The sequence below is a fragment of the Ictidomys tridecemlineatus genome, chromosome 1, assembly GCF_052094955.1.
Source record: "Ictidomys tridecemlineatus isolate mIctTri1 chromosome 1, mIctTri1.hap1, whole genome shotgun sequence".
NCBI classification, from domain to species: Eukaryota; Metazoa; Chordata; class Mammalia; order Rodentia; family Sciuridae; genus Ictidomys; species Ictidomys tridecemlineatus.
In genome coordinates this window covers 144,795,751-144,939,929 of record NC_135477.1, presented here as the reverse complement: position 1 = coordinate 144,939,929, position 144,179 = coordinate 144,795,751, and the positions used below count along the sequence as shown (strand labels likewise).

Sequence of the window (144,179 nt, the reverse complement as noted above, 5' to 3'; positions counted from 1 at the left end):
TATTTCTGTCTTTGTTTTTGAACAGAGATATAGATTAGAATAGATTAGTCTGTTCATGCTGATTTAGTTTATGTCATAGATTTTTCTGAAATAGAATAAAGCATGCCTTATATTTAAATAGTGAGAAACAAAAGGAAAATAAATAAAATTGCTTATAGCATGCCACCATCATCCTCTTGAGAGCAGGTTTACTGTCCTATGACTGTCAGCCAATTTAGTATCACCTTTAATTTTCTCTTTAATAGTTTCCTATCCTAATTGGAATATATCCCCATCTTTAGCACAGTGACTTTATAAAAAGATAAGAAGCAAATAAAAAACACACCAAAGTATGTGTTTCTGCCAACTTTTAAAACTTCATCTCCATGTTCCATGTGGATGGCTTATGTTTTTCTTGAACTTATTTTTATGCTCTGATGTAGGAAAAAGTCTAAAACCCTACAGCTTGGATTTAGTCTTATAGCTCTCTGTTATTTATTCTATTGGTCCAGAATGAGTGATTTAAACTTGGGGTAACCTATTTCTGCTGCCTCTTTTCCCACCCTATACACTATTGCAGATTGGCCATGGCATTCGTATTTATATATGATTTCTAGCTGGTAACTCTAGGGTTAAACGTATTCAGGGTGAAGTAAAAGGGAGAGCTGACAACCTTTAAGCCACCATCATAAATGCATACAGTCGGCTTCAACTCAGTTTGATCTTCATTACAGCAACTGTGTAGTTTCATGAATATATTTATTACTTTATAAGATAATTTTGCATATTTATCGGATAAGTTTCCCCTTACCCGATTAGGAAACTTGTCATTCTAATTCATTCCTATATCCCAGCAACTACAAGAGAGTCTGATACACATAACAGAAATTCAGTAAATGTGTGCTATAAGAGTGAGTTTTCGGAATGCAAACAGTGGTTCTATAAGTGAATCCCTAAAGGTATTACTCAAGGATCTTAGAATCTTCTAGATGAAAAGAATCCCAAAGATCATTCAGAGTTGGCAAACTTTCTTTGGTAAAAAAATTCAGATAGTAAATAGCTTGGGCTTGTGGGCCACATAGTAACTGCTGTGACTACTCCAGTTGGCAGCTGTAGCATGAAAACAAGCTTAGAGATAGGTATGTGAGTGTGGCTGTGTTCCAACAAAACTTTATTCACAGACATAGCCAGTGGTGGGCTGCAGTTTGCTGACCACTTCTAGTTCTTCAATGTCAGTTTAACAAGGGCAATAAAAGAAAAATGAAAAGACTTACTGTAGAATTCTTCTTAAAGCTAATTTTTTTTCACTTTAATTACTAGCTTGTTCTCTGAGTGTATGTTCTTCATACTTTTTTGGTCTGCAAAATATTTCTTTAGATAAATTATGGTGATAACAAACTGATTTTACATGGTTAAAATTCTTTTTGGAAAATCAAAAGGTTGGCATCTCTAAAAAAAGATTACCAAAAAAAATTTTTTTTTTTTTTGAAATTTTACTTATCCAAGAATTCTAACAGCTGAGAATGACTACATGGCTCTAGCTCATACATCTCATTCTACAGTCAGGCGCTTATTTGTAGTCAAGCCCTTTCTATCTAGGGTAAGCAAAAGGGATTAATGAAAAGATCTGAGAAGTTTATGGAATCTGGGAGGACCAGAGAACTGAGCTGAAGGAGAAAGCCAAACCACACCACGTGACTCTTTGGCAGAACAGGACACTGCTGTCTGTGGCACTGAACCTACACTGATGGGGTAAATGCCAGACACTCTGCCTCAGCTGCCCCCAAAAACAGATGCCTCTAGCACCATGCCCAACAAAAGAACTGCTTTCCCTCCCACTCCCATGCCCAGCCACTGTCTCACTGCACTCATGTCCACCCCCAGGTCTCACACAAACCCACCAGCTTAGCTGAAGTGAGGTCGCATGTGGAACTGAGCCTGCAAGGGGGATGGAGAAATGCATACTTAGCTCTCCTGCCCCTCAACAAGAAGTCCAGCTAGAGGCATCGAAATGGAGGCTCAGCAAACCAGTGTGCAGCATCTTCCAGGAGGATCCTGGGGCCAGGAGCACCTCTCCTTCAGGGCAAGGGAGTTTCAGCTTAGGGATCCGTGGACTAACTACCTTTTTTGGACAAAAAGTATCCTCGAAAAGGTTGCCTAGTAGCTTGACACCTCAGGGACATTCTTAGCCTGTTAGTGAAAGCCACAATAGTAGAAAAGTGAAGAAGTGGGATAGTTACCCAGACAACTCAGATCTCAAAACAACTTTGCCTGATCATTAGACAAAAGGTAAGAAACAAATTAACAACAGCAAAAAGTCCTCAATCATTCAAATAATTGCTTTAGTCTTTTTTTTTTTCACACTTGCAGAATATCCTTAAATCCTCAAGTTTAATAGGGTGGGTTTGGAAGATCTTCTAAGAGATAAACCTGAGCTTCTGCATGTACTTTTCAAATCTGAATAGTAAAGTCAATGAAATCACTTGCTGCTGAATCCAGAAAGGATTTGTAAAATAAATACCATTAGCTTCTTCTTATCTACTCAGAGGTCATTGCTGTGAGACAAGAGCAGGAAACAATTATACCAGGACTGTTTGACTTACAATGAAAGTGGCTTAGGGTGATAGTATTACAATCAGAGCCTGAAGTAAACGCTAAAATTTCAGTAGTGATTATGCCTGGACAGTGAGGTTGTCATGATATTTATTCTTTTCAAATTTTCAAAAATATGTATAAACCACATACATTGTCTTTTTTAAAAGAGAGCAGTTTACTTCTAAATAATGTCAAGATGCAGTTGTAATGATTTTATTATTTTTGCTGTTTCATTAAATATTTATAGTTTATTAAGTGCAGCATGGTATTTAAGACAGGGTTATCATTTGACTCCAAAGGAGGATCCTGAGGCCAGGAGCACCTCACCTTCAGGGCAAGGGAGTTTCAATTTAGGGGTTCATGGACTAACTACTTTTTTTGGAGAAAAAGTATCTCTCATGGGGAAAACACCAATTAAGCAATGAAAGGGACTTTTATTTTTAGCCAAGAATAGAAGTGAGAGTAAATTCTCAAATCAACTTCCTGCTCCTTTGAGGGGTGAAAGGTTATAGATACAAGGCAAAAGAAATGAGGAGGAGGGGAAGGTAAAATAGGGAAGGGATATTTATATCTTTTATTATAATGAAGTTAAAGGTAGACTAAGGGTCACTCGGCAGCCATATTGGATCCAACCAGTTTCAGCCATCCGGCCTGGGGAGGAACCAAGGCCTTCAGGATTCTTGTCTCCAAAGACAAGAAAGATTAGGGTAGGGTAAAAATTCAAGTAGGCCACCCAGGAAGTAGAAGAGCAGGGCAGAGTAACAAGATGAGCCTGAAAGATGCTTGGTGTATTATCCATTTCTCCAAAAACTGACAATGGAATGAACAAAACTTAGTAACAAATGATGTCATTACAAATACTATAGAAAGCATAATTATTATTCAAAATATCTATGTTAAGAGAAACTGTTTATTTCTCAAGGAAAGAAATATGAATGGTGATGTAACCATGTATTTCCAATGTATATGAACTCTTGTTCTGTGAGGATGAGGGTATTGGAGAAGTGTTCAAAGAAGATCATTGCATTATAGAGGAGAAAGATGAAGAGTAGTTAAGATTTGCTGAGAATCTTAGTTCAGTGGTGTCCTCAGTTTCTTATTAAAACCCAATGACTGATAATATCATTTATGCATGTTTGTGTAACCAGTCCTCTTCTGGCGAAAAATAAATTTAAAGAGTCATGGCACTGAGTTTTTCTAGTGAAACAAATCAGTGCAAAACTAGTCCTAGTATTTGCAAGCAGCAGGTGCCTCTATCCATTTGTTGCAGAGCAAGGGCCCCCTGCAGAACAGAGGCAACCACAGGGGTCCTTGGTTATAGGTTGGGTAGCAGACATGAGTTTATTAGAAGGAATAGGAAAGGGGAAAAGGGGGAAATGGTAAAGGGAGAGAGTGGATCTTCTCAGAGGGGAGAGGGATAGTGCACTCCTCCTGCCCTCCTATATTATTATGGGGTCCCAGGGAAGTTTCCAGAGAGTCCTGCCCAGGTCTATCTTTTGACTTCTGAGAGCAGGATTGCATCAGACTTCAAAGTCCTTAATGCACATGGTCTCACCTGACAAAGAGGAGATTTTACTGTTATAATGATACTCTAAAGATCCAAAGGCAACTCTGGTTCACTTTGGCCCACACTGACCAGTTCTCATCGGAACTTATTCTTACAGATTTTATGGTTAAGGGGAATTATCTCCCTGAGTTCTGGAATCTAGTCTGGGTAAAGGTCACAAAAGTCCCCCCACTTCAGGGTAACTTGTATTCTTATCTGCAGGGAGGATCCTTTGGATCTACATTTCTCCTGCAAATAACAGTTAGTTTGCTGAGTAATATACCTTATCCTACTGATGTAAGCCAGGCAGGGCTGCAAGTAAATTGCTCTTTTAAGAGAGCCTGTGGGGTCAGCACAGTGGTCCCAATTTATAGAGCTATCCTCTTAACCTCATGTTCCCACTGCTCATATCTGTGTGTTACCTATCACATTGTTTTTAAAAAAAAAATGTCAAAGACTGGGTGACTTAAAATATAAATGTCTATTTCTCATAGTTTCAGAAATTGGAAATCTAAGATCAAGATGCCAACAGATTCAGTCGCTGTTGAAGGCCCACTGCTCATTCCCTAAACTACTGTCTTCTTCTTGTGTCCTCAATACAATGAAAGGGATGGGGGAACTCTCTGGGATCTAATTTCAAAGAGGGCACTACACTCCTTCATGAGAACTGAACCCTTAAAGAAGTTGAATCAACCCCTACATATAAATGAGTTAACATTGAAATTCTTTCCTAGGGCTTGTGGTTAATTTCCAATCAAGGATTCTTGGAGAGTGATATCTACACAGTATTCTGACACTTGCTTTTCTACCAACATTGGAAACACAAGTCTGTGGCCGCTCCATGCTGTGGTTTTTATTCAAGATGTTCACTTTCAAGGAAATGGTCTCATTCATCAATGTCTAGATTGCTACTTGATCACATTTTCATAAGAATGAGGTTAGGAGCTGGAGTTGTGGCTCAGTGGTAGAGCACTTGCCTAGCACATGTGAAGTACTGGGTTCAATCCTGAGCACCACATATAAATAAATGAGCAAAGTAAAGGTCCATTAATGTCTAAAAGTTTTTTTAAAAAAAGAATGAGGTATTAGGACAAAGCTGAATTTATTGACTGTAGCATGAAAAGGTGTGTGCCACCAGGTGACAAAACTGGAACCAATGTGTGGTCATTCCAAATTAATCTCTAGGCAGAATGGAGCTAATATTTGCACAAGTGTTTGAAGTTGGGCCACATCTCTCCTTCCTCATATCTATTTATGCCTAGTGACCTAATTGGAAGCTGGAGGAAAAGAAAAATAAAAAGTTTCCATAATTGGGTTTAGACATGTACAGGCAGGACTGGCAGTGTTTGGGGCTCTGACAGAAGCCAAGTTATGTGCTCAGAGGACCTCTTAGCCTAAGTCCACCATTTTGAAGCAGACTGGCAGTCTTAGAAGTAAGGCTGCCTCCTGAGAGATATGTAATTTCAGAGACTACTTGAATCCATAATGACTCAACAACCTGCGGCATGTCTTACTCTGGGGAGAAAAAGCCTTGTGTTCCAGGACAGATAAAACTGTCCCTCAATTCTGCAATGGTCCAGAATCAGTTCCACTATCTTCATGGGTAGTGCAGGGGAGTGAACACACCAGGGGCTAATGTTAATGGAACTCACTCTCATCTCATGCCAAGGAAACAGAGAGATACTCAAGCTTTATGAATCTCTCTGCTCAATATATAAGAATGACTTTTTAAATAGAGTCATACTCACATAACATTTTTAAAATTAGTGAGCTCCCTAGTACTGGAAGTATCTAAACAGAGATTGAAAAATCTACATAACATAGAAATTTGGATGACCCAAACTTTCAAGTTTCCTTCTACAGTCCTAGGCTGCCTAGTTATGCAGTGGACTTAAATGTGCCACTTTTCTTTGCCATCTTGGTTCAGTTCACATGCATATGTGTTAACAGCATGCCCAAAAGCTAACACTCCTACTTATGGTAGTCCTGATTCTATATGTTGACTTGACAACATTGAACATCATCCTGGGTATTTCTTCAAGGATGTTTTTGTTTGAGATTAATATTTTAAAATGGTAGATTTTAGCATTAGGTTAGATTAACATTTCAGTTGGTAAAGTAAAGCAGATTGCCCTCCATAGTGTGGTAGGCCTTAGTGTGGTAGGCCTTCCTCCATCAGTTGCAAGTCTGAATGGAAAGACCAACACTCTTGAGGAGGAGAGAAATCTCCAGGAAATTGCCTTCAGAATTCTTCTGTTGTGCTGGCTCTCCTAGGCCTTAAGTCTGCTGAACCACACTGCAGCTTTAGACTTTCTAGCCTTTACTTGCTGTACCCGCCCTGAAACACTGTGCTCTCAAATTCCTGATAATAAATCATCATATGCATTCCATAATCTGTTTCTCTGGAGAACTTTGACCACACAAATGCTTTCTCAGAACCCTTTGCTGACTCTGTCTCCTCTCCCCCATTTCTAAATGTTGGAAACTTTCCAAAGTTCAGTCTTTGATTCTCTTCTCTATGCCTTCATTAGGCAAAAGTTAACAAATAAACAACAACACGTCTAACCATGGCTGAGATCAGCCCAGTCCGTTGTCTTTCAATATGTTCATCTATATATTTGCAGCCTCCAATTTTACATCTGGCCCAGCCTCTCATTGGAATTGTGGATTGGACGACACTTGACATCTCTTGGACATTTGATAAGATCTCAGACTTAAATACCCAAAGCCACACTCTACTTCACTCCCACTCCTCCTCCTTCTACTCACTCATTGCTTAGGTCAGCTTTTTCACTGCTGTGACTTAAAGACCTGACAAAATGAATAAGAGGAGGAAAAGTTTATTTGGGGGTTCACAGTTTCAGAGGTTTCAATCCATAGACAGCTGGCTTCATTCCTTGAGGCCTGAAGTGAAGAAGAACATTATGGCAGAAGTGTGTGGCAGAGGAAAGCAGCAGGGGACATGGCACTGGGAAGCAGAGAGGGTGAGTCTCCACTGACCAGGTACAAAATACGTACCCCAAAGTTATGCTCTCTGTGTCCCACCTCCTCCAGACATGTCCTACCTGCCTATAGTTACCACCCAGTTAATCTTTATCAGGAAATTGATGCCCTAATTAGGATAACTCTTTTAATCCAATCCTTTCACCTCTTAACTTTGATGTATTGTCTCACATGTGAGCTTTTGGGAGATACCTAATATCTAAACTCATCTTAATTAATGAAAACATCCTCCACTCAGTTGCTCGGGCTCAATACCTGGAAGACAGCCTTAATTCTTTTTTTTCTTTCATACCTAACATCCAATCTTTTAGCAATATCATCCATTTTATCTTTAAAACAGATCCCAAATGTCTTCACCCCTTACCATCTTCACTATCACCTACAGCTTCTACTCTGGTTTCTCTCCCTCTCTTCTCCACAGAACTGTGAGTGAGCTCTTAAAAATACAAAATCATATTAATTCTGTACTCAATACCTTTCACACCTTCCCAACTTGCTTGGAATAAAATCCAAATTCCTTCCAGGGCCTCAAAGATACCACCCTTCCCCACTATCCACTGCATCCTCTGACTCCATGTCCTACTATTCTCCCACCCTGGTCTCTCTGCTGTTTCTAGAAAATCCAAGAAAGTCCCACCTCAGGACCTTTACATTTTCTGTACCCTCTGCCTGAAACACTTGACCCTCAAATCTCCACAATAGCTTTCTCCTGAACATCATTCCTGTCTCAGCTTAAATGTCACCTCCTCAGAGGGAACTTCCCTAGCTGTCCTATTTTTATCCTCCCCTATCTTTCATTCTCTAACACTGCTTTAATTTCTTCATAGCCCTTACTATTGGCATGAATTAAATTGGCCTCTAGATGAAATTTATACCACTTACTTCCTGAGTCTAAGTCTTAAAACCCACCTGCAGAAGAGCCTGGGCCCCCAGACCATGGAAAACTTACCCAGTTAGTACCAAAGGACACTTCTACCTCACACTTACTTAACCCTGACAGCAAGGAAGGAAAGACACAGGTCTCCAGAAGCACATGTAGAAGGTGGGTTCTGGAACTATCCCAGGTGTACTCACTACATGAGGGGCAGGATGGATGGAGAATGTACCTGTGCTGAGGGCAGCATTATGGTTTGGATATGCGGTGTCCCCCCCAAGTTCATGTGTTAGACAAGGTGAAACGATTAGATTATGAAAGTAGAAACCTAATCAGTGGATTAATCCACTGATAGGAATTAATTGGGGGATAACTGAAAGCAGATAGGGTGTGGCTGGAGGAGGTAGGTCTCTGGAAATGTCCCTTTGGGGGTTCATATTTGTCTCCAGTGCACAGAGCTCTCTTTCTCTACTTGCTCTGCCATGCCCTTGTACTGAGACACTCGGCCTCACCTTGGGCCCAGAGCAATGGAGCTGGCTGTCTATGGACTGAGACCTCTGAAACTGTGAGCCAAAATAAACTTTCCTTCTCCAATTTTTCCTGAACACTTTTTTGGTCACAGCAACAGAAAAGCCGACTAAAACAGGCAAGCTACCCAAGGAGGAAACTGGTCAGTCCCAGAACTCACCTCCTACAGTACATCTGGAGTCCTATGTCTAGGCTGAGTCACCAAGCTCTACAATCAGATCATGACTTCTCCTTCCGTGTAAGAGACGGAGAGAAATGTTGGTGGTTAGAAGATCCTCAATGCAACACAAGGCCTGAGTAGGGACCCTTCTAAAAATTTAGGGTAATAAAAAATACTATTTGGGGTGATTAGCTGAAAAGCAAGTAAAACAGTTTTTCTCTCAAAGCCCCTCATCCACCCTTGTCTCAATGCTGGAAGAATGCAGTCCCAGTGATGGCATCCAATGCCTTGCTGGTTTATATAGAGCATTGCTCACGTTACTGGTACCTTGCTCATAGCAAATCAAAGTACACACTGCCCCACCCCCACTCCACACACCTTCTGCATGAACTTGGTTGCATAAGTTAATTATCTTCCTACTCCTTCTGTCTTTCATGTCATTTACAATTTAAGTTGCCTTTCTCTTCAATGGCTTTATTTCCCTTCTGCATGTCTATATCTTACTTAAATTGTAAGTTCTTCATTTCAACCAAGAAAGCCTCACAGAAGCAATAGGCTTATTGTGCAAAACCACACATGTTGATGGTGTTAAAAAATAGTAGAGAAAAGAAGAGCTAAACACCCTTTCCTTCCCCCATCTCCAATAATGGACCTTGATCTTTCCCCTGTGTTGAATTCCAGGCCTTGTAAGCTTGATCTGGGCTCTTACCATTTCTCTTGAGAGAAAATTTCAGGTGAAAGAGGGGCATTTTGATAAATTGTGAACACTTTCATAGACAGATAAAGCAACATAAACTAAATTGAGATCTTCAAAAATTGTATGGAACACAGAGTTGCTGTTCAAAACCAGATGTAAAGAAAACACATAGGAATGAGAACCACATAACTGTGAATGAACAGCTGTATCACACCAGTCAGTGCCTTTCTGAGAAAGTCTTGGGAACTGATGTGGCATTCAAAACCATTTCTAAATATATGTATACTTAACCCAATTACCTCTGAAGTTGTAGCTATAACTGGAAACTTAAAAAAGTACAGTCTTTTCTGATATTCTTTTACTTAGTTTTTTATTAAAACTAGGATTTAATATTAAAAAGACATAAATTGTTCAGTTAGGATTCGCTCAAAAGCAATAGAAACACCAGCTAATTTAGAGGGGAAAAAAAGGATTTATTAGAAGAATAGCTGTAAAACCAGGTCTCAGTGAGCATAGGAACCAGGCTGCCCTGGTAATCAGTGTAGTTGAAATCAACAGGGATCTCTTAAAGATGCCATTGTTTCATTTGACTGAGTGCCAGCCATGTTTTAGTGTGTGTATTGAATCCAGATTCTAATTCTGATTGTGCATCTGATGAACCTTCCTTAGTCAGCACTGGCAGGAAAATCCCACTAAGACTGAAACCACTGGGGGACAGTTAGTCTCCCAAACAAAATCGTGAATCTGGGCCCAGAAGTCACAAACAGGTGATGGCAGGGTGAGGGGTGGGGATGGGGGTGGGGCAGACAAATATCTACTCTAGACTACCAGGTGACTCACTGGTAAACATGTTTTTTGTCTTTGTCAGGTACTTTTAAGTATTGATTTCATGACTGTGACTAATTAATACATTACTTTAGTGTACCATGCATTGGCTTAGCAATCAGGACTGACACTTGGCATAGTGATTGTCACAAATTTGCACCAGAGAGCATGTCATGAGTTCTACTGAAGAAACTGTCTCCCTTTCCCTCCTGAGCACAGCAAATTCTTCTCATTGACTTTTCATACTGTGCAAGCCATATAGTTATTCTGTGCTCCCCGCTCCCTACCTTTTATTTATTATTTTAGTTGTTCATTTGCAGTGCTGGGAATCAAACCCAGGGCCTCATGCATGCGAGGCCCTACTAGTTAGCAATACACTCAGCCCTGTTTTGTGTTCTATTTTAACACCTGAGTACACCTAAGATTCTGTACTCTTTATATACCTGTAAGTGAAATATCATTACTTTCTTTTTTTTTTTTCTATTTTAGCACTTATTATTTCAGAGAAAGGTGTATTCACCCATGTGTGCCCTACTGTTTCCTCCTAGGAGTCTCTAAATAGGTCAATATTTTTTTTAAATTTTTAATATTTTTAATATTTTTTTAAATTTGCTTTTTTAAAAAAATATATTTTTTAGTTGTTGATGGATCTTTATTTTATTGATTTATTTATATGTAGTGATGAGAATTAAACTCAATGCTTCACACATGTGAGGCAAGTGCTCTACTACTGAGCCACAATTCCAGCCCCTAAATTGCTTTTTCATTGTAAATTTTATTTTTATGCTCCAGGTGAATAAAAAATCATACAGAGTTCTTTGTATCTTTCCTTTAAGATTCTGACAACTAAGTGAATATTTGTTCTTTCCTTTTTGTAAAAAAAAAATTAAAATAATAAAACATTTTTTAAGCTTCAACTTAAAATTCCATTAGCATTCACACATGCTAATTTCTCTTGTCAGTCACTGCTGCTGTGCTTCGGACAGAAATGACCAGTGCTCATCAGCAGGGCAGGTTTTGTTCTGTAACTACTAAGAACATGATTAACATGTGTCTAGAGTCCCTGATTCCTCCTCTTTTCTGCACACTACTCATTCAGCCCCTCAGCCCTTCTTTAGGAGCTGCTGCTAGGTATCAGCCTATGTCGGACTGCCTCTTCCCATTTCCCTTGCCAGCGCCCTAGTCCCGACCTTCTTCATCTTTCTTCTAGACCACAGAGAAAGCCTCCTAAAGGTTTCCCAACTTCAACTCACAGCAACGGATACTCCAGGCAGCAGCCGGATATAATTCAATAACACAGAGCATGTCAATTTCAGGTCAGAACCTTGCATGACTTCCCATCACACCCAGAATAAAATCCACACTCCTCCACAGGGCCGACTCGGCCTGGTATAATGCCCCGATCAGCTGCTTCCACTTGACTTGTGCTCCGTGTCCTTGCCTGGCCATTCTTTGAATCACAGGCTACAGCCCATGTCAGCAGCTTGTGCATGCTGTTCCCTCTGTCTCCCACACTCTGCATCCAGAAGCCTGCACCCCTTGCTCCTTCCTGCCTCTCAGGTCTCAGTTCCGAAGGCAGGTCCTGGAGATCCGTTGTCTTGTACTGACCCCTTCCCACTCTCACTCACTCTCCATCCCTCTGCATTGGGATTTTCTGTAAAGCACCTAATCTAAAATTATTTTTCACATGTCTCCCTTCCACAGGAAGATAAGCTCCAGGAGAATAAGAACTTGGTCTTAATCGCTGTTGATTCTCCAGTGCTTGAAATGCTGCCTGTCAGGTACTATGCTTTCGTAATTCTTGTTGAAGGAATGCATTTTCCTATTTCTGAATACATCATTTGTCTCCATGAGCTACTTATGAACCCAGTTATAATAAGGGAGAAACTAATGTGAATGTTGAAAAGTTGAGGGTAAGAGTCTAGAAATGAGGTGAGATAACAGAAACAAAACTGGAAAAGACTCCAGTCACTTCAGGTAGCCTCCTCTGTGTACCAGCTTATATGGTCACCCAAAAACTGTAACTTCATACTCTTGGTCCCTTCCAGATCTGTGGCAAGAGGCAGTCACGTAAGGGTGTATTGCCTTAACAGATTGAAAAATGACTAGAAAGAGTCAATTTGTAAGCAGACAAAAAATTCCCCAGAAATTTAGGCCTTCCTAAAACTCTAGTACCATGTCTGGACATTATGGAATTTGCCCTATCTCCTTTACAGTGGCAGCCTAACTCGGACCCTGCTTTAGACTCTGATATGGGAAGTGGACACAGAGCAAGTGTAGTAGCAAGCTCCTCGTCCTTTCACCTGAACCTCGTAACTTAAAGTTACGAGCCCTGCTGCTAGCTTTCATGACTTACTTCGGTCACACTTCAGATGAACTCATTTTTTCATCTGTAAAGTGGAAATAATAATAGAGAGTCTGTAAGATGTGGCTGAGACAACCTGGCCCCATGCTTGTGTGGAAGTGCTGGGTGCATGCTAGTTTTCTTCTATTCAGACTCTGTAGCTCTTTTCCTTTCATTCATCAAACACAAAAGAATGATCTAGCATGCCATCTATGCTTTTAGAGCATCAATATATAAGCTTTTAAGGTTTGTTTTCTGAGCCTCACAATAATCAAATGAGTTATGTCTAATCAACCACAGATGTGGTTTTCTGTGGCTACTTGTAGCCTTCAAATTTGAAAATACATTGCTGCATTTTATTCTCAGTGCATCACTAAAATGACAAGCTGCTTTCCTCAGAGTGTATCAGAAATTCTGTTTCTTAGCAACACCCCTCCCACAGGCAATAAAAGACAGAACATAATTCCCTTTGGGCATTTAGGAGTCTGCTCGTAATACTGAAAATGTGACCAATTTCCCCTTAGATGCAGAACTAGTAATCAATTTTCCACTTTTGAAAGACAACACAATAAGACCCTTCAAAGTGAAGCTTTTGAAAAGTCTAACACATTTCTCATCCAGGGCCTGCTATTTCAGGGCTTAGTTTAAAAGATATTACAAAATCTTAATTTATTAAGTCTCATGGCTTTGCTTGTCATGATTCAAAATTAAGAATGAAGCTTTTCTAATTCTAAGTCCTCTTCTCCTTTTATCTCCTAAATTCATCTTTCAAAAAAAAAATATTTCAATTTGCTTGTTTTGAATACCAGCTGCACTCTTCAGTTTTATATTCTAGATTTTAGAAAATATATGTTTTTACATTTTTGATCAAGTATAAAATAAGCTAGTTGCAGATGTAAAGTTCATTTAAAGGTCAAAATACAAACAAATCTAGTATTTAAAATATTTTAATGATCTACTTTTCCACCAAATAATAATAGTTACTCATTTATTAAGACAGTATTATGTGCCAGGTGCTCTACTTAGCTTACAATGCCTATTTACTCCTCATAAAACCTTGCAAGATAAGTATTAAATTCTCATCAACCATGAAATTGAAGCTTAGAAAAGTTAATTAATTAGCTCAATGTCACTCAACTAATAAATAGGGACCCATGTGCTAAGCTACATTAATCTTTACTTTCTGATATTTTATTAATTCCTTTAAAAATTTTTTTAGTTGTTGATAGACCTTTATTTTATTTATTTATTAATTTGCGGGGCTGAGAATCAAACCCAGGGCTTTACACATGCCAGGCAAGTGCGCTACCTCTGAGCTCCAGCCCCAGCCTCTTAATTCCTTTTTTAAAAATTGTGTTCTGCACATCACTGCCTTTGACCCAGTTTCTTGAATATAATTGGGTGAATAAACAAAATCATGAATAACTTTACATTTTAAAAAAGGTGGTGTTCAGCAGTTGCCCAAGGAAACTTGAACATATCCAAAATTAATAGTTAGTCCTTTAACAATCTAGTTGTGTGTTATAAAAAGGGTATGCTAAATGAATTCAGTATAGTATAAAGGAGCCAATGAGCTGTGAGTTATTTTCTGAACAGATAAGTTTCTTACCACCAGAGCGTAGCTATTTCTCTGCCCTTAACCTTCTCTATGTCTGCAATTCTGTCATGCCCTGTGGTTACTAGGCAACAAGCAAGCAAAACAAATGTGGTCACCATTATTTAAAGTGTGTTCCTATCTGATGGATCTAATTTTTTCTTCGACACCTGACACTTGAATGGCTTGCATTTTCTAAAGACTAAAAACAGTCTTGCCATAATAAGAAGGCACTCTTTAACATTAACAAGAGCACTCCAGCAGATACACTGTTATTGCTATTGTCTCAATCTAACAACATGCATTATCACTTGGCTAGACACTAAATAGTGCCTTAGGAGGGATCTTTCTCTCTCTGTTTCTATATATAGAACTGTATGTGTGTAGATAAATATATGTATACATATATATTAAACAGACTGTCTTAGTAGTCAGTATATATGTACATTTAATTAAGTATGATGAAAGAATATATTATAAACATGCTTTTTTCAACTAGCTTGGGATATGAGTCCATTGGTAGAGGTATGCAATGTTATCTTAAAAGACTGTTAAACATAAACTGCTTCACATATAAGTGAATAATAAAAAAATAAAAGTTGTACTTTGTACACAAAACTAACCCAGGAGTGAATTTTCCTAGTAAATTAGAGGAAATGCATTATGCAAATGCTCCTCGTCCTTTCACCTGAACCTCTCAGAAGCATCTGCTTGAGCTGGCCCTGTGGTCTGTGACAACAAAATAAAGACAGGCTCAGTGACTCAAAAGGTTCTCAGCTCCAAATCTTGGCCTCATTACAGATTGCTTCAAGCAACTTGGTTTTCTACTGTGGCAGAGGAAAGACAATGTTCACTTTCAGAACTGAATTCCATGTGTATATTCATGGCCATATATGATTCTCAGCACAATTATAGTTCTATACTTTCCTTGTCTGTTAACAAAGGGTAACTGAATTCTAGGGAGAATATCAATATAAGAATGACCTTGAATCAGCTCTGATTTATAAAACAGCCAATTTGTACTAGTAATCCAGTGCAGTTTAAAATGAAAATGGTGGACTGACTTACTACAAGCTACTCTCCCATCTCAAACATAGAAATGCCAGATAAATATTTCTTTAAAATGTTTTTGTGGTATTTGGGAATTAAACTTGGGGTGCTTTACCACTGAATTACATCCCCAACCCATTATAATTTTCATTTTGAGACAGGGTCTCACCAATAGCTGAGACTGACCTTGAGCTTGCCAAGACTGGCCTTGACCTTGTGATCCTCCTACCTCAGCTTCCTGAGTAGCTTGGAGTATAGGCATGTACCACCAAGCCAGGCCAAAAGACAATAATTTTTTTTTTTTTTTTTTAGTTATACTGCTTATCTTGAAAGAAAAATCCGTAAGTTTCAAAAATGAAAAGGGGTGTTCAAAACTAGAACTTTAAGTGCATGAGTTAACCAGCATGAGTTGGGGCAGGCAGGTCTGATGGCTAAGAACTGAGGGCTTAGTACCTTACTGGAGGCATCTCCATGAGTCTCAGACAAGGAGCTGGAACTGAAATTCACGCATAATATCAGGAACCTTGGAAAGACTTCATTAAGTAAAGCGGGCCAAAACACTTTAGCCTTCTAGTCCAGGGGAGCAGCAGGGAACTTACATTGTCTGCCCATTACTCTGTGTTGGGTTAAAAAAACAAAGTGATTCTATGAGAAACCAGAACTTTAAGCCTACATGGAATCTAAATTAACTCCATCCTCTTCTTATAGGGTACCCAAACTGGAAATTTAATATAAAAAAAAAAAACTGATTCTGGAACTCCTAGGGCCCTGGTTCCTCTTTAGGGATACTCCCTAAACCCTAGACTTCAGGTTTCACACCCGAGAAATGTCAGCTGCTAACACAGCTTCAAAAGCAAAGTTATAATTGACATTGGTACAGTATCCATCATGAAATGGGTAATATAGCTAACAGGAAGATCAGTACCCTAAGAACTTAAGATAGGACAACTAAAGGAAATGGTGAAGTAGGGATGTTTAAATGATAAGATGTGTAGAAACTGAAAAAAATAACTGGCAACTTAAAAAAGTAAAACTTCTAGAAATAAAAATATAAGCACTAAAATTTAGAAACTTAATACATGTGTTAGACAGTAGACTAGATAGGAGAAAACAATTTGTGAATTGAAGAAAGATTTGAGAAAATCACCACATCTCGTACAGAGTGGTAAGAGATATGAGAAAAGTTAAGAGACGGAGAATAGATTGGGAAACCTAGCTATAATGTATGATGATAATATAATGGGATTTTGGAAGAAAAGAGTTTATAAGCAGGATAAATAAATCCAAACCTAGTCACACCATAATGCAACTGCAAAATATCCAAAACCAAAACAGGTTGGGTACATGGCTCAGTGGTTAAGTTCCCCTGGGTTCAAAACAGCACTCCTTGGTACCAAGAAAAGAATGCTGAGGAGAAACCGTTAGGGTGAAACACAGTTTAACACACAGTACCCTCTTTCCCTGTTCCCAAAAGAATATTAAAGGTAGTAGTATAGAGACAACACTTCCTAAAAGGAAGGAAGGAGATGCAAGCAATGAATGGCGCCACCAACAAAGCTGGTTTAAGTGCATTTGAGCACAAACTACAACAGTAACAAAATGATCCATTTGGATAAAAGGAGGGTTAAAATCAAGGTGAAACAAACAGACTTATGATATTTAAAAAATGAGGGCAATGTGGTAAGAGTTAGAACATTGTAAGTTGTACTATGTATAGTTCTATTAAGCCAGCATGCATGTTGTATCAGTTTCCTAGGACTGTTATAAAACTTTCTCTCAAACTCAATGTCTTAAAACAACAGAAATGCATTCTTTCATCATTTTTGGAACCAGAAGTTCAAAATCAAGATGTTTCTGGGGTTACTCCTTTTTTGTATACTTTCACCACCTATTAGGTCAAACAGGAAGCTCCAAATGAGAAGCTCCTATTCCTTTCTCCCAGTTTCTGGTGACTGCCAGAGACCCTTGATCTTCCTTAACTTACAGCTAGATCACTGTGTGTTCACGTAGCTTTGCCCTTTTCTGTGCCTTCTTTTGTTCTTATAAGGACACTCATCATTGCATTTAGGGCTCACCTCAACCAAAGATGACCTCATCTCAAGATTTTTGCTTTAACTACAGCTGCAAAGATCCTTACTCCAGATAAAGTTGGGTTCTGAAGTTTTGGATGCACATATCCTTTGGGGATCACAGTGCAACCCAGTACTTGTGTTAAAAAATGTAAAGAGGCTGGGTGCAACCCAGTACTTGTGTTAAAAAATGTAAAGAGGCTGGGCACGGTGGAGCATGCCTATAATCCCAGTGGCTCAAGAGGCTGAGGCAGGAGGATTGAGAGTTTTTCAAAGCCAGCCTCAGCAAAAACAAGGCGCTAAGCAACTCAATGAGACCCTGTCTCTAAATAAAATACAGAAAAAGGGCTGGGAATATGGCTCAGTGGTCAAGTGCCCCTGAGTTCAATCCTCAGTACAAAAAAAAAAAAAAAAATGTAAAGGGGGTTGGGGTGTAGTTCAGTGGTAGAGCACTTGCCAAGCATGTGTGAGGTACTGGGTTTGATTCTCAGCACCATATAAAGGAAAAAATGTAAAGGTATTGTGGAAAGAGAGAATAATAGAAATCAATTGGATTAGACAAAGGGAAATGAAGGAAGGGAGGGGTGAGAGAATAGGAAAGACAGAATTAATTACTTATAACTTGTATACATGACTGAGGTAATTCCACATCATGTATGACCACAAAAGTGGGAATAAGTTATACATATTAACTTATTAAATAGAATAAGTTATACTCTACGTATGTATATTCTGCCAAAATACGTTCTACTGTGGGCTGGGGATATAGCTCAGTTGGTAGGGTGCTTGCCTCGAATACACATAAAAAGCCCTGGTTCAATTCCCCAGTACCATAAAAAAAAAAAAAATACATTCTACTGTCATGTAATAAGGTAGCTATTAAAAAAGTCTTTCTAGAAAGGTAGAATGTTTAAATTCTAAACAAATGGTGGTATAAAGGAGAAAATAATCTCCTTGTCCTAAAATAGGAAAGAAGGAATAAAAGCACAGTAAGGTCAGATGGTAGAAGGTCAAATAAATAAGAACTTACTTTACATGTAAACAAGTTAGGATACAATTATTTTAAAAGTCAGCATAGATTAAAAGCAAAACAAAATAAAACACCCATACTATAAATGGTTACATGATTACAGGCTTGGGCTCATTCAATACCTTCCTCAGTGCCTTAGCAAGACTGAAATGCAATTTCATCTAATGTGCTCAAATCATTTTCACCTGTGACAACGGGAAGACTAGACTACAAAGGCTAGAGAATAAAAAGAAAAAAATCCCTTTCAAGCCAAATTTCTCCTTTCTGGGTAGTAAGTAGGTAGGGAGTTAATTTTTATGTATCAGTTTGAAGATTTTTTTAAAAAGGTAAAAAATATTTTGGTGTTGTAGATGGACACAACACCTTTATTTTATTTATTTATTTTTATGTGATGCTGAAGATTGAACCCAGTGCCTCACATGTGCTAGGCAAGTACTCTTCCACTGAGCTACAACCCCTGCCCACAAGATTTTTTTTTAAAAAAATAGTACTTATAGTGGCTTAAAAGAATTAGTAAAAGATTAAAACTGTTAAGATTTATTTTTCATCCCCCACTCATCTTTATTCTTCAGCCAAGTTCATGTCTTAATAATAATGATAATACATTCTTTGAAATTTCTGACTACAAAGAATAGATCTTGTTACCAAACTTGGTAGACTGTGACTGATTTTCAATCATGGTGAGCACAATTTCTGAATGCACAGCATGGGCCAATTTTAATGAGTTCAGAATAGAAAAAAAAAGTCAATTACAAACACATAAAGGATATCTGATGATTTTATTCAAGGAAAAAAATACACATTGCCAAATAAAAATTTTGGGCACAATAGTGATGTCAAAAAATGAAGAAAACTCAGTCAATAGACTGCCTTTTTCCCATTTTGATAAAAAGATGAGAAAGTCAGCCCTAATGATGTGAAATATGGTGGTGGTTGATTTTTAAAGTGGACAGTGAAAGGAATTTTAATTCAAGACCTATCTCAATTCTTATTAAACCAAACAATCAGAAAATCTTCTGTCTTTCGTAATATAGTTTAAAATCAACTTGGTTTGCCTCCCCCAAAATACTATTCTCTTGAATGACAGGATTGTATTACTCATGGTTACATCCTTAACTCACTGGATAGTGCTTAGTGGTAAATAAATTGTTGAATGTGCAACTGACAGGATAAATTCCCCAAAACATTTCTCTTATTTTAATTTTTTTCTTTGTAGTTGTAGATAGACAGCATGTTTGTTTTATTTGTTTATTTTTATGTGGTGCTAAGGATCAAACACAGTGCCTCACAAGAGCCAGATAAGCACTTTGCCACGGAGCTACAGCCCCAGCCCAGGTTGTAGACTCTTTCCCCTATACCTTTACAACATTTGTAAACCAGAGGAGGTTAAGTTCCGACAGTTTGATCCCAAAATATTCTTTCCTGTCACGTCATATGTAAACATGTAGTTAGGACCTAATATAAAGCCAATGCCTTCAATACAGAGCACTATGAGATGTTAGAAAAGTATCTTATTTTGACTTTCAGCATAAAGTAAGATGCTTCATTATTTAAACATAGGAGTAATTTCTTTTTAATAAACACACTTAAAAGATAATTAAAAGACTCTTAACTAATCTCACTTCCTCCTATTCCTGATGATGCTTAAATGTATTATTTTTAAAGCCTTATTCAAAATGCGAAAAAGACAAATATCATCAATTGATATAATTTATCAGTGATCTCTTTGAAATTTAAAAAAAAACTAGAAAATCAACAAAAGCAATGAAAAGATACTAGTTAGATTTTTTGAACAATCAGCCAAAATTGATTGATTTTTAAAGACAGGACAAAGAATACGGTTCGAAGGGGCAACGGGTTTCTACCTGAACTGTCTTTAAGATTTCTACCTGAACTGTCTTTAATACGTTTCATTCTTTTGATAAAGGTAATAGCTGGTAATCAGAATTTTATATCACCTGGGGGCACTTGATTTGATGTCAATTTAAAATTGTCATTAAAAAAGGTTTGTTGGGAGCTGGGGATGTGGCTCAAGCGATAGTGCGCTCGCCTGGCATGCGTGCAGCCCGGGTTCGATCCTCAGCACCATATACAAAGATGTTGTCCACCAAAAACTAAAAAAAAAATATATATATATATATATATATATTAAAATTCTTTCTCTCTCTCTCAAAAAAAAAAGGTTTGTTGGGGGAAGTTTTTATTGATGCTGCTTTAACTTTGTAATGTGTTTTGACTGGGTAATGTAAGATTGAAGACATAAACAATATACACTGTACTTTAATAAGCACATGTGATACAGGTATGGTAGGTTAGCAATTTTCAAGTTACTTTATATTTGTACCAGGGCTAGAAAAAAAAATAAGTAAGCAAATTATAGATAATAGGAAGAAAAATAAGTTACAAAGGGGAAAAGCTAGAATGAATCCTATGGTACTGGATTAGGAGTTGGAGATATCAGTATGAGCTCACATTTCAAATACATATAGAATATACCAAAGTCATTATAGATGTGTATATACATGTTAATACACATTAATATATTTCCCAGCTCTGTTCATTGAGATCTAGAAGCAACCTAACAGCACAAGTACATCTAATGCCCAAATCTTAAGTTCTGAATACTGTTCTCCAATGAAAGAAACAGAGAAATTACTGTTTCTGGAGTTGGGAAGGAGAAAATACAAGATAAATCTGGAGAACTTTTTTATGTGGGGGGTGGAGGGAGTGGTGCTGGATTTGAAACCAAGGCCTCACTCATGCAATCTGCCACTGAGCTCCCACCTTGGAACATCTTATGGTTCCAGCAAGTAAGCAAGGATGAGGAGGAGGAAAAAAAAGAGGAGGGAGGCAACCCTGATGGTTAAGCCTGGGACAATTTGAGCAACAAAACAAATAATTATAGTATTGGGTTTTAAAATAAAACTCCATGGGTTTATATTTAAAAAATGATTGAATAAATAAGGGAGAAGGGACAACCCTCCTTTACATTAGAATTCCAAATATGTGTAGATAGCCCTCTCTCCAGTGGAGCTTAAGTCTTCTCTTGTCATGTATCGTTTGGACTTGTTTCCACAGAACAAAATATGGAAAGGGAAAATAGTTTTACAATAGAAAAATCTGACAGATACCATTTTAACCAAGTGATAGAGGTTAACATCACCAATGATAAGTCACATTGGTCTTATGTACACACTGATATATTCAGAAGGGCACCACCCCTCTGTGACATTCTTCCCCAGTATAATCACGGGAAAAATATCCATTAATCTAAACTGAGAGATGTTCTACAAAATATTTATAGGTTATAATTTAAAATGTCAAGATCTAGAAAAACAAGGAAAGAATGAGAAACTGTTAGATTAAGAAGACATGACTAAATGAAGTGCAGTGTGTTAGAGTGGGTCTAGGAACAGAAACAAGATGTTTATGGAAAAACTGGCAAAATCTTTTTTTATTTTTTTAAAGACAGAGAAAGAAAGAGAGAGAGAGAGAGAGAGAGAGAGAAATAGAGAGAATTAATTTTTAATATTTATTTTTAGTTTTTCGGCGGACACAACATCTTTCTTTGTATGTGGTGCTGAGGATCGAACCCTTGCCATGCCAGGCAAGCGCGCTACCGCTTGAGCCACATCCCCAGCCCAAAACTGGCAAAATCTAAATAAAGAATCCTAGTTAGTGTCATCCTGATGCAAACAAGTTAGTTTTGACAAACCTGTAATGTTTATAGAAGGTGTTAGCATTAGTGGAAGCTGAAAGCAGGGCATAGTAACTCTGTACTAATTTTGAAGCTTTTCTATAAAATCTATAGTTAACCCAACTTTTTAAAAAGCTTCTGCAATCCTTGCTAATTTGTATATTTTATCTGTAAGATAAAACATTTCTTAATCCATATACTAAAACTTGTCAATGATGCAGAAAGAGAACTAAATATTATAAAATATCAGCTTATTAAAGATTACAAATCAGAAAAGCTTAAATGTATAAGCTCTATAACTAAAAACTTTCACAATTTCTTTAAAAATTGCATTTAGATGAATAGAGGATATCCTAATATCAGCTAATGAGAAGATGAACAGCAAGAAATTGTTGCCTATAGGCAAAAAATGTGAGCTTATTGATCGTTTGTGTGTATAAGAAAGATTTCCTTGAAACGGCATGGCAAATACCTTTAATTTTCCCACAACATAAATTGGTTCTTTCTTAACTCTTTTCAGAATTTACCAAATTTTAGCTACCAAGTGCTACTTTAAGATTTTCTATGTCTTTAAAGAACTGAAGCTATAAAATGATATAGGGCTGGGGGAGGCAACACATACCTGAACATTAACTGTGTGTAACTGAGAACTGATAGGTGGTTTTCAGTTTTTCTTCTTTTCCAGTTTTCTGTAATGGAGGATTCTATAACCATCCTGTGGCACAGTGCAGATATTCAGGGTTCCTGGTTGAATATATACTCAACTGGTATTACTTTTGTTGAAGAAGCAAGGTAAGGATGGCTTCCAGAGGCCTCCACCCAACATCTTCACTGCTGCCATTCAGGAACTAGCCCTGTGGAATGCTACCCAGGACTCTGGGCACAAGAGGTGACAAATGGAGCTGATGATGTTTAGATGTCTGGTGACAAAGGAACTTCTGCCTTCCCTGTGTCAAACAGTTCAAATGGGTAGGAACCATCTGTGAAACAATGGTGAGAATACTAGAAGACTAGAGGTCAAAGTTCTCCCTGCAGTGCCCTAGTGACTACAACTACAAACACACCCACTGCCAAGTTCTCCATACCCTGCTACCATCCCAATATGTCCACTGGTAACATCTACTTGGACATACTAAAGGACAAGTGGTCTGCCCCATATGACATTAGGACCATCCCACTAACCAAAACGGACAGCACTTTGCATACACATGCTGCTACACTCTGGATACACACAGGGCCTTTAAATACTGTAAGAAAACTAAAATGTTTCCTGACCCACCTTGTCCAGCTTTTCTTCCGGTGTTTTCATTTTTTTTCTTAGGTGGTTCTTTCTCTGGTTTCTGTGCCTTAGGCTAGGATGTCTTATTTTCTTTTTAAAATTTTACTTTGAGACAGGGTCTGGTTGAGTTGTTCAGGCTGGCCCTTAATTTGTAATCCTCCTGCCTTAAATCTTCTGAGTAGCTGGGATTGCAGACCTGAGCCCACTATGACAAACTTGTTACTTTTATTTTGCTTCTGTTTGTCTCGAATGCTGAGCCCTTGTGAAAAATAAATTGACTACATTTGGCTTAAAAAAAAAAAATCAATCAGGATGTCAAGTTTTAGGACAGACATGTATAATCACCAGTATTCGTCTGTAAGACAATTATGAAGATGAAAGGATTTAAAAATAAATGCCAATTCTAGAAACAATTGTTTCTAGAATTGAAACAAGAAGAAGCCTGCATTAAGAAATTCATTTGGTCTTTAGAGGGAAAAAAAGTAAATAATAAATTAGCTCTAATATGTCTAAAATAAGTCAAGAACTTCACCAAAAATGATCACAGGGATGTTTTATAATTTTTCTATAATAGTCTGAATCATCTTTCCATTTTTAATTTTGGCAGTGATAATGCCAAATACTTTAAACCACTCTACTCCTGAACTTACACTGAAGAATATACTGATTAACACTCTAACTGCACTAATGAAACTACCACTCATTCTTCTTTAATGGAATGTATATCTTAATTATGCTTCTTTTTGCTTCCCCCATGCCTCCCAGTACTAGGGACTGAACCTAGGGCCTTGAGCATGCTAGGCAAGCCTTCTATCACTGAGCTGCAGCCCCAGCAATTACAGTTCTTTTACAAGCTTAAGTTTTCAATTTTTTAAAGACAGGGACATTTACTTTTTAACTTTTGGAATCAAACATAAATGAAGCATATTAGGAAAATCAGCTAGGCTGGCAAAATTATATAAAGCTGTAATTTCATGAGAAAATCCTATTTAAGAGTCTTTGCAATAAACATATAAGGTAACATGGTACCCAGGAACCAACTATTTCACTTAACTCTCAAAACTACAAAGTTCTTGACAAAGACCATTGTATCTAATAGTATAGACCTGAAAATATGAAGTACAATATCTCAGAGAAATTAAAAAGTATCTAGAGAGCACAGTAAGACTTTTTCTTATTCAGATCCTTAAAAAAATATAACATTTGTATTTGCCTTAAATATTTAAATATTTGTACTGCTGGTAGAGACAACCATAGACTAATGTTTAAAAAGGCCCTGTCAAAAGGATCCATGAATGAGATACATTAATTATTCAAAAGAGAAAAACCTGTTACACTGGATTTCAATTCATGATTAAAATTTAGAAATAATGGCCAACACATGTTCTGGATCAATTAAAACTTTTTATATCAGGTAACTTAAGACATAAGGAAAAGACAAAGACTACTTGGAATTTATGATTTAAGTGATAGATATAAACATATAATATTTACCTTATAGTATCTATATTACTATATATACTTCTGATACTTTGTACCAAAACTATTTTTTAAAAAAGAAGAGGTAAAAGCAATTTTCCTCCTACACATTTCACAACAAAAGACTTCCTGTTATCTTTATGGTCTTTCCTGGAAAACATTAGAACAAACTGAAGAAAAGCCATCTTTTTTACATAGAAGTATTAATAATACATGCTTTTTCTTAAATTCTAACTGGTCATAAATTACTAATTAAGTATTTTTTTTAAAGGAGTCCAGGATTAAAAAAAAAAAAAAAAAAAGAGTCCATGAGCCCATAACCATATGTTTTAAAATAACAACCATTAAGTATTAAAAGTTAATAAGAATACACTTAAATTTGGTGCAAATTTAATTTTATTAGACCTTACAATGAATGTTGTGGCATATTGTTTTCCATTGTGTGACAATTTATTGGCTGGCACCTGAATACAGTACTTCTTCTGAAAAATACACAATGGGAACTGACAAAAGAGAGAGAAACTAGTTGTTTAGTAATACAATGAGGGTGGGGAAAAAAGAAAAAAAAAGAAAAATAGAAAAAGATGACCAATTTAGTTTCCTTAGTATCTAATTTTATAGTTCCAAGCAATAGTGCTGCTGTTACAATGTACAGAATATGGTATTATCTCATACAGCTCCCACAATTCTGAGAAAATTAATTACAAGCATTACTATACCTGTAAATTCAGTCTAGGGTTTTTCTGGGCAATATGACATTAAAGAGCTACTTTTCCAAATATCACATAAGTAATTTCCCCAAGTCACAGTAAATGGAGGTTTCTAAAATATTACAAATTAAGGTAGCCACTTTATAAGTGAGCAATCACCTAACTTCAAAATCGTAAGGGCACCAAATTATCTTTGTTGATTTAGACTTAAACTTGTCAGATTTAGGGACAAGAAAAATGACTATTTAAAAATCTATAATCTATTTGTCTTCAGAAAGTAGACTGGTATCTGAGTAAAATGACCTTTTATAGAAATTATCAAAACAGTGGAACATCCAAAATTCAAAAGCCCCAACAGGGTATCTTTTTGTAGAAATTTAATCAAATTCAAACATTAACTCAAGCCAACACCACCATACTACAGTTTTATTTTGGCTCAAATGAGTACAATTAGTTCACTAAACATTTATTCATCTGCTCTTAAAATTTAAGAATTTTATTTTATTCAGTCTTACAATTTTAAGAATACTTTCTGATGAAGGCCTTAACAATATCTGAGGTCACACTTATGAACCAACTTCCTCTAAAATAAAATCATGGACAATTGTGATCTATTAAACTGATTTTTCAAGAGCTCCCAATGGCATTTGTAGAGAGGGAGAATTGTACCCTAATTGAAATAAGACATTACAGTTATCAAGACTGAAGACTAGTTCTAAGTTACCTATTTTTAGTGGTGGAAAAAATGATATTTTAAGAAATCCTTATTTTATACTGGAGTTGCACGATTCAATTTCACCTGTAAAACAACATTAGATGTGCCTAGCTCAAAGAATGTGTAAAACCCACTCCCTCACCCCTGCCAAAAAAGGAGGGGAAAATATTAAATCACTTTAAAAAATCCAATTGTCATCTTTTACCTCCAAACTGAGATCAATTAATATAGAGTCACTATACTGGTGAAGTTTTCCTTTTTAAAAAAAAAGTAGCTCATGAATATATCATATTACAAAGTTAGAGGCAGATGATTTAAAAATATTAATGTCTGATATTTCTAGAACATTTAAATCATAAATTATTCTTAATATATGTGGCAGTTGAAATATTTCATCAAATTTGCCCAGAGTAGTAAGAGATAGTAAAACCTCTTCATCAAAAAGTTGGAGAGTGGCCATTGATCAAATTGAGCTAATGATCAAATGAGCTAATCATTTTCCAATGGTGAAATTAAATTTACAACCTAGTAAAAGAGGAAGGATATCTTTTTAAAAATCAAACCTCAATTATTTAGCCAAAAAGTCTAATGTTCTTTTATTTATTAACTACTCTTCATTACAAGTTTCTACTGACTTAAGATGAAGATTAATCTAATGTAACTGTGTGCATGATGACTCTTTAAAATAGCATTGCATCAACCTTCAGAATAAAATGTCAACCCCAAAATCCAAGTGGGTGATCCAGCTCATTTAAACTCACAGGTAAACTGAATTTTTCTCAAATCAATAAGGAGCTTTTTATTCAGAAAAATTTCATTAAGACATTTTCAGGGCAAATATGCCACCATAAATTTTATTCTGAATAACAATAAAGTGCTGAATGAAAATTACCTGAATCTTTTTTAGTAGTTTTCACTTATCTTTTCTTAAAAGAGCCCTTTCTGTGGCATTAGCAAATCTGTGAAAGAAAAGAGGGAAGGAGGAAGAGAGGAAGAGAGGGAGAGAGGGAGAGAAGGAGAGAGGGAGAGAAGGAGGGAAGAGGGGAGGGCTAACTTTAAGTAAGGGAACAGGAAGCACTGCAACCTTTTGTGTTTAACTGGGGTGACAAATAACTGAGACCAAAGTAATTCATGCAAGTTATCTTGAAAGGTATACATAAGCTTAAAGAAAGAAAGAACACTGTTACTGACCTTTGATACTACGGCAGTAAATTGCATAAAATACCTTAATTATCCTAGATGCCTAGATCTGGCTTGGCAAGCATCATGCCACCGACATGCTTTAGCTCTTTTTTTGTAACAAAACGTGATTTGCAGTTCGATGACTGAATATCTCAATGTGACTTATTAAGCTGTGTGATAAACTTTGAGGTTAAATTTAAGCAAATTTTCTACACCTAATCACACCATCAGCACAAGCAGGACAACGCTGGAGCAGCATGAAAGGTGGGTCACTTTGGAGTCTTCCTTTTACTGCATGATATATTAAGATGACAGACCTAAATTTCAACTGGGTTAATGAGTTAGAATAGATTTGTTTCCCAAATTTAGCACACAAAAATTTCTGTGGATTAGAGAAAGAAACCTCAGATGTGAAGAAAAAAAAAAACAAAAACGCTTGAGCTCAGATAGCAAACCTGCAGCTCTAAAAACTGTCATGCTACAAGAGTACTTTCATAAAATGAACTTTGTAACAAACTTAAGAAAACTGTGTTTTGAGTTGAAGTTGACCAACTGCTGCATAGAAAATACACTAACATACAACAGTCAAGTTTAAGCCGGTGCATAGAGAAGATAAAGCACTTATGGTAACTGCAAATGGTAACAAGTCCATAAGGTTTGTACTTTGTACTACCTAGCATGGGTCCAGAAGGGGGAAAAAATTTGTATTAGAAATGGTTAAGAAAAAATAAAATAAATAAAGTGGAAACAGGAGAGAAGAAAGAAGCAGGAAAGAGACCTTCAATTGTATAAAATTCACAAACCAGTAAAGTATAAAGACACCACTGAAAAACAGTTAACTCTGTCCCAAACAAGCAACAGCAAACAAAACCAGAATGGATAAGCCTTTGGTGGACAACTTTAGAAATTTGAATATGACATTACAATTTCTCAGTAATTCACAAATAATATATGGTATACTTATATTAAATACTGGGAAACCAATCCTGTAAATTTGATGCTTACAATGCGTTAGCCGATGAGAGCACAATGATATTAAGCTAAATGAATGCTGGTGTTATCACAACAGTGCTCATTTATGAAACAACTGTTAACCAATTCGTGCTTTAACAGTGCTTAAATACAGTCAAATTATCATCTATGAAGAGAAACAAAGGTCTCTAGCTTTTCTGGAATATGCCCTTTATAATATATTCTATGATTCACGATGACACGAGCAGCTAGACATTGCAATGTGGTATGATTTATGGGCTGGATCAAATTTTTAGCTATTTCCTTCTCATCCAGCAAGTCACTGGCAGTTTGTTTGTGCAAGTTTGTGGCATCAAAATGTGCACCTGATTTAATAAGGAGATTCATGATGTCTGGATGGTTGTTCAAAGCAGCGATATGTAGGGGGCTGTTGTCATCGGAGTCTCTGACATTCACATCAGCACCACATTCTATCAGTATCGCAGTAACTTGCAGAGATGGAAATTTACAAACAGGGTATCGCCCTACACATGTAGTATTCTTGTCCACAGCCAGATGAAGAGGGCTGAAGTTATTCTTTCCTCTTGGATGCAGCTTAAGAAACCTGTAGATAGTCTGTTTTTTGAAATGGTCCTGTTCTAGAGTACAAGGAACTTTCTCTAACAAGCAAATTAAGTGCAAAATGATGGAAAGAGCCTTATTTAATTGTAATGGGTCAGCTGGACATTGAGTTTGTTTGATAGCTCGCTCTATTTCAAGGACACTTTTGCACAGTATGCCCATAAGATCATCAAATGTGACAGTAGTACCCAGCAGGCCTTTAGCCCTATCCTGTAGCATAAAGGAGAATAGTTCTGCAAAAGATAATAAGCTGCTAGCAGTCATGGGGCTTAAGGGGTCCAAATTGTTCTGTTGCATATCCAAAGCGTACTTCCATAGGTTGATGCATCGTTTGAAATTTCCAGAGTCTGCATAGACAGCACCTCTATATCTAATATAGTAAGAGGTATCAGGATGAGAAGGACCAAGAATACGTTCTCTAATTAATAGTGCCTGCATTCTCATCTCATCAGGATCAGCAATAAGACCTTCTAGCTCCTCTGCACTATTTACCTCCTTGGCATAATCATAAGCCATTATTAGTGTCTGCGGTACTGGTTTACTAATTATATTAGTCCTATCACTGTACCTCATGTTCATTGCCTTTTTCCAGTATTTCAAAGCCCCCAGGAGATCTCTTTTTTTGTCTACAAATGTAGCTCCGAGAAGCTCTAGTGCATTGATACGTTCTGTCTTGCTGGTCTGTGCATGGTGTGTCAGAAAATCCACGATATTTGTGTGACCAGTCACACTTGCTGAGAGAAGGGGAGTCATTCCATAACCATCTTTTTCCATCTTTGCACAATACATAAGAAGCATCTTCATGATGTCCAAACTTCCAGATTCTGCACAATCATGCAATGCAGTATTACCTTAAAGAGAAGAAAATAAAAAGTAATATAATTTGAGAGAAAAGAATATAAAGTAATACAAATATGTACTTTAGAATCTAAAGAAAAGCAGACAACTCCAAGCCACCCTTAACTAGGTGATAATTTAATTACAAAGAAAAAAACAATTTTGCTCAGTACCTAAAATTAATATGATACACAGCAGGAGCTGAATAAAATATTTGTTAAACTTCCTGAATAAATAACATGACCAAATTAGGTAAAGAAAGATATTTAAAGTCACCAAATAAAAGAATTAATATAACGCCTCTTGGTATTTTTCATTAATGTTTTAAGTGAATATTCTATGACTAAAAACAGATGAAATAAAATTAACTAGCTATTCAGTTTTGCTGACAGTCACTTAACTTTCTGGATCAGCTTCCCCATTTCTTAAAGAGAAACCTAGTATTTTAATATCTAAGATTTTTGTGTTTGATTCTAATGGACGTCAGAAATTGTCAAGTAAGCTTCAGCTATTTTAGCCAAAACTTATGGTTACAAAGTACTTTCCCTAAAAACCTCCCATAAGAAAAACAAATCCACTGAAATCTGAAAAATACGTGGGTAGTTCAATATGAACTTTAAAAGGAGACATCTGAAGTGTCCTTTCGTAATGAAATATTTCCCATTGTAATTTAATTTTTTAAACATTCTTTTAAGCTGTACTAAATGTTCTAACACTGTCCTGTTCTTCCCACACATGAATTAAAACTGACAACAGGCACTGGAACATTAGAAAAAGCCTGTATGAAGTATATTAGGACATAAATATCAGGTATTTTAGCTATGTAATTTTTTTTTAGTTGTAGATGGACACAATATCTTTATTTTATTCATTTTTATGTGGTTCTGAGGATCAAACCCAGTGCCTCACACATCTAGGCAAGTTCTCTACCACTGAACTACAACCACAGGCCCCTAGCTATATAAGTTTAAAGATAAGTATTTTACTAATTATCAAGAGAAATTATCATGCAGATCTTTGATATTTACATACAATGTTTACAGAACATTTCAACAGTGAGTCATCTGGGGCATGTCTACAGAAAAAGAGTTAATTACAGCATGCTGAGACTGCCATCCTCAGAAAGACCTACTTGCAAGGTTGACCCTTGGCTGGCATTTGGGAATTTTTAACAGTTCTCTGCATTGATATAATCCCCACCCCCAAAGGATAAGGTAGCTCGCTGTGCCCCCTGCACCCACAATGCATGTCAAACACCCGGGTTCTTTCTATAGTCTAAAATTTTAGGTGTTAGGCAAAGGGTACCTACCTACATAAGCAGTCTCCCAGTAAAAGCCATAGAACTAAATGTCATGAAATTTCCCTGGGCAGTCTATTTTCACTGCTAGGGAGGAATGTGCTCTGTGTGCCTCTTCATAGAAGGGAGAAAGCATAAAAAAAAGCTGCACACATATTTTTCTAGACCTCAGTTGCATCTTTTCCCCTGATGATCAAGTTCTGTATCCTTATTACATCATTGTAATAAATCTTAGCCATGAGTACAACTGTATGGTAAATCAACCTAAACATAGGGGTGGCTTTTGGGACCAGCTGAAAAAATGTTTTAATAATGTGTAAGGTGACCAAGCACTGAGAGTGCCTAGAACTTCTGACTACTGATGTTCATTTGTTTAAAATAATTTCTATTAAACACATTTATTAGACCAAATATATTTTAAAAACTGTTTTGTTTTATGTAAACTATTTTGAATTGAGAATTACAACTATTCCCATTTCCCCCCTAAGACATAGGCAATAAGAAATAAAAAGAAATCTCTAGACTGCATTCTTCTCTATTCAGAATAATATAATATCAAAATAATAATGCAGCAAAAGGCAGTTTTTAAATTAACTAAATTTCTACATTTCTTGAAATAATACAGCCTATATTTTTGGAATAATAATACAGTCTAATATTTTGAAAACTATTTCATATAGAAGGCAGGGGTGAGGAGGTACTTTGGCACCTAGTAATGTCAGGGATAACATAACCATACACCCATTAAGAACTAGGAAAGATGAAGGAGCTTTTGCAGTGCAACTGGTTAACAAGTGTTATTTATAAGAACTAGGAAGGATGAAAATGTATTTTTAAAAATTTGCTTGAGCTGAGTATGGTGGCACATGCCAGTAATCCACCAGTTTGGGAGGCTGAGGCAGGAGGATGTCAAATTCAAGGCCAGCCTCAACTGTCTCAAAATAAAAAATTAAAGGGGATGGTATTGTGGCTCAGTGGTTAAGCATCCCTGGGTTCAATCTCTAGTACAATTTTTTTTTTCATAGCATTTATGAGACAACAAGGGGGCAAAATCCAGAAGTGAGAAAACTAGAGGGACTTAGGATAGCTTTCCACAATGGCCTCTACCAATTCTGGCAGAGACATCTGAAAACTGAGCAGAACTTTCAATAGCCTTGCAAGGTCTAGAGGCAAAAACTCCAGCCTATAGTCTACCAAAAAAGGAAGTCTAAAAATTCCTCATACTTTGGGTTACCTCAAAAGTATCAAAGTACCAAAGGCTGGTACCTTAGGTAGTTAAGGTAAATTACAAATAGGCAAGCCATCATAGGAACTCAACAGAATTTAATAACAATCCAGGAAGAGTAGTATATGTAATCAAAAGCTATAAGCAAATGTAAATACTATTTAAAGGAAGATATTATAGTGCTAGGACTCAATTGTTTTCTTTTCTTTTCTTTTCTTTTTTTTTTTTTTTTTGGTGGTGCTCAGGATTGAAGCCAGGGCCTTGTGCATGCAAGGCAAGCACTCTACCAACTGAGCTATATCCCCAGCCCCCTAGAGCTCAATTTTTTATGTTGATGATATGTAACCGATGGTATACCCAATCAAAAAATAATGGACATAAAAAAACAACCAGAACACAAAAACTAAAGAGAAATAAAGACCTGAGAGCTAAGTCTATCATAACATTCAATTAATGTAGTTATAAACACAAATTTAAAAGCAATTATGCTTATCATATTAAGAGATTTTTTTAAAAAATTGAGAATTCAACAGAAAACTGGAAATTACAGAAAATAACCAAATGAACATTCTAAAAGTGAAAAACTCAGTGGGTGGCTTTTAAAGTAGGTAACACACAGCTGAATAGAGAATTAGTACACTAAAATATAGGCCCAGTGAAATATACAGAAATAAAGCAAGGATGGAAAAGCAGGAGACTCTAAGAGACAGGGAACAATGCCAGAAGAATTAACATACATAAAACTAGAATTTGAGAGAAAGGAAATGAGCCAAAAACAATGTTTAAGGAGATAAAGTTAAGAGACATTTCTGAAGCTGATGAAAGGTTATACTATAAATTTAATAAGTTTTACAAACACCAAAAAGGATAAATAAAAAGAAAACTACATTGAAGCAAAGCACAGCAGAAGTGCTGAAAACTAAGACGAAAGAAAATCCTAAAACTAGACAAAGGGTGGAAATTGCCTGCAAAAGAACAATTTGACAGCAAAGTTCTCACCAGGTACAACAGAAGCCAGGAGACATGGAACCCGTACTTAAAGCCACTAAAGAAAAGTAAACTGCTAACTTAGAATTCTATACCCACATCATGAATAAATGTGAAATAAAACACTATTTTAGATTAGAAAGAAAAACCCGAAACTAAAATATTTATTACTAGCAGACCTAAATATCATGGGAGTACTCTTTAGACAGAAGGAAGATGAGCCACTTGGAAGCTAGAGATGTGGAAATAAGTATCCACAAAATGAGTAAATTTGTGGATAAATCTTAAAATACTGACTTTAAAAGTATCAGTATCTTGTAGAGCTTGCAATACATATAAGTAAATTCTTTGACAGCAATAACATAAAAGTAAGCAAGATAACTGCAGTTAAAATGTTGTAAGATCTCTGCACTGTTGAAAAGGAGTAAAATTTGAAATCTCTGTTGGTCTTCAATAAGTCAAAGTAGTAATCACTAAGCAATCACTAATAGTTCTAGAGTATGGATATAACTACTACATTGTCTTTAATACAGAAGAAAAAAATGAAATACAAATAATCTGAAAGACAGAGAAGGTGATGATGACAATGATGACAAAGAATGCAAAACAGGTTGGCACAAATGAAAATAAAAAAGGTAGCCAGATTTAAATTCAGCTATATTAGTAATTATATTAAATGCAAGTTAACTAAATGGTTCCATTAAGACAAATGTCCAAAAACACAAACTCCAAAAACTCAAGACATGTAAGATGCATCTTAAATAAAGGGATAAAGAAATGCTACAAGTGAAAAGGTGGCAAAAATATATCCTATATATAAACTAACCACAAAAATATAACTTATATTTAAAAATACTCTATGTAAAAACTAACCATAGAAAGCTCTTTAGTACTAAATTATCAAAGTAGACATTAAAGCAAAATACATGATTAGACATACAGGAAATATTTTATAATGATAAAATTCAAAATACAAAGATTCAATAACCCTAAATTTGTTTTCACCTAATAACATGGGTTTGAAATCCATAGAGCAAGAGTCAACAAAACTATAAGGAAAATCAGACAAATCCACAAACAGTATAACTGAATATACCTTTCACTACAGAAGACCAAAATCAGTAAAGATAAAGAAATTTAATGATAATTAACATACTTGATTTAAGGACTGAACAGCTATAGAATCCCATTGTTTTTCAAGACTATTTGAAGTATGCACAAACACTGACCATATTTTAGGCCATAAGAGGAGTTTCAACAAATGTAAGACTGCAATAAAGTTAGATATCAAAAACAAAAAGATAACCAGAATAATCTCTGTATATTTGAAATTTAAAAGTTCACGAAATAACCTGAGTCAAAGAAGAGCTAATAGAAATTAGAAAATATTTTGATGGGATGACATGAAAACACTGAAGAACTAATCTTGTGGACATAAAACCTGTACTTAGAGGATAATGTAAATACTCTTAAGTGCCTATATTAGAAAAGAAGAAAGGCTTACAATACCTAAGTATCCATTCCAAGAAGTTATTTGAGGGGTGGGGAGAACAAACCCAGAAAAGCAGCAAATAATAAAAATCAGAAATTAATGAAAAAGTGTAAGTACGCTAGTACAGTATTTTTTATTTTCTTAACATTGTATTAGCTGTTGTACCTTTTTAATCTTATAAGTATGCAAGGTAGAAAAAAAAAAACATATTCTACCTACAAATAAAATACAGATTAGTGGTAAAACATAAACACACAAATGACACAAATGCCACTTTGGTATAATGATCATTTTTAAGATCATGTTAAATGCCAATCACACTAAACTCCAGTAAATAATACACAGACTATAAGCCAAACCTCACAATAAAACTTGAACCAATCACATTACTTTACAACTCAAAAACTTTCATGCTTCTTCTAAGGAAACACAAGAAAATCTTTAAGACAGCTTTCAAAATTCTATAGCATTGATTCTCAAGCACTATTTATGTGGAGAAGAGAGTAATAAAATTTATGGTTTAGAAACCATGTTAGGTGAATAAAGATTATATCTTGGTTAGCATAGACACACTTAAGATACACATCGGGATGTGGATTTTAAATGACAGAAATATTTCAAGATCCCAAATCCTCCAGCCTCATTTCTCATTACCACTGGTGTGAATGATTCATCATGCATCTAGCCAAGGGGATGGCAAAGGCTAGTGTACACTTTAGGCTCTGCAGGCCACAAGATTTCAGTAGAAATTTGCCAAGTAGAATGAAAGTATCCATAGGCAATATGTTAAACTAGTAGACACAACTGATTTTTTTTTTTTTAGAGAGAGAGAGAGAGAGAGAGAGAGAGAGAATTTTAATATTTATTTTTTAGTTTCCAGCGGACACAATATCTTTGTTTGTATATGGTGCTGAGGGTGGAACCCGGGCTGCACGCATGCCAGGTGAGTGCGCTATCGCTTGAGCCACATCCGCAGCCCCACAACTGATTTTCAATAAAACTTTACTTATGAACTCTGAAATTGTTAAATATCACGAAATATTTCTCATTTGACTTTTTTCCCAACCACTAAAAACTTCAAAGCTAAAAAATGTAAAACATGAGAGCTATTTCTTAACTCTCTCAGGTAATACTAAGTGGAGCTGACCCGTTTACCAAGACATTATTAATACCCCCACACTTACAGATTCTACATATGCTTTTAACATTACTCCAACTTATTTCTTCCAGCACCAGTTTATTTCCACCTCCATGTCTTGATTTTCTAAAATGCACTTTTTTCTTTACCTTTTTAACTTCTTATTCTTCAAGTTTCTCAAGAATTTCAGAACTCAAAGAGGCCTTCTTGGTTACACCATATCAATTTGTCATTCTGGACATGTCTGGTGACTATGTCTCATCTTGGTAGATACTCAATATTAAAATTGTATATATTTATATATACCTTATACTAGTATAATGCTGCTGTCTTGCAAATAGATTTTCTTACCTAAATTGTCTATTACTCAAGTATAAAATCCTATATTGTTTCTGTCCCACAAAAAGCTAAGGTAGATTCTAAATTTTTAATACTTGATATCACCAAAAGTGATCCAAACATAGCTTTTGAGGACAAAATAAGCTCAAAAAATAAAATTAAAAGAGGAGATCTCAATTACCCAACAGATCAAGCATGTAACCACCATACTTTCATGCCTTGGAAGACCCTAAAGCTCCCCCACAATGGGGGACTGAGCCAAGGGGCACTTAACCGCTGAGCCACATCCCCAGCCTTTTTTATTGCAAGATAAGATCTCAATTGTTTAGGACTTCACTGGTCTCAAAGTATCAATCCTCTTGTCTCAGCCTCTCTAGTTGCTAAGACACCAAATGAGACTAGGCATGAGACACCACATCTGGCAAGATGAGTTTTTAAATTATAGCCTGGACTACTACTTAAAGTTTGTAAGAGAGAGACTTAAAAACATTTTTTTGTTTAAAAAAAAAAAAGTATAATTTTAAAGCCAATGTAACTTTTGTATCATCTCTCCAAGTCATACTTTTTAATTACATTATTATTATTGTTATTGTTATTATTATACCGGGAATTGAACCCAGGCGCACTCTACCACTGAGCTACATCCCCAGCCCTTACTTTTCAAGACAGGGTCTCGCTGTTACCTAAGCTGGCCTCAAACTTTTGATCTTCTTACCTCAGCTTTCCAGGCAGCTAGGATTACAAGGTATGAGCCACTGTATCCAGTAAATTAATTTAAATTAATTTAATGAATTAATTTTATTTATTTAATTTACTTATTTTTCAGTGCCAAGGATTGAACCCAGGGCTTTGTCTATGTTGGACAAGTGTTCTACCTCTGAGTTATACTCTCCAGCCAAAGTGATTTTCAATACATGAAAACATTAAAATTGTATATACTGCCAGATGTGATGGCATACACCTGTAATCCCAGCAACTTGGGAGGCTAAGGCAGGAGGATAGATGGTTTGAGGCCAACCTCAGCAACTCAGCAATACCCTAAAGAACTTAGCAAGACCCTGTCTCAAAATTTAAAAACATAAACAGGGCTGGGGATGTGGCTCAGTAGTTAAGCACCCCAGGTTTAAAAAAAAAATACATCTTAATGGGGCAACAAGATGTTTCCATACATTTATACTTTGTGTAATGTTTAAATTGGACTAAAACCTATCTTTTCAAATATTTATCATTTCTTTATGGTAAAAATTTTAAAATCCTTTCTTCCAATTTTTTGAAACATACTTTATCTACAGTATATTGTTTGTTGACAAAGTTATAATCAGTACATACAAAATTGCTTCCTGCTTCTCACCAACATCTTAGGCATTTTGTTATATTAATGTTACTACACGATCTGGATAGGTTCTATAAACTACAAAGATACTACATAATTTTTCTTAAAGGTTAATAGTGAAAAACTAAGGGAATGTGCCAAACTTATAGTTCCTTGTCAATGGACACTTGCATTGCTTAAAATTTTCACTACTAAAATTAGTGCCTAATCATTATTTGATTTTAGTAGGGAACATTTGAATTTAGTTTACAGAACACAGATGTTCTGTGGGAACATGGCTTAAAGTCACTTTATAATTTAATCTTTTTCTATTAAATAAACATCTGAACACCAATTTAACTATCAAGTGAGATCAAGTGCCTGAAAAGTGCTGTATTCATCTAATAAACATTTTTTCTTTATGGGAAAGATGCATCTTAAAGCAATGCATATCAAGCTTTCACCTGCGAGAAAATACTTTTGCCAAACCTTGTCATTCAACACTAGAACTTTCTCTTTTCAACAGATGGAAACCTATTTTACCAATTAAAAAAAAAAAAAAAAGAGAGAGATTATCTGATTTATTTGAAGTCCCCAAAACTATTTCCTGCTATTGGTAGAATTAGTTTTATCTTAGTTTAAGAATGCACTTTTTAAAAACCCTGGACACTAAACTCTATTCAGCAATATCTGAGTAGCTTGTCAAGTTAGTTGTGATCTTTCTTGAGAAAAATTATTTATTGTGATTAATATCTACTATAAGCACTCTTTTGCTTATTATGAAACATAATGAAAATTGCTAGTTCTATACTAACATAATGAAAATGACTAGTTCTGTAATCAATTTATGTACTTTTGTCCTCCTACCCCTAAACAAAATAGTTGCAACTGCATTATCTAATCTGTTGGCACTTTATTAGTAATACATTTTATTTGTTTCAGGTATAGAAGAACTCTTGCTTTTACTTGCAGAGACTCAAATGTTTTCGCTAAAACTTTAAAATTGTAAAATATGTAGTATGAATATTATAATTGTGCATTTTACATTTCAAAAATGGTAAAATCTACTTGTAAAGTCTTTGGCTATACTAAAATATCCTTTAAAATGTAGATGGTAAACATCAGTTATAACATTTTGTTACCTTAAGATATATTTGTCTATTAACTTTATCAGTTACATTAAATAAATTAGTTAATTTAACAGCTTGCAAAAAATAATAAAAAATAAAATTAGTGCCTAAGGATTGGGGTTGTGGCTCAGTGGTAGAGTGCGCGCCTTGTGTGAGGCACTGGGTTCGATCCTCAGCACCACATAAATATAAAGATATTGTGTCAACCTAAAACTAAAAAATCAATATAAAAAAATAGAATTTGATAGTAGAAAGCCTACTATAAAAAAGAAAAAATTAGTGCCTAGGGGGCTGGGTTGTGGCTCAGTGGCAGATCACTTGCCTAGCATGTGTGAGGCAATGGGTGCCGCAGTCTGGCTGGGCACAATTCAGGAGCCACTTGTCAAAAGAAACTAACTTTATTTTTAGAACTGCACAGGCCAAACAAAACAGCTCCTCAGGAAAAACCCTCAGAGCCCAACTGCCACCACCGGCTTCCTACCAGCCTCTCACACAAACACAAGCCTCACCACCTCCCACAATCCTCCTGCTCTTGAGGCCGATTGGCTGGGTCGTGTGGGCGGAGCCAAAGAAGTCCCCCAATGAGCATCACTGCAGAGGAGTCAATCAGCTAGATGTTGCTGGGGCTGCTGTGAGCCAATCATCAGCTGGCAGTCTGAAAGTTTGCTGGCAGCTGGAAGTTTGCTGGGGCCCCTTCAGCTGTGGCTCTCAACAAATGGGTTCAATTCTCAACACAACATATAAATAAATGAATAAAATAAATGTTCATTCAACAGCTAAAAAAAATTAGTGCCTAAAAAAAATAAGGACAGATAACAGGCCAATGATAGCCAGAGACTAGTGAAGGAGTTAAACGCAAAAGAGGTGAGAATAAAATTTTTGTTATCTTTATTATAGCAGTTATGTTTGCTGAAACTTACAGAACAATATACTAAAAAGGGTGAATTTTACTATATGTAAGTAATACTTCAATAAACAAATGCCAAACAACATATGCTGAAGTATAGGCTACTTAGGAGGCTGAGACAGGAAGATCACTTGAGATGTCAAGTTTGAGACCAGCTTCAGCAACACAGTAAGATCACAATACAAAAATCAATCAATCAATCAATCAATTAAATAAATAAATGCCTAGTTTAAAGTAGGAACTCAAATGTGTAATGGATAAATATACATCTTCAATTCACTGTCAAAGGATTAAACTTTATTTAAATACTTATTTTGTGGGGTTGGGGATTGAACCTAAGGTCTTGCACTTTAAATGTTCTGCTACCAAGTTATACCCCAAGATTTGGGAATAAGCTTTTTTAAAGTACCATTTTTATAGCATTCATTCTAGCACTGAAATTAATGTTTAAATTTATATTACTTCTACTGCTAGGTAAAGAAAATGTCTCATGTCTATTAACAAACTTTATTTTCTTTAATGACATGTTTTCAGTTTCTGGAATTAGTCTTCCTATGTGTTAATACTTTATGATAGCCAGTTGTCTGTTTTGCTCTATCAGTTGTTTCACTCAAGAATATTAGATATACTCTAAGTACTGATTACAATTTCTTGTGAAAAATTATTGTGGTAACATACAAATTTAAAACTTGAGTTACTATGTTCTTATGACTGATTTGAGTTGTTACACATCAAAGATTGTTGAAGTCATGTTTAATTTTTGCTAGGTAACATCATTGACTTGAACTTTAGGTTCACAGCAACATATGCCAATTACTAGAGATTCAACTTGGACATTTCCCAAGTTTTCAAGCCCCTATAAAAACATTCACATTATACGATGATCCAAAAGAGTTGCATTAGTACCTTATTATGTCTTCCTTTTGTGTTCTCAAAGGCAATAAATAATTGAATAGAGTTCAAATACAAATATTACTAGGCATCCCAGATGAAATCAAGGATATTAGTATTTAATAAATTTACCTTCAACTAAGACAAAAAAGAGAGTGAAAAAAAAAAAACACAATATTATACTATTCTCAACACCTGTTCAAGAAAAGGTTCATTTGAGGGAAAAAAAAAATTAAGGCACTGATTTTATAGTGGAAGTTTTAATGATTTCTCAAAGGACATGTTTGTTAAATGGGCATTCCTTTAAAATCAAGCTAATGTCACAACAGGAAGTATCAATTCAATTAAAGCATTTCTGTGGAAAGCTAAAATAATATGATGTAAATACATTAATTTTCAACTACAAAAGAACATAGAAACAGTACTAATAAAATCTGGAAAAATAGCCACATTTGTTGGAATGTTTGGGGGTGGATATCAAGCACAGAAAACTATCAGAAATGCTCATGCATGAAGCATTTAATATTACTCAAAAAGTATCTGAAATATGAATCTTCATTGATGTTAATGTTAAAGACAGCTGTCATGATAGCAGGCACGTAAGAGAGAATTCATGCTTAACTGTGAGAAGTTTCCTAAAATGGGGTCAATGTTTTTCTCAAAGTAGATAATCCAAAAACGAACCAGTAGTTTGGATAAGAAACAGAATGAAGTTTAAGAGTCTCATTTAAGAGTCTCATTAGTCATCATTAAATGTTTTGGTTTGACTTAACGATAAAGGCACGCAATTGTTATACCACCTAAATTGTACAAGACCTTCAATTTAGCATATATAAATATCTTAATTTGAGTAAAATTACTACAACTCACCAGGATCAAGTTTCTAAGTTACCTCCCAAATTAATAGACAGAATTAAGCAGTTTTTCAATAAAACAGAAATGTTCTCATAAGAACTGCAAAATATTTAATGAATGCAAAATGCCTATTATAATTTAAATTGCTTTTATATCAATAACAATCCAATAAATTTTTCTCTTTGTAGAATCCTTAAAAGTTAACAATTTTATGTATGTGTGTTGTTTTTAGGACAAGTCAAGCTTAAAGCTGTACTTTTCAAACTTGAATATACAAAATCACCAGAAACTCATAGTAAAATGTAGATTGTAACTAGTTGATCTGAAGTGGTTCCAAGTGATATCTATGGTGCTCATCCTTGAGATGCAAAGAATTAGAGAAGGAATCTTATTTTCTTATTTGCTACAGATATATTTGTCATATGGTTTACATATCCAAAAGCTACATCAAGTGTATAAGTTTAAATGGAAGGCTAGGTTGCAGCCCTATTTTATACCATACAGAAATGAAATCCCATTATTCTGCTTACTCGAAATTTAAATAGATGCCAAAGCAAGAACAGAATATATTTTACAACTAACTTACACAGTTTCATTCATGGAAAGTTCATATGTAGTAAATGGTACGGGTAAACTCTACAGTCCATTTTTAACAATTTTCTTGTATAAGTTAAATAAGTGGCCCACAGTGAAATTTTTTTAAAAAATCAGTCCGTAAAATAAAAATCCAAATTGCTATAAGAAATACCATCAAACGTGAAAAAACAATCCAAAGAATTGGAGAAAAATATTTGCAAATCATATATCTGATAAAGAATTTGTATTCCAAATATACAAACAACTCTTGAAACTAGATAATAAAAAATTTTTAAAGCATACAAAAAATACAAAGATACTTCTCTAAAGAAGATACACAAATGCCAAATATGCATATGAATTAAGTACATGAAAAGATGCTAAACACCATTATCCATGGGAAAAATAGGAACCAAAATCACAGTGAAATACCACTTCGTATTTCCTAGGATGGCTATATTTAATAAAAGGGAAATAACAAGTGCTGGAGAAGGTATAGAAAACTTGAAACCCTCCTACATTGCCTACAGGAATCCAATTCATTCATTCAACAAGCTGCTTTGAAAATGGTTTAAACACACTTCTCTTTTTTTTTTTTTTCCTCACAACATCATACATGTATTCTGTATAATGATGAGGGTCTCCTTCCATCTTCCGTGCAAATCCACTTCTCCCTCCTTTTCCCTCACACCTCTCTTCCCTATTTAGTGGTAATCTTCTTCTCATGCTCTTCCTCCCTATCCTATTTTGAGTCACCCGCCTTATATCAGAGAAGACATTCAGCATTTGTTTTTTAGGGATTGGCTAACTTCACTTAGCATAATCTGCTTTAATGCCATCCATTTCCCTGCAAATGCCATGATCTTGTTATTTTTTTAGTGCTGAGTAATATTCCATTGTGTATAAATGCCACATTTTTTTTATCCATTCATCTATTGAAGGGGCATCTAGTTTGGTTCCACAGTCTAGCTATTGTGAATTGTGCTACGATAAACATTGATGTGGCTATGTCCTTGTAGTATGCTCTTTTTAGGTCTTTTGGGTATAGTCCGAGAAGGGGAATAGCTGAGTCAAATGGTGGTTCCATTCCCAGCTTTCCAAGGAATCAATAGACATTATTATTGTTGTATGTATATAGGTGACTGTATGACCAATGTGATTCTGCAACCTGTACAATCAGAAAAATGAGAAATTATACCCCATTTATTCAAATGTATGAATAGTCAAGATCATTGTACTGTCATGTGTAACTAATAAAAAAAATATCTTTTTGTAATTAGGTTTATATTTTGTTGTATATTCTTATAGCATTATTAATGTGTTATATTTTGTATCCTAATTTTGTTTGTTTTCACAAGAATCTTAATTGTGGAGTCACTCTCAACAATACCATAATAAATCATTTAAATTATCTTTGGCATATAATAAAATGTAACATTTGAACAAAAAAAAAAAAAAAGAAAGAAAATGGTTTGGAGTTCAGTTCCTCAACAGGTTAGGGTTAACACATGACACAACAGTCCAACTCCTATATATGTGCCCAAAAGAAATGAAAATATTCATCTATAGAATTTATTCATAAATGTCCATAATAGCATTACTCATAAAAGCTAAAAAGTAGAAACAATCAAATGTCCTTCAACTGCTGAATGGATAAAAATGATTTAAACTGGGCACAATGCCTCATGCCAGTAACCCCAGGGGTTCCAGGAGGCTGAGGTAGTAGGATCACAAGTTCAATCAAAGCCAGCCTCTGTAACTTAGTGAAGTTCTAAGCAACTCAGTGAGACCCTGTCTCTAAAAAAATATATATAAAATAGGGCTAAGAGGATGTGGCTCAATGGATAAGTGCCCCTGGGTTCAATCCCTGGTGCAAAAAAAAAAAAAAAAATCACAAAAGACTACATATTTTGAATCCACATATACAATATAGGCAAAATTACACAGAATGATTACTGGTCACTTAAGACTAGTATGGTTCGGGGATGGGGGGGCAGGTTGAGAGTGGTTAATGAGCATGGATATTTTAGGGAAGATGAAAGTTGACTTAAGGTGATAGAGGCACAACTCTTTCCAATATACTAAAAAGCCACTGAATTGTTTAAATGGGTGAATGCCATGTAAACTATACCTTAATAAAGTTATTTATTATTTTTAGTTTTTAGTTTTACAGTGTTGAGGATCAAACACAGTCCGGCACATGCTAGGCAAGCACTCTAACACTGAGGTACATCTCCAGCACATTCAGTAAAGTTTTTTAAAAATTCAATTAAAATTAAAAATACTTGCAGTTTTGATAAAAGTCTAGGTTTTAATTAATAAACAACAATTGAAGGAATTTATAGTGTAATAGATTTGTTTGGAAACATTATTATCTCTCCTCTTCAACCTGCTTCACACCAACCCACTTTTCCTCATCTTTGAAGCTAGACTGGGCTGAGCTGGGTCTAAAAGAGACCCACTAATCAAGATTGAAGTTGGGATACAGTTCAAAATACAGGATAATACTGATCCAAGTATTACATACCTGCATAACTATAATTTGTGTGCACTGAGAGAAGTGAGAAGAATATAAAGAAACAAACAATTTAGGATATCAAAGCAGTACTAGAACGTTTCTCTATTATTTCCCTTTCACATCTATATTCTATCATGGGAGATACTCAAGGACAAAGTGTATAAAAAAGAAAAAAAAGAGAGAGCGAGCAAGACAGGTTCAGCAATTTAGGAAGACCCTGACCCTATCTCACAATTTTTTTAAAAAGTTTTTTTTTTTTTAAAGGATGGGGATGTAGCTCACTGCTAGAGTAACCCTGGGTTCAATCCCCAGTACAGCAAAAAGAGAAACAAACTGCCAAGAGTCCTATGCGCTCTCTTCATTAATTCTTTTTTTGTTTTTTTTTTTTGGTGCTGGGGACTGAACCCAGGGCCTTGTGCATGGGAGGTAAGCACTCTACCAACTGAGCTATATCTCCAGTCCTTCATTAGTTCTTTGTATAACGCACTAAACTAGAAATGTACATAAATTTTATAACACAGGTTCTTGAACTCACAGCAAAGTTAAATGCTAAAAAATATTTGCATCCACAAAGGTAAGATGCAGGACAAGGATGAAAAGTTGATTTAAGGTGATGGAGTTACAATTCTTTCAACATACTAAAAAGCCACTGAATTGTTTAAATGGGTAAATGGCATGAGGACTATACCTTAATAAAGCTATTTATTACTTTTATTTTTTAGTTTTACAGTGTTGAGGGTCAAACACAGCCCATCCATTTTGAAATAGATCTTGATGTAAAGTAGAATTTTCAAGGTTAGGTAGAGATAAGGGATGAGGGCTCAATAATTAATATCTGTAAAAATCTCATCTAAAGACTGAAAACATTACAATTCAGACTTCCCCTTTCCTAGCCAGTGTAGTTCACAAACTCCCTATTCAATCACAATTCTTCCCAAAAGGAGGGGAAAAAGAGAGAAAAACAAATGTTTTGGTGAGATTACCATTCATGGTGAACTTCTTTATCTGGACCCCTCCCTACCTTTCCACATGGATCTTCCAACACATATATTATTTCTGTTACCTCAAGATCATAAATCACTAGAACACCAGACTTCCTTGAATTTTATTTTAAGCAAACAAATTTAATTAACCAACATAAATCTGATAAACATGAACCCAGTGAGGGGGCGATATACACCTGAACCTTAATAAGCAAAACTCTCTTAAATTAACATTGTTGCTCATTCTCACCAACCTCAGTTCAATTCTGTGAGGATTCACATTAAAAATCCAATTTCCGTGGACAGAGGTTTCATGAATATTTCCCCAGTGAACTCAATTTAGCCTACCCAACTAAGATGTTAAGTCTCCTGAAGGATACAGACAAATGTGCCAGGAGATCCAAGAGAGAAAAGAAATAACATGGAACTTTAATGAATTCAATTGTAAAATTATATAAACATTATTAAATCAAAATAAAACCAAAGATGTCACAGAGTATAGAGAAATTTTAAATCCCTGCCTACTCCCTTTTACTTTCCTCTCAAGAAGGTGTTCTGAGATAAACAAAAGTTGAGAAGAGTTAAGAAACAGAAAACCTCAGCTTTCAACACTCAGATAGTATTAAACTACACTAAAATAAGTCTACAACAATCATTATCTTAGTCTATATCTTTAAACCAACAGTTTTTAATTTACAGGGGAAATTCCCTTAAAATTTATTTGCATTTACAGTGAGGGAAAAACAGAATTTTAAAAAATATTTCCTTGAATAAAATGCATCCATACCCTAAAATGACTATACTATGGGAGAGAAGTAATACAATGTTTCTAGATTTGCTTTGAACTACTTCAGAAAACAAAAGGGGTGAAACACTTTTTTAAATTATGGCAGATGTAGATAATTGTTGAAGTAAGGTAGTAGATACAAACATGGTTCAACATTATACATGTGGTTCTCTCCAATTATTTATGTTATCAAATTCCATAACGAAAAAAAATGCCCAAATTAGCTCTTTCTCAAATCTTTCTTAATGCTAACTACACCTATCCCATACCTACACAGATTTTTCTTATCCCTTCAAAGTTCTACCTATATCACTCATTTTTTTAAATATGTAGTTGGACACAATACCTTTATTTTATTTATTTTTATGTGGTGCTAAGGATCGAACCCAGTGCTCCCAAGTGCTAGGCAAGTGCTTTACCGCTGAGCCACAACCTCAGCCCATGCTACTCATTTTTGACAATTACTACCTTACTTTGTTATTTCAAGTCTTCATCAACTCTATTTATCTATATACAGAAATGACCACAAAATACACTGCTATCAAAGAGCTAACAATCTTTCCTCAATGAAACCCAACTCATTCAACAATTCCACTTACCAAATATCAATTATGGACCAGATACTCTTCCTAATGCATGTGACAGAAATACCAGGTCTCTGGCCTCAAAAACATTACAATTTAGTAGAATTGCAGTTAGATGATTTATAGTGTAGTAGAATGCAGTTAAATCTGTTATTTTTCTGCTGAAAACTTGCTGGTTTACCATGCATGACAAATAAAATTAACTCCTTTACCTAGAATTCATTCATCCAAACGTGCCACCTTTCCAATTCCTGGTCCCTCCAAGTGTATTTCTCAATGTGCCTTTCCTTTTGCCATTTCCTAAGCTTAGAAAAGTACCACAACCTCTCTGCAGATTGACCCCCACAATCCTTTTAAAGCTCATTTTCTACTTTGATGATGCACTCCCAGTCAGTACACTCTTCCTCCAAAATCCTACAACATAGCTTGTTTTTACCATTCCTTAACAGTTAACAAGTATGATACTTTGGACATCCTCCAAAATATTCAACATAATGCCTTGCCATATTTATTTTCAATTTACTTAATTACCTTCAGTATCTAGTATGATTAACCCATGAATAAGCACAGTGTCTTCTAGGCTTAATCTCCTAATTCCAACCTAGACAGTGATGTTACTAGCACTTTCAACTGTTCAACTGGAGGGTTTTAAGTAATTTCACTTCAGATCGGCAAAGTCCTATTGAATCCAAACAAAAACAAAAACAGAAAAACCCAAAACAAACAATGAAAGAACCAAAGAAAACAAATCAACTATAACCCTGAAGTGCTGGAAAAAACTCTGTGAAAGCTCTGACAAGTGCTTATATAATTACTTCTGATTTGGAGTCTTTAGTTTTGAGTAGTAATCAACTCTTGCCTCAAAAAAATCAATTGTTATAAATGTTAAATTACAGAGTTATTCCTGAATATCTCAAAGATTTTCTCCCATAGTGCTTTTGGGGAAAAAGGAACCCATTATTCCCTTAGATAATAATTTGTTGAGGATAAAATATTTCCAAATATCTAACAGAAGACAGCACTACTCAGGCTGGGGTTGTGGCTCAGCGGTAGAGCACCCACCTTGAACATGCGAGACCCTGCGTTCAGCACCACATAAAAATAAATAAGTGACAAAATTTCAAAGAATCAAATCTTCAGGATCTGCCAACTACAACTAAAAAAAAAAAAAAAAGCACTACAGAGGGCTGGGGCTGTAGCTCAGTGGCAGAGCACTTGCTTCGTATGTTCAAGGCACTGGGTTCAATCCTTAGCACCACATAAAAATAAACAAATAAAATAAAGGCATTCTGTCCATCTACAGCTAAAAAAATTAAAAAAGAAAGAAAGCACTACTACTGCACTTAACATATTGTCATTTAAGTAAGCATAAGCAGTTATGACCTGTCTGTCCAATCAAACTTCAAGAGCAGAAAATCAAGGACTGGACGGACATCTTGTTTTACTCATCTTTGTATATCCTACATTTAAAAACCTGGCACATTGAGGGACTCAAGAAATTCTCACAATTAATGAATGAATTCCACCTTAAGTTAGAACAAGTTCAAAATGCTAATAGCCTGTTAAAAAGTAATAGAGGTTAAATAGTATATTCAAATGTCAACTACCTGTTAAAAAGTAATGGAATGCAGAAGTCACATGCATTTTGTATTGGCATTTTCTTTTTTCAGAATATTTCTATGGATGACATGTAAAGTGTCCTAAGAAATTGGGCTGGGGATGGAGCCCAGTGGAAGAACCTTTGCTTAGCAGGCAGAAGGCCCTAGGTTGGATCTACAGTACCATACACACACCACAAAAAAAGAGAGCCCATTTTATCCCTAGTTATATCAGTATTTTCCACTTTTTGGGTGGAACTATTTTGCTTCTATCTCAGATCCTTTTCCTGTGTTCCTGCCTCAGTTTCAAGTGGGTCCTGCTTTTTTGATTACCATTCACCAACTAAAACAAACAAAAAACCCCAAAGAGTCAATGAGAGAATAATTATCAAAGAATCAAAGCTTCAGGATCTGAGTAAAGGAGGGTACATATTCCTTGAATCTGCCCCCAATATTCATAAATAATCATTCTTGAAATTAAATGGCACCATGAAAAAAAGTTAAAGGTGATGCACAAAAGTGATAAAAATCTCTATAATATGTATATACATAAAACTAAGGCTATCTGAAACAACTTCTGGTATGCAATTATCTTCTCATGTGTACTTTTTTTAAAGGAGTACATATTAAGATATTGATTCTGGGGGAAAAAATGACAGAATTAGCAGATTAACAAAAAATGGAGCATTCACAACCTCACATACAAAGCTATAAGATTAGGATGGTGATAAAAGGGAACATTCTTCTGAAATAGCTTAGAGGTAATAAAATATTGTTCAGTTTATTAGAAGGAAATGCTGACAAAAATATGAGTTATTTATATTCTAGTTCTCTCATACATTATGGCTCCAGAAATATATAAAGCAGCTTGGAAAATGAGGGAAATAATACCAGTCTCACCTCTCCAATGACATTAAGAGTTTAAAACACCCCTGATTTGACTTAAATATGAGTTTACCAATAATCTGAACATCATCAAGCTGATGTAAAAATAGCCAAAAGAAAAAAAAAAATCTAACAAGCAGGTATACCTTTTAACCCTTTCACTTCTCCAAATTTCAAAGCATTCCAAATATTAACATGGTTAAAGAATACTTTGTTCCTGAAACAAGCATGATGTTCTTTAAAAGGATGACATGTTTTTAAAAAGTCATTGTCTTTTGACCCAACAACCTACCTCTAAAGATAATCAGAAATAAAAACACTTATAAGAATGTTTACAGAAACTTTGTCATACTGAAAAACCAGAAGCAACATAAAACTCCATTTAAATTAGAGCTATAATTAATGACATTAAAGATAACACTTATTAAGCTAAAAAAACAGTTTATAGGACAGCATATAAAACTGTACACATATATATGCACACAAAATTCAAAAACATCTTTGGATTAACTGAGTGCTGGGAGTTTGCCAGATTTTCACACTTGATCTGAAAAAGAATTTCTGAAAATCATGATTTTGTATATTTTTACAATTAACCTTTAAAAGAAACCAAAAAAAAGATCATATTATCTTCAATAAATATGCTTATTTACTAATGTAGTGCCCCAAAATTAACCTCTCTGAAAGGCAACCCAACACTGTCACAATTATAAATACATCACTTTGATTGAGCAATTCCAAATACAGGTATTTATACTACAGCTATTCTCACACAAGTGTGTGAAGACACATTTTTGTTCAAGAATGTTCACAGCAGCATTGTTTATATTAGCCCAGTATGGGATGTGACCTAAATGTCTATTAATAGAGACTAGATAAATTATGTACATTCATACAATTAAATACTGTATACCTGTGAAAGAAGATTAAGGTAGCTATGTGTGTTGGAGATGAATAACAGCCAAGAAAAATTGTGGTTTTAGAAAATAAAGACAGAATCGTATGCATCAACAGTGAGTAGAAAAGAGAGGAAAGGGATGTACAGACCAGTATACTTGTAGATGCATAGACTATCTAGAAGGACAAAGCAAATAGTGGTTTCCTGTGTGTTGGAGATCTAGAAATCAGGAGTAATAACACTTATTTTTTCACTGTAAACACTGTAATCTACTTTGTATTATTTGAAATATTTAACATGTATTTATGCTACTTTTAAATTCTAAGAGCTTTTCAAAATTAGGTAGTGAATTACTCTGTTGTTGAATAGAATTATTTAAGGAAAATACAGTTTTCAAGAATCAAAATTATTGAAAAATAGTTGCTTTTAAGGGTTTAAAGAATTCTAAATTATCACTTACTCCTTGTGGCTTATTAAAATAGATGAAAATTAAACACAATTGTTTAATGTTCAGCTCTTCTCTGAACAAAGGTCTTTACATTGTTGCTAGTCAACAAATTCACATTTAACAGTCTTGTTTTGCTCCCTCAGTACTGAAGCAGTTTTTAAAAATCTGTTTTCTTTTGCTATATTTAACATATGTTCTATATAAAAAGATTTCCTATTGACCACAAATAAATGTGGAATCTGGGAATAGATATTAGCCTTTTCCACTGATATTAATCCTTTCAGGTCAGTGTGGCCTAGCCTTCCCTGACAAGAGTAACAAATGAAATGCCTACCTAGAACAAACAAAATGATGACTCACCAACTATAGTAATTTCTACACCAAGGTTGTTCTTAAAAATAAAAAATAAAAAGCTTGAGAAAATGCTATTACCTTTAACTACAGTTCCAAACAGATTAAATTATACACCTAAAGGCTTAGATCAATTACCATTAACATGCTCTGTAACTGTGGGGAAAAAATTCTTTGGAATTGGAATTTATTCCAAATCAAAGAATATACTGCTTAACATAGTGACAGGTCTTTTTTCACACTTGTTCAATATATTATCTAATATTAGAGAAACACTGAACAAGGTAATACTAGAAGAGTTACCTAATAGAAAAAGGTCTGTGTTGGCTAACTCAACACCAATGCTTATAATTTTATATCAAACTTCCTTAAAATAAGTGTTAGACACATTAAAAAATTAAAAATAAAGTTAAACTCACCTTTAACACTTTTTCTATTAACATCTGCCCCCTTCTCAAGTAAATACTGAGCAATCTCTTTATGTCCTTTGTAACATGAAATCATCAAGCAGGTATGCCCATGCCGGTTTGACACTTCCAAATCAGCTTTGTGTTCTACAAGGTACTTCACTATTTCCAAGTGGCCATCAAAACATGCAGCTCGAAGAGGAGTTGAATTGGTTAGAGTCGTGTTGTTGACAGATGCTCCATGATTTAACAAAGATTGGACCACCTTCAGATGCCCTGCTGCAGAAGCCGCCCATAAAGGGGGAGCCCCCTCAATGGTTTCGCCATCAAAGTTGACAGAACCCCCGACTTCTATGGAGGCACTGCACTGCTCTAGGAGAAATTCCACCATGTCGAGATGCCCATACCTGGCAGCCATCAAGAGTGGCGTGGCCCCATTTGTTTTTTCAGAGATCAAGGAGGAAACCTCCTCTTTAGATTTGCTTGCCAACAACTTGGTGAGAAGCCGGAGTTTGCCATCCCGCGCTGCGTTAAACACCGCTGTCTTTAGATCCATTTATGTCCAGTTGAGAGGCTGTGCTTTATCCTTCAAAGCAAAGCTCCGGCTTAGCTCTCTTGCAGGCAAGAGTTACAGGAACCAAAGTTCAATGTTAGTCACTGCACCCCAGAACGGATATAAACCCACGGAGAGTATGTTTTGTCCTATTGCCTTCCAACATCTGATAACCAGAGCACCAAACTAGAGAAAGAAAAAAAAAAAAAAGTAGCAGTTTTGAATTTTCCATAGGTAAAGGGAAAAACACTAGATTTTCTTAATTTCTAACTAGTGTGGGAAGAAACGGAGGGTGGGGGTGTGAGCCGTACGTTAGAGGCTAGTCCGCCCCCCTCCCCATACATACATATACACACACACACACGTGGGAAAGGAAAATACAAAAGGGTTCACAGGAGACCCAAATGTTTTGGTGGGAGGCCCTCTCTCTTCTGTGTGCGGAAAATTTAAATACTACAGGCAACTGGTTTTCGTCTCTAGTTCTCACCAGCCAAGCTTTGTTCTAGTTTTGCTTTGCACACACCCAAGGAAAGTACAACCGAGACAAGGAGACAGACAGGTTCAGAAATGTTTCTTCTGCTTGCATCTGCAGAGAGGGGGCCAAGGGCGCCAGGCTGGAAGGCCTCATTGTGGTTGAGATGGGTTTCGAAAAGGAACAAAAAGGTCGGGCACACCAGTCGTTGGGCAGCTAACACCAAAGCCCTCACTCCAAGGTTTTCTTTCCTTTAAAACTCGACCGTCTCAGGAAATCCGGCTGCGTTTTAGCCATTAAGTTCGCCCGCCTCATTTTGCGTACCCCCCCCCTTTCAAAGATCTGCGAGTTCCCCAAACCACAATCGCCCCTAGATAACCCGCGCAGTACCTTTTCCAGACACCGAGAACTCTTCCCTAAACTACGCGATCGATCACGACCCCCTCCCGGGGTCTGACCACCCCGTGGCCTCCAGCCTGCCGCCCGCCTGCCGCTCCCGGGGGCGCCCTCCTTCCCGCCCAGGCCTCCCAGCGGGCGCTCAGGCCGCGGCCCGGGCCCTGGCAGGCCGCCGCCGCCGCCGCCGCCACTACCTGCCCGGGGGCTAGTCCTTCCAGCTGCCTCTGGCCGCTCGGGCTCGGGCCGCCCCCTTCAAATGGAAACCGTTGTCCCCGCCGCCGCCCGGGCCGCCCAGCTCCGCCTGCGGCCGCACAGTTCCTCCATGCCCCGCGCCCCAGAGGAATGAATCCGGCCGCGCTGCTCGCCCCGCCCCGCCGAGCTGCCTCCCGCCCTCCCAGCCTGCTCGGGCTGTAGCGGCTGCAGCGGCTGCCGCGGCGGATGGTGTAATGGGCTGCGGGCCGGGGGCCGGACAAGCCAGAGCAAAGCTTCACATCACTGACGCGGCAGCCGCGCCATTGGGCCGGGGGAGGGCGGCGGCCGCCGCGAGCAACCGCCTAGGGGCGGGGCGGGGCGCCGTGGCTGGGGCGGGGCGCCGTGGGAGGGGGAGGGACCTTGAGCTCTGCGAAGGACGTGTCTGCGTGCCGGGGGCGGGACGCCGTGAGGGGGCGGGGCCGCGCCGCAGCGGCCCGAGGTAGACGGAGAAACAGTGGAAATATCGCGTGCTCCCCACTTCTTACTCCACCTCTCTGCTTTTCCCTACGCTGGCTTTGGGGATGCTGGGCGTGGTCTCAGAGCGCTGGGAGAAGTAGCATCCAGTTATACTTTCCTACTCATCTGAGCACTCTTCAGGGTAGTCTCTTCTCTGCTTTCTTTTGGTGGTCCCTGAATAAACGCAGCTCATAATTACACGTCAAAACACTCAAGACAAATTTCAGAAAATGAGATTAGCTTTGAAAGCTACCAAACATGACTGATTTTTTTAAAAAATATGGTCTCTGAAAAATATAAAGACTATAAGGAATCGTAAAACCTAAGAGCAGTATAAATTCAACAAGGTCTAGTCCTTAAATTGTAAATAATAAAACTATGAAATGAAAGGTAAAAAGTGTACACTGATGAAAGAAATTACTACTTAATACAACAGGAAATAAACTGGAATTCGTGACGTTAAGACCTGGAATGTACGGTATTAAACAAGGATGAAGAAGAATTGAAATGTGTTAGGGGAATAACAACCCACAATGTATCATGAGAAAACCATTTTTGAAAATGGACCTTCAATTTCTTGTACACTATTTGGTGGGATTTAAATTCACAACGTTCCGTAGTACCACTGGGAAAAAGAATATTAGAGTAGACAGACCTTCAGCATCAGCAATATGATCATCTTTATGTTAGAAGCCATGCAACACATTACTTTAAAAATGTGTTTTTAAAGTAAACACATTTTACTTTAAAAATCACAACTCCATTTTTTATATTATAGTATTATCTAGGAATTTATGTAGTTTTACATAGTTGAATCATGATTTTCATATAGATATGTATTTTGCTTTTTAACCTTGGCACACTAAATATTTCTCATTTTTTAATGGTCTTACCACAGGAGTGAGTTTTTAGTGAAGCATAATATTTCCCTTACGAAATATTAGCCATTATATACACTCAGCATCAAATTGTCCAAATTGAAGTTGAGGTTACTACCACTAAGAAGAAAACATGAAAGAATATAGTATAAAGGATGAGATCAACCACCTAATGAAATTAAACCACCAAGAGGACTAGCTGTTTTATCCCCATCATACAGGTGACAGTTCTATATTCCTAGGGTATAGCTGTAGGGTATTGATTTAACATTGGAGCAGCCCTCTTAAATGTTAACCACCACTTTATGAGGTAAGTTTCACTTTCCTGTACTTCCTCTTTCCTGAACTCCCCTCATCCCCATTAGTGACCTACCCCATGGTATCATAACCCTAAGCCAATCCTGGAAGGTCAGGACTCTTTGGCTCCAAAAGCCGCATGGTGCCATCAACCTAAGCTAATCCCATGCTATTCCCCACCTGCCTAGCTCTGAGGCAAGCACACCTGAGCCTTTCCCATAATACCACAACCACAACTGCAAACCCCTACCCTGCAAAAGCTGAACACCTGAACATCTCAGGGCCCTCTCTCCTCTCTATAGAGAGATGGCCTTTATTTGTCAGCTTTGACAAACTTCTGTGGATCTCTGCCTGTTCTTCTTCCTTCATTCATTTCTTCATTCTTCCATCTCTTGCTTTCTCACTTTTCTTTCAATAGCTACCAGGTGTGGTGTCCCAATGGAAGCCTAACCTTAGTTGACCTCTCTTTCATCTAATTCTGTAAGATGATGTAAAAATTTATATTGTTGGTCTTCAATATAAATTGTATCCTCCATTGGTGGTCTTCAATATAAATTGTATCCTCCATTGGATTTTCAAGGGATAGATGAACATATTTTCTAATCTCCAACTTAAACACCTAATATTCTTTTCTAAAATCCATTGCTGGTAAGGTGAAGGTAATTTGTTGATTCATTTCCCAACTCTTTCACAACAGCTGTGTCTTTCTTGATTTACAAAAAGAAAAGCTTTCACTCATAAAGAGTCTCAAAATGATGTGTCACTCTGTGATGTAAAGACTTCAGGGAATCTTTGCCAGTTCTTTATGGATTTAAAATACTGAGCTGTATTGAGAAATTATATACTTCGAATAGCTGGGTTACAAATTCTCTTGCAAGTCAGATGCTTTCCAAATAACTGCTTTCAACAGAGTATGACCTAATGATCACTAAGTGTAAAGTGAAAGAGTTCAAAGAATTGAGTGACATTGATATACAAACAGAAATCCTTATAGACTTTTTTCTTTTTTTTCTTTTAAGTTATAGATGAACAAATACTTTTATTTTATTAGTTTTATGTGGTGCTGAGGATCGAATCCATTGCCTCACACATGCTAGGCAAGCGCTCAGCCACTGAGCTACAACCCCAGTCCTAGACTTATTTATTAATGTGAAAACACTTTCTCAGAATTTATAAACATGAAAAATTAAGAGAGTATTGATGCTGAACTGTTTCATTCTAGTAAGAAGTAGTATTTAACCGTAAATGCCTGCACTAATTGTAAAAAAATCATATTTAATAATTATAAAATTTTTGGAGCCAGGGTCAGAGGCTCAGTGGTAGAGCGCTTGCCTAGCATGTGTGTGAAGCACTGGGTTTGATCTCTGGCACCACATAAAAATAAAAAAAATAAAAATAAAAGTATTGTGTCCATCTACAGCTAAAATTTTTTTTAATTATAAAAATTTGTAATATATTTTGTATTATTCTGGATACTTGATTATTATAATAAGTGTAACGATGCCTCAGTCTAGAAGAAAATATTTAAGTACTTACATTCTTATATCATAGAAAATTTAAAAATTTTAAACATGTTTTCACTGCAGAGATATAATACTGTGAGTGATAAAAAAAAATTAAAAATAAAGATACATTAATTAGGATTTACTCCTAAGGGATGGAGAGATGAAAAAGAATTATGGGCATAAAGAGAAAAATAAATTCTGTAAACTATCCTATAAGTTTGCTCATATATTTTTAAATGGGTGATGAAAAGCATAATTACTATGATTTAGACTCATTTATAAGTACAACTGTTTTGCTTTTAAATTTTTAATTTTTACAACATGTGGGAAATAGCACCATTTGCAACTACTTAAACTTAGAATTAAATTTATTTAGATGTCAGTAGAGAATATGCAAGAAAGTAGCTGTTGTATGTGTGGACAGAAATATTTGAAGACCTCTTATTTATTTATCAACCATCTTTGGAAGTTGTTTCCTTTTCCAAAGATTGTGGCAATGTTTGTTCTTCACATTTTTTTTAATTTTATTATTTTTTTTTTTACTTACAGAGAAACTTAACTAAATTTTCTTTTACTTTTATTCTGAAAGTCCTTTCACTGGGTTTCTAAATATCCACCTCTTCCCTATACCATGACTCTAAGTCCAGAGGAGACACTACCCCATCCCTGAGAAGGTAGTTGGGAGGAGGAATTGGATCAGCAAAGAGTGGACAATCTTATTACTAAAATAAACATATTCAGGTATCTAAGTGTTTTTCTTCTTCTCACACTTAGCCTTGGGATAAGTTTCCAAGAACTGAATTACACATGTACTTTTTGATCATGAACAAAATGTACATGTATATTACATATATATAAAAATCTATATTTGTACGTATGTACGTGTGTGTGTGTGTGTGTGTGTGTGTGTAATATTTTTTTTTCATACTGCTTCCTGGAGAGTTAGACCAGTCTGGCGTATCACAAACAAGAGTGTCAGCTTTACCAAAACCTTACTCAGTTTAATGTGTGTTTTAAAATTCTGGCTAGTTTCACATGTATAAAATGGTATGACAAAGTTTCCAAAATTTGCCTGTTCACCCTTTGATTTTTTTAATGTAATTTCCTGTAATTAGTAGAATATTTCATCTACATTATTCCTTCTGAGAATTTTCAGTTGTTTAGTTCCTTCCAGTCTATGTTTAACCCAGAATCATCAGTGAAATAGTCTGTTCGCATGGTTTTGGTAAACTTTGTTAACTTGGTCTAGTTTGAAGAAAAGCCAGAATTAATTTTTTAAGAAATACTTCTAGGTTTGAGTAACTAACTGAACAACAGTTCAAGTTAGAAGAGCATGAACTACTTTCCTCCTTTTGAGAAACTGATAATCTGTGGGAGATTTGCAGCTATAAACAGAATAAAGCAAACTATGTATCCAAACAACAGTGAGAGCCCAAAGTACAGAGCTGCTAACTCTGGCTAAGTCTGAGAAGGAGGTGATGGTTAAAATGAATCTTAAAGGATTTGTGAGAGTAGCCCAGCCAAGAGGCAATAGGAAAAGAAGAAGCACTATTGAGAAAGCAGGGTGTTGAAAGAAGCCATGGGGTGGCCCCTTCATTCTTTTCCTTCTTTGTGAGCTACAGAGTGGTACCCTAAGCTACCTTTTGAATGTACAGAAATTCCCACTCCTTTGCATCAAGTGCATCCTAATACACCACTTCTTATCTCTGCAGCATAAGCATCCTTCACATTATCTCATTGCCACTGCTCTCACAGAGGTTTAAGGAGTGCTGTCTGATTAAGGTTATCTTCATAAAGCCAGAATAGTTTTCTGGGGTACAAGCATTTTTAGTAGGAAACTTGTGAACCCAAATGAATCTTAAAATTTAGAAATATTCAGAGCAGTGTTTGTTTAGCAGGGACACATCTAGGTAGGGTCCCCTTGGGTATTTTGGTCTACTCTCTACTTCCCTGAATGATATAAGATAAAAGGGCAGTAAATTGGTTAGCAAATTCTAATTATTTTCTCTCGGCACAGTCTCCCTTTTTGGTATGTGCTATTATTTTATTCATCATATCATTACAAGCTATAAATCTTTTTTTTTTCCTTTTTGTTGGTAGAGGGGATTGGACCCAGGGATGTTTAATCATTGAGCCACATCCCTAGCCCTTTTTATCTTTTGAGACAAGGTCTCATTAAATTGTTTAGAGCCTCACTAAATTGCTGAGATTTGCCTCAAATTTGTAATCCTCCTGCCTCAGCCTTGGCAATTGCTGGGAATATAGGATTTCTCCATAATACCCAGCACAAGCTAGAAATCATGTATCATTGTAAAAGTGTCTGTTTCTTTTCCTTGTTATCTCATTTCCTGAAGTTGTCAGGGCCCTGACTCTAGGAGTAATAGATAAAAAAGAATGGAAAGAGTCTTAAGAATTGGCTTCTACCCATTAGAAGCTTCCCCCTCCCCATTCCAACCCAGCCCACCCAAAGATTTTCTAAGCTTTCTCTTATAGACACCCAAGTTTCTTGGAAAGATGAGGATATAGTTGATAACATGGGAACAGAAGATCTGTTCTGAGAAATTCTAAGAGAAAGACATATGAAGAAGGCCAGAGTCACCCCAGATATGAGGCCACTGTCAGCAGCAGGCTCTGTTCAGTGCACCAAGAGCAGCTGGAATTGATCCCTGGGTGTTGATGACGTTGGCTGCAACTTCAGTCTCAGTACTTCCTCCTGCCCTAACCTCTGCTGTGACCCCAATTGGCTGCTCATGCCCGCATGAGTGTCCATCCAGTCAAGCAGGAATAGCTCCAATCTCACCAGTAATTCTTTGGCTTCATTCCCAGGTTGCCTTAGGAATTCAGAAATCATTCACCTGTAACATTTATCTATCTTATTTCATTTTAATCAATTATTGTATAGTCTGAATGACCACCTCTCTCCCAAATTCCTTATGATCACATCTAGGCCACCGTGCATGCACCTAACCAAGGTATATTTTACCCAGTCCTTATAAAATGAAAAATCCATCTCCACTTGCTGCAGCAGAATGCGCCTCTACGTTATTGTTTCTTAGAATATGGTCCACAGAGCTCAAGAAATTGTTTAAAAGGAACATTCCTAGGACCAACCTGTAGAATTTCATATTCACTAGTTCTGATGGGAAGTACAAGATTCTACATTTTTAAGAAATCCCAGAGATGAGTCTTATGCCTACCAAGTTTGAGACCCATAGCCTTATTGGTCCCTGTACTCCACTTTCTAAAGAGAAGTTACTGTCATAGGTGTAAATCCCTATCACTTGTCTTGTTGCTGTGGGTCCCAGCCATCCTTCCTGGTCATTAAGTTAGGACCTGCTCGCTAGTATATGTTGGGCATAAAATCCAGGACTACTACAGAGCTCATCAGCCCAGGCTATCAATATATGACTTTATGGCTGATGGACTTCCCTACCAATATGGTAAGACTCTGTTATTAGTGAGTTTATCAGCCTGGCTCACAGCCTGATGAGCCACACCCTCAATGAGGAACTCTGGTCTTGAGTTCTCTCTCACAACCCAAACTGATGGCAGATGGAGTCAGACTGTTATCACTTGAAGACATGAAACCAAGCCGACATCATTGGAGCCACACTGTATTGGAGGAGAATTAATCAGATGGCTTCTAACCCAGTTGCCTTATCTAGTCTCTGCACAGAATGGAGGGAATCCCTATTGCCTTCCCTGCCTGGGTCTAGGGCACTCCCAGGACCACTCTCTGTCCTGAGGAGAAAGCCTCAGATGCAATCGCAAAGCCCCTGTTGGCCAGACTCTAAACACCTTCTAATGCTTCTTTCTTTCAGAGCCTGCAAAATGAATTTTGCTTCCACAGTCTCACTTCTTTGGTGTCCTCATATCCTACCCTAGTTCCAGACTCTCATTCAAATCTGGCTCCCTACCACATTCACCAAATACCATCCCTCCCTACACAGGAGCTCCCAGGCACCTCCTTGGACACTCAATTTGAGTCATTATTGATGATTCATTTTCTGCTAAGGAGAGCTTCTTCAGCACCCCCAAGGAGCTCACAAATCTAGAATTCTTATCCATACCACTAGTGGAATCCATTGTTATAGTGTAGAATTTAGTAAGATGATTTTACACCAGGACTGGCTCCACTTCACGTCCAAACCCTCTGATTTTCTGAGCACCTGGTTACTCCCAGCTGACTCTGTGCCTCTCACTCATCTTTAGGTCTTTCCTACACAGGCCCAGTGTTTCATGCTGACCCTGTGAAAAATTCCCAGTGCCTCAGCAGGGTCACTTTCCCTGACCCCAATCCTTCCTGCTTCTGATTTCTTTATCCTACCACCAATTGGCAGTCCAACATGTCTCATCCTTACTTCAGTGCTGAACTCAACCCTGATTCCTCTTGATTCTTGTTGGAGCTAGCCATGAACATAACTTCAACTCCAGTACTTCTGATTGGAAACCCCCTGGCTAGTTGTTTCCTGACTGTGACTGAGGCTATGCCTCTTGTTTATTTTCTATTTTTTGTGTTACTTATTTATCTTTGAGGCAAGGTCTCACTAAGTTGCCCATGCTGGCTTCAAACTCATGATCCTCCTGGCTTTGGCTCCCAAGTAGGTGGGATTGCAGGTGTTTTCCACCCACCTAGATTCTGCTGTGCCTTTTGATGAGAGTGACTCCTTTCTGGCTCTTCCAGTGGCACTATTCTTTGCCACTAGGTTAGAAAGTACGCCTTACACCAAGTCTTTGCCTCTCTTCCTGCCACATAGGTCCAGAGTAGCCCACCATATGTATAACCAAAAATCTTAGGTTATGCTTTCTAACCAGAAGGGGAAGAGCCCCTTAGAGCCAGTTCTGTGAGTTCAGTACTCTAGGGGAGCACCCTAGGGAACATCTGAAGACTTACATTAGTGGTAGATCAAAATTCTCCCCTTAAGAAGTATAGATCAAATCCACAGGAACAGGCTGGCAGATGTGTCCTTGAAACTGTGTTCTGCTATGCATCCATCCCATTTGGGCTCAGGGAAGCTAATGAGTTAGTCATTATTTATTTCATTTTAACTAAATTAATATTTTATTATGTTGATTTCTTTTATCTTATTTTTACAATACTGAGAATTGAACCCAGGTTGCTATACCACTGAGCTGCATCCCCAACCCTTTTTATTTTTTATTTTGAGACAGGGTGTTCCTCAGTCTCCTCAAGTAGCTGGGATTAAAGATGTGTGCTATTCACCAGCTTATTTATTTTAAATAATAATTATTTTCCTAAATCCTTTTTTTTTTAAGAGAGAGTGAGAGAGAAGAGAGAGAGAGAGAGAGAATTTTTAATATTTATTTTTTAGTTCTCGGCGGACACAACATCTTTGTTGGTATGTCGTGCTGAGGATCGAACCCGGGCCGCACGCATGCCAGGCGAGCGCGCTACCGCTTGAGCCACTTCCCCAGCCCTTCCTAAATCCTTTAGACAATCAATTCCTCAGTCTGAAGTCCAAGGACACCAGAAACACCCTTCACCTTGCAAGTCCCTCTTGAAAGTAACCTTCTGATTGGTCATTGGTGGAGGACAGTCATCTTTCATCCATCCATGCATCCATCCATTCTTCGATTCATTCAGCCTATCACTTATTCTTTCAGGAGACATTTATTGCTGACTGCCTGTGCTGCCCAGTGATGAGCCTGGAGACAGTGTGCATGAGCAAGACAGTGTTGTACATGCCCTTCTGCAGCTCTAGACATGCAACACCTGGACTGGTCATGGGATGGGGAAGAAGGCTTTTCAGAGGCAATGTTTTCATAGACAAAGAGGCCATATGGAGAAGGTTCCAGACAGAGAGAAATGCTCAGAAGAAAAGGAGGGACTGGCTGCTGAAGAACTGAAAGAAGTTCCACCGGGCTGGAAAATTACAAAGGTGCAATGAGCAATAAGAGAATTTTGAAGGAGGCAGATCATGGAGCATCTTAGGAAGTCATGTTGAATCATTTGAACCTGATGCTATAGCAATAAAATTTTCATCAGGCAGAACTCAAACCTGAGCAAATGGGGCAGGGCCAGGCCTAGTTTCTGCTAACCTTGAGGGTGCCAAATAAAAATCAATTAATGGCTTTACTAAGAGCAGGCTGGACATGATGCTGAAGTCTGTCTGGTTAAGTATCTACAGCCAAGGGGCCCCAAAGGACCATTCATTTATAGTTCTCAAGGTCTGCCTTCTGATAAGTGCATACAGTAATTTGCCTGTGTTCACCTTGCTCTCAAAAATAAAAACAAAGTGCAAACAACAAGAACAAAACATACAAGGGCTCAGTGGTAAAAGCACTTGCCTCACATGTGTGAGGCACTGGATTTGATCCTAAGCACCACATAACAATAAGTAAAATAAAAGTATTGTGTCCATCTACAGCTAAAAATATTTTTAAAAAGAACAAAACATATACCCAAACTAATCTAGTGTATCTATTCAGTACATTCTGGCATTAGAATCCTGTATTTTTCCTGATAGAAGAGCCCTTCCTGCTACATGTTGACATCAAAATAATAATATCCAGGGTGTGTTTGTTTTGCTAAAATTACTAGCCTGGGTCCATAAATGACAACAATGTGAAATACCCACCCAGTGTTCCTGGGGAAAACCAAAGTTGCTAAAACCCTGAAAAAAGAAGTTAAATAAATAAATAAATAAAAGAGAAAGCAGGAGAAAAAGAGGAAGAATGATATTGGGAAAGTAAAATCTTTTGAGCAGTGCCCTGGTTCTGTGGTTAGGGAAGGGAGAAAGACCCAATTTTCAGAAAACTTCTCTACAGGGATAGAGAAATCAATGGAAGTGTGACATTGCTTAAAATGTCTTTTGTTCCTAAGTTGTTTTTTACTTTGGTGGCATTGTTATTGTTCTTGGAATAGTTACAAGGCTTGATGGAGTTTGAGAAGAAGTCACAGGGTTTGTTTTGATGAAAGATTTTGTAATTCTTACTTTCTAATGAGAATATTAGGTGGAGAGCTACAATCTCCCCAGATGATCTTTATTGCTGTCTTTACAATCTGTTCACCTTTAACTATGTCCTGGGAAAGCAAAATGGTGAAAAGTACTTTTTACTTCTTTAGATTGATCCAGTCTCCAGAGCCAACCCTGTTTCCACCACCAACAAGATGCTTACAGGGATGATGATGATTCATTTTTGAGAACTGATTATTTTCTAGGTCCTGTATCTTATTTTTCATTTGCAAATATTCTGAGAAATATTTATTGCTTTGTTTTATTTTGCAGTGCTGAAGATTGAACCCAGGGCCTCATGTATGTAAGCACTCCAACACTGAGCTACATCCCTATATCCTCAATATGTATTTTAAAATTTTGTTTGTAGAGGAAAATGGTCATCAAATATATTGTAAGGTTTCTGCTGTCCCATTTCATGGTGGTGGGGGGGGATTAGTCAGCTTTTTTGGTGATTCTGTACACAAGGACTGTGCAACCTGTTTATTTTTAATTTTGAGACAAGGTCTCACTAAGTTGCTTAGGACCTTGCTAAATTTCTGAGGCTAGCTTCAAACTTATGATCCTTCTGCTTCAGCCTCTTGAGTTGCTAAGATTATAAGAGTGTGCCACCATACCTGGCTTGCAAAAAGATTTTAACATTAGGGCTGGGGATGTGGCTCAAGCGATAGCGCGCTCGCCTGGCATGCGTGCGGCCCGGGTTCGATCCTCAGCACCACATACCAACAAAGATGTTGTGTCCGCCGAGAACTAAAAAATAAATATTAAAAAAAATTCTCTCTCTCTCTCTCTCTCTCTCTCTCTCTCTCTCTCTCTCTCTCTCCCTCCCCTCTCACTCTGTCTTTAAAAAAAAAAGGAAAAAAAGAAATTAAAAAGATTTTAACATTATAAGTACTTTTACATGGATGTGGAACAGAAGGATAGAGAGGTTGAGTGACTTGAGCTAGTAAGTGGTGGGTGCAATTTGTATCCAGACAAACTGACTCCAGAATTATGTGCTGCATAGTCTCCTCAGTACAGTGTATTTCCTTGGTGATGGGTATTTGCTCTCCAAGTTTTTGGAGAGCAAATAATTTTTCCTGCCCCCAAGGTCCCTGGATCCTGGGACTGAGTTCCTTGGAGGGGTCTTGACTCTTTGGGACTTGCCCCAAAGCTCGTAGCTAGCAAGTCCACATCCTCATCACTGGGAATACACCAATGAGAAAGTCTCTCCACCTTGATCTTGCTCATGATCCTGAGTTGTTCCCTTAATTTGTTTCCCATCTTCTTCTTCTCCCATTCCTGATTTGTTCCCTTAATTTGTTTCCCATCTATCTTCTTCTCCCATTCCTCCCTTAGATTCACTGCCATTGTAGATTTATTTGCTCTTTAGATTTGATATGTGATCATGTTTCACTGAAAAATCTATAAATGACTCATTATGGTTATGATTATGGTTTGCACTTACCACTTTCATTTTTCTGTTTCTGGCTTAAGTTAATACTTTACCCAAAAAATAAAAACAAACAAACAAACAAATACTCTGAGTCCTACTCAGGGCAGGCATCCATGAGGATGTCCATGCCAGCATGAGACCCAGATATTGGTCTTAGTCTGTGATTAGGATCAATTTGAAACATTTTTATGCCCACTTGACTTTTCCCAGAAGACCTTACAAGGTAGGCTGCGGATACAGCTCAGTTGGTAGAGTGCTTGCCTTGCATGTACAAGGCCCTGGGTTTGATCCCCAGCACCACAAAATAAATAAATAAGTGAACAAATAAATAAATAAAAATTTTAAAAAAGGTCTAAAGGTAGCATTAGTGAGGGGCAGGAACTAGGTGCTAGAGGTATTTGATCTTTCTGTGCTTTCATACCCATTCAGTGGATCTTTATTGGTCATTTTCTTGTATACCCAATACAGTATTAGACCTTAGAGATTTAGTCTCTGCTTATATGGAGGGGAATGAACTTTCACTGTTGAATGAATTTTTATGTGGTGCTGAGGATCAAACCCAGTGTCTCACATGTGCTAGGTGAGCACTCTACCACTGAGCCACAACCCAGTCCCAAGTTTTAAGAAAATTTGAGTTTTGTTTTCCATTTTTTGAAATCTGATACATAGAAGTTAAACCAGAAGTCTCAGTAGGATTCCCTCTTCTCTAGGTAATAGGATTCCATTTTCTTTTGGGAGATACTCTTCCTCATGAGTCCGCTAGTTATCTACCAGCTATGAAATAAGCCTGCATGACAGAGATGTTAGTTGTCATCCAATATTCATTTATTTTCTTCCTTAGCAACACCACTAATAATTTTAGGTGTGCACACCTTAGTCTGCAGTTAGGTATGGCCATGTAATTAAGTTTTAGCCATTGGTATATAAGCCAAGTCTTTTGTTCAGTTTCAGAGAAAGGCCCTTAAAGGGAGAAATTATCTTTTTCCTCTTTCCACATCTGACTGAAATATAGACTGATGGTTGAAACTGAAGCTGCCATATCAGAACATAAAGTAAAATTCATGAAATAAAGAAGCTTGGGACCCTGGCACTGAGGAACAACATACAAGCTAAAGATTATTTATCTATGGATTTCTTTTACCTAACAGAGAAATATTTCCCATTTATTTATTATGGTAACTGGGGATTGAACCTAGGGGTACTCTATCTACCACTGAGCTATATCCCTAGTCTTTGTGTGTGTGTGTGTGTGCGTGTGTGTGTGTGTGTGTGTGTGTGTGTGTAGTGCTGGGGATTGAATCTAGGGCTTTGTGAATGCAAGGCAAGCACTCTCCCAACTGAGCTATATTCCCAGCGCATCCCTAGTCCTTTGTATTTTTTATTTTGAGACCAATGTCTTTCAGTTGCTGAGGCTAGTCTCAAATTTATAATCCTCCTGCATCAACTTCCCAAGTAATTGGGATTACAGATGTGTGCCACCATACCTGGTCCCATTTTTATTTTTGAAAACAATTTGGAGATTTTCTGGGTACTTGGTGATAAAAAGAAACTTTTCCCACTGAATTTAAAGCAGGGTGAATATGACCCTGAAGCAGCTGGGTTCCACCACAGGCAGCAAGCCTGCTAGAAACAAAAGTCAACATAAATGAAGAAGAGAAGGGATGATGCCCTGGTTTGAACTGGTTTGAACCTTTGGATCCTGCCATGTCAGGAATTAACCATTTCTCAGCTGGTTCCACTGTGTTGCTTATCTTTGGAATTGTTCAATGATGCTCCAGGGAGTTAAGCGAGGTGTCAACCTTGTTCCATTCTCTGTTAGGTGAGTCAATGCATTGTTCCCCCACGTTTTTTTTTTTTTTTTCTTATGTGAACTTGAGTTGGGTTTCACTCATTGCTATCAAAATATTCCTGGAAAACAGTTCACAAAACAGCACTATATGAAAGGAGATAAGCATTGGGAAGGAAAAACACAGGACTCTCTCTAGGGTGTACAACAAGAAGCCTTTCAGTTGGGATCAGGGTATGCTGCTCTGAGGAAATGACATTTCATGAGAAAGTTAGAGGAGCAGTTACCAGGAAAATGAGGGAGGGAGGGAGGCCGAGTGGTGCTGGTGGAAGTAAACACCATTTACTAAGGACCTGTCGTGCATGGAGCAAATAACTGAGTGCACTTATAGAAATAAAAGAAAGTAAACATGTATGGAATATGGCCAATGAGAGAGGTAAGAGGTAGGCCAGGGCCAGACCAAAAAGTCCAAGGTACTCTGTTCTCATGGTATTTCCAGACTTTTGATGGATGCAAAGTGTATTTTATATGACAGAAAAATAACTTGGTTGGGAATGTAATAGTGGTGGTGCAACAGTGGTCCCTCACCTTCTGAATGTAGCCCTCTTTACTCTAAGGCTTATTATTTAGGAAAAAAAAATGTTTTTTCTTTCTCTCTTCTCCCCTGTCATCCTCCCTAAGAAGATTAGGGCCACAGTGTTATCTTTTCTTCCCCCAGTTAATAGCCCTTGAATACAACCACTCCAGCCAAGAATATCTCCCAAATTAACAAGTGAATCCTAATACACCATTAGGGGGCCTTGGGATCCCCTACCAGAGCACATCTGGAATGTAACCCTTGTTGTTCCTTTAAAATCCTCCTGTCCCTACTGATCAGGAGAGTCACAGCGTTTGGGACAGGAGTCCTCTGTGTTTCTTCTTTGCTAGCAAAGCAACAAATCTTTTTTTTTTTTTCTTTTTCTCAAAACCATGTCCTCATTACTAAGTAGGCATTGATTGGCATTGAGAACAGGGACTAAGCTTTGAATTACAGTAGTGTGTGTGTGTGTGTGTGTGTGTGTGTGTGTGTGTGTGTGGTGGGGAGTGGGATAGTTCAAAGACTGTTCAAGACTGAGGCACTAGTTTCCTTCCTAACTGATTCTTCTCCAGGGTTCTTGCCTCCTTTAACCAGTTTTCCACTCAAGTTACACAGAGAAAAAGGTCCGTGTGTCATGCTACCCCTCTAAGTTGAATGGCTTCTCACTGTTCCTAGGAAAAAGTTACAAATGTCAATATGGATTTCAAGGCCCTGGAGGATCTGGCCTCTATCTGCTCTACATCTTTGATTCTTATCATTCTTTCCTCCCTGTCTCCTCATCTGCCATCTTGGTGTTGCATTCTGCCTCTTGTTTCACCCATAATCCTTTCTTGGCTAATGCCTAGTTAACCATATTGCCTTCAGGATTCTGTGAAAATGTCCCTCCTATTTGCTCTACCCATGGATACTTAGTTGGACCCCCTAGTTTATTCTCACAGTTCCTGTGCTCCTCAGTGTGTCATGCCTTGTTTACTATCTGCAGTTCTGTGAGTGACATGGATCCTTTTCTAGTGCTAAGCAATGGTTGCAGAAACATAGGAAACATGCAATAACTATTTGTCAAATTTCTATTGTTATTCTTGTAATGTCCTTGCTTAGCATCTGGATGGCCATCTTAAGCAACAGCTGGTATGTTAAGAAAAAGTTTCGCTTTCCTGCCCAAGGGTGTTTCTGAGAAAGTCTATGGAGAGATGCGCCTTTATTTGTCACCTCTGACAAATAAGCTCGCTGGTCCCCTGGTTCCTTGCTTTCCTTTCAATTCTATGCATTCTTAGGTGGAGGGGAGAGAAATTTAAAGAAAGACTTTTTTTTTTTAAATATCTATCTATCTATCTATCTATCTATCTATCTATCTATCTATGTATATGTTAGTTGTAGATTGACACAATACCTTTATTTATTTTGTGGCACTAAGGACTGAATTTTTCCACTGAACTACAACCCTAGCCCCAGGAAGAAAGACATTTTTACAACTGATTCTATGTGCTATTCATGGAGTCCAGTTTCTCATTACTGAGAATTTGCATGAACAAAAAATTTCATGAATTCTTCTGAAGAACAGACATAGGTCATTTCAAGAGGCCTTCCTACAGTAAAACCCTGAGCTGTCCTTATCTCTGGGCCTAATCATGTCCCCGACACATTTTTATAATTTTATGAATAGCAACATTACATAATTAGCACATCAGGACAGATGTTAATAACTTATGCATTAGAGGCAGACAATTCAGTTTGATACAGGTATACTGACCATACTAGGTTCAGAAGAAGTTAGAGTCTCTCTTCTGTTGACCTCCCATTCTGATGTGGGCAAAAGGTGCCAACAGGCAATCTAGATCAAATGGGTAAGCCATGAGAAAGTATACAGAGTGCTATAAATGCCACCACCTCCTATTCACTGCTTAGAAAAACTGATATTTTCTTTCTTGGGAACCCAATTCTTCCACTTTAAAGTGGGACCCAGAGTTCCTATGAAAAACCAGCCTCTACCTCAGAGCAAAGCCTGTCCAAAGAAGGGACATTACCTTTGTCCTTGGAAAGACCCACAGAGCACTCCTAGGCACATTCCCACCCTGCTAAGTTGTTTATCTACAAATAACAGGAGAGATCTGCTGCACCAGGTGTCCCTGACTCAGTCAGGCTAGGTGGAGATCCATAGCCAGTGAATGAGCTAATCATGTTTTAGAGTTGTTATTTGATTTTCCCACGGTGTGTGATGATTTACTAAGAGATGCTATGATGTATGTGGGGGTCCCTGCCTTCTCCAAAGAATGTATAAATCTGCTGCAAACCCTGGGCTCGGGGCCTCTCAGTGTCACCAGTTGCTGTGTGTGCACGCGGAGGACCAAGCTAGCTCACAATAAACACCTCTTTGCTGTTTACATCGATCTTGGTCTCTGGTGGTCTTTTGGGGGGTCCCGAATTCAAGCACAACACCTACTGCTGATACCCCTGGTTACCGGTTACCTTGATAAGTCCCACTTCCCCAGAATGCTGAATCACACCGAGGCAAACTGAGTAGAGAGAAGCTTTATTTAAAGGATAGTAGAACAGAATCCTCACGGGTAGAAGAAGGGGACCTAAAAGGCAGAATCTGTGGGTGAGGAAGTCCCATCCCTTTTATACACCTACACCTAAAGTTTTCTTTGTCCTTTTACATTCCTCTCCTTTATCTTGTTCATCTTCCCCTCATCCTGCATATGTATTATTGGGGGATGCAGATGGGAAGGCCAAAAGGTGGAAAACAGGTAGATTGGAGGGGCCAGGGAGGTGTGATCCCAGCGGGAAGTAGGGCCCAGGAAGAATTAAGTAATAGTTCCTTGTCTGCTCACAAGTTGCTTTTTAACTATTCTTTAGGATGGGCAGCATAGACCGGGCTTTGGGGACATTAACATTTCAATCTCCCAGCAGCAGGTTCTGATTTCCCAGACTAAATCAGACTTCATTTTCCCCATCAGACCCCCATTTATCTAGCTACATTAACTACCAGTCGTTTAAATCTGGCTTTACTGCACAAAGGATTGCCAGGAGAACAAAACAAGATAACATTTATAAAACACAGCATGTTGTCTTAAACACAGAAGGCACTCAAAAGTGGTATCCATTAACTTATCTTATAGAGACAGAATCCAGAGTTCTTGTTCTATCTGTATTGGCTAAATTTGTGTGATGCTACCACCACCGACTGAATTTTCATATAACCCTATGCACTGTAGTAATTGTAGCAATCACCCACTATAATCTTTGCCCTTGTTCATAGGAGAGACAAGAAATTATGGCTATACTAGCACAAATCCATGATTGCCACTTGAAAGATGCCTCAGAAAACACTGTGCTGACAAGTAGGTTAGGACTATTGTTTTCATATGTGAAGAACAAAATGTTCACATTATCTCTAGAATTCCTTCCATCTTTATTTTCTCCCTTCTATCTGCTAGTCTATTTTTTACTCTGTTGCCAATGTTATCTGTGGTTTGCTGTTCCAACAATATTAACCTCTTTACTCTCTCTACTCAGAGACCTTGAAGATTCCCTCTGAATGAGAATTGATGCATAATTACATTCCAGGTCTCAAGCCTCAGGTGGTCCTTTTTTATTTTTTTTTAATCCTTTGCTCATTATCAGATCACCCTTTACAATGCGTGCTTCTTACTTCTAGGATCAGTGCAGGGGAAATGATCAAGGGACCTAAACAATGTTGCATTTAATATTGTGCTTACAAATTGGGGTCCATTTCATTAGTTTTATAAATATTTGAGTTATATTTTGCTTGTCACTCTACCATGTGCTCCTCAAGATTTCTTAAATGTGGGCTATACAAAAAATCAAACCATAACTGCAGTAGGTGGAATTCTAAGAATGAATCCCCAATGGCGCTCACCCATAGGCAGAACCAGGAACCTGTGAGGGAAAAGATTATAGTCTAAAGGGTGAAGCAGAGAATCAGGGATAATTATTGTATTCCCTATCTCTCTGAAACCTAATGAAGTTGAACCAGCTGGATGTCCAAACTGCTGTGGACTGATAACTTCTACCTTCTTCTTTTCTTTTTGGTCTAATAGATATATATGTCAGTAGAATGCATTTTGACACATCATACATAATTGGAGTATAACTTCTTATCCTTCTGGTTGTACAGATGTAGAGTTACACAGGTCATGAAATTGAGCTAGAATTAAAAACAGGTAGTCAGCATAGATAGATAAATAAGGCCTTGAAGAAAACAGACCAAACCGGTTTGGGTCCAAAGGTTGGAAACTGAGATTGAAATGTTAAGGTCCCCAAAGCCTGGCCTCTACTGCCCATCCTAAAGAATTGTTAATGAAGCAACTCCTGAGCAGATGGGGAACTGCTAATAATTCACCCTGGGCCCCCTTCCTACTCAGATAACTCTTCCCAGTCTCTCCAGCCCCGCTATTTCCTACCTTTTGGCCATCCCAAGGAGCATCTCCTAGGCCTAGTCACTAGTAGCATTCACAGGAAGGAGAGAGATAAAGGGAAGAAAGCAGGAGAACAAAGAAAGCCTAGGACATATAAAAAGGCAGAAGGCCCTCACTTCTTGGGATACCAGAATACTAGCTATGCCCCTCTTCTCCCTCTGGGAGAAGTCTATGTTACCCCTACTTAAATAAACTCTGTTTATATGCTTGCCTCAGCGTGATTCTCTAATATTATACTTCAACATATAAGGAAGCAGAACTCGTCATTGGTAACCACCAGTATCATCATCATATATGCACACAGGGTAATAATGTCCAATTAATTCTATCATTCTTACCCCCATACCCCTCCCCTCCCTTCATTCTCCTCAGTCTAATCCAAAGTACCTCTATTCTCCCCACCCCCACCCCCACCCCACACTCTTATTGTGAATTAACATCATCATATCAGAGAAAACATTTGGCCTTTGGTTCTTTGGGATTCGCTTATTTCACTTAGCATATTCTTCAGTTTCATCCATTTACCTGTAAGGTCAGGCAGCAACGACCAAAAGGAGGCAGATTTAAAATGCTGCTCAACGAGGCTTTATTGAGATTTCACTTCTGGGCGGGACCCTTAGAACAACAGGGTGGGTCTGAGAAGCCAGATGGGCTGGACCAGATTGGAATTTTTATTGGGTTTAGGATAGGAAGGGAGGGCTTGGGACAGGAAAGGGGGGTTTTTAGAGTCCCTTGTCCTACTGGGGTTGGTCAGGGGAGCTGGCTGAGATCCGGGATTGGCCAGGAGACCCCGCTGATTGACAGGCAGTTCTGTGGGCTCCTGATTGGTAGTTCTTTCATGCGCACAGGATGCATAATCACCTCAAACCGACCTAACATTACCAGCAAATGCCATAATTTCATTCTTTAAGGCTGTATATGTACCACAATTTTTTTTTATCCATTCATCTGTTGAAGGGCCCCTAGTTTGGTTGAACAGTTTAACTATCGTGAATTGAGCTGCTATAAACATTAATGTGAGTGTGTCACTACAGTATGCTGATTTTAAGTCCTTTGGGTATAAACTGAGGAGGTTATAAATTTACTGTCACAAGGACCTGAATTCTTCTAACAACCTGGAGGAGATTGGAAGCGGATTCTTCCTTAGTTGAGCCTGCAGAGAGATTGCAGCCAGCTGACACTTTGATTTCAGCCCTATGAGACTTAAGGCAGAGACTCTAGCTCTGCTGTGCTGTACTCTGACAGAAAGAATTGTGAGATAATAAATGGGTATCATGTTAAGCCACTACGTTTGTAATAATTTATTACACAGCAAGAGAAAACCAATATCAATTATAAATATTTATTGACTATGTTCAGTGTAATGTGTCATTGCACAAGTGAAGCCAAATATTATTCAAACATTCAATTGCTCATTATTCTATTAGTTATTACTAAAAATTCATATACCCCTGCTTTAAAACTCAATCAAATAAACATTTCTATGACCCTGGAACCCCCAAGGGAAACTCAAATTTATTATATTAATCATGACAATAGAACCAAACTAAATTAGAGTTCTATAGGTGGTAATGCAACCAGACTTAAAGATAGGTAGTTAGGGTAACTAGGTAAATTGGGTCTGATAGTGGGTCTAACAGAGAAAATGGAGTCCAGTCTGTTAGTGAAAATGGAGTCCATCCGAGTGTGTGTGTGGGGGGGAATCAGAAACTGCACCTGGGAGATTGAAGTGTTAATGTCCCCAAAGCCAGGACTATACTGCCCATCCTAAAGAACTGTTAATGAAGCAACTCCCAGCAAATAGGAAATTGCCAATTAGTTCTCTCTGGGCTTCCTTCCTGCCCCATCATCTGCCCCCCACCCGTAGGCACACCTGTTTCCCACCTTTTGACCTTCCCATCTGCATTACCCATCACCTGCAGGATAAAGGGAAATAAACAAGATAAAGGAGAGGAATGTAGAGGGACAAAGAAAACTTTAGATATAAAAGGGATGGTACTTCCTCATCCCTCACATTCTGCCTTTCAGGTCTCCCCCTTCCTGCAGGCCGATGTCTGTTCTGCTATCCTTTAAATAAAACCTCTTACTTTCCGCCCTACACTTGCCTCAGCGTGCTTCTCTGGTGTTATACTTCAGCATTGGGGAATAGTGCTTCATCAAGGTAACCAGCAGTACCAGTAAGTTTCATGAGGAATCTAGGGGATAACAGATCAGGGCAGATCAAGAATGGTTGGTACAGGAAGACGAAGACCTAGCAAATTATATGGGTGCAGGGAAAAAGCTGTGGGTAAAGCCAAGATACATGTCAAGAATCCAGAAACAAAGAACCAGGAACATGAGCAGAGGCCTTGCAAAACTCAGGAACCAGCAAACCAGTTTTGAAAACTAGTTTTGCAGGCCCTGTGCTCAAGTCCCTTACCCTTTACTTCTCAGAATACTGGGATCCAGGAGGGTAGACTATATGCATGTATTGAAATTTAATAAATAATAAAACCCATTAATTTGTTCAATCAATATGTAATAATAATAATAATAATAATAATAAAGAATCTTGGGACTTCAAGATTAGGGTTCCAAACAAGAAATGCAGAAAATAGATTTAGCATAGCAACAGGAGGGGACTTGAAACTAGGTCTTGAAAAACCAATGTCAGCATGTTCAAAGATTGGCCCTAAAAAAAGACCCATGTAACCCACCTGAATGAGGGTCCAACAGGCAGAGATAAAAGTAATTCCTTTTCCCGTAGAGTAATGGGGTTCTGTATCAGCTGTATGAGCAGCAACTGGCAACTTAAAAATGAGATTTTTTTTTTTAACCAGAAATCATGATCTATTTTATGCCCCCAAATAGATTTTTCCCTTGGTACATTATAATTGTATATAATGGTGGGGTTTGATTTTACTTATTAGTACATGCACACAATATATCAATATTATTTGGTCAATATCACTCCTTAGTACTTTTCCTTGCCTTCCCCTCTTCTCTCCCCCTGGTCCCTCTCCTTTATTCTACTGATGTACCTTTGATTTTCATAAAATACCCAACCTTTCTTTGGAAATGCAAATTCTTAAGCCTCACCTGAGATCTAGAGTTTAAAACTCCTCCTCCTCCTTCTCCTTTTCCTTCTTTCTCTTCCCAGGGATTAAACCTAGGAGTGCTAAACCACTGGGCCACATCCTCTGCCCTTTTTATATTTTATTTAGAGACAGGGTTTTGTTGAGTTCCTTAGGGCCTCTCTCATTTGCTAATGCAGGCTTCAAACTTGCTCTCCTCCTGCCTCAGCCTCCTGAGTGTAAGGTCCTTGCTTAGCATCTGGATGGCCATCTTAAGTGACAGCTGCCATTTTCAGAAAAAATTTTTTCTTTCCTGCCCAAGGGCCTTTCTGAGAAGGGCTCACCACTCCTTCATACCAACCCCACCCTTAACTGCCACAGGAGGACCTGGCACTAATCCCTGAGGCTGCTGCATCAAAGTCGGGAACCTCAAGCCTATTTTGCCTCCCTCCATTTATGGAGAGATGTGCCTTTATTTGCCATCTCTGCCTGGTCTCCCTGTTTTAGTTCTTGCTCGCCCGTTTCCCAGTTCCTCACATTCCTTTCACTGAGTAGCTGGGATTACAGGTGTGTGCCACCATGCCCAGCTAGCAATAATGTTTTTACGTTTATCTCCCACTGATGAGTATCTTGAGATCCACAGAGCCACATCGATAGCAGAGGCCCAACTTCCTCTATGCCACATACGAGCTTTCCCAACAGGACACGTCAGGTCAACAGCTTCAAAATGCTACTCTTCTTGATTTTCATCCTGGGCTTATGACAAAGCAGATTACTACTGAGCTGCATGTATGCATATTAATTCAAGATTATGAATTAAGATAGATTTTAAATTCTTACTGGTTAAACAAGGGCAAGTGGAATATGATCCAGAAGAGAAGGGGAAAACCTAATATCCTAATAACTTATTAGGATAGATAGGCACAAAAGAAGCAGAATACAACAGTTACTAATATGGCATTATGTAAAAATGTGGATGTGTAACCGACGTGATTCTGCAATGTGCATTTGGGGTAAAAATGGGAGTTCATAACCCACTTGAATCTAATGTATGAAATATGATATGTCAAGAGCTTTGTAATGTTGTGAACAACCAATAAAAAAAAAAAAAAGTGAGAGAGCCCTAAACTGACATGCTCAAGAGTTCCCTCAGGAAAGACAAAACAATTACATGTGTTTAAATCGCTTTTTTGTAAAAGAGAATGATTTTTGCAACAAAAATGAAATAATAAAATTCTTACTTAGAATTACATATATTAGGGGTGCTATTCGAGAGATACAAAGAGTTTTTGTACCTATTTTGTTTAGTTATTAAACCTCTTAGTCCTAAAAGGACACACAGTACATACTGAACAATGGGCCCTGGAGGAAGGAGGCAAATATTGAAACTCTGGGAGACAGTAAATTCCAGAAAAGAAATACCCACACTCACAATCTGGACTCCTAACTCTCCAAGTAACAATAACTTTCAACCTTTTATAGCTGCCCTCCTGACTTAAAAGTTTTCACCTACATAATAAGCCCCTGATTATCCAAACAGCATACCCAAAAGTTCCAATGATGAAACCACCCTAATTGCACCCTAAAAAAACAAAATCCCCTCTGTAACCAATGGCCATTTTGCATCCAGAAAATAAATATGTCCCTACAGGGCTCAAATCCACTGAATCCACTTCCCTGAATCTGTTGAGGTCTGCACCTGTCATTTTGCGTTTACACAAAATATATTATCTTAAATATTTTTTTTTTAGAAATGTCATTTACTAAAATACTTTTATTAAATGTCTCTTTGACTTTTTTCTATATGGCTTATTTTTCAACTTATATTCTAGATTCTAACTCTAACTTTCATGGCATTGAAATATTTCTAGAACTGAATCCGAGTGCCCTGGCACACACCTGTAATCCCAGGAGCTCAGGAGGCTGAGGCAGGAGGATCGGGAGTTCAAAGCCAGCCTCAGCAAAGGTGAAGTGCTTAGCAACTCAGTGAGACCTTGTCTCTAAAAGAAATATAAAAATAGGGCTGGGATGTGGCTTAGTGGTCATGGGCCCCTGAGTTCAATCCCTGGTACCCACCCCTCCAAATATTTCTAAAACCCAAACATAACTGAAGTTCATCTATGATTTTTAATATCCTTGAATATTAATCCCCAACTTATTATCATGATCTTTAAAAATCTTGACTTTGTAAGAAAAGAAACTAAGAGAAACTTAGGACAAAGAGTTTTTAAAAAGTAAACAATGGGTTTCCTTTTAAACTAAGGATGATTGCTCAAATCTTATTGCCAAAAGATGATTGTGGAATGACTAAATCATACAACAGAAATTCCCTTTGATTTTTTGTACCAGGATGGAGGAATGGTTAGTCTGAGGCTCCACCCTTTTCAGGAAATATTTTTCTGCTATTGTTGGAGGAGTCTCTGACTTCATTAAACCAGTCTACTTAAATCAAGAATTGCAGAACATCCCCAATGTAGACTATTAATAGAAACAACAGGGTTTGCTACCTTTATAATAATATATCATTACCTTATTGATTCTCAGTGTAAATTTTGAAGTGCAGCATTACATATAGAAAAGCAGGTGTGCATCTTACATTGCTCCACTTTGCATTGAGAAGAAAACAAAGACAACAGACCCTGGCATTCAGAAACTCACCATATGCTAGCTATGCTACTCTCCCATTAGATATAAATCATCTCAGAGATTATCAACCTCACACGAGGTTACTTGAAGACCTTGAAAAAAAAAGGCCCTTCATAACTTTGTCTTTGTACAGAAAAATAAAGTCAGCATGTCACATGCAAAATATCAAGCAAGAGAGGGGTCTCTTGGCTAAAATGATTGTCTGATATTTATTAGACAATTACAACTTCATTCTTTTTCTAATCTCTCCTCACTGTAGATAAGATTTTTTGAGAGATTCAATCATAGAAATTGCCCTTACTTTCATACAACATCCAATATAGAACAACCTTTCACCAACTTAGCCCCTTCCCTAAATTACCCAACAAAAGCCTGAATCCTATACAAGTTCTTCTAACACACTTTCACAGAGAAGCCTCTTGGTCTCATGTTTCCTGCTATGAATGAAAAGCCCACCTCGATCCACTATAAGTATGTTATTGGCAGTCCTTTGTATGTTACTTTAACTTTTAAAACAAATGAAAATCATTTAATGTGCATGCTTGCAATCCTTTAATACAAGTTATAGACCTTGAATAATAACTTGAATGGATCTGAAAAACAAATTAATTATTGACCCAGAAGCTCATCTAATAGTTTAATGCTCTGTGCTAACTCATCTGTTACCTTGCTGCATGTTTAATTTCTTGAGAAGCCAACCAGCATCAACTATTTGGTTTATATATTATAGTCATGCATCACATAATGAAGGGGATATGGCAAGAAATATGTCATTAGGTGACTATGTCATTGTGTGGACACCATAGAGTGTGCTTGCACAAACCTAGGCAGTAGATTGCTTATTAATGCAATCAAGAGACATAGTAAACATGAGATGTATGAGGCTGCTATTTGCATAGCACAGCAGACTGTTTTACAATTAACAAGTTCCTTTATCAGTAGAAGGAACACACTCTAAAATAATGATATAAAATACAGTACAGTATTAGAAAACTTGTAACATAGTAACTTATTATCAACAATCAGGTACTATATATAATTGCATGTGCTATGCTTTTATGTGACTGGAAGCACTGTAGATTTATTTACACCAGCATCACTGCAAACACCTGAGAAATGTGTTGTGCTATAATGTTGTGAAAGCTACAGTGTCACTCAACAATAGCAATTTTTCAGCTCCATCACAATCTAATGGGATCACCATGACATGTGCTATTCATTGTTGACCAGAATTTCATTATGTGGTGCACGACTATATTTATATGCTTAGATATGGTAGATTTGGAAATGATTATTAAAAAGAAAGAAACCCTCCACATCTTGCTAATGATCAAAAACTACAAAATAAAAGTCATGCTTAGATAACGTATTCAAGATTATAAAAACCTCTCTTACTGAGCACTGCTTGCCAGGGTGTTAGGTAGTAGCTAACAATGAGCAGTGAATTGCAGGCAAGGTCACAAGTATTCTTTAAATTACTTTAGGGTCCTTCTTTAAACTACTTCCAAAGTGGATGAGAAAGCAAGGGGTGGTAGTTAATTTGTAGAAAATAAACAGAAGCAAAAAGAGCTAATTGGGACATATATCAAGAACTAATGGGACTAACTGTTGACAGGATCCATTGTTGTAGATGCAAAGCTATGAATTATGGCTACAAGTGTCTCCAATTGTCTTGGAAGGAAGATTCCTTTAGTACGCAGGTGCATTAAGGTAACCTCTGTGCCCACATTAATATGGGATTGGAAGATGAAGCCCCCCTAAACAGGGTGGCCACCATGACAGTTCGGGAGAGGACCAACTGAAGGGTTATGGAAAATAATATTCCTACAAGACAGCTCCTGGGAAAAACAGAAATATGGTGTGGCTCTGGAGGAGGGAGGGAAATTAGCCAAACATTAAATCTCTCCCAGTAAATCCTTTCCCAGTAACAGTGGGCCCAGATCGACAAAAGCAAACTGTCATTCCTTCCTGGGTTTATCCCCAGCATCTCTACCAAAAGCAAACATTCATTCCATCCCAACCACAATGGGTCCTGAGGGAGGAGGTGGATACTGAAATGCTGGGCCCTGGACCTTTCCCACTGATAATGGGCTAGAAGGAGAAAAGCAAACAGTGAAGCTCTGGCTAACAGTGGGCCCCAGGGGAAGAAGATAAACATTGAGTTCTGAGCTTTTCCCAGTGACAATGGGTTCTGGGCATTTTACAAGTTCTTTCCAGAATGCCCAAACCAACACATCCTCCTTCAGTCTCCAATAATTAAACCACCCTCATTATAAACTACAAAACCTAGACTCCTCTGTAACTGTGGACCATTCCTACAAAATGAGGCCCTCCAGTGCCTGACTGATTGACTCTGCTGCGGAATAAAGGAAACTTGCTGATCCATTTGAAGTCTGCTTCCGTCAGGGTTATTTGTGTTTTCATAATGGTGCTGAAACCATGTTGGTTATTTTTGCTTACACCAACCAAGGTCAAAAATTCCACCGCCCAATGTGAAGGAGAAGTTGAACACCTGATTGGCAAAGAGTACAGAAGGTGGTCCCCAGTTCTCCTGTCTTGGCCCACTCTCTCCCTTGAGAGTGCTTTTTGCTTAAGCCTCACTTTTCTTTCACTTCATTTTCACTTCACTTTCACTTCTAATAAAATTCTCTTGCATGACTTCTGGTGTCTGACTTTAAGTTTTCTATCATCAGAACACAAGAACCGAGATTTGGAGTTTCAGCCCCTTGCTTTCCTGAGACAAGTGTTGGATTAGGGGCTTTATGCCCAATTAGCTCATTTAAAACCCAGTAAACTTGGTGTATCTATGAGTAACTGAATGCCCAATTAAAAGTGGTTTAAATAATGAAGAAAATTTACTGTCTCCTATTTCCATGATGACCTTGGCTTAGGAATGTCAACAAGGCCTGTTCTTTCTGCAGCTATCCTCATTGTAACCATCACAACCTCCTTTTGGATTGCAAATTAGCTAGAATAATGTCAGGTTTCAGTCAAGCCTAGGTAATGAATGCAGGTTCCTAGCAACTCTTTTTATTATGGAGGAAATGTTCCTCTTTCTGACTTCCCCCTTGTGTTTCATTGACCAGGACTAGGCCATGTGTTGCTGCAAGGCAACTGAGGGCTTGAGGAGTGGAACTTTCGGGCAATTATTGGAGGTGGGCTGTATTGTCAAGGAAGGAGGAGGGAAGGAGGGTAACTATTCGGTGAGGAAGCAGAGGGCATCATTCCTCATTTACAGAGAAAAACTGAAGCTTATAGAGGTTAAGTAATTTACCTAGAATGTGTGGTGCTGGAGTTAAAATCTAGTCCTGTGGAATTACAAAGCCCAAACTCTTTAGAAGGGCTCAGAGTCCAAGCCAAATGGACTTAGGTTTATATCTCAACTTGGCCTGTTTTTATCGGTGACCCTGATTTGTAAAAAGAAAACTATACCATTGATCTCATTGGGTTTTGTAAATATTAAGCAGCTAATGTACATACAAAGTGCTGAGCACAGTGCCTGCTGTAGTGAGACTATTGCCATCATCATCAGCAGCAGAAACTGATGACTCCATTTTTAAAAATAAATAAATAACAGCAGCTTCTACCTCAAGACCTGTCCTAAGAAAGCGGGTGTGACCCTTGTCTTTGGAAAAACCCACAGAGCACTCCTAAGCACATACCCACCCTGCTGAGTTGTTTGTCTGTAAATAACTGGAGAGGTCTGAGGCGCCAGGTGTCCCTGACTCAGTTAGGCCAGGTGAGGACCCACAGCAACCCCCCTAGCAACCTCCAATCATCATGAGACAGGGAAAATACCTGGAATGCCAGATGACCCCCAGGTAGTTTATGGTGGTTGATAACAGGTTGGGAAACCATTTAGTTTAGCACATACACCCCTCGGGGCCTAAACCAATCTGTTCAAACGAATCTCCCTATTGTACTAACGAATCACCCTGCCCAACTTGTTCCCACCAGTGAATGTGCTAATCAATGTTAAGAATTGTTTGATTTTCCCGAGGTTTTAAGTAATGAATGAACCTGCATTCATTACATAGGCTTCTCTGAAACCTGACATTATTCTAGCTAATTTGCAATCCAATGATTTGCTGTGTGATGTTGTGATGCATAGAGTACCGCCCCAAAACCTATAAAATCTCACTGAACAAAGGACTGGGACTCACTCCCTGGGACCGCTGCTTCGGGAATGGTTGTGAGTCCAGGCTGGAGCTTGCAATAAAGACTCTTGTGTGATTTGGCTCCTGGAGGTCTACTGGGGTCCCACAAATCTGGCATAACAAAACCTTAACCCCTGTGGTGTTAGGAGCCACCTGTTCTTCCTCTGTTTCTCACAATATTTGGCGTTTGGACGGCCAAACTTATTTGGCTTGTGTTTTTCACTTATCCAAACACTCCTTAAGGGCAGGGACCCTGTAGTATTTATCTTTGTAGTTTAGATCTCTTGTGAAGCGTATGGTGCATAGTATGTGCCTGATAAAAACAATTTTTGAATAAAAATATAGGTGAGAGTAGGAATAGCCTTATATATTAGAAACATTAGAAAGCCATAAAAATTAACAGTTTCCAGAAAAATATTTGGTTACAAATATCGATAGTCTAATGACAAGCTTAACCAAGTATTGAATAAAAACCAAGTATTTTCAAATAAAAAATATTTTATTTCCCCATCCTCTAAATAAAGGGCTAGTGTTATATAAATATTTTTCTTTCATTTTAAACCTTAATGTATTTTCATTGATTAAAATTTATAGTAAGGTGTCAACAAATTTTAGCTAAAAGTCGTTTATTGTCCAAGTCTCAAGAAATATCCATGTGTACTACCAATCATGGTGCTTAGAAAATTCAGGAATAACATTTAAAAACTACAGTGGAAATACCCTTTGGAAGAAGAGGGAAAATACGTTATAGAAACAATTCAAATAAAGCTCAGATTAAGAAAAATGTCCATTTCTTAAAGTTGATTCCGATTCTCCACTGTCCTTGCCTCTAAGGTAGTAAATAACTCCCCAACACAGGTTTAGTAACAGACAATTATGGCACTCACCCTGAGAGCATATAAACACCCTCCCGGAAGCAGATGCTGCTCTTTGTGGAATTGATATTTCAGTGGAAGTAAACACAGGGCAGACGTGCCGGCATCTTCACCTGCTCATCATTCTCATCACACAGAATTAGATGCTTCACAGAAAAGGAATTCCAAAGGCTCTAAAACATAGGATAAGTTGCTGAAACTCACTTTAAAAAAAAAATTCCAATTAATAACCAGTTAAGGTGACACAATCCCAGAGACTTGTGAGGCTGAGGCAGGAGGATTGCATGGGCAAGGGCAGCCTGGGAAACTAAGTGAGAACTTGTCTCACTTAGTAGGTTTGTAGTTCAATGATAGAGCTCCCCTAGGTTCAATCCCTAGTGCCACACACACAAAAAATTCCAGTCAGAATTTTAATGGGTTTCTTCTCTGGGAAAACACCAAATGACTAGTGACAACAATGACACTTGTGCAGCAGGAGGTCCTTGTCAGGCTTCCATTGGAGGCTTCCTGCAGGCAACTGTAGGGGCCAGGGCATGGCCACGGGGCTCATGGAGGCCAGGCAGAAGACAAGGCGTGGATCCCAGTCACCAAGTTGGGCTGCTGGTCAAGGATGTGAAGATCAAGTCTCTGGAGGACTTTGCCCATTAAGGAGTCTGAGATCATTGACTTTCTCCTGGGAGCATCACTCAAGGATGAAGTTTGGAAGATCATACCTGTACAGAAGCAGACTAGATTCAAGGCATTTGTAGCTATTGGGGTCTACAATGGTCATGTTGGACTGGGAGTAAAGGGCTCCAAGGAGGTAGCCACTGCTATTGGAGAGACCATCATCCTGGCCAAGCTCTCTCCATTGTTCCTGTACGGAGTCATTATGGGGGAATAAGATTGGCAAGCCCCACACTGTCCCTCGCAAGATGACAAGACGCTGTGGTTCTGTGCTGGTACGGCTCATCCCTGCTTCCAGAGGTACTGGCATTGTCTCAGTCCCTATGCCCAAGAAGCTGCTGCTGATGGCTGGTATTGATGACTGCTACACTCTGCTAGGGGCTGCACTGCCACATTGGGCAATTTCACCAAGGCCACCTCTGATGCCATCTCCAAGACTTACAACTTATTTGACCCCCGACCTAGAGAAAGAGACTATGTTCACCAAGTCTCCTTATCAGGAATTCACTGACCATCTTGTGAAAACCCACACCACAGTCTCTGTGTAGACTCCAAGTGTGCCTATAAAATAGGGACTAAATAAATATATAAATAAATAAATGGAATGAAACCATTTTTTTAAAAAACAAAAACTTAATGGTATATAATTTTTTGAGATATTATTTTTTTGCCTAACAGCAGATTAGCAAAGATTAGAACATTTGGCAATATGCATTCAGAAGGATTTGGAAAAACAGGGACTCAAGCTAGTAGAAATAAAAATTGATGCAATTTTGTGGAGTATCTGTAAAAATTTCATATGAAGGTGCTTATTAATACAGCAAGGCCTTTTCTAAGCATTTACTCATATATTAATTCATCTCTAGATTACTTATAATGCCTAATTTAATGTGAATTCTATGTAAATAGTTGTTACACTGTGTTAAAGAATAATAATAAGAATAGTCTGTACACATTCAATACAGGCTCGATTTAAAAAAATATTTTTTTCAACCTGTATTTGGGAATCCACAGATACAGAATCCATGAATACAAAGGGCTGATTATATATGCAAAAAGTATCTTCGGAAGAACTCACAAGGAACTGGTAATATTAATTGGCTTTGAGAATGGAGATCAGATCACTTCATTGTATCCTTTGAATTTTGAAGCATTTATTTTATTGTCTGTTTTAAAAATTAAATGGAACAAAATTAAATGTTTTTTAAGTTGAGTAGGTTCCTATAACCACAAAAAAATAGGTTGAGTCATAATGGGGCAGTCCAAAGAATAAAAGAAATAACTCAGCAAAAGGTTAATAACCAGGACCTATTGTTCCTCTAAATACCCAATTGTTAGGTAGTCTGGATTATCTACTCTCCATGCCAATCACGTAGCAGAACACTAACCAGTGCCAGAATTTCCATGGCAGCTGAAATTAGGCCTTGAGCAGCCCACCCCTCCCTTCCCTGGCTTGTTAGCAATGAGGCCAACTCCCAGCCTCCTCATTCTTTAGCAAATGTAAAACTCAGTGGAACAAAGTATTGGAGCATGTATTAGTCAGCTTTTTGTCTCTGTGACTGAAATATCTGACAAGAACAACTCAGAGGAGGAAAAAGTATTTTGGCTCATGGTTTCACGGGTTCAGTTAATGGTCTGGGCCCAAGGTGAGGCAAAACATCATGGCAGAATGGTGTGGTGGAGGGAAGCTGCTCAGCTTCTGGCAGCCAGGAGACAGAGAGAACATGTGAGGTTCCAGGAACAAAATATAAACCCCAAAGGCATGCCTCTAGTGACCTACTTACTCTAGCTACACCCTACCCACCCACAGTTACCATCCAGTAGCGTAGCACTGCAAAGTATTAATCCATCAAATGCATCAATCCACTGATAAGGTCAAAGCTCTCATAATCTAATCATTTCATCTGTGACCATTGCTTCATTGTCTCACATGGGCTTTTGGGGGACACCTCACATCCAAACTGCTCTGTTCTGACAGAGCAGCTGCGGCAGTAATTACAGATCTTATGTCATCTCCCCTTAGCACACCAGCCCCTAATATCCTCTCTTGTCTTGCTCCAGTGACTAGAGGTCTGATTGCATCAGTCACCTAGCTATAAGTAGGAGGGGGCAGATAGATGAGACCCAGGTGAAGCTGGTCTACACACATATCTTTACTTTTCTCCTTTTTTAAATTTGAAAGCAATACATTTACTCTTGTTTAAGTGGCAGATGGATTGCTCTTTGGCTATAGGCAAACTTCTCAGAGGAAAGTAACCCATATGGCCTGAAAGAGGAAAAGAGGGCAACTGTCAAGATCTGCATCTAATTGCTTAGCAAGATCAGGTAGAAAGCAACTTCCAAGAATACCTTACTCCCCCTGCCTCAAATGTTTTATCTTTATTAATTGAACTCTCCACAATTAAGGAGTAGTCATTACTATGATTTCCATTTTGCAAATGAGACACCTGCGGCATGGAAAAGTAATTTGTTCAAACTTACCCAACATATAAATGGCAGAACTAAGATTGACTCCAGAAAACTTGGCTATTCCACTGTGCTCTCATGAACCACATGGCATCCTGTGTCATAGTTTTACATAGAGTATGATGTGAGCATGAAAAATACATTTTGCTACATTTATCCAATTCTGAAGCTCAAAGATCACAGCATATAATTTCCGTTTCCTTTAGTCAATGTTTCCTGCTTTGCTGACCAAATTTTTTTCTTTTGAAAATACAAAAGAGCACATACAACAGGAACTATATACAACACTAGTTTTTCTGAAATAAACATTAGTTCTCCTTATCCTGTTCCCCTCATTTTTATGCATCCCTTTAAATCAAAGAAGTGTTTTGTTTAACATATGTATCATCTAGTGTGAGAGAAGAAAAATAAATAAATAAAACAAAACAGGAATCCTTTAAATGACCATGCCAAGCCTAGTGGGCTTCTTGTTCAGAGCCAAATGACACTGCCATCCTCTTTCCCCCTGGATGTGGAGAGGATGCATAGGGAGAGATTTATGTTTATGATACTCCTATTTGCAAAAGCCATGCAGTTGGTGATAGGGAAGCTTGTTCAAAAGCTGACAAGAAGAAAGCACAACAAAAGAAGGAAGGCATTGTAGAATTGATGGAGACTTAGTTCTTAAAACCCAGAAGTAATAAGATAGCTGGAAAATGTTAGAAATCTCCTGCCACATTCTGAGTCTTCTGAAGGAGAACCTGAAAACTAGAAGAGTTAGCTAGACATCAGCACAGTGGAATTAGGACACTAGCTCTTGACTCCCAGTCATGACTTACCTGGACTAGACAAAGAAGACTAAAGTTAGGGCAACCTCACCATGCTCTATCTGGTTCTCACTTTGAAATTGCTCTGGTTTTCTCCATGCTCCTGACAACTTTTAAGATCCTCAGGAAAAGCAGACATTGGGATGCTGAATGATAGAGCATAAAACCCATCAGGCTTTGTGGTCGGACCACTGGCTGTTTCCTTGACTCCATCATCCTCTTGCCTGTGATTTAAGGGACATAACTTCTCCAGCTCGTTCCTGGGACATATATTGGGTATAATAAGACTAACCACACAGGAATATGGGTAATTTTGAAGATAATGTAAGTGAAGCATCTGACATAGTAGGTGATTTTTTAAAAAGAGACATATTATTACCAGCATATTTCTCTAATTTATTTATCTTTTTTTATTCCTCAAATTACTGCATGTGTAAGGCACATCTATAGCACTTAACTGCAAGTGTGTGCTAATTTAAAAAAATAATTATGAACTATTTCAAACATACAGGAAATCATGGAAAATAATGTTTATCATCACCAATGTACATATTCATTTAAAATAGTATCATATTTTAAAACTTTAAAAATGGTATCAGGTTGTCTAGATCATTTTATAATATACTCCCCTACACTAGTTATGTTTTCAAGATTTACCCAGGTTCATACATGTAGTTTTGCTGATTATTTAGAATATTCTATAGTGTTCCATTATATGAACTTACCATCATGTATTTCTGCATTCTCCTACTGAAGGTCACCTAGGTTGTTTCCAGTTTTTCACTATTACAAAGAATATTACCATAAGCTTTCTCCTTCCATGCGCTTCTTTGGGTTTCTGTGAGAGTTTCTCTAAGGTAGAATGCTAGGATTCGTAGGATATGCCTCTCTTTAACATTGCTAGCCATTGCCAAATTGTGTTTCTAAATCACTCTAGTGTTTGTTGTTGTTGTTGCTTCTGTATATATATTTTTAGTTTCATCGCTGAGATACAGTTTACATACCATAAAATTTGCCCTGTAAATGGACAACTCAGTGATTTCAGTGTTATTTGCAGAGTTGTACAACCCTCCCACAATCTAATTTTAGAACATTTTAATGTGATAGTGTTATTTATAAGTATAAATAAACATACAGAAATCTGTAAATCTGGTCACGTGTCCTGTACATTATACCCAATAAAAATCCCCCAGGAACAGCTAGTTTACAGAGATTTATTTGTTTTAAACCTGTAGTTTTGAACAAATAGCTGGAAGGAACATTCCTAATTAGATTATGAAACTGCTTAAGTGCAGGTTCCTGTTATTTGCTAATTTTAAAAGCATTCCTATTTATTCACCTCAGAGTAAAATGACTCACAACCCGTTTTGTTTGTAGAGAACAAGGAGAGTACTATACTTAATAAAGAAGAAATTTCCCCAGAACCATTCTTGCTCATGCCAGAAGGGAAGGGAGTTGTGAAGAGGACAGATGTGGGAGTAAACAGTTGTGAGAGCCAACACACTGGCAAAGGAGGGAGACCCACAGTCTTTATTTTTATTTTTCACAAGTTAACCTGTTGGAAGTTTTAATCAAGTACTTTTCATGCTGAGTTATTACTTAATGATATTTTCAAATACTATTTACCCCAACTAAAACTTAATGTGTTAATTGTCAAAATCTTGTTAAGTTTGGTAACTGTATCTATGGTTTAGGCCATGTGGCATTGGGTTTTCCAAACTAATACATAAACACAACTTACAATTACCATTAGATGCCCCATGATGGGCTATAGGTGTGTGAGCTTTAATGTGGGTGTGGTGTGGAGGAAGCTGGTGGCATAAACTAGAGAAGCAGGAAAACAGAGCCTAGCAGTGTCAGCTTTGAAGCCAGTCCAGAGGAAGGATGGTCAGATGCAGATGCCTTCAGTTGTGTTTCATGGATTAATTTACCATTTTAATCATATTTTAAGTGTACAATTAAGCAGCACTAAGAATATTCTGGTGAAGCTCCAGGATGGGCCACAGTCACAGAGTGCTCAAAATGAAAGCTCCCTAGAATTTCTGCATGTGTGTTTATTTATATCTATGCATGTACACATGGATACACAAACATGAAGAAGCACACGCCTTTACCTCTTTTCAGCCTTGGTTTAGCTATTTTGATATTCTCTTTTTATTTTTTAATTTTTCTATGTCAAAAGATGGCAAATTCAGCTGTGAATTAAGGATATGATCCATCCAGAGGGAATTAAATATGCATGTAGGCAAAGGAAGGTAAAAGAAATCAAGTATCCTCTGTTTCCCAAAGACCTTAGGCATGCCAGGTCTTCTTCCAAGTTGCTACTTGATATTCTCTTTTTATAATTGTTAATTTTTTCTCTCTTTTCCCCCTTCTTTCATAGGGTATTGAATCTAGCAGTGTTCTTCCACTTATATCCCCAGCCTTTTTTATTTTGAGAAAGTCTAGATAAATTGCTAAGGCTGGCCTCAAACTCATGATATTCTTGCTTCAGTCTTCTCAGTAGCTACATTTTTTTTTTTTCTTAAGTGCTGGGGATTGAACCTAGAGGTGCTCTACCACTGAGCTGCATCATCAACTCTTTTTATTTATTTTGAGACAGGAACTCACTAAGTTGCTGAAGCTGGCCTCAGACTTGTGTTCCTCCTGAGCACTGAGATTACAGGTGCATATCACTATGTCCAGCTCAATTTAATTTCAGCACATACAGTTATTTAGCATTAACATTTTGCTTCACTCTAACAAAATACTGAACTCCAAATTGGCTGAGACATTGTGCCTGGTGCTCTCTGGAGGAGTACAGATTGATGCTTCTCTTCAAAACCCTTTTCCACAGTCTTTATTGGAGCTAGAAATAATCAAGTTCAGTCAAGGATAAAGGATAAAAACATTTATTTAAAAAATACTATCCAGAATCAATTCCAGTTCAGCAGGCATAAAGGGTGGGTGGTTAATGTTTTATTATGATGTGAAATTTGAGATACAGGAAGCATTATTGCAAAAAAAAAGTTAATACTTATTAAAAAACTGAAAAAGAAAAGTGAGTAGTAAGCTACTGTAACAAAAAGAGACATTAAGGCTGAGAACATGTCACGACACAATGAAAATAATCTCGTCCTTTAATATGCACTAATAGAACAGGAGGTCTGATTTACTCACATTTGGACTGTGGCTGGGAAGAAGTGAACTGCAAGAAGATGTGAGTAAGCCCAGTACTAGCAGGGGATACAGAAAACTGGGAATAAGGTGAAAGAAAAATTAGACAAAGAATGCCTTTGCTCAAGGGGCCCTATAAAAATGTATTTCCAGGGCTGGGGTTGTGTATCAGAGATAGAGTGCTTGCCCAGCATGCATAAGGCACTGGGTTCAATCCTCAGCACCACACAAAAATAAAAGATATTGTATCCACTTCTAACTAAAAAATAAATATTCTAAAAGAAGTATTTAAAAAAACACTTGAGAAATATGTGACTATGAAAGTTTAATGGACAGCATTAAAATGCTAAAAATATAAACAGACCCTTTATTGTAGGCATATACAAAGCCTTCTGCAACTATGATATAATACCTTGTGAAATTCTCTGTGTTTTTTTTCCTTTTTTTCCTTTTAAATATCTTTGCTTTATGTATGTATGTATGTATGTATGTATGTGGTGCTGAGGATCGAACCCAGTGCTTCACACATGTGAGGCAAGCACTCAACTACTGAGCTACAACAAAAGCTCTGCTTATTCCCTTTTTTTGTGGCCTAGTTTTTCACAACTGAGGAGGGGATAAAAGCCTTTAGAGGCCATCAATCCAACTTTGATTTCACGGCTAAAGGAGAGTAAGTAACTTGTTCCCTGTCACATCCATCCTTAGTGGCAGAGATTGGGCCAGAATCATGTCTCCTGCCCACCATGAATGCTTTTCTCATTTCATCTCCCATCTGTACTTGGTGGCACTCCCACAATCTCAGATGGGCAGAAGGGCTGCGAGGGAAAGGGATAGGTCTGTTTGGGGTCTCTTTGGCTTATATGAGCATGAGGCACTACAAGCAGAAGTGACAAAACACATTTCTACTTCTCCCTCAAGCCTTTAAAAATAATCAGCAACACACACACACACACACACACACACACACACACACACACACAGAGTCAGGTCACAGAGTAGAACACTGTAGGTGAAGAAAACTTCTAAAAGACTATTATAAGAGCGGTTATTGATTTTAAATGAGAATATCTCGCTAATCACACACAATCATATGCTTTTCAGAAGCTCTGAAAATAAAACCCTGGTTACAGATGGTGACTAACATGGAGAGTCTGGGGCAGGCACATCTCCACAGAGTCCCTAACTGCCACACTATGGAGTCCTACCACCATTCCATGGAGTCTCTAAAGACCACACTGTCAAAAGGACTGTTAATCAGTGGTGGGAATTGCCTCCAAATATGCAAATTCCAGCAGAAAGGAAAACACATTTGACTGTATTCTTTTCAAAAACCCTCCCATTCTCACATCTATTTCTGATTTCACATTCATCAGCACTCAACATTCTAAATGTTCTATTCTGGCAACCCGTATTTCTGGGTCTCTGTTCCTGGAATGCTTTCTTGAAACATTCACAAGTGCCTCAAAAGGAGGGTGGTCAGACTTCTTGGGGTCATTTTCTTTTATGTGTCTTTTGAGAACAAAATTCAGAGACTGAAGTGGTGTCACATTTTGAAAATATCTGTCATATGTGCTTTTGTTCAAGGCTCGATTCAAGGAATATGAAATGAGAATATCTTTTGTCATATCTGTGAACAAGGAAAACCATGAGAGGAAGGTTCTTGAGTTCACTGAAACATCAAAGAGTACCACAATTCTACAGATTATCCAGCAGAAATGTAGGTTTCTTGTGCTCCACAGGTTTCTGTAAGAGCAGGCTCTTTTATTAAAACATTTCTCAGAAATTGCTTTCTCAAGAGAAGATTAATCATTTGGCTTACAACAAAACAGGAGCCCGCCATGTGTTCTGTGTTTCATCTCAGGCAATAAATTGTCTTTGTGCCAAATTCCTTGTCTCTCTCCATATAGTTTGTTGTGTCTTATATACAGACTCCTGAAAAATTCTTTCTACTTGTGTAGAAAAGCCACGACTTTCTTCCTCTAAAGCGTTGATGGTTTGCAGAGCAAAGGGAGTCCTTTCCCTGGGAAGGGGACTGTTCAGGGGCCGCATAGGTATGACAGAGTTGTATTTGTGCTGCCTGTTCACCGAATTCATTAGGGATGTATAGAACTGAAAATTACACCAGGTATCTCTTAAAAAGTTCTCAGTCAATAATAGAATTGTCCACGCAGACCCATTGACAGCATCATCTAAATTCTGTAAATGCGGTCGGCCACATGGCATCTCAGCAAAGATGATTCCAGGCTTGATACCAAAGTCATTTTGTAGCAGATTCTGGACCCGGAGGGCTTCATCTGTGTCATCTTCTGCATGCAGTATCACAAATTTAAGGAACACCTCTTCTTCTGCTTCTTCTTCAGGAATTTCTTCCCTTGCCTCAGCTCCTTCCTGCCCATCTATTTGCTCCTCTGTGGTATTGTTCTGCTCCACAACATCACCCAAGGAGATATCTTCCAATTTCTTGGGCTCTGACTCACGATGATCTTGACTTGTATCCACACTGTGGCTTTTACCCCAAGAGAGAGAAAAAGGGCAGATCCCTACTTTAGACTTCCCGATACCCATGATAAATGTCCAAGGTAGAAGAGGAAAGTTTTATTTATTTCTCAGCATTTCTTTGCAATCTAAAAGAAGAAACAACAAAGCAGAAGATTATTGTGAATTTAATTACAAGATTAAAAATAAAAACTTTAGTTCAACCCCCAAATCTCAAAAAGGCTACAATAGTCAGAAAGAAACGGCAAACAGGTAATTGGGAAATTAAACTACTAGTCTTCTAAGAACTTTACAAGGCTTCCCAGAGGGAATCCATGGTGAGCTAAACAGAGGGTTCAATTTAATATAGCAAGAAACATTTCGAAAATTTAAATGACATTATATTAGCATTATATTAACTTCTAGGTTAAAATAAAATTCTTTGGTATTTTAATGAAAAGCTAACATACTAGTCCTACCAATATGGGGTCTAAATTCAATTTCTCCAACAAATTATTATATAGACTAGAGGCAGGAAAATATTTAAAAAAACAGAATCTTCAAGTATTAAATAAGAATTTATTTTTGTCTAAAAATAAGCACAAATACCAGATAAGATGCAAATATCTTAAAGATGAATATCAGCAACTTTAGTGATTCAGACCAAAGAGTAAATATGAAACAGTGTCCACTTTTCATTTTTTTTTTTTTTAATGCTGGAGTCAGGCCGTATTGTGGTAGCAAAGCTGGTAGAGAAATTATAATTAGGAGGTGTGAAAAGTAAGGAACATATTTTTCCATCTAATCCTAGAAATACTGAAGAAAATTTATTTATTCAACTACAGTTAACATCTCAATGTGGAAACAAAATCTAGAAACCAAGACTTGTAATTTTCTTTAGTGAAATCAACAAAGACCAATGTAGTCTAAATTCATTACTTTATAATCAAAAATTCTAAATTCTGGGTGGAAAAATTAGATTAGTTGTGAAAGAAAAATACCCCAATGTGAAGTGTTGTTTAAATAACTCTACAGAAAATTGGCAAGGTTACTAGTGATTCCTGCTCCCCATAAGCAGTTCTTCTATCAAAAGATAGAAAGTTTAGAATGAGTACAGGTTTCATATTTTATAATATGAGCCACAGGCTATATTCCAGAACATTTTTATTAGTTATCTATGGGCAAAGTCCAGAGTTCAAAAAGGAAGTATAATTATATTCAGAATGACTTAAGTAACACAACTAAAATCATTCAGATTGAGAAGAAACTATTCAACAGAAGTAGTGAAACTGTTATGTTAAGAAAGAAAACATTAAAGAAAAAAAAAACATACAGCATTTCATTTTAATGTATATAAAGAGTAAAAGTGTTTGCTGCTGCCTCTGTCTAATAAAGGAATGAAAATTGCTGGCCAATGCCTGTCAATCACTACATCTGTACTTCAGGATGTGGTTCTTTGGTAATCAGTTCCAGTTACAAAGTGGTATTCTAAGACATAATAACTCTAAAATATGACAGCCATACATCTCAAATAATAAAACCAAATTAATTTGGGCTCTCTCCATTGGTTAGGATTTACTGGTGACTTCTGTTACTGCATTATGAAAAAGGTTCTACCATGCAAACCTGCAAAAGAAGCTTCCTCTGCATATGAACACATTTGTTAAACCAATTGAGGCATCTATTTACCAGTGTAGTGCCAATTAAAATGACTTTTCCTATCACTAGCCAGTGGAAAGCGGTGCTCTTCATCAAGAAATATGTAACACTTCTAATATAAACTTGTATGCAAGCCAGATCACAAAATGATTTGAAATAAATTAAACAATGAGAATCATGAATTTGTCTTATTTTTCTTAAATTCTAGTCAGCATAAAAAGAAAAAAAAAAGACTTCAGAAATTTATGTGTTGTGCCAACTTGAAAGCACTCTCAGCTGCCTAGTCAGACCAGAGAAGAAAGTGACAACTTCTGAAAAATGCTGTAACCTTCTAATTTGGAGAGAGGGAATAAGGAGACAGCCAACAGGAAGAGAAGTGTAAAGCTCTTTGCTAGAGATACATGTTTGCCACCAGCACCGTGATTCCAGTGACTGATGTGGGGAGATGGTAGGACTCATCACTATGGTTCCTAGGGCTGGGAGAAAGGAGAGGACCAGACTGTCCCAGCTCTGAGCCAGCAACTTCATTAATAAAAAGGGCAGCAGAATAGAATAGACATTATGATTGCTGTATGTATACAGGTGACTCTATGACCAGTGTGATTCTGCAATCTGTACAATTAGAAAAATGAGAAATTATACCCCAATGAATTAAATGTATGAATTACCAAGATCATTGTAATGTCATCTGTAGCGAATAAAAAAAATAATAAAATAAAACAAATTAAAAAAAAAAAAAGAGGGCTTGCCCGGCGCAGTGGTGTGTGCCTGTAATTCCAGTGACCTGGGAAACTGAGGCAGGAGGATTGCAAGTTCAAGGCCAGCCTCAGCCACTTAGCGAGACCCTGAGCAACTTAGCCAGACCCTGTCTCAAAATAAAAGATAAAAGAGACTGGGGATATGCTCAGTGATTAAGCACCCCTGGGTTCAATCCCTGGTACCAAAACAAAAACAAAATAGGGATAACAGGAGTGAAAGAACAAGACAGCAAATGTGCTATGGCAAGCATGCAAAAAGATTGCAGGCAATTAAATAACAGGTAAAGGCATATCATAACATATAGAAGACAAATTCAAAATTCCTTTTCTATTAAAGCAATGTAGCCCAGAATCTGACAGCCTGTGTGTAAATCCCAGCCCTGCTATGAAACAACTATGTATCTTATTGTACAAGCTACTCTATATCTTTGTGCTTTGATCTCATTATATGTAAAATTATGATAATTACACTACCTATATTTAGAGTTTTTATGAAGAGCAAAACGGCTTAAAATGGCACATGGCACATAGTAAGTGATCTCTAAATGTTAGCAGCTTTGTTATGAAATACATAACAAAGAAGCTAAAGAAAAAGTAACCAAACAAATATTTTTGTTCTATGACAGTGTTACTCAAAATGTTGTCCATGGACAAGCTGCCAGACTTTGGATTGTTATCAGTCTATAACAAGAAAAGGAGACTGTGCCTAGATTTAAATCAACTATATCAGTAAGCAAGCCACTTAGTTCAGCCTGTGCTTTTTTCATAGCAAGATACTCTCAGTGAAGGAAGAAACATGGTTTTCATTCTAGTGCATATTTCTTATGTTGTCAAGGACAAATATTTTGAGTGACATTGCTCTAGGAGACATTAAAGAGAACATGTAATCAATGAAACAAAGGTATCAGAGATGAGGTGACAGAATGAGATGAAAAGAAAGACTAGACACATCAAGGACCCCAATACTATTAGGAAAAAATAGAAATAGAAAAGAATGAAATAAACACAACTCAAAGCCAAATCAGTTAAACATTGCAAAAAGGACTGAGAAAAATAACAAAGTATGAAAAGAAAAAAGACCATGAAAATAAAGAAGTCTGAACACAGATATAGCTATGGGGATAAAAATAACCAATATAAAGAAAACCAGTGCACCTGAAACAAAGAATTCAATGAATGTAACAAAAAGATCAAAAGACACAAGGATCCCCATCCTCACTTAAATGATCAGTTTTAGTGTTGCTGATATATTATGTGCCTCCTGATGAAATCTGATATGCCAAAAAAGTTGAACCTGACTCTAATCATTTCTTTAGCTACAATTGCCAGTTTACAGAAAGTAAAGAAGACAAGAAAAATGTTCTTTTTTTTTTTTAAAAAAAAGAATTATAGATGCGCTAGATATTAAGGCAGAGATTTAATTAGAAAAGCAGGGAATCTCAAGGGAGAGTGCTGACCATCTCTAGAGTGAGAGATGCCCAGGGGGCTCAGGGCACTTTTTTTTTTTTTAAAGAGAGAGAGAGAGAGAGAGAGAGAGAGAGAGAGAGAGAATTTTTTTTAATATTTATTTTTTAGTTTTCGGTGGACACAACATCTTTGTTTGATGTGGTGCTGAGGATCGAACCGGGCCTCACACATGCCAGGCGAGCGCGCTATCGCTTGAGCCACATCCCCAGCCCCAAGAAAAATGTTCTTAAAGAAGTGAATGAAGAAAAAAATGTGGTATATCCTTATCATGGAATACTACTTAGCAATAAAAAGGAATGAACTATTGAAATATACAATGACATGGATGAATTTCAGATCCATATTTTATAACTCCATTTGAATCAAAATCCAGAGAATGCAAACTGATCTGTAAGACAGCATTTCTTTAGATCTGTTTAGGAGGCAGATTTATCACTCCACTTATTTCTCTCTTCTTTTTTTGGTGCTGGGGATTGAATTAGAAGCCTCACATGCTAAGCTCTACCTCCAGTCTCAGGTATCTTATCTTTGTATGATCTTCTTGAGAAATATTTTGTCCTTTATTTTTAAGAGTCTACTTTAATTATAGAGTTATGTTCTACTGTGGTTCTCCTGAATTCAAAAATTCTGACTGGCTCTCTCACGGAGACTTAGTTCCATTGTATCAGCTCTGTTGAATGGGGTTTTATAATTTGAAATATGCTGAGGTTGGAAAATGCAAGCAAAGTTCTAAAGAGGTATACCATTTTTCTTAGGACTGAGAGAACAGCATGTAGCTTTATAGGTAATACTGAGAAGATACTGTCTGAACACCCAACAAATATTCACTCATCATCTACAAAGTTCTAGAAATTGAAGTTCAGTGAACATAAAAAATATCTTGCTCTTATAGTGTTAAAGTTTGGTGGGAAAGACAAATACTAAACTAAGAAATGTTTGTTATATAACATATAAGTACCTAAAGTATACATATACATGTGCATTCATATACTACATGAAAAGGTGTGGAAAAGGGGCCTGGGGATGTGGCTCAAGCGGTAGCGCGCTCACCTGGCATGTGTGCGGCCCAGGTTCCATCCTCAGCACCACATACAAACAAAGATGTTGTGTCTGCCAAAAACTAACAATAAATAAATAAATATTTTTTAAAAAGGTGTGGAAAAATAAAGAAGAAAAGGTAGAACTGTTAGATGGATTTTGTTGTTGTTGTTTAAAATAAACCTGTTAGGCAAGAAGGATGACATTTGAATAAAGACAACAATGAGGTAAAGAATTAATCAGTGCAGATATGTGGAGCAAGAACAGTCTAGGCAGAGAATCACATGCACAGAAGCCCTGAGGCTGGGAGTGTCTGGTGCTGAGGAGCAGTGGGGATCAAGTGAGCCAAGGACCCAGCAAAAGGAGATAAGTGAAAGGAGAAACCAGAAGGGTGACATGATCTGACTAGTTTCTAAAGTCCCTCTGGTGGTGCACTGAGAATATAACAAAGAGAAGCAAGGACAGAAGCAGGGACACTAGTTGGAAGTCTGTTGCAGAAACCCAATAGACAGTAGTGGTGGCTTAGGACAGGGTGGTACCAGAGGAACTGTGATAGGGAGTCTTTTTTTACAAGTAGAATTGACATAATTTGCTAAATTTGGAGTCTTTTTTTACAAGTAGAATTGACATAATTTGCTGATGATGTTGGGCAGGCACTGAATATAGAGTCTGGAGTTTTGGGGAGAGGCGTAGCCAGGAGAAATATATCTGGCATTTATCTTTATGTAGATTATATTTGAAACCTGAAGACTATGTTAGACCATTAAGGGAAGGAAGATGGATAGCAAAAAGGAAGTGATCCAAGGGCTGAGCCCTAGGGCACTCCAATATGATGGAAATCAAGAATGGAAAGAACCAGCAAGGAGGCAAAAGAGCATTAGTCAGGAAGGTCAGAGGAAAACCAAGAAATGTAGAGCCCCAGATGCTGCAGGAAGAAAACAGTTCAAGAAAAGAGTACTTAATTGTCTGCGAATGCTAGTAACTGTTCATGTAGGATGAGCACTAAAAAATGGTCAATGAATGTTGTCATCTGGAGACTACTACTGACTGAGGTTCAATAGACCTGGCAAAGTGGTAGGCAAGGGAAGGTGAAAGACTGCTTAAACAGGTTCAAAGGAAGAAGAGAAATTGGAAAAGGAATATAGGACAGCTGGACATGGAGGAATACACCTGTTATCCCAGCTACTTAGGAGGCTGAGGTAGAAGTATAGTAAGTTTGAGGCCAGCCTGGGCAACTTAGTGTTAGCCTATCTCAAAATAAGAAATAAAAAAGAACTTGGGATATAGATTAGCAATAGAGCACTCCTGTGTTTAATCCCTGGTATTGTGGGGGAAAAAAAGTAAAAAAAAAAAAAAAGATAAATGAAAGAGAGAAAGAGAGAGAGAGAGAAAGAGAGAGAGAGAGAGAGAGAGAGAGAGAGAGAGAGAAGGAATATAGAAAATCCTTTTGAGAAGTTTCGACAAAAAAGAGGAGAAAAATGCGGTAAAATGGTGGGAGGTGATTTGGTACAAAGACGTTAATGACAAGAGAACTGAAGTGATGTCCTGTGATTGTCTAGTGTACAATGAGAGTCACCTGCCTTTGCAAAGAAAATGGACAGAGTTCCAAGGCAACAATCAGAGAAGGCAGAGTTAACCTGTATGGAGACAGGTGAACTGGGGCTGTGGCAGTGGATGTCTGAGGAAGTTCTCTTCTCAGTGGTTCTCTTTCATCCATAAAAGAAGAGTCAAGACCCTTCTAAGAACTGTCTTAGCCTCGGTCTCATTCCAAAACAAGTAATACAGGGGAAAGCCTGTTGGGGTGAAATGATCATGTCTGCTGGTTAACTCTTTCTCATCCCCAACAGTGATCGGTTCCCAAGTGCAAGCTTTGCCCTGGGAGAAGACCTTTGTTCTAGGAGGCAGGTAAGGGCAGCGCAGACTCTTCTTCTTGTAGAAGTTTCCCAGGACACTCCTCTGGGGCAGTTCCACCTGCCAACCCTCTTTTCCTACCCACAACTAAAAATGGATACACCAATTGAATTTTTCTTTCATACCAAGTTCAGTTTCTCTTGCCACTTGTGATGGTTAAATTTATGAGTCAGCTTAGGTAGGCCAACAGGCTCAATTGTTTGGCCAAATACCAGCCTAGATGTTGCTAAGGAGGAATTTTTTAGATGTGGTTGATATTTACATCAGCAGACTGAGTAAAGCAGATTAGCCTCCATAATGTGGGTGGGCCACATCAAATCTGCTGAAGGTCTTTCGAGGGAAATTGAAGTTCTCCAATGAAGGAAGAAGCCTGCAGAAGGCAACATGGATAGAAATTCTGCCCATTTTTAGCCTTTTTTTTTTTTTTTTTTGTACCAGGGATTGAACTCAGGGGCATTCAACCACTGAGCCACATCCTCAGCCCTATTTTGTATTTTATTTAGAGACAGGGCCTAACTGAGTTGCTTAGTGCCTTGACATTGCTGAGGCTGGCTTTGAACTTGGACCCTCCTGTCTCAGCCTCCCAAGCCACTGGGATTACAGGTGTGCACTTCCGTGCCCAGCCCATTTCTAGCCTTTTAAGATTCAAGAATACATCAACTCTTGCCTTAATTTCTAGCCTGTCCTTTATATTTCAGATTTGCCAGCTGATTCTTGTGAAGTTTGTTGCTCTAAAATTAAGAGTTAATGTTTGGGCACAGTGGCTCAAACCTGTTATTCCAGCTACTCAGGAAACTGAGGCAGGAGGATCCCAAGTTTGAGGCCAGCTTCAATAGGTAAGCAACACACTTTTTAAAAATAAAAACTAGATGGGGCTGGGGATGTATCTAAGTGGTAGAACTTCCCTGGGCTGAATTCCCAGCATTGCAAAAAAAGAAAGTGAATAGTTAATGTTTACATTTTTAAAATATTTTGACCACTTAGGAAGAGGCTCTGAAATGATAGTAGTAAAATAATAATCAGTAATAATTTGATAAATATTTAAATATAAATATATATATATACACACACACACACACTCATATAGCTTTCAGTCTGCTCATGTGTTTATCACAGAAAAATCTTAGGCAGTTAAATCACTGCCTTTGAAATTTAATACATTTGAAATTACAGCATTTAATACTTGACTCCTTTACGAAAAAAGCCTTTTTTCTTTCGTATCTGAACACCACCATCTAGTGGCGAACATATGTAAAAGCAGTGATTTCTTCACTTGTTCAATTAATATTTTGTTATCCATGTTTCACTGTTTTTAATAAATAAACTCTGTTGGAAACACTCAGTGCTGAGACCTGCTGAATTTTAGGAATCTAAAGCCAAGGTTACTGGAGAGACAACTTGAACAGCATAGGTGCTTTATTTGGAATATCAGTTGCCATCTATAATACTGGACATCTCACAATCATAAGACTAACAGAGAGAGACATTTTTTAGGTAGCAGGAACAGAATTTTAAAAATCCCCGGGTACCAGAGGGCAAATTATGATAGGATAATTTTTCACTAGACATTTATATGGTTCAAGTACACACGTGGGGGTAGAGAGGGAGGGAGGCAGTAGTAAGAGACAAGGAGAGGGAGAATTAAGAGAGCAGAAGGGACTTAAAATACACTCCGGAGTTCAGATTTAATCACACTGGCAGATAAAGAGCCCTTGTGACTGTTAAGAAAGGGAGTGACATGCTCTTGTCTTAAGTTAAAGGAGTTGTGGTAAAAAAGACCAGACTATAAGACCTCGAGTAGGAGAACAGCCAGTTGAGGCTATTCTAATAATCTAGGTAAGAAAGCAGGGCCTAGAACTAATGAAGTGATAGTGGAGTATAGAATATCTAAGAGGCAAAAGAGGGAAGGTCAGAGATGGCTCCCAAGCCTGTGCCTTGTGTAACTTGGTGGGTGGTGGTTCAGTATAAGCAGAGTGAGGTGTGGATGTAAGTGAGCTGTTAATCCAATGGGATCCATGGAGTTTGAAGTATCCGTGATCTAGAAGAGGGGCTGTAGGGTAGGCATTTGGACCAGTAGATCGAGGGCTTGGGAGAGCACCTTGGATCAGGATAGAAAGTTGGAATTTGCTCAAATTGTGTAACTGAGAGCAGGGAGAGAGCAAAGACACCGGGAGCTGAAGACGGTGACATGCGGTGACATGAGGACATGGGGGCATAATGGAGAAGAGGATAGGCTAAGAACAGCAGGACAATCAGGCACAGGGTGGGATATGGAAGCCAAGGGAGGACAGAGTGCTTCAAGTGGTAGTCAGCATCTGGGGCTGCCAAAAAGTCAGTGCCCACTGCATTTAACACCTTGTAATTCATTCATGCAGTTACAGAGGAATGATGGGTCATCAAAACCAGACTGCAGTGTCTGAAGGGTCTACAGGAAGAGAGAAAAGTTTGGCTAAGAAAGAAAGGAGAGGGTAGAGATCACAAAGGAATGGAGGGGAAGAAGATTTCATTAAGATAAGACATGCTTAGAAGGCCTAGAAATGGAAGCAAATTTGATAGTAGAGGAAAAGACAGTGAAAAATGTGAGTGGGAATTTCTTAGTTAAGCTCTTACTCTCTTGTTCACTGGAAAACTCTGTCTGTCTCCCAGTGGAGACAGGAGAGGAAGGAGCCACTGAATTCCTTAGCGTGCTAGGTCGCAGCATAATGCTGTGATGAACATTACAGATGATATGGTGACCTATGGGACTCTGGGGTTATTTTTAGAAAGAAGCTAAGCACACTTTTGTTTGTACATAGATAGCTGCATTATATTGGGAGAGAGCATACCATCAATAACTATTGTAGTTATCTGGGAGTTTAGCTATGCAAAGAAGAGCATATGTGGATGATAAGTAGCCAAAGGTGTGTTTTACAGCAAATACTGCAGATATACTTATTCCAGACTTATTCCAATCTCCTTTTAATACCTTCCTGTACCATAAATACTGAAAACTCTATTTCCCAGACTCCTTTGAAGTTAAGGTCCCAGAAGTAATTTATGTTCCACTAATCAGAGGAACTGACATGTTTGAGTTAAACATGAGGTACCTATTTTCCTGATTAAGATTCTGGTAGAGTTGATATGATTCGAGAACTGGTGGCTTCCCTACCTTCCAGGAGGCTTCCTGGTTGTGCCAAAAGCCCAGGTCCAGCAGACCAATTCTACACAGCCTTGAGAAGTCCTGAAACCTTATAATACCTTGTAATATCTTTCTGCTTCGAGTTGTCCATAACTAAACAGTAATGCACATAACATCCAAATACAAAGCAAGGAACTACAGCATGGATTAGCCACAAAACAGCTTACCACCTGTTTTTGTAAATAACATTTTTATTGGAAGACAGTCTTGCTTGTTCATTTATGTATTGTTTGTAGATAATTCTATGCTACAGAGGCAGGATTGAGCAGGTGGAACAGAAAGTATGGCCATAAAGCCTAATATTTATTATCTAACTCTTTACCAAAAAAAAAAAAAAAAAAAAAGGGTGCCAATCCTTCAACTATAGCATGGCAGTGACAAGTTCTGCTAAGCCACCAGGACAAATCTGGGTAGTGAGATGAGGAACACTGGACTATTCTTTTTGTTGTTGTTGTTTTTTGTTTTTAAATTCCTAGACCATTTTTATTTTATTTTTTTGATTCTTTTTTTATTGGATGTTCACAACATTACAAAGCTCTTGACATATCATATTTCATACATTAGATTCAAGTGGGTTATGAACTCCCATTTTTACCCCAAATACAGACTGCAGAATCACATCGTTTACACATCCACATTTTTACATAATGCCATATTAGTATCTGTTGTATTCTGCTACCTTTCCTATCCTCTACTATCCCCCCTCCCCTCCCCTCCCATCTTCTCTCTCTATCCCATCTACTGTAATTCATTTCTCTCCTTGTTTTTTCCCATTCCCCTCACAACCTCTTATATGTAATTTTGTATAACAATGAGGGTCTCCTTCCATTTCCATGCAATTTCCCTTTTCTCTCCCTTTCCTTCCCACCTCATGTCTCTGTTTAATGTTAATCTTTTCCTCCTGCTCTTCCTACCTGCTCTGTTCTTAGTTGCTCTCATTATATCAAAGAAGACATTTGGCATTTGATTTTTAGGGATTGGCTAGTTTCACTTAGCATAAACACTGGACTATTCTTGAACTCCTGTACACTAGAAGTATTTTTAAATCCCAATTAGGCTGATAAATACAAGATGGGTAGGATTTGGATGCATCTTCATTTAAGAGTGTGATAATAACCGTGAGTATCACCTGCTATTTATCTTTTCCTTTTGGAGTTTTCAAAGAATCCATAAGCAGGCAAAGAACCAGCCTAAATAAAAGAATTAATTATCAAATATTACATATTGATATTTATTTACCACCAAAGTAAACCAGTACTTGCACTTTTCATTCTTAGATATTAGAACTTGCATTAGAAAATTTGATAGATGGAATCTATCAAAGTCTAGCATTTTTTATCTTTCCCTCATAGCACAAATTATAACTAATTATGTGTATGATTATATGCTTAGTGTCTCATCTTTCCCACTAGACTATCAGAAAAAGGACCAAATTTATCTTGTTCACTGCTGTATTGCCAGAGCCTAACATATAGTTAGCATTCAATAAATGCTTTTTGAATAGATAAATGATTAGATAATTCCAACTATAAGTCTAACAGAATTCTTTAGATTTAGAGAGATAGCCAAGCAGCTCTTTATCATCTCTACCATATAAATTGTTGATTCAACCAGAATAGGGATTATCAATTCAAATTATTATTTTTTTTTGGTACCAGGGATTGAAACCAGGGGTACTTAACTACTCAGCCATATCCATAGCTGTTTTTTTTTTTTTTTTAATTTTGAGACACGGTTTTGCCAAGTTGCAGAGGCTGGCTTTGAACTTGTGATCTTCCTGCCTCAGCCTCCTGAGTAGCTGGAATTACAGGTACACTGTGCCCAATTTAATCCAAATATATTTTGTTGGACTTTTAAAAATTGGCACATATTAATTATCCAGAACAGTAATTTCACTGTGGCATATTTTTACTTGTAGGATTTTAGAATGAGCAATTCTATTTCATTTTTAAAGAACATGTGAACAGAAATATGGCACATTCATTAAAGGTTAAGTTAAAAAATAGAAAGGATTACAAAGTGGAGAAAAGAACCATAGGACCATCATTCCACCATCAAGAAATTAAACACAAAACCTTTCTACAGGTTAGAAATGATGGTGAAATGTGATGGTCATTATTATCCAAAATACATATATGAAGACATGAATTGGTGTGAATATACTTTGTATACAACCAGAGATATAAAAAATTATGATCTATATGTGTAATAAGAATTGTAATGCATTCTGCTGTCATATATAAATTAAAAAAAAAAAACCTTTCTACAGCACTTCTCACTCTGGATTCACATTTTCTATACAGGCTGGTGCCTTTTGGATAAAAAGCAATATTACTACATATTCTTCTACATTGCCATTTTTTTTAATATGGGAAATCCTTTTAGGGAATACATTGTGTTAAAAACTCAAGTTCACTTTCTTTTTTACCCACATCCTGTCTATCAGCATGTAGATGTCTAAACTGTTTTCAATCAGCTCTCTTTGATATCTATCAGGTTCTTTTATTCATCTGGTTTTACTTGCCATGTTGTGCTCATTTAACTATCCTGTAGATCCATAAGCCAACCCCCAGTCCTCTGCTGGGTTTTCTAGACTAAAAATCTCTCTCTTGGTCTGTTCCTCAAATGTCAGAATGTGTTTATATGCAGTTTCCATTTCTAGTAATGATGGACCAGGTAACTGGACCAACACTGCTGTTGAGGGCAACTGGAAAGCTGGAAAAATATAAACAACATAGGCTCAAGGAATCATAGAATAACATAGTGGAGAATTATGGAGCCCAAATCTGGAAGGAAGAAATCCAGAGAACACTGCCCCCCCAGGCTACTTTTCAATTTGAGGTGGGCATGAGGGGGAAGGCTGTGCGGTGCTTTAGGTGTCCACTTACTGTCAAGGAGACAAAAGTGTGATCCTGGGGTGTACCCAGGCGACACAAGGCTGCATACTTTGGGTTGGGACCCTGAGGGCTAACGGTTGGTGTGAGAGTAACCTAGATATAGATGGATCCTTCCAGGAACAGAGGCACCATTTTTAATAATCCCCAAACTAAAGTCAGATTAAAGTGACCACGGATTGTTACTGCTTCCAGGAAATCTGGCAGGAATAAAGCTAAATTCTTGCTGGAAGAAGAGAAGAAAATCAGCAAAAGCAAACGACAGTAGGAAAAAAACCTATAGGTTTTCTAGGCATTCATTAACAATTCTGGTTGCTGTGTTGAAGGGGATGAAAATAAGTTTGAGAATTTTTTCATAAAAATGGAAACTTTTAAAAAGAATTAGGCAAGTAAAAATATTGTAAATTGAAAATACAAGAATTGAAATTAAGAAGTTAGTGAATATTTTTTTAATATCTTTATTTATTTTTCTGTGGTGCTGAGGATCAAACCCAGTGCTTCACACATGCAAGGCCGCTCTACCACTGAATTACAACTCCAGCCCTATTTTTAATATCAGATTAAGACAGCAGTAGAAAGAACTCAAAAAGAGTTTCAGAAACTGGAAAACAGGCTAGACAAAGCCATTCATAATAAAGCACAGGAGAGAGAGAATGGAACAAAAACAATACTTTAACAGAGAATATGAAGGCTTTGCAACAATGCAGACATCAAATCACAAATTGTAAAAGTCCTATAAATCTCGAGAAAAATAAAAAGAAATCCACACCTTGCTTCTTCACAGAAAATTGCTAACAGTTAACAATCAGTAGCAGTCATTAAAAAAGCAAGGGACAATAGATTATCCTCAAGGGACCATAATTAGAAGGTTTCTGAAGAGATACAATGATAGCTTTACAATGCTGAAAAAAAAAATAGCTGACAATCTAGTCACACAGGAGGTAAAAGAAAAGCACAAAAAGCCATTGTTGGAAATGAAAATGGAATCTCACTAATGACCTTGCAGAAATGAAAACATAATAAAAAACTATCACAAGCCAGGCACAATGGCGCATGCTTGTAATCCTAGCTCCTCAGGAGGCTGAGGCAGGAGGATTGCAAGTTCAAGACAGCTTTGGCAACTAGGTGAGATCCTGTCTCAAAAAATAAAAAAGGGATGGGGATCCAGCTTAGTGGTACAGCAGCCCTGGGCTCACCACCCAGTACCAAAAAGAGAGAAAAGACTATCAGAAGCAACTGTATACCAATAGAAGAGAAAACCAGCATGAAATAGACACATTCCTACAGAGAGACAACTTCCTAAAAGAGCCACAAAAAGAAATAAGAATCTGAATAATTCCATTATTATTAAAGAAATGAATTCATAATTCAAAACTCCCCCACAGGGGCTGGGGATTTGGCTCAAGCGGTAGCGCGCTTGCCTAGCATGCGTGCGGCCCGGGTTCGATCCTCAGCAGCACCACATACCAACAAAGATGTTGTGTCCGCCTAGAACTAAGAAAAAATAAATAAATGTTAAAATTCTCTCTCTCTGTCCCCCTCTCTCTCACTCTCTCTTTAAAAAAAAAAAAAAAAAAAAAAACTCCCCCACAAATAAAATTCTAGGTTCAAGTGGTAACCAGGAAAGTCCACCAAATATTTAAAGAAGAAGTAATGAAACCAGAAGATTTGAAAAAAGGAAACTTTCCAGCTCATGTTCTTGAGGTCAGCATAATTATGACACCAAACCTGATGTCTTACAAAAGGGGAAAATGCATGTCAAGCTAACTCATGACTATTCAAAAATCACACACACACACACACACACACACACACACACACACACACACACACACCAGTAGAAAAATAAATCTTTTTAAAAAAGGGACAATGTATCACAACCAAGCTAAGTTTTTCTTAGGAATGCAGGATCTATCCAACAGGTAAAAATCAATGAACACAAGTAATCACATTGACAGAATAAAGGATAAAAATATTTTGATATGATTCAACATCTATTCATTAAAAAACTCTTAGCAAACTAGGGATAAAAAGGACTTTTTCCTTTATCTGAAGAAAAAGTTATCAAAAATGACTATAAGTTAAGAAATTTAGCAAGATCATTATACAAGAACCACATAAACAATTCAATTGTATTTCTGTATACCAACAACAAAGAAAAAAAATTACCAAAAAAAAAAAAAGGCCATTTTAACAGGTTCAAATACACCAGATATTTGGGCATAATAAAAAGTGTGGTGGGGGGCTGGGGATGTGGCTCAAGCGGTAGCGCGCTCGCCTGGCATGCGTGCGGCCCGGGTTCGATCCTCAGCACCACATACCAACAAAGATGTTGTGTCCGCCGAGAACTAAAAAAATAAATAAATATTAAAAATTCTCTCTCTCTCTCTCTCTCTCTCTCCTCTCTCACTCTCTCTTTAAAAAAAAAAAAAAGTGTGGTGGGTGGGAGGGGCTGGGATTATGGCTCAGTGGTAGAGTCAGTGGTAGAGTGCTTGCCTAGCATTCATGTGGCACTGGGTTTGATCCTCAGCAACACATTAAAAATTAAATAAAGGTATTGTATCCATCTACAATTAAAAAAAGTTAACTTCTTACAAGGTCAAGTCAATAGTATATGGTCAATAATGTTCTCAATAAGATAGATGGAAAGAAGGACTAACAGATGGATAAATTAATCAATCTTTCTTCTTCAATCTGTTCTACCTTGGATTTCTAGATCTTTGTCAAGGATAGTAATAACTATCTACCTATGAAAAGAGAAACCTGGAATCATTCTAACATTCTTTTCCCCTTTCAAACCAACCTTCCCCACAACTCCACCCAGTTAATCCTTAATTCCTTCTAATAAATCTGTCTTCTAAAGGCTAGCCTTAGCAAAAGCAAGGTACTAAGCAACTCAGCAAGACCCTGTCTCTTAATAAAATACAAAAGAGGGCTGGGGATGTGGCTCAGTGGTCAAGTGCCCCTGAGTTCAATTCCCAGTACCCACCTCAAAAAGATTTTTGCAATGAAAGACTATTTTTTTCTCTTGCTTAAAGGTCCTCTTAATAATATCTTACATCTTCAAGAAAAAAAATTGCTTCATATTAGAATAATATGCCAGCTCCTCTATGATCTCATCTCTGCTTTTATCTATAACATCTGCTCCTACTACACTAGTCTGTGGAGCTAGAATATCCAACTATCTTCAGTTCCCTAAAATGTCATTTCTTGTTTCTGTGCCCACCTGCTCAGAATATGCAATTCCCCACTATCTGCAAGAATAGTTCCCTTTTTAAGGATACCATTCAAGGATTCTATTTGTCAGAAAGCATTTCCTTTCACCTTCCAAGTTGAATTAAGCACTCCTCCTCCATATTATCAAAATATCCTGTTCAAATCTTCCAAAATATAGACAGCACTGTATTCTCAAAATATCCTGTTTACAGCACTCACCTTGTTTTCCTTGCTGACCTGGGAGGTGGTTTCCACCTCATTTTCTCTGACTCCTTCATCATGGTAAATGGCACCATTGTTTGCTTGGTTGTGAAAAAAAACCCTGAGCTGTCCTTGACACTTCTCACTTCTCCTACACCTTCACATCCAAGAAATCACCAAGTTCAATCTCAAAAATTTTTCCACTTTCCATCTCTACCACATCTTCATTCTAGATCAACATCTCTCCCCTGGTCAACTGTACTGCCTCCTAATAGGTCTCCAACTTTTGGTCAGTCTAATCCATTCTTCAATCAAACTGGTCTTTCTAAACATACATCTGATCAAGTTACTGCCAATTCAACCTTGCTTCCTATTGTGCTTCGAATCAAAATGTACTAAGAAGACAAACAGTGATCTGCATGACCTGGCTCATATCCTGCTACACTCCCCTTTACTCCTCCAGCCCTCTGCACAGGGGTCTTTACGGGCCTTCCCATCCCCGGGCAATTTCTCATACCGACTCAGCATTTTGTCACAGGATCTATGGAGACTTTTTATTACATGTTTGAAATATGAGTTATATGACTATATTTTTTTATCATAAAAGATCTTACACATGGTATCACAGACTAGCCAAAATTCTATTGGAGGTAATCAATTAAAATACTCCCAAACTTGGGAATGACAACATAAACTATTTCATATTCATATGATCAAATCTTGTTAAATCATTAGAAATATTTAAGAATGTTGTAAATAATTTTAATGACATGAGTAAATGTTTCCATGAGTAATATGTGAAAAAGCAGACTACAAAATAGTATATATATTATTTAACTTTTGTAAAACAAAATAGGGTAATAAAATAGATAGAAAAATAAATTAGATAGAAAAAAAGTATACCAAAAAGTTAGCATTAGCTGGGTGCAGGGGTGAATGCCTATGATCCCAGCAACTTAGGAGGCTGAGGCAGGAGGATCACAAACTTGAGACCAGCCTTAGTAACTTGGAGATTTAGTGAGATCCTATCTCAAAATAAAAATTAAAAGGGCTGGGAATGTGGCTCAGTGATAAAGCAACTCTGAGTTCAATCCTCAGTTAGCATTAATTTTCTGTGGAATATATATATATATATATTATTATAAATATATATAAATTTATATTTTTCCTTTGTTCACATGTGTATGAATAATGTTTATATACTCTTCTCACACATATACATATATAAATACACCTTTTTCTAAATGATTTTTCAGCCTGAAAAAATGAGCTTTTAGTAAATAAAAAAATACTTTTCAGCTTGAACTTTTAAATATAGGGCATGTTAACTTGACACTCAGATAGTATCTTCTTTATATGCCATATGTATAAATTTCAAATAGGTTCATCCAATCTTCAGATTTAACTCTATTTCATCTGTTTTTAATATATACGCAAACTTTCTAAGAACATGAGTTTGTGAATTCTAAGCCAAATAGAGCTCCTCCAATATTTTAAATAATTATAATAACTATGGGACAGTACTTTCATCTCCATAATATCTAACATAAGCAAGTAAATGCTTAATTAAAAAACTGCTCCTGTCAGATTGAAAAACAAAAAATATATAACTAATATTACTTGGGCACCTGCTTTTCCATCTTGAGGACCTAGTCTCTCTTTGCTTAGTAGCTATGAAGCTCCAGGTTACCCAACAGCCTTCAAAAAAATGACTGCATATTCTTTCTGGTAAACTGAATAATATTTTCCTTTCATTTTCTGTATTTAAAAAGGAGAAATGAGAACTGGTATAAATGGCAAATCTTCTCAAAACCAGGAAGGGATTTTATAAGAATACAAAATTTAAAGGCAAATTGTTCAAAATAACATTGAAGAAATAGTTGGCTGTGCATTTTTAATATCAGAGAGCGTTAGCAACCAACAATGCCTTAAAGATGTCATACATTTCGTGTAATATACATGCTTCACGTAAAACATGTTCCCCCTTTTCTACAATTTTTCTTTCCCTGGTTTCAATTACATGGGGTCAAATGCAGACCAAAAATATTAAATAAAAAATTATAGAAATAAATAATCCATGAGCTTTAAAATGCTTGCTGTTTTGTTCTGTTCAACTCAATCTAACTTAAGACATAAATTATCCTTTTGTCCAGTGTATCTAAGCTACAAATACTACCTTCCTGTTGATCACTTAGTATCTATCTAGGGTATCAGATCAACTGTCATGGTATTGCAGGATTTTTGTTCAGGTAACCCTTATTTTACTTATTATTGAGCCCAAAGCACAAGACTAGTTAGTAATGCTGGTGATCACTACTCCATATTATAATATATTGTTATTGTTCTATTTTATTATTAGTTATTATTGTGATTTCTTACTATGTCTAATATACACTTTATCATAGATATGTATGTATAGGAAAAATCTCATGATATATAGGGTTGGTTTTTTATCCAGTTTCATGCATCCATTGGAGGTCCTGGACCATATTCTTCAGATAAAGGAGGACTACTGTATTATAGAGTAGCACAATATCTAATATCAGCCCATTCCACAGGGACAGTAGCAAAAAGGATCTTGTTCTAACAGGACAATGAGTACTGAGGCAGCATGTAAAGGAGAGAAATGAGGGAGTTCAGTCTGCAATGGTCTTGCAGAGACCCCCTGAAGGCAAAGGGAACAACAGCAAGACCAGAGTCTCTACAGTGGAGTGGGCAACAGGGAAGTTAGGAGATGAGATCAGACTAGTCAGGGGCTAGATCACTCAGGGCTTCAAAGCCATTGTAAGTATTTGGTTTTTATAATTCTGAAGAGAAGCCAGAAGGTTTTGAAGGGAAGTGAAAGTTCTGATGTATCTGAAAAAAAATTACTGTTGCTTGGAGAAAGACTATAGAGCAAGAAGGGCAGAAATAAAGACTTTACTACTGTGGCTTAGCTTAGGGACAGTGGTATAATCAGATTTGAGGTATCTTTTTCAAGGTACAGCCCATAGAATTTTTTGGATGCTTAAATGTAGAGTCTGAGTAAAAAGAAGAGTCAAGAATAATTCCTAAAAAGAAAAATCAGGAATGATTGATTCCAATTGTTTCAGCCCACTTGAATGGCAGTAATTTTAACTGAATAAGGAAGATTACTGAGAAAAAAGCACAAAAGAGGACTAAGTGGGTGTGGTATCAATAATTGTGTATGTACATATTAAATTTAAACAACCATAAGACTTCCAAGTGGAGATGTTGAAAAAAGAGCTGGATACATGCATATTGGAACACTGAGAACTAAATCTAGAGGTAAAAATTTGGAAGTCATCAGCTTATCAATGCTATTTATGGCCACAGAATATGATCTAGGACAGAAACCACCTTGGGGGAAAAATATGTATAGAAAAAGAATAGGGCCAAGAACTGAACCTCATGGCACTCTAACATTTTGTGGTTAAAAAGCCTGGAGACAGGGATGATCAAAATGAGGAAGAGGGAAATGCATGAGAATTTGGTGACCTGGAAGCCAGGTGAAGAAGAAAGACTGTTAGTGAAGAAGAATATTAAAGAGGAGGAGTGGTCAACTCTGTCAAATGAGAGTGAGGTGTCATGAAAAATGAAAACTATCCAGACACAGGTTTCACATGATGGTCACTCATGAGAAGTAGGGGACAAGGAAAACAGCCTGAGATGGGAGGGAGGAGGAGTAAGTGGAGAAGAGGAAATAATAAAAGGAAGCAAAGAAGTGGAGAGGGATGAAGAAGGGGATGTGAAAGATATAATAGCATATAGTTGTTAATTGAATCAAAACAGGAGCATGACAAGCAAATGACTCAATAGATGAGGTATTAATGATTTAACAATATGATTTCTACTAAGACTCATGAAGTTGAGTAACATTTAACATTTAATATTAAATGTTAAATGGTAATAACCAGTAATATTTACCTTATTTGCGTCAAATGTAGGTAAATCATTATTCTAGATTTGCTCATCTATTTTCTGACTTAAATAAGATTTTATGTTGAACATACTAAAGTGTTAAAATGGAAGGGTCACATGTTTAAACTCTAACTTTGAGAAAGTTGGTGGTAAAGCCCCAGTATCTTGGAATGCTCTGCCAAAGTGCCCCCCCAAACACCTTTTTTTTTTTTTTTTTTGAGATGGTGTCTTGCTAAGTTGTTCAGGCTGTCTCAGTCTTTCTAGTGTCTGGGTTTACAAGTGTGCACCACCGTGCCAGGTAACTCTGATGTCAAGAGATCATAACTAATACTGAAAATCAGTTCAATATTACCAGATCAAATTATTTTTATTCAAATTATGGACACGAAGCCAAATAAAACCCAAATCAAAATCTTCCGCACTGGCTCTGAGCCTGGCTGAGGCTCACACCAAATCTCTAAGCTATTTATGACCCTGGACTATTTGCCTATGGTTCTGCGGTTTCTTTCGAAAAATAAGTTTTCTAGTCAAAATGAAACAAAGGCGCAGTTGGATGGGTTTTCCCATCATGGTAAAGCAACCCACAGAAAGGAGGCGCTCGGCCAGCCCACGGCCTAAAGCCTGTGCAGCACAGCACTTTCCCACATTATGGCCCAGAACCTTACCGTATCCCACCACGGCAGCGGCTCCCGCCCAAGCGCCTGAACTTGCATAGCAAGACGGAGCTGTGCTACCAGCCCTGGGCTCTTTTATCTTCCTCCCTTACCTGTGAATCCAGCAGTTGTGCGACTTGCCCTAAGGGTCCTGAGAGAGGGGTTGTCCAGGTCACGAGGGTCGCAAATCTGGTCTCAAAAAGTCACTGCCACCTGTTATCTACTGCGCCCAAGGCGGTCGCATGGAAGTCTGGGACTGCAGAGTCCCCAGGCTCTTGGAGAAGCACTGATTAAGTAACCTTTTGAGGTCTCTGCTGCTCGCCAGATCGGGTAGGGGCACTCGGGGCTCCGTGTGGCCACAGCACATTTAGCCCACGATCTGTCTTGCGGCCGCTGTCAACCAGTGTTAAAGTGGCCAGATCACTCTCCGCCAAAGGAAGTCGCTAACCAAAATGGGCGGAGAGGAGGAAATTCTATGGGGGAACTGTCACCCAGGCAAATAAGAAGTTTCTCCGTGCTTCCCCTATTTTTTCTTGTTTTAAGCTCCCTAAATTCCAGCTTAGAGGCTTTAGGAAATTTGGAAATGAATTCCACTGTGTGTTCCTTGCAGACCCAATAAACCGTAGATTCTCTTGGTTCCCCAAGACAGTCAGTCCCTTGATGGTTTCCTGTCGCTTTTGGGCTCTACTGCTGCCTTACTACATCCCTGATGGGGTACACAGCCCCTAACCCACAACCTCTCCCTACCCCAAGAAAGGGTTTTTTTTTTTTTTGGCGGGGGGTCATTTCGGGTTTTCCACAATCAAAGCCGATTAAAAATCCAGTGAATATTAACTGAGAATAAAAAAATTAATATACATAAGTATTACACTGTCAAAATCTTTTTACTATTGCTACTTCAGAGTCCCAATCTTAGTCATACCCTAGAAGCTCAGTTCACAAATCTCTCCTCCTCTTTTAATTTTCAGGCAATTCCTACTCTCTGCCTAAGGAGAGAAACATTTACCAAATCTCAGAGGAGGCCCCCCCCCCCCCTGGCCAGTAGTAAATTGAACTGGACAGTCCATACTTGGGTCTGAGGTATACTACAGAGAGCTCAGAGTTTCTCCCAGCCAACATGGTGGACCACTGAAGGCAGGCACTGGTAGAAAGTAATTACTTAGCTAAATGCAGCTGTGTGAGATATCATATTAAGTACCATGTCAACCCATTTGTTATCCTCTGACAGTTGTTTCTTCTTACTATACCTCCCAACAATTCCCCCAAGACTGTTCTAATAAACAATGGCCTCTTGTTACTAAATCCAACTGATACTTTTGTTGCCCTTATTTCCTCTGGCAATTGACCATTGCCTCTTCTAATTATTTCCCTGAAGTTGCCAACCCCACTTCACCTATTGCTCTTATTAAAATTCTTCTATTTCAAGTTCCTCAGAGTATTCCCTTTTCTCTGGAAAACCTTAAAATCAGGGTTTCTCAAACTTTTTCATTAAAATACCACTGATGACAGATTAAATAAACATGAACTTCCCCATTCACCACTTATGTCAAGGGCATAAATGAACCAGAACTAATGTCAAGGTATATTGACTTTAGCTGTTCCATTTTCTCTTCTAACTTGATCTAAATTTTGCATTGTTCCTCATAACAATTGCATGTGTTGTACCAAGAAAATATTAAATTGGCTCCAAATTTAATTGCATAATATTTTCTCTCCAGTTTTCAAAAAAATCCACCACTTATGCCACAAACATTTAGACTGCTTTCTCTAAACACTAGGGATATGGTGTGAACAAGAGAAATGTTGAACCAGTACTAATGGTGATTTTATAGTCTGATCTGGGAATCAGAAAGACATATAAATGAGTAAGACAATTTCAGATGCATCTACTTCATAAATGGATGAAAGCAGAATCAGTGGGGAGAGCTAATTGAACCAGGGAAAAGACAGCTCTCTGATATGTTAAGTATTTTTCCAATGGCTTCACACCCTTGCAACCTTTTTGCATCAAATGCTCTTGTTTTCAAGGTCTCAATCCTCTGTCCTCTTCAGTTTATAATTTCCCTGGATATTTCAGAGTCTCATCACACACACACACAAATCAGTAAGGACTGACATACATAGATTATGGCACCCAATACAATTTCAAAATACATATTCAAAGACACATTAACAAAGCCGGGTCATGTGTTGGGCCACAGTGCAAGTTTGCCAAAATGTGAAAGGTTGAACACGGCATGATGGTATATGTCTATAATCCCAACTGCTTGGGAAACAGAGGCAGGAGAATTACAAGTTTGAGGCAAGTAGGGGCAAAATAGTGAGAATCTGTCTCAAAATAAGTAAATTTAAAAGAGGAGGGAGAAGTGCCTGAGGATGTAGCTCAGTGGTGGAGCTCCCTTGGGTTCAACACTGGGTACTAAATGTGTGTGAGGGGGAGTTTAAAGGTTGAAATAATAAAATTCTCTGACCATCTTCGTATTAGTCTGAAAATCAAAACTAAAAGATAAATAAAAATAATCACCTAAGTTTTGGGAAAAAATACATTTCTAAATAATGCATAGATCAAAATATAAACCATAATAGAAGTCAAAATATTTTGATGTGAATATTATTAAAAATTCTATGTATTGGGACTGGAGTTGTGGCTCAGTGGTAGAGTGCTCACCTGGCATGTGTGAGGTACTGGTTTCAATCTTTAGCACCACATAGATTTAAATAAATGAAATAAAGATGTTGTGTCCATCTAGAATTTAAATTAAAAAAAATTCTATGTATCAAAAAACTTGTGGGACATGGCTAAAATCATAATAGAAGGAAATTTATAGTCTTAAATGCACGTATTAGGGGAACAAAACCTGATAATCAAGTTAACTAAATGTTCATATTAGGAAATTAGGGGATGAAAAACAGAGAATGAATCTAAATAAATAATGAAAATATGACTAATAAAATAAAACCAGATATTAAAGGAAAAACATAAAGTAGGCTCAATAAGAACAAAAGATGGTTCCTTGAAAAGACCAATTAAATAAACCATCAGTGAAATCACTCAAAAAAAAAGGGAGAAAGGGAGGAAGGAGAGAACAGACAAATATCAATACCAGAAATAAAAAGGAGACATCACTGCAGATCATATCCAAAAGATTTAGGATACTGTTAACAACTTCATCTAATTAATTATTCAGATGAATGTGCTAGTCTTTGAGGGTTTCTAGTGCTCCTGCATGTCTTGCTGGGCATGCTAACTCTGACTAATCACTCTCCACTATCCATTTCTTGGGGTAGTGTCTATAGTGAGCAACCTTGAGACTGGCTAACTACTTGATATAAAAGTGGTAGATTCCTCAGCTCATTGTTCCTCAACGGTGACACAAAATCACTGCATCTATAGCATCACTTAGGCCCCTTCATGTCACCCCTATAGTACTTGTGGGCAAGAGGAACCAATGAAAATATTCTGATAGTAGTTACTATTTATTGTGCTATAAGTATTAATAAAGTTCTTTATCTCTGTTCCAACAGTCTCACATCCTCAGCCAGTATTCACAAAATAGGCTAACTTGGCAGAGTGAAAGTAGTATAAAATAAAATTACAAACCTGATAAAAATGGACAAGTGAGACTTTTAGTGATAGTGTGATGACATTATCAAATGCCCCCCCCACAAAAAACCACATACAAAAATCATCAAAATTGTACATAGCTATACATATAAAATATCTCAGTTGGTATAACAGTACTACCAGAATGGGAGGAAAATGAAAACCAGGAACTATACTGTTAGAAGGCAAGCTAACTTGATTTGGACTACATGGCAAAAAGTCAGACCTAGTGATGCTGTCAGAAAAAAAAATTACAAACTTAGGAGGAAATAAATGGGGGAAAGCTCATAGTTGTGTTGGCCTGAGATCATGGTTTTACAGAAGTGAGCATCAAACCAATGGACTAGCCAGAAATTTAATAGGGAGATCTTAGAAATAAGAAAGCCATCAAGGATCAAGATGAAGCTTTTCACATATCTCCACATGACTGGAAGCCTGCACAGGGAAAACACTAGAGAATTCAAGATCTCTATACATTCCTTGTTAACTAGAAATCTGTGTTTATATGCAGAAAAGATCTGAGAGAACTCAATGAAAAGACTCTACACATCATTAGCTAAATGGAAGGCTGAATACACATGTAGAAGAAACTTAAGAGGACCTAGCAAAAAAGTAAAGACAGAGTTTAAAATACCTTGAACTTTGAATGTATGTCTCAGCTCATAAAGATTCATCAGAGAATATATGCCTTCCAAGTTTGAAGTATGTGAATGCAGTCTCTGGTCACTGGCTGACCACTAAACTATGCTGACACAAGGGTACCCATAGGAAGCCAGGCATATATATATGCTGCATTTACTCACACATATAATGCTCACAGTAAAACCAAAACCAAAACTAATAATAAATATAAATAAATAAAAACTGAGCAGAGATACCAGCAATCACATCCCAGGGTTAGGTAGAATCTATAGATTAAATCCAGGAGAGTTAATAGAACAAAACATTCTACCAGGTTTCCAGCAAATCCCACTGGAAATAATGTCATAATAGGGGAATGTAGATTGATATAGCCATTTTGGAAAAGAATATGGGTTCTCCTAAAAAAAGTTAAAACTACTGTACAATCCAGTAACCCCTTCTGGGCATCTATAAAGGGAATGAAATCAATATCTCAAAGAGTTATCTGTATCCTTTTGTTCACTGCAGCGTTACTCAAAATAGCCAAGATATGGAAACAACCTAAGTGTGCATCAACAGATGAAGGGATAAAGAAACCATGGTACTTAATACAGAATGGAATATTATTCAACCAAAAAAGGAAAAGAAGTTCTGCCATTTGTGACAACACAGATAAACTTGGAAGACATTATACTAAGTGAAAGAAAACATACACAGAAGAACCAATACTACATGATCTCACATGTACATGTCATCTAATAAGTTAAATTCACAGAAACAGAGTAGAGGGGTGATTGCCAAAGACCACTGTGGGAGACACAAGGAAATATTGGTCAAAGGGTACAGACTTGAAACTGGATTCAATAGTGCACAACTGTAATCCCAATTACTCAGGAGGTTGAGGCAGGAGGATTGAAGTGTGAGGCCAGCTTGAGCAACTTAGACTGTCTCAAAATTTTAACAAAGGGCCTCACATGGTGGTGCACACCTGTAATCCCAGCAGCTCAGGAGGGTGAGACAATTTAGCGAGACCCTGTCTCTAAATAAAATATAAAAATTTTATATATTTTTATATATATTTATTTATATTTGATACTGATATATCAACTTACAACTCTAAGATGCTAAATAAAGTACAAGTAGGAAAATACAATTGGCTTAATCCTCACTTAATATACTTCTTGTATTTAACTATTAAGTTAAATACAAGAAGAAAACTGAAAGCAGTCAGAAGAAAGACAAATCTCAATGGGGCTGCAAACTAAAAGCTAACTTCACAGCAACAAAAAACATCAGGATACCATGGGAAGACATCTTCAAAATAACAATCCACCTGGAATTCTATGCCCAGCAAAACTGCACTTCAAGAAAGAAGGAAAAAAAAAGATATTTTCAAAAACCAAGAACAAAGTGAATTTGCCACCAGAGTAACCACATCAAATTCTAAATGTTATACTTCAGGCCGAAGGAAAATTATTTTAAACAAAGGCACATTAAGGAATGGGGAACAAAGGATGTGACAAATTTGTGGGTAAATCTAAATGAATATTAACTATATAAAACAATAGTAGCGACTTGCATTTAAAGTGATACAAAATGTGTGACAATAGCACATAAATTAGGAGGGAGACAGAATTAAAGTGTTCTATGGCCATAAGTCACACACACACATTGAAATTTCTAGCCTGGAATAATCATTAACAGAAAAATATACAGCTTCTAACAAACAGAAAAGAGTAATTTTTAAAAAATCTATTCAAAAAGAAAACAAGAAAATAGACAAACATGTGCTAGGAACATGCTATCACACAAGAAAAATTTAAATTCATATGGAGACTACATTCTCTGATCACAATGTACTTCGGGTAGAAATCAATCATAAGAGAGAACTTAAATACCCATCTTTAGAAATTAAAAATTATAGTTCCAAATATCTATGAATCAAAGAGCAAGGAGTACTGAGATCAGAAAATCCCTTGGAGTTATTAACAAAAATGCTAGATATTGAGACTTATAGAATGTGGCTGGTGTTAGGAAGAATTTTAAGATAGGTGTAGAAATCCCTTCTCAGCCCTGTGTCCTTTCTTTGGAGTGGGTACTACATGTAACTTGCTTCTTAGTGAGGAAGGATAGAATAAGAAATAGGTAGAAAGGAGACATGAAGGAAGGACAAGAAAATAAGATTTTAACTTAGAGAAGTTCTACATGCTTTTCTAGACCTGTCACGCTCTAATCCTATCTCCCTTCCACACCTATTACTTCCAAATTCCTGACAATTCTATAAATCTACCTGTGTACTGTTAATTAAATCCCCAATAAAATTATTATGTAAAGAGAGAAATCTATAATTTAGGGGACTTTCCACAGCATTATCTATTGATCAGATAATGAAGACCATGTCAGCCCCAGGGTCCTGAGAATGACCAGACCACCATAAATCATCCTGAGATCACCAGACTGATATTATTCTTATATACCTTTCCATACTCAACACACATTAAGTTTCCTTTAAAGAAGAGCCAGGAACACCCAAGGTGTGTCTCTCTCTTGAGATCACCTGCATTTTCCCATGAATGTGTTATGTTTTCCTAAACAAACCTCTTTCCATATTTCTGAGTGGTGTGTGATGAAATTCTTTTCCATCAAGTAAGCTAAGAACCATGCTGGGTACTAAATTGAGCTCCTCCTTTCCTCAGGGACTTCCTCAGACCCTTCTTTGGAGACACCACTTCTCCTATGACATTACCAGGATATTATAACAAAAGTGAAAGGATTTTGCAGATGCAATTAAACTCTCTATGCAGTTGTCTCTGAGTTAACAGAAAGGGAGATTATCTGGTAAGGGATACCAGGTGGATCTGACCTTATCAGGGTTTCCCCTAAAGAAGAGACTCAAAATAGATGTTGTCCTGCTGTCCTTAAAACAAACAGTCATGCTGTAAACTGTCTTTATAGAAGGGAGACCTGAAATAGTTGGTAGTCTCAGTTCTACAGCTGTAAGGGACTGAATTTTGTCAACTATGTGGGTTTAGAAGATGATTCTGGGCTCCAGATGAAACAAACTCAGGTGAATTAACTGCAGCCAGGTAGGATCCAAAAGAGAGGACCCAGCTGAGCCATGCCTAGATCCTTGACCCCTAGAGATTATGATAATAAATTATGCTCTAATTTGTCATTTATTATATAGCATAAGAAACAATGTGGAGATAAAGTAGCATTTGGAGGGAACTCTACACTTTAAATATGTGAACTGGAATATAAAATTAGGATTTGAACTAAACATCCACTACAATAACATAATGACAAATTAAATTCAACCTAGAAAATTTTAAAAAATTGAAATCAGTGAAACAGAAAACACATATATAACAAAGAAGAAAAAACAAAAGTATTGGCTATAAGAATAATAAAATGATAAACCACTGGTTAAGACTAATCAAGTAAAAAATAAAGAAAATACAAATAATTGCAGGATACAAAACCAATATAAAAAACCAATAACTCTCCTATACACAAATAATGCATCTGCTGAGAAAGAAACCAGGAAAACAACCTCATTCACAATAGTCTCAAAAACAAAAATGAGAAAGAAATCAGAAAAACAATCCCATTTACAAGAGTCTCAAAAAACAAAACAAAAACAAAAACAAACAAACAAAAAGCAACAAAAACACACACCTAGGAATAAATCTAAACAGGGAGGTAAAAGATCTTTACAATGAAAAACAGAACACTGAAAAAGGAAATTGAAGAAGATACTAGAAGATGGAAAGACATCCCACGTTCATTGTTGGCAAAATTAGTACTGTTAACATGCTTTCTCTACCCCTACTGGTCTTAATAAGACCAACCATAAACACAAGGTATAGAATGATACCAACTGATACCATAAATTCTCGGGCCTTAATTCATAATGTTAATTTGTTAAAATCTTTCATGCTGTAACCTCAACTTCCACTTTTACAACATATGCCTTGTCCCAATCCTTTATTCTTAATGAGATCAATCATAAGCTCCAGGTGTAAGGTAATATCAGAGGGGTACAAGTCTGCCACAAGAAACTCTTGAATTATCGTAAAATTGTCAGACCCTTCTTCACCCTTCCCAGCTACTTTAAAAGAGACTGACTTGTTCTTTTGCTCAGGGGCAGTTTTGACTCCTCTTCCATTCAGGGATGTCTGCCCCCACCCCATCGAATTAAAGCTTAGTCTGTATATTTGCGCTCACTAGATTTGATTCTGTTTTACCAGCACTGAGTTAAAGTTTCCGTTCCTGTCTCTGGCATCACTAATAAATTTTAAAATACAGATTACTGAAATGGAAAGACTTTTTAGGAACATTCAATTTATCAATATTATAGAAGAAACAAAAAAATGTGAACTCTGATAAAAGAAAATGAAATCAGCACCTCAAAGAAAACATGAGGCCCAAACAACACTTCACTTTAAGCATTTAAGTAAGAGGTAATACAAATCATATAGAAGTTCTTCTGTTAAACAGAAAGAAAGCCAGTTTCTGACTCATTTTGCAAGACAATTACAACCTTGATATTAAGCAAAAAATCTTAAATTAAATCCAAATAGTAAAAACAAACGAACTATATCATATTAGGTTGGTTTTACTCCAAGAAGAGGTTGGCTGCTTTGTTAGTGCAGAAAATGAAATTAGATTATGACAACCATAACCTAATCAGTCCACCCTAATTGAATGGGCTAACCAGGTGGTAATTAGGCAGTCAGTCATGGTTGGAGGAAGTTAGGTCACTGGGTGCATGGCCCTTGGAAATTATGTGTTGTTCCCTGGCTCCTCCTTCTCTCTGCTTCCCTGTTACTGGGAGGTGAGCAGCTTTCCTCTGCTGTGCCCTTTTATCATAATACTTCACCTCACCTTAGGCTCAGAATAATGAATGGAGCCAGCAGACTATGGACTGAACATCTGAAGCCATAAGTCAAAATAAATGTTTTTTCCTCTAAGTTGTTTTTAATGGGATATTTTGGTCAGCAACAAAAAGCTGACTTAACACAGTTGGTTTAATAGTAGGAAGCCAATTTATATAACTGGCCCCATTAAAAGAATAAAGGCAGAAAAAACATGATTTTTCTCAAAATATACAGTAAGAAGTTTTGATGAAACTCAACCTGACTTATGATGATTAAAAAACTTCTCAAACTTAGAAGAGACATTTCTAAATTTAATAAAAAGACTGTAAAATGCTTGCTTACAGGATAACTTAAAAGCATTCTCAGAGAATAGAAGGAAAACAGGCATGCTTATTAAAATCAGTTCTATTCAATATTGTGCTGGATGTCCCTGCAAATGCAATTTCACAAGAAAAAAAGATGCGAGAACAGAAAGACAAATAAATTCGTTATTACTTGTAGATGAAACACACTTTATTTATATATAAAGTCAAAAGAATCTACAGATAAATTACTAGAATCTGTAAGAGAATTTGGCAAGGTTGCTGAATAGTAAAGTCAATTAAAAAACTGTATTTCAATATATCAGCAACAAACAAAAATAAAAAAAAGATACCATTTTTAAGCCAAATATGGTGCCATAACCTGTAATCTCAGCTACTCAGGAAGATAGATCAGGAAGATAACATGTTTGAGGTCAGCTTGGTCAACTTAGTGAGACCTTGTCTCAAAATTTAAAAGAAATTTTTAAAAAAGGCTGTAGGGTATAGCTCAGTGGTAGAGTGCTTGCTTAGCATGTACAAGGCCATAAGTTCCATTCCTAGCAGGACAGAGGGGTAAAAAAAGTAAAGGCAAGATACCATTTATAACAGCATCAAAAAATATAAAGAATTAAAAAAACAAGATTGATTCAATGAAATACACGAACTTCTTCTATGAAGAAAATCATAAAACTTTATCGGAATTTAAGAAAGACTTTAACTCTGGAATGATTACACATTAGTTCACCAGAAAATGCACTATTATAAACAGAAAATTGTTCACAGACCAAATATATTCCAATCATAATCTTAACAGATTTATATTCTTTAGTTGAAAGTTGATGTACTAATGGTAGAATTTGTACAAAACTGCAAAGGACTGTTGTTAGTCAAAATCTTGAAGAACAAGGTCTAGAAAGACTTGTTTTTACCAATAACATTCCAAATAAAATTCAAGCTATCTAATTTTTAAAAATGGCCAAATGGTTTGGACAGGATTTGTCTAGAGAGAAAATCCAAAAGATGTGGAGATACTTAATTCAAAGAAATGCAAATTAAATAAGGAGTTACATGTTAAATATTCATCATTTGCAATGCTTGGGACCAGAAGTATTTCAGACTTGGGAATTTCTTGAATTTTTGAAATATTTGAATAGGTTTTACTATTTACAAATCTTTAATCAGAAATCTGAAATGCCTCAAAATTAATAAGTGTTTGAGTGATAGTGCATTTCAGATGTTCAGATCAGGAATTTACCCATTACATGTCCAGAGGATTTTTTTTTTTAAGTTTTATAGTCTGACAATACCAAATGTGGAATTTTCTAATACTAGTTGTGCAAATATCGACATATAACTATTTTGGAAAAGTTAGGTATTACTTAGTAAAGTTGAAGAAACACATATCCATCCATTCCACTCCTAGAGGTATTCTCAAGGTCCTATAAATGCCATTACAGTAGAAGAGAGATATAAGCTTGGTATATTACTAAGATGGACTACTACCAGTGAAGAAAACAAATCACAGCCACAGCACAAACATGAATGCCACAGTTTGGATGTGCTTGGTTTATCATGGGGCAGAATCTTTTAAGAGGTGGGTTACTGAGTAATTGGGCCACTGGGTGCACTGAACTGGAGATAAGATAGTTTTTTGTGGGACTCCTGTTAGTTCTAGCAAGAAAGGGCTGTTATAAATATAATAAAAAGCAAGATTGTCTTCTCTTTGATGTCTGGCTTCCTGTCTCTCAGTATGATTTATCCCTCTGACAAATACTCCAGCAACGGTTTCTCAAATATGATTATTTAATCTGGATCTTTAAACCTTCAAAACTGTGAGCTAAATAAACTTCTTTTAAAACACCAAGTTTCAGGTACAAAAGTAAGACAAAGTTAGCTAATACAACGAAAGACTCTCAATGTTTAGAGAGTCACAAAATGTGTAACATTCTACTTATTAAATAGAATGTAACATTTTAAAGGAATGCAGATACCGATCAGCATACTCAAAAGTGCAGTCTAGACAACACTGATCAGTGAACTATTATAGGCTGATGAAAAGTTAAGTATGTAAAGAAGTAAGCATTAAGAAACACTGAATAATCTGACATTGCTAATACCTAACTTGCCTCTGCAAGAGTTTGTCATGGTTTGGAAATTTTTTTAACAAAAGATGTGAGAACTAGTATACGTAACAGGTAAAAAATACATAGAAAAATAAGGAAATTATTTTCATTACCAGAACAATGAATATCTCTAGGTTCAGAGGTGTCACCAGGAAAGCATAGGCAGGTTTCTAAGGTACTCATAAAATTTTATTTTTTAACCTGAGAATTGCATATGAATGTAATTCATAATTTTCTCTTTAAATTGTATATGTATTGACAGATTTCAAAGTTCTAAAAGTTTGAAAATTTGTTATACAGAATATCAATTTATTTAAAAATGTTTGTAAAAATCTATTCATTCCAAAATGAATGGTGAAATTTTATTCTCTAAACCATTATCAACTTCTTACGTTGGTACTTTTTCTTTTTTAAATAGTAGTGATCACCAGTAATTATCAGCGCTGAAAACAGATTATACCAGACAAGTGCTACTTCTAAAAAATTTGGATCTCTGCAGGAAATTTGATTCCTGGCTGGGGATATAGCTCAGTTGGTAGAGTGCTTGCCTTGCATGCAACAAGGCCCTGGGTTCAATCCCCAGCACTACCAAAAAAAAAAAAAAAAAGAGAGAAAAGAAAAAAAAATGATTCCTACTGATACTATCTGTGGATAGAAAAATGTGAACTGAAACACAGAATAACATCCCTGTATTTTCCTCCAGAATATGGATTCCAAGATGAAGTTACTTAAGAGATAAAGCATCACCTCCATTGTTAATAAGCTTTCCAATCTGTAGTAACAGGAACTGGATAATACTCCATGAATAAATAAGAAATTAAACAGCTCATTGGCTGACACAGACACACAACCATTGGTGTCCCTTGTGGAATGTGAAGTTAAACTCATTAAAGAATAAGTCTTTTGATCTATCTATTCTCTTCTTCCTCTAGAAGCTTTGAAATACCTTGGACCCCTAAAGTCCATTCTGCTCTAATACTTCAGTTATATTAGTTGTTCACACAGCTAACCTAACATAACCAAGTTATGTTCCTAAAGGTCAGACTATCTTCATTTTTTAAACTTCTAGCAGACTATGTTGGTGATAAACATCTAAACACTTTCATATTAGTGTCACAGATTAAGAACCATATAAATAGATGCCACATTAAGAACATAACTGAAGGCTGGGGATGTGGCTCAAGCGGTAACGCACTCGCCTGGCGTGCGTGCCGCGGCCAGGGTTCGATCCTCAATACTACATACAAACAAAGATGTTGTGTCTGCTGAAAACTAAAAAGTAAATAAATATTAAAAAAAAACATAACTGAATATTTAGAATTGGACTGATGAGAAAGATAGTTACTCAGATAGTTACACAGTGCTTGTGTGAGGCATCCATCCTATATGTTTAATAAATATATTTCATTCTAATTATACTGAAGCAGATGAAGACATGGAAACAGTTGATAAAATCACTTGTGCAAGTTCATACAATCATGATTCAACTCCTAAGCACTGAACCTCTATGACAGATTTATCCAAATTGGTATTTAGGCAATCCTGTATAGGGGCTGAGAAAGAAGGGCTCTGGAGACTGACTAATGAACTAAGGTTCATTTCAGACTCTGCTAATATCTGTGTAATATGAGATTTTGTAACCTCTATGTCTCAGATTCCTGATATAATAATTCATAAGATTAGTGCAAAAAGGAAATGTATAAGTAAGTAAAATACTTAGTGTAGCACCTAGCCCAGGGTAAGCATTCAACAAATGTTAACCTATATTTACTATCATTTCCTTGCTATTTTTGCAGAGCTGTGCCTAGGAACCAGATGTTTTCACCTGGTAGCATTATAAAGGAAAAGGGGGAAAACATAATCAATGCTCCTGGATGTATACATCTTAGTTAATTTACTTAAAAATTTAAGAGTCTTTCAGAGCAATTGATGGCCTGTGTCTTTCACCCATATAGACTTTCAATAAGAAATGCAAAGAATAGATACAAAATGAGGCAATGTGCTTCTTTAACTGTCTTTCTTGGTTAGTCCCTCAGAGAGCTTAATGAAATACCAAATAAATGATTACTCTTGTTACAGAACTACTCCAAAGTGTGTGTGTGTGTGTTTTTAATAATCTTGCCCTAAAGGCATTTATTTTTTTAATATTTATTTTTTAGTTTTCGGTGGACACAACATCTTTGTTTGTATGTGGTGCTGAGGATCGAACCTGGGCCGCACGCATGCCAGGAGAGTGCGCTACCGCTTGAGCCACATCCCCAGCCCAAAAGTGTGTGTTTATAAGGAGCTTTAGAAAGATTTAAATCCTGACAGAAACAAGTGAAGTCAGTTTGCTGAAAGATTCTTTTATTCTATGAGAAAATGATGGGTGCAATTCCGTGGAACCAACATCTGTTAACTTAGAGAAATTATTTTTTTCTTTTTAAAAGTAAATGAAAAACCCCTTTGAATTATTTATATATTAATTTAATTTTTGAAAACAAAATTCATAGGGTCCGCTTTGTCCTATTCAACTATAAATGGTATATACGTTTACAAACCAAAAGGAAACAGATCGTACAGACATTTCAAAGAAATCTTTCAAAGAATAAAACTGCTTTTCAATCTATTGTATTTTCAAAGCTGATTATCATCAAGCCCAGATGAAAGCTGTAAACCAAAAACCATGTTTCTTTAATAGAAAAAAGAATGTACAGAATAAAGTAACATTTTAAAATGTATCTTCACTCAGTTGAAATTTTAGTATAAACCTGTGTATCAAGTCGCTTCCCATTATTTATTCTACTTTAAAAATATATACAACTATCATATTCAAATATGTATTCTGAGTCATATGTCCAAACATAAATATTTGGGAAATTCAAACTGCTGCAACAAATTATGAAAGAATTAAAGAAAAAAAATGAGCTGCAGACTATGTAGTAGGAGGAAGAAAATAAAATGTTATTTAGCATTTATGTCTTGGGTAAGTATTTTTAAATTTATATTTACATACCCAGTTAATTAGATAGCTGTCAAAATTTAGCCAGCTATGGAGAGATTAGACTAAGACTCAACTATTTTCAACAAGATAACAGGGGTGATTTCAAAAACTTATTAATATATCTCAATAGTTCCATCAAAAATGGTGATAATAGTCTAATATCATGAAGTTCGGAGAGGCACAGGTTAAATGAGTGCATTATCTATGCCAAACTTGGCAAGATCTATACCTGACTCTGTTTAATTATGGTGTAAGTGTCAAAGCCATTAGAGTCCATGGGCAACCAGAAAATGTCATTTTATATATATCTATACTTATCAATCACATTAACATTAGTGCTCAAAACTTCTATATCTAAACATGAAGGGATGCTTATAAAGCTGAAGGACAGCATTGACACAAGAACCCGAATAAAAATAAATCTGCAAAACTTCTCTTCTTAATCCATTGATAAATTTTGTTTAAGGAATAGCTACTTGGTCTTTTAAGAATATTAAAGGGTTGAAAACATGTTCACCCCTTGCTACACTGTGACATCTGATATTAGCAAGCATGATAACTTCATTTTGTTCTTACATGCAGAAGTGTGTGTGTGTGTGTGTATATATATATACATATACTTATATATATACTTATATACATATATAAGTATTTATATGTGTGTGTGTATATATATATGCATTTTAAGTCATCTTAGAATTAAGAGTAGCATCTAGTCAGTAATGGTTAAGTGACTAGAACTGTTATTCAATCAATGTTCTATGGTATCACATATCAAAGTCTACAATATGACAGTCTTGTTTAGTAGTTATCACTTTGGGTGAAGAAGGGAGGCACAGAAGAAAAACAATTGCGATTTTTGTTTTTTAAACATCAGAAAATCCTTAAATAGCTACACAATTTTGCATTGTCTTGTATTCTATTCTGAAATATTTGGAAAAAAGTCTTTATTTCAATTAGCTTAATCCATACATGTTATAAGATACAAACAGTCTAAAACCTATATTGTAAAGAATGAGCTATTTCTCATTAAATGAAGATCAATAAAAATTATTAAATAGAACACACACATAGCATTCTCAATTTTTAAATCATTTTAGGATTGCTAACCAGAGATTATAGAAACAAAATGTGTAAGACAAAAATGAAAGCAAAGATAGAAAAAAAAAAAACCCTAACTTCTCAGTGCATCACACCTATGAGGATAAAATATATGGCACTTATGTGATACTAAATTACAATTGTCAATTTAAGCTGGAAATGACTTGAAGACATTAAAGCCACAAAAGGGTAGGTACTAGTCAATTAAATTTTTTTCTTAGTAAAAGCACTGGAAATGTAATGAGTACAGATAATGCACTACAAATTTTCCTGTTTCATTTGCCCCCACTGTAGTGTCTCAAATTATTCTACCATTACAACATTCTCATTTTTAAAATAAACTCTATTTTACTATAGAAACCACTGTCTGCAGTGTAAGAATGCCTTTATATAAAAAAGAAAACCATATATAGAGCTAGTTATAAATCACAGAATAAACCCCAAAACAAAAATCTGATATTTTTACAAGCTAGTGAGAAATAAATTATACCATGATATATCAATTAAAAATTGTATCAATGTTAACTAACATTTCTATGGTAGATTTTTTCCCCCCATAAAATTAAGCAGTGCAGAATAGGGCTTGGGCTACAGTTAATCACATTTGGTTTTCTTAAAAACAACTTTATTCACTATAAACAATTTAAAGGCAGTTTTCTCCCTCCATAACACATGTAGAGATTAAATTTAAGGTTTTTAAAATATCAACTACCTATAAGAAAAGTACTTTTAAATGGCTAAAAGGAATCAAAATACCAAAGTTTAGTGTGTGAAGAGTAGATACAAACAACCAAGAAAAAAAAGTAGGTCATTGGTGTTGAGTATTTAACATGAATAGCCCAAAGTAAGTTCCAAAGTTTTTCCATCTTTACAAATTAAAAAAGGTGTCCTTTCCACAGTTTGGGGATATGCATTGTACATCTCTCCCAACAATTGCATGAGTAAAATTTTAAAATGTTGCCAATATTAAGTTCTTCAGTACCTAAAATTAGAGGACAGCAATATTACAGTGGCAATGGTGCATCAATTCTTAAAAAGTAGTTATGATCCAACACGAGTTGTGGTGGTTCTTTTATCTGAGAAAAAGCTTTTCAGAAGAAATACCTGCCCTATGCTAACCACCAGAAGAATGAGGGCTTCCCCTACTGACCAATAGGCCACTCTTGTATTTAGATCTTCTGCTCGACTTCGGCCTTGAGCTTCTCTCAATCGGAAATGAGTCTGATAGTCAATGACAGACTTGAGAGCTTCATGAATGGAAACACAGGCAGACTCCATCTAAAGAGAAATATTTTCAGTTAGTATATTTAGTACTTTCTATACACTCCATATCTAGCATATTCATCTTAACTTTCAATCTCAATTCCTCATTATATTAACAATCTCATAAACTGGCACTCATTCTTTCACTCACTTTTATCTCAGCTGTCCTGGCAATGTAACCCTTCTACTCATTCCCCCAACGACCAACTATAAGCCTAGAGATACTATGAAGCAGTTGTCTATCCCTAACACAGGTGTGGTGTTAGTAAGGTGGTAGACTGAATACTAAGTTAACAACTAGAAATACTTACCAGCTAAGGTTGGTAGCTATAGACTTCCAAGCTCAAATTCTTCAAAGAATTAGGAAGAATAGCATAAAAACAGATTGAGTTCATCAAAGTTATTTGAAATATTTGTGTCTAATTTTTTTATACCAGGGTTTAATATTTCTTTTATTGCTTAAAACTGTAATACAGTGATGAAACACGTACTTTATTACTAATTTATTTCACAAACCATGTATTAAGAATTAAAAAAAAATGTGAATTTGCCTTAATTCTAGTTAAGGTATGCAGAGATGAGAAAGTAATTTAAACATTTATTAAAGTTCTACAATGGAAGTATGAAAGGAATAATTATAAAAAATTCAGTTAAAGGTGCTTTAAAAATGTGAGAAAGTATAATGTTGACAAATTGGATTTATCTATTAGAATATTCATATGTTTTTGTCGTTCTTGTTCTGTTGAGGTCCCTAGGAATAAAAAATTACCAAAACTGTTCTAAAACAAGTAACCTCTAAGGACAGAGAAAGAGGTGCTTCTAGCATTTCTTTGCTTTCTATGAATTCTCAAAATGAAATGTAGTTCAAGGGTTCTGCACTTGGCAAGTACACATAAAAGCAAGGATTTGACACAAATTCAGAATGTGTAAAATCCTTCTGAATCCTCTCCAGGAATTTGGATTAAGAACTGCCAGAGTAGAGAAATATCACAGACATTAAGGAACTAAGTTACATGAATTCATCTAATTTTTGAGATGTGCAGGATTTTTTTTTTTACACTTTGAAAGTGGAAATTTTCATACATATTCAAAAGTACAAAGAATAGTACAATGAATTCCATACCAGTAATTATTAACACATAGCTAATCTTGTTTCATCTATATTCTCCCCACCTATTTTCCTCAATCATTTTAAGCAAATCCCAGATATTTTATCATTGCAGCTACAAATATTTTTACACTTCAGTTCTAAAAGATAACACTTAAAAAAAAACTCTCAAAAATAACTCCAATGGCATTACACATAATTAAAAATAGTTCTAGCAAGTCAATAAATGCAAATTTGCTTTCAAATTTCCTCTAATATCTCAAAGTTATTTTCAAACTGGAGTTCAAATAAGGTCAACACCTACAGACATTTGGCTGATAAGTTTTTAAAGTTTCTTTAACCTTTAGTTTCTTTTCCCTTGTTATCTATTTGTTGAAGAAACTTGGTAGAGGACCTATGGTATTTCCCACTTCCTGGATTCTGCTGATTGCATTCCCATGTTCTCTTATCATCAGTAATTACTGAAAATTGACAGGTGGAGTTGGAGACTTGATGGAATTTAGGTATAATATTCTGAACAGGGAACTCCTCATAATATTGTATACTTCTTATAGCACATGATCACAATGTACATAATGTTGATTTTTTTCTCCACTGGAGAATGACCATTAGATTTAAGTGATATAAGTTCAATTCATCCATTACAGAGTTTCTTATCAGCCTTTCATCTTATGATTTTAGCAATGCCTGCCTATTCTAGATCTACTGTATTATTAATGGATAACAAATGGTGAGAGTGAAATTAATTCATTTATTCTCCACTTATTAGTTGAGATTTTTCTCAATTTTAAAGAATAAATAATTGCTATATGAGTAACCCTACTATATGAAATTTACTAGCTTTTTAAAAGTAGAAAAATGAGACAAAGATTAAAAATGTGATACGAATAAAGGAGGTTAAACTGCTTTACTGTCACTCATTTCCTATTTACCCGCTTAAGTTTATAGAATAGCTACTTTCTTATGTAAGTTAAAATTCACTAAAAACTAGATATAGGTTAAGCTATAAATAATAATTCCAAGGAAAAAATCAGTTTACTAAGCAAAGTGCCTTTCACACAGAATCCTAAAGAGAACTTTATAAAAATAAGAGCATTTGAATGTATCTTGTTAATGCTCACACTAGGTTTATGAATTAAAGCACATATAAAAATTTATACATTTTTCTAACTGCCTCTATCACCTGGATGTTAGCAAGAGACTCAATAGAATTTCTAAACTCGGAGTTTAACAAATATGTGGCAAATAATTTCTTCTGATAACTCATTGTTACCTTTTAGATATAATCTAAGCTTATACTGTATTTGAACTGGAAATAAAACTTCTCATCACCTAAGCAATATCTACTCACTGGCTTTAAATTTCTTTTACTATCTTTCTCTTATTAACCTTTTTAAAAAATAAAATCAAATAACTATTATTAGATGATTTATAATTGATCTTCAACATTTTACCTTAAGTTATAGCAAATTTATTTTGAGTAAGTATGATATAGACTACTGTGTGGTGGTATATTTACATATTAATTTAGGCATCATTTTGCTTCCTGTTACACCAACCTACCAAGGTATTCACAGATACAGAAAATGCATCAGAACACTGAGTAGCCTTCCTAAGTTTCCTTTACCATTGATGTTTCTATCTTAGTAACTGTAATGGTTTAGATCTTAAATATTCCCCAAAAATCCATAGGCTAAACACTTGATTGCCAGTCTGTGGTGCTACTGGGAGGTGATGGAACCTTTAGGAGACAGGGGCTTAGTGGGAGGAAGTTAGGTCACCAGGGTATGTCTTTGAAGGAGATATTGGAACCTATGTCCCCTACCCTTTTTCACTTTGCTTCCTAGCTGCCATGAAGTAAGCGGCTTTGCTTTGCCAAGTGCTCCCAGTTATGATATTCTGTCTCTCCACATGCCCTCTCCCCCCAAAAATAGTACAGCCAGCAACCATGGAGAGAAATCTCTGAAACAGGGAGCTAATATAAACTTTTCCTCCTTTTATCTCAAGATATTGTTTCAACAATGGAAAACTAACAATAATCTCTTATTTTAATGCTTCTTCCTTTCTTTACACTTAAATGTTCATAAAAATCTTAACATTGGTTTTCTACATAAAATATGAAGTTGTCTGTGAAATGACTAATCTACCTTAAGAATTAAGTTTCAAGATTGTGTTAAAATGTCAAAATTCTATGTTCACCAATGAATTCATGCATGATATTAAGTTACAATTTACTTCTTTCTTTTAAACATATCAACATTATTTTGCTAACTTTTAATTTACCTGGGTAAGAGCACTGACTCGGTTCTCACTAGGAAACAAAGGTGGGTCTTCTCCAACTTGAAAATCAAAATATACGGTTTTATGTGTGAAAGTAGAAAATTCATTGCTGAAGCAAAATTTATATGTTCCATTTTTGGAAGCTGTAAAGGTGAAACTATCATACTGTTTCTTCATCTCTTTGTATAACACTTTACCATCAGGATCTTCTAATCGACAATCTACATCATAATGACCGCCAGTAATCACCTATGAGAGAGAGAAAAAAATCACTGCAACTCATAAGCTTGAGAAATTAGCCAGGTTTCCTGTTAAGATGGCAATAAGGTTATGTATGGGCAAAGGACTTTCATTGTCAAAGACAATTTTACAGTTTTTAATTTTCATCAGTGGATGAAACTTGAAAGGAGATTTCAATTAAATTAAAGCTTTATAGAAATTGCCCTTTAAACTACTCAGACAACCCTAAATATGAGTCGAATGTATCACTTAATTTAGAAAGAAGTGATGAGGAAGAGGCTTAGGTTTGAGAGTTCCTAACTACCATGAGCCTAGGTGAACAAGCTTGTTATTTTTAAGCTTCAACTCTCCTGGTTAACATAATATTTACATTCTACATCCTTATAACAAAGAGGTCAAATTTGGACTTCAAAGAAAGATCTGCTATTTATGTGACCTTTCATCGCTGAAGAGAGGTGACAACTAATTGAACTATGTTACAGGATCATTTGATAATAAAATTATGTACTTAGGGAATTGTAAAAATATGTAAATATTAACATACATATGAAATGTTTTGAGATTAAAAAAGTGTCTCATCAACTGGGCATTTATCCCGCCCCAAAAAAGTCAATAATCTTTTCTCCAGGCAAAAATAATGACTTCATTTTGATATAATCAATTATTCATCCTCAATCATTGTATTCTGAGTAATCAAATACATACATAAAAACTGTATAGTATCAAAACTGATCATTACTCTACCTTTCTTTCATCACACTTTAAACAAACAAATAATCCTATTCCAGTTAATAGTACCTTTTTAAACCTCTCTGGTCACCTATGATTGGAACTGTAGATCATCCTAAACTTAAGTGTTCCTACCTGTCCAAACAATGACAGAAATTTCTTGATCTTGCTGCCTCTTTCTTTTTTCTTTTTTTTTTTTTTTAGAATTTTAACATTTATTTATTTTTTCTTAGTTCTCGGCGGACACAACATCTTTGTTGGTATGTGGTGCTGCTGAGGATCGAACCCGGGCCGCACGCATGCTAGGCAAGCGCGCTACCGCTTGAGCCACCTCCCCAGCCCCAGCCTCTTTCAAATTTGTCCCATTCCTAACCACATTACGCTGTTGTTATAATTTCCTAAAAGGTTTTCCCACAATCTAATCTCTTCTCCCCCTAACTCTGGGGTTTTTGCTTTGGCCTTACTCCCATTTGGGGCTGTAATGTAGCAGGGGCTATGTTGTCCTTGCACTTAGTACTCATTTAAAAACCTTTTGACAATTCACATGGCCTACCAAAAATCCAAACCTGTTTAATGGTGTACCATTCTCCTGTTCCTCCTGTAGCCGTGGCATCTCTTTTGTTCATAACCTTGCTCGTTCTGTGTTCCTAAAATACCAGACTACCAGAAGTTCTCTGAACTTTTGCTTCACATCTGCACTGACAGTGGCATTTCAACAACACTTGTTTACTCAAGAATACTTATAGGATCCCAAATGACAATGCTTACAAATAGTTTACTACAGGTAAAGAGTACAATACAAAACATCATTGCCAAAGGCTGTCTGGAGAGATCAGGTGTGGGCTCCTTTTCTTCCCCCTGTGAGGTCTGTAGTCAAGATCTCTCTCAGATCAGGAACTATTCTAAAGTGCAAACAATACCTCAGTGCCAGGGAACCCAAAATAGAATGTAGGATGGGTTTTTAAATACTGTTACATAGGCAGGTATATTCTTACTAAGCAAACAGTCTCAATAATAGCCTTTGGCGGGGGAGGGGGCAGTCCTCAAAGAAACCCAGTGCAAATCATCTATCTTGTTGATATAAAAAAATAAAAAATGTTGACAAACTGATACAAATCACCCACAAAGCCCTGAGACCCACATTTACAAAGCAAAACTATTACTATTCAGTATACTGCAGTACCGCATACAAATTTTAGTGTAAGAGTTCAGGCTAATTTCAGGCCTGCTAGAACTCTCAGAAATACATCTGCCTAGAGTGCCCCTTTCTCCTTCCTCTGTCATATCATAGAGAATTTAAATTCTATTTATCTCTGTAGACTTCGCCAAACATCAGCTCCTCAATTAAATTTCCCTTAATGTTCCTTCTGGTCTCTGCCACACTTTTATTTTGGCATTTATATAACTCTAATTGTCTATGAAAGCTCTTTGAGGTCAAAGTAACTCTTATCGGGGCTGGGCATGTGGCTCAAGAGGTAGCGCACTCGCCTGGCATGCGTGTGGCCCAGGTTCGATCCTCAGCACCACATACAAAGATGTTGTGTCTGCCAAAAACTAAAAAATAAATAAAATATTAAAAAAGTAACTCTTATCTTTGTGAGGTAACATAATAAAATAGTTAAAAGTTTAACTTGGGATTGTACAATTGATTCTGTTGCTTTTAAGTTTGGTGACTTTGGGTCTTATCCAATCTATGCCTGAGTCTCACCAATAAAACAAAAATTAAAAACTCTATTTCACATCAAGATTTCCTGCTGGATGTGGTGGCACACACCTGTAATCCCAGTGGCTCAGGAGGCTGAGACAGGAGGATCATGAGTTCAAAGCCAGTCTCAGGGGAGGCTGGGGATTTAGCTCAGTTGGTAGAGTGCTTGCCTTGCATGCACAAGGCCCTGGGTTCAATCCCCAGCACCACAAAACAAACAAACAAAAACCCCTCAAAACAAAGCCAGCCTCAGCAATTTAGTGAGGCACTAAGCAACTCAGTGAGACCTTGTCTCTAAATAAAATACAAACTAGGCCTGGGATATGGCTCAGTGGTTGAGTGCCCCAGAGTTCAATTCCTGGTAAGCCCTCCAAAAAAAAAAAAAAAAAAGATTTCTTGAGAATTAACAAATACACCTTAACACTTGGCATCCTTTATACACATAACAGATGCTAATTTGTTAGCTCTTATAGCATCCTCAACATATAGACAACATCTATACATACATGCATTCAAGAAATTTTATTAAATTCAAAATAAAGGAAATTTTAGCTTACACTTATAGTACAATTCCTGCTATCTTCTTTTTTGTCTCCTGGTCTTAATCCATAAAGTGAAGCAAGCCTAAGAGTTATCCTTAGCCTCTTCTCCCTCAAGCACTATAGCCAAATCACTACCAAGTCCTACTGATTTTACCTATTATTACATTATCTCCAATCCTTTCATTTTACTCCTTCCCCACTGCTACCACTCTAATCTAAGCCACTATCAGTTCTTGCCTGGACATCACAGTCTCCTCATTAGCCTTACAGGTCTTCTCTGAAACACCTTACCCATCCTTTCTATCTTACTTATGTTATAATCCATGCATCCTATGTTGATCATATTTTCACTCCTCTATCCTACCTCAACATCACTGAACTACTTAAAACCCTCTGATGGCATCTCATATTGCTAAGTAAAACTAAAAAACCCAACATGACCAGCAAAACTCTACATGTTCAGGCCCCTGCTGAACTCCCTTCCTCTGGCTCTTTATTCCTGACCATAATGACCTCTCTGTGGTTTTCAAATTCTCTAAGTTCACTCCTATCATAAGTTATTTCCATCTCTCTTATCAAAGTATTTACAACTCATTCTTTAAAGTTCACCATTAAAATTATTTTCTAAAGGAGCCTTCCATGATTCCAAAGACTAGATCACATATTCCTTATTTCCTGCTCTTAAAATACACTAAATGGGGCACAGGGGCACAAGCCTGTAATTCAAACTTGCAAGGCTGAAGCAGGAAAATCGCCAAGTTCCAGGCCACAGCTTGGGAAACTTAGCAAGACCCTGTCTCAAAATAAAAAATAAAAGGGGAGGGGGATGTAGCTCAGGAATAGAGTGCCACTGGGTTCAATCCCCAGTACCACCACAGCAACAACACCACCAAAAACCAGGTTTGTGAATAGGCAGGTACTAATTAAAAAGGATAGGATGAGAGGGGAATGAAAACATGATGGCAGCAATCCTAAGTCATTTCTTTATCACCAGGACTTAACCCTCAATAGCTGCTAAAATGCTAAATGAGCCTATGAGTGAAAATTGAAACATTAGATAGTTCTACTCAACTAAAGACATCACATTCTGTTGACTAAAGTTCCTTTTTTTTTTTTAACACAATCCCAAAGATGAGAAGGGGCCTCTAATTTATTACCATTTTTTTTTCTACACCTTTTGCGGATGCTTCTAATGGAGTTCTTACAATGAGAGAAATGCATTAACCTAGAGTCCTAATATCACTGGAAAAACTGAAAAACAATGAAATAAATACTGGCAGCACCTCAAATCCGATTAAAGTGGAGGTGTAAATTAGAGTGGGCGATTGACATCGGGCATTTTAGAGCAGGTATTGCTTTTTTTTTTTTTTAAGGAAATCTTTTAAGAAAGAAAGTTCAATAGGCTTTAAAATGAAGGACACAGAAGAATGCGCAAAAAAAGTCACAGCTAGCGAAAGCATTTCTGGAATTCACATATCTTAATATCCGGTCTTAAATGTCTCCTGTCCAAGGTTTAGAAAAGGAAAGCCAAATGCCCTGCATCAGCTACCTAGAGGTGATTCTTAAACTAGTCAAAGAAGGGAGAAACGCGGACAGGAGGGAGGCACCCCTGCAGGTTACCGTCGCGACCGAGGAGCCGCGGCGAGCTGGGTAGCGGGGCCTGAGGCCCGTGGTACCTGGAACTCGAGGGTGCACTTGGTGCCCTGTGCTATATCCTCGTAGAAGCACTGCTTGGCGTTGTCCGGCAGCTCGAAGGTAATTTCGGAGGCGCCGCCGGGCCCCGTAACCAGCAGCAGTAGCAGAGCGAGAAGCCAGCAACCCCAACTGCCCGCGGCAGCCGCCCAGCGTTGCGCAGACCCCGGCAGTGGCATCCCGAGACCGCGGCGGCCTCGACGGAGCTGCGCTGAGACGCGGGGTCAGGTCTGCGCGGAGTCACCGCGCGCGGCAGGCCTCAGTCCGAGGCGCCCTGAGAGGACGCACGCAAGATCCGTCTCGAGTATCAGGGAGGTGTGGGGTGACAGCAAGCCGCCAGATTCGGAAGAGGGGCGCGAAGGGGCTGGGTCACGGTCAAAGAACCACCCGGAGAGTAAGGAGAAAGCCTTCAGAGAAACAGCGGAAAAGGCCTGAGATGGCCGGAAATGGGAGTAAGGGCTTGAAGGGAAGGGGCGGGGCCTAAGGCATCTGCTCCAGCGACCCGGATGTGTTCTCAACGGAGGAAAGGCAGTGGAGTGTGTACGTGGAAGCCCGGGAGGCGTCCGCGGTGCCTTCGCTACAACTCTGGACGAGGGGCGGGACCATCGTAGTAAGCGGGTGGGGCGGGGCCAAGAGAGGGGGTGGGGCCGACCATTGCGTTGGAGGTGCCGGTCGGGGTACCACTCAACTTCAGGAAGCAAGTAATTATGTGCTACTGGGTGAAGCTCTGAGACTGGTAGTAGAGAGCTTTGCAATTTGCAGAGTTTTCCTATAAGTAATAATTAATGTTTTAAGGACGTAGCCTGGCAAAGACTGCAGACTGCGAGGGTTCTAATTCTTGCTCTCTACCTCCTGGCCATCTAACCTTGGGCCGGTTGCTTAAACACTCTGCCTCAGTCTTTGCATCTGTTAAATGAGAATAATGATAGTACCTACTATAGAGGATTATTATAAGATTTCATTATTTGAAAAAAGCACCTGAAAGAGTGGTTGGGGGCTGGGGATGTGGCTCAACTGGTAGCGCGCTCGCCTGGAGTGCGTGCGGCCCGGTTCGATCCTCAGCACCACATACCAATAAAGATGTGTCCGCTGAGAACTAAAAAATAAATATTAAAAATAAAATTCTCTTCTCTCTCTCTCTCTCTCTTTAAAAAAAAATAGTGGTTGGCACATGGCAAGCATTAGATAAGCTTTTTAAAAATAATCATTTATTGAGCATACCTATCATCAAGCACATTCCACTTTTCAAATAACCCAAACTAGTTAGTTATTAAGGATATATTTCTAATAAGGACCTTAAGGATCAAAAAAGTTGAGTAAAGTGACATATGATTATACCACTGGTTTGTGTTGGAGTGCTTATAAATTAATAGAAGATAATGTTAATAATTGTAGCTAACATGTGTTATTTCTTAACAGTGCATTATACATTTTCTCATGCATTTTACACGAATTAGGTACAATTATTATTTAAATAAAGGACCACTGTGGGCTCCAGTCATAAGAGATTTGAGTAGAAGATTTTATGAGAAGGAAATAGCAGTAGATAGATTGGAGTCAGGCAGGGAAGTGAAAGTTGGGAGGTTGAAAAGTCAATGAAGTTGGGCTGCTTCTTGGTCTGGGGCACCCATATTCTCTACGGTGGGGGAAAGAAGTAGAATATACCTGAAGTCAAAGTCCTTAGCTGCTGGGAGGCAATTTGGGCAAACAGATCTTGAGAACCAGGCCAATAACAGAAGCATTATTCCTGTTGGGGAGTGGAAATAAGACTGAATTTGAAAATAGCAAATGTGGATTCTATTTACTAACTGTGACCTTGAGCAAGTAACCAAAAGACCTCAGTTTTTTTCCTACATAAAATGGTGATACAGGACGAAGAGCTTGAGAAGAAGATTTACATTAAACAGGGATGAGAGGTGGGAGGGAAAGGGAGTGAGAATGATATATAAGAGGAAAGGAGGGGTAAGACAAGATAATACAAATGGAAGAAATGATTTACAGTAGAAGGGGTAGAGAGGGAAAAGGGGAGGGGAGGGGAGGGGAGGGGGGATAGTAGAGAATAGGACTGACAGCAGAATACATCAGACACTAGAAAAGCAATATGTCAATCAATGGAAGGGTAACTGATGTGATACAGCAATCTGTATACGGGGTAAAGTTGGGAGTTCATAACCCACTTGAATCGAACTGTGAAAGATGATGTATTAAGAACTGTATAATGTTTTGAACGACCAACAATAAAAAAAAAATGGTGATACAAAGGAACTAGCAAAACAGAATGAATAAGATTAAGTAATGTGATATAGATCACATATCCCTAATAAGGCAAAAATTTTCAAGTATAGCACTACCAGATATCATTAAGCATATAGAGCAAAAAAAATCTCTCTGTGCTGCTAGTGGAACAGTAAATTGGTACAATCATTTTGGAATGCAGTATGGCGTTATCTAATAAGTATAAAATATATATGTGGTGTACACACATACACATATACACATATTTGAGAGAGTGAGAGAGAAAACGCACATGGAAATTCTACTTTACATATATTTTAGAGTGTATACTTTAGAGCAATGTTTCTCGAAGTATCTTCTGAATACCCTTGGAGCCTCTCAAACCCTTTCATAGGGTCTATAATTATCTCTGTGAGGCTGGATTTTTTATTTCATGTGTCAGCTGAAACAACGTGTTATAACAGAGTGAATGTAAAAGGAGATAAGCACCTATCTTCTATGAATCTAGATGCAAGAGATTTATAAATATATAAAGTAATGTCTCTCTTCTCATTAAACTTTTATTTGGCAAATATAGCTATACTTCATTTTTAAATATGTTATTGGTGTATAAATATCTGTAATGGTTTGAACTGTGTCCTGCAAAAAACATACATCCTAACCACTGTTTCTGTGAATGTAACCTTTTTTAGAAGTAGGATTTTTGCAGATGTAGTTAAATTAAAAATTTCTAGATGAGATTTTTGTGGATTTAGGGTGATCCTTGAATTTAATAACTGGTGTTCTTACACAAGAAAAGAGGGAGACTTAAGACACACAGAAACACTTGGGAAGAATGCCACATGAAGACAAAGTTATGATGTGTGTGTAACTCAGGAATACCAAAGATTGTCCACAGCCCTCAGGAGTTAGGAAAGAGATTTGAAACAGCTTGTCCTTCAGAACTTCCAGAAGGAACCAACACTCTTTATACTGTAATTTTGGAGTTTTGGCCTCCACAACTGTGAATGAATAAGTTTCTGTTGTTTTAAGCCATCAAGTTTGTGATTATTTGTTATGAGATTTTCAGGAAATAAATGTAATATGTAATGAATTGGATGTTATTTTACATGAATTATTCAATAAATACTTAATTTAAATGTCTCAAAACTCAAGTTTTTCATTTTAAATGTATTAATTTTAAAACTTTTATTTTTTTATTTTTAAGGTACTGAGACTGAAAAATATGAGAATCACTGCCTTAGAGAAACTCATGCATAGGTATACCAGGACACGTATACAAAAACAGAGCCAAGGCCTTGTAATAGTCCTGCTATTTTGGATTGGAATTGTCCCCCCAAAATGCATATTGTAAAATATGCCAGTGTGGCACTTTTGGGAGATGGTGGAAACTAAGAGATAGGGCATACTGGATGGTCTTTTAGGTCATCAAGGGAATGCTCTCAAAACAGATTGTGTGAGCCCAGACCCTTCCTCTTCCTCTTTCTTCTTTTTCCCCTGGCCATCACATGAGCAGTTTTGTTCTTCTATGTACTACTACTGTGCTGTACTATCTTGTTGAAGACCTAAATGAAACAGAACTAACCAATCATGGACTGGAGCCTCCAAAACTGAGCCAAAACACATTTTTATTTTTATAAGTTGATTATTTCACATATTTCTTACAGTGACCGTGTTAGCCAGGTTTCCATCACTGACAGAATACCTGAGAAAATCAGCTTGGAAAAGGTAAGATTTATTTTGACTCCTGAGTTCAGGAGTTTCAGTTCAGATTTGGCTGGCTCCATTGTTTCTGGGCCTAGGTGGGCAGTTCATCATGGTGGAGAGTGTGGCTGAGCAAAGCTTTTCATCTCATGGCCATAGGGGAACAGAAAAAGCATCCAGGAGCAAAACATACCCTTCAAAGTCATTACTTCCAGTGACCTTCCTCCAACTGAGCCCTACCTCCTAGCAGCCTACTCAGTTATGAATTCATCAGTGTATTTATCCATTGATGAGGTCAGCATCTTCATGATCCAGTCACTTCTGAACATTGCTGAACTGGAGACCAAATCTTCAACACATGAGCCTTTTCAGGGACATTCTGGATCCAAACCACAATAGTGATAGAAAACTGACTAACCTAAGTCCCAACCGGAAATACATCAAACATCCATAAATTTGGATATATTTATAAAATAAGACATAATAGCAATGAAAATGAACACATTATAGCTACATAAGACAACATATGGGAATCTTACAAATATTAAAACTAGACAAGAAAGAAATTATGCAGAGAAAGGCTGACAATAAAGCTAAATAGGTCTGTTTTCCCTAATATGTTGAGAAAGTATACAATAAAGCAAAGGAATGATTATCTCAATGGTCAGGAGAATGGGATGGATGGAATTAGTAAGTAAGAAATGACAAAGAGTAGGGATAGTGGGCAGCCTCTTTCATGCTGGTGGTGCCATTTATCTTGACTTATATTGCTAAGAGCTACAGCCAAGTAATATGATGCATGGCATTTTTGGTTGAAAGGTGAAGCCAGCTAGCCATTGAGATGATATGATTATGTTAAGATTTGCATTCATATGGATATTGGACTCCTGCTGTTCACCTTGGCCTGCTACGGGACTTCTGGAGAGTTCCCATTGGTTGGGGAAGTACAGTAGGAGGAAATTCCGGGGGAGGAACTTTCTCTGGTGTGCTGGGAGAATGCCTCGTGGGTTGATCGGGATTGTTCCTGGGGGTGTACGGGGCATTGGCGGCATTTTCAAATAATAAAGTTTGTTCCTGCTTGGGTGGCTTGTGATTTTGTACCTAGCCAGACTGCAGCAATTGGTGGCCTGTGTGGGGGATGCCTGAAGCTTGGAGGTGAGTAAAATTGCTCGCCCCTGAGGGAAGTCGAGAGAATGGGTGACCATTTCAAAAAACAATGTGTTCTTGTTTTGATTTATTTTGTTTTTGTTTCAAGCTGCCTATCCCTAGAATTTTCTCAGGCAAACTGGGAAAAATGGTTGGCTCAAGGTTTGAAGTTGTTCAACCCTGAGAAAGAGAAAATTGATACAACTATTCTTTGTTCCGTTTTTGTTTCATTCTGTTTCGGTTTTGTTTTATGCTATCTTATTGGGTTGCATTACCTTTATAGTAGATTAGAAACTAGTAAAAAACAAACCGAAAGACTGTTAAGTAAATTGTTAGAGGTCCAGACTATGGTAGAAAACATGTTAGGTCAAGCAAAAGAGAAGGTCTCTCGAGCTAATCAGACAGAGGAAAATTTGAAGAAAGAAAGCTTAGAGGAAAAACAACCATCAGGTGGGGAATTACAACAGGATGCTGCTACTAACTCCGTTCTATCACCAGAGGGCGTAATTCAACCAACAGCTCCGTCTACAGCTGAGCGGCCCTCAACTTCCGTACTTGATGGACGGAATCCTGAGGCAGGACCACAAAGATTAGCATGCCCTATACTTGAGCAGGCAGGAGGGCAACAAATTCACCGTGCTTTAGATTTTAAAACAGTGAAGCAATTAAAGGAGGCTGTAACAACCTATGGCCCGCAAGTACCCTTCACCATAAGTATGGTCGAATCTATTACCAACTTGGACATGACACCAACAGATTGGGCTAACATGTGTCGATCTGTGCTAAATGGAGGATGATATTTGTTATGGAAGGTTGCCAATGAGAAATTTTGCACGGAGACAGCTAGGCGAAATGCAGCAGCCGATTACCCTCAAAGAAATCTAGAAATGTTGTTAGGAAAGGGACCTTATGAGGGTCAACGACAACAAATTGAATATGATCCTGGTGTATACTCACAAATTGCTGTAGATGCAGTTAGGGCATGGAAAACTTTACAGGGGCATGGAGATTTACAAGGACAATTATCTAAGGTAATACAAGGAACTAATGAACCTTACGCTGAATTTGTAGATAGGCTTATTCAAACAGCTTCTAGAATATTTGGAGATACAGAACAGGCAATGCCATTTATAAAACAACTGGCTTATGACCAAGCAAATCGTTGCTGCAGAGAGGTCATTAGACCATGGAGACATGAAGATTTAAACACATATATTAAATTATGTAGAGACATTAATGAACAAGAGCAAGTCTTAGCAGCAGTACAGCAGGCTTTAGATGCCAGGCCAAAACCATGCTATAATTGTG

The 144,179-nt window shown here is 37.2% G+C and overlaps 3 protein-coding genes, 1 non-coding gene and 1 pseudogene across 5 annotated transcripts; 1 reads left to right on the top strand and 4 right to left on the bottom strand.

The window, feature by feature from the left end:
• Nucleotides 1-25,127: 25,127 nt before the first annotated feature.
• On the bottom strand, nt 25,128-53,359 carry Fem1c (fem-1 homolog C). 2 transcript variants are annotated; one of them, XM_078048797.1, is made up of 3 exons: nt 53,010-53,359; nt 51,407-52,133; nt 25,128-29,800 (listed from the first exon to the last, which is right to left on the bottom strand). In XM_078048797.1, exons 2-3 carry the CDS (start codon nt 51,948-51,950, stop codon nt 28,491-28,493), a joined length of 1,854 nt encoding a protein of 617 aa, XP_077904923.1. In that variant the 5' UTR covers nt 51,951-52,133; nt 53,010-53,359; the 3' UTR covers nt 25,128-28,490. The 2 variants fall into 2 exon arrangements, with proteins under 2 accessions (XP_077904923.1, XP_040128085.1); XM_040272151.2 differs by lacking the exon at nt 53,010-53,359 and adding an exon at nt 52,435-52,994.
• An 8,645-nt stretch (nt 53,360-62,004) lies between these two features.
• LOC101955156 (small ribosomal subunit protein uS5 pseudogene) lies at nt 62,005-83,362 on the top strand (annotated as a pseudogene).
• Nucleotides 83,363-88,319: 4,957 nt separating this feature from the next.
• Nucleotides 88,320-88,429, bottom strand: LOC120885994 (small nucleolar RNA SNORA67). The gene has a single exon (XR_005728778.1). It is a non-coding gene; the product is annotated as a small nucleolar RNA SNORA67 (small nucleolar RNA).
• A 532-nt stretch (nt 88,430-88,961) lies between these two features.
• Ticam2 (TIR domain containing adaptor molecule 2) lies at nt 88,962-113,525 on the bottom strand. The gene is made up of 2 exons (XM_013364823.4): nt 112,727-113,525; nt 88,962-91,866 (listed from the first exon to the last, which is right to left on the bottom strand). The coding sequence occupies exon 2, from the start codon at nt 91,805-91,807 to the stop codon at nt 91,100-91,102; it is 708 nt and encodes a 235-aa protein (XP_013220277.1). The 5' UTR covers nt 91,808-91,866; nt 112,727-113,525; the 3' UTR covers nt 88,962-91,099.
• A 12,947-nt stretch (nt 113,526-126,472) lies between these two features.
• Nucleotides 126,473-138,271, bottom strand: Tmed7 (transmembrane p24 trafficking protein 7). Its single transcript, XM_005339488.5, has 3 exons — nt 137,771-138,271; nt 132,882-133,127; nt 126,473-129,505 (listed from the first exon to the last, which is right to left on the bottom strand). The coding sequence occupies exons 1-3, from the start codon at nt 137,963-137,965 to the stop codon at nt 129,269-129,271; spliced, it is 678 nt and encodes a 225-aa protein (XP_005339545.1). The 5' UTR covers nt 137,966-138,271; the 3' UTR covers nt 126,473-129,268.
• Nucleotides 138,272-144,179: the final 5,908 nt, after the last annotated feature.

Coding starts and splice junctions, on each gene's coding strand:
- Fem1c (XM_078048797.1), bottom strand. CDS start 51,950: ATGGATCTAAAGACAGCGGTGTTTAACGCAGCGCGGGATGGCAAACTC. Junction 29,801..51,406: donor TAATAGAAAAAGTGTTAAAG/GTGAGTTTAACT, acceptor CTTCTCTTTAAG/GTAATACTGCATTGCATGAT.
- Ticam2 (XM_013364823.4), bottom strand. CDS start 91,807: ATGGGTATCGGGAAGTCTAAAGTAGGGATCTGCCCTTTTTCTCTCTCT.
- Tmed7 (XM_005339488.5), bottom strand. CDS start 137,965: ATGCCACTGCCGGGGTCTGCGCAACGCTGGGCGGCTGCCGCGGGCAGT. Junction 133,128..137,770: donor AGTGCACCCTCGAGTTCCAG/GTACCACGGGCC, acceptor TCTCTCTCATAG/GTGATTACTGGCGGTCATTA. Junction 129,506..132,881: donor GAGTCAGTGCTCTTACCCAG/GTAAATTAAAAG, acceptor ATTTCTCTTTAG/ATGGAGTCTGCCTGTGTTTC.